Below are 106449 nucleotides of genomic sequence, written 5' to 3' on the forward strand. Positions count from 1 at the left end.
TTTAAACAAGTGTTTAGCGTTTGCTTTATGAAATCAGGAGATACAGAGCCACATGACCTCTGAGCATCAGTGCCTTGCCACTGGGTGCAAAAGTAGAATTTACCTTGGGAACGTGCTGGTACAGTCAGTGCAAGACCTGGATCTTCTTCTGGGGGGATGTGACTCTGGACAAAATCTGCTAATGGAATGAGGTTTGAATGATGCTTTATTGTCGATTTTCAAATATAAACCACAATAACTGGCATTAGGGACATGATTCTTTCTCCTAACTAGTATGGGGGTTTCTTCCCCACAGTGCAAAAATACAGCTACAAACTCTCAATTAAAAATTAACGCAGATTTTGTCAGTTGCCAGTTCTGTGAGATTGATAGGAATGTGAATGGATGGCGGGGGGAGGAATTGAACTCTGAGCAATTGTTAATTTTAGTGAAATGTAATAACAGCAAAGTCAGCTGGGTTGAAATCTCTCTAGATAAATATTTCACATACTCTCCCTATCTACCAGGGGGAGAAGAGCTGCTCTGGAAGCGTTTTTTAGAAAACACCAAGTTAGTTCCTTGCTGCTGTAGGAAAAAGCACTTGGTGACATTTAGCCGGGGCCTGCCATGGCCACATTTTTGTCTGCATTTTTGGTGATGTCATTCGGCACCAATGAGGACGTTTCTGCAAAGAGTCTCCACTGAGGGCTGAGTGACTTTTCTTGTCCATAACTTTTTCGAAAGTAGAGGTGTGTCTTTACTTGTCTTTGATCTGTCATAGTAATACCTGGCAATTGTATTGCCATCTTTCATCTGAAGATTGCACATTGATTTACAAATGCTAATCAAGTAAGCCCCAGATCTGTGGAAAAGGTAAGTATTAGCCCCATTTTATAGAGGAGTAAACTGAGGATCAGAGGCTGAATTCCCAAGGTCATGCAGCCAGGCAGTGGCAGAGGCTGGGCTTGAACCAGGGTGTCCTGAGTTTGACACTTCTGCTTCAGGCACAGCGGGTCAAATTTGCAGATGTTAAGTTATATCAGGATTGAATTTGTCCTAGTGTCTGCTCTGCATCTCTGGCTGAGTCCTAGATAGGTTGTAAAGATCCTGATCAGCTTTGTGTGCTGTGAAAAATCAAAAGCTAAAGTACCTAAAATATTAAATGATGGCAAACAATAATTCTGGATTGCACTGGCTCATAGTGCGTGTCTTCAATATCCCCATGGACTATCATACAGTTACCAAGAATTAAGCGTGGTCTTTTCAAAAATATTAATGTACTGATACATTTGGGTGGTTCCTCCTCAGTGGCACTGCGTGATTCATAGAGAGAAAGTACCATATACTAGTAATCATGTGTGTGACTAACATAAAGGCTGATGGTTTTTAATAGGGGACAGATTATTGTGGGATGCGTGACTTTCCTAGACTGGGCCGGATCCGATGATGCAGAGGTCCAAAGCACGGGCTGCACTGCAGAATCTGTAGGACTAGACCCTGGTTCTGTCATCAGCCACTGCCGTATGAAATAAGATACCTTTATAAAGAGTCACGGAGAAGGGAGGATTCCACCAGGAGGGGGAAAATATGCCCATCTACCCAAAGTATGGGAGATCCAGGGGATACAGAGAGCAGAGCAGCTTCCATGTGCCTAGGAGCTTGGCTTTCTAGAAGAATATACCTGCTGAAAGCTGTTCTTTCCTGCTTCCTAGCAGGGAGGGCAAGATGACTCTGCCTCAGAGAAAAGAGAGGAGGTTTATAGAGGACAAAGTGGGCCAAATTCAGTACTGGTGTAAGCAGGTTCAACTCAAACTGGAGTTTCTGGATCAAATTTGGAGGTGAAGAATCGGATGATGTGAGTTACATGTAACTATTTATGCCTTCTGTCACTATGCAACGTGCACTAGTATGGGAATGTAACAGAGGAGAAGAAGAAATGCAGCAAACAAACTGTTAGGGGAGTGTAAGGTAACTTAGCAGAGGTTGCTTTATCTGACATCCCATTGGTACTTTTTCCCTTTTGGTAGATGTAACGGTTGCTTTGATCACCTACTGGATGCTGTCCTTAGTGCAAGTTAGACTCCTTAACCAAGCGCACCCTTTCAGTCACCTTGGATTTTGGCCCGCTATAGGTATTACACAGAACAATCCACATGCAATTGACATGACTCTAAAGCCAGCCAGGATACGGAATATTCTAAGCACAGGCATAGAGTCTATGCTTCTCTGCACGGAAGCATGACCTAAAAATCTCTACCTGTAGGAGATGGTAGCACCCTGAATCACAATCCTTAAAGCCGACACTCGTGGTGTAATGAGTGACACTTTTGTGAGCTGTTATTTTTGGACTATTATGGCATTTCATTTACCCATGCACTAGTCTCTGTCTCTTAGATATGAATAATTGTTTCTTCTCTATAAGTCCTAGCATGAAGTGCTAACCAAAATTAAGTGCACACAATGCACAGTCCTTGCCCCCTCTTGGGGCTGATGAGGTTGGGCAAGGAGAGATCGGAGTCAGGTCTGCATGGTCATAATTGACCTGGCTGCTGGCATAGCCCAGGGTGTTTTGGTTTGCATGTTTTAAGGAGTGGAATTTGCAGCAGATCACTCCTGTCTACTGGTTTGCAATTCTCTCCACCTCTAGTGGGAGCAGGGTTTGGAAATGGTTGAGGGAGATTTGTTTAAGTGGCAGCCGCCTGTGTTGTTTTTGCAGTTGAAGGTCATGGATGCTGTTCCTGGTGCCCCACTCGCAGAAGTGCACCCCTTAAATATTCTGGTACATCGGCAGTTTATAAATGGTCACCCTCACTGCTGCTGCTGACACTTGTGTGGTGCGGCATAACCAGAGGCTACATGCAGGCTTTGGGGATACCTTGGAAATAAAGGAGAGATCGGGTTCCCCTTTACCCTCCCCCCAGCGGCGTGTTCTCCAGGCACTGTCCAGCCCTGCTGCAAATATACATTTCCATAAATCAGTCATTTCCATGAGAGCTGGTTTAAAGAGGTAGGGGGTGAAAGCCGCTGTGGAGAGGAGAGGCTATTTGTCCACTTCAAGAAGGGATTATTAAATTCTCTCCAAAATGAGAGGCCTATTGGCAGTGCTGTTTCCTGTGAAGAATCTAAATGGTGCTTATGCATCCAGTACCAGCCTGTTCTCCCGCAAACCCGAAAGGCTTGGAGAAGGGCCGGGGAGGGTGGGGGTAAGGGAAGTGAGCTTTTAGTGCCACATCTCTCAAAACCTCTGCAGATTCTTCCAGTTGGCTGCTTTGCTGCAGAATCCACAGTGATCACAGATGCAAGGGAGTGGGAGGGAGAAACTGGCTGTCTCAGTTGTGCAGTGTGATGCACCACTGTCTACATTTACAAAAAGTACTTCAGCAGCTACTGTAAATGGCGTTTTGCCCATCCCTGTCTGACGCAGGAACCCTGCAAAAATCTCAATAGTTTTCTTCTTTATTCCCAGGCCTAGGTCTAAATGTCCTTCAGAGGTAACTTTTCCAGCTCAGCCCTTAGAATCTCTGGTTGTGCTGTGAGTGCTAAGCTGTGGCAGGCTTGCCATCCAGTTACTCTTCTCTAGCCTTTCCCCTCATCTCCTGCCAAGAGAGAGGGGCCCAATTTATGGGAGAGAACTACTGAGAGCTAGCAAACGTTATTTCTATCTACCTCAACACTCTGCAACAAATAACAATCATATGTATATGAAACTGGGACAAAGAACTTCTGACTGCAAACTTGCTTTACTGTAGTAAGTGTAAAGTCACCTGCTGTGTTTATATATAGCTAAAGGAAAAAAAAAATGAGTCAAGGGGATATTTCTTGGGTACTCTGCCCAGGACAAACCCTGCCCTTTGTTTAGAACCAGAAAGTGAAAGTCATTAGAAACAGATCAGTCTGTTTTTTGTATTCTGGTAGCACCCAAAGGTCCCAACCAAGGTTGCTGTGGGTCCCTTGGGAACAGGATAGGCAATTGTCCCTGTCCTCAAATTTTACAATCTAAAACACAAGACTGACAAACAGATATAGACAAATTATGTGTTTTGTTGTTAAAACCACAGAACTAACCTATGATCCGGTTTCCATATTTCGCAAATGGAGGTGGAAAGAAATATTTGCTTAAAAACATTCATGGTTTTTAATCTAACACAGATCTTCAATATTTTCCTCTTGACAATCCCTCCCTTTAAAAATCAACCAGTCGGTATGGAGCAGTCCCAGCGCCTAGTGGTAGCATCTGGACCATAGTGTGCATGTGCCGGATATAAAACAAATGTTCACAAATGGACAGTCATCTGTGGCCTTTGGGGAAGCTGCCAGATTTGGGGTGCGCTGAGGGTTGGGGAAGGATCAGGTTTTTTTTAAATGGTGCATGCTGGCGTAACCCTTGAGGGACAGCCACATCCTATTCCTGAGGGCTGAACAAGCATGCACACTGGACATGCTTCAACAGAGTTTGAACCACATATGAGGCGGGAAACTCTCTCTAGATTAACGGATACTGATTAGCCAGTGCAACAGCATTATCAGTGCAACAACGGGGAATGATGCTAATCTTCCAAAAGCTGATAGAGTGCTAGGCTAGAGGACTGCTACGCTCCAAGGAGAGGCACTTGAGGTGCTCCAGGCAAGGAGACCACTGTGAGCAAAACTTGGATCCAAAGGACCTTGAACTTGGGGGGAAAGTTTATATCCAAACTTGGTAGCCGAGGCTCACCTTTAGTTTCTTGGGCTGTTGCAATGGTGCACTATGGGATACAGTCAAGAAAAGGTGACCGTAGGTTGAATAGCAGGGGAAAAAATCTTAATCGTGAGATCTACCTGCCTGTGAAAACCAAGGGAAAAGGTTGAAGCCCCAGTGGAATTGTCCTTTATGCAAAGGTCCCTTTCTGCCACTCTGACAGCGGAGAGGGAAAGTAAAGTGGACATCAAATACTTACGCTCACGTAATGCCTCTTTATACTGCTAGAGTGGTGGAAAGGAGCCTTAGTATAAGACTTGGGCAACTACCAGGTTAGTTATTTCTCTCTCTAATTACTACACATCACCAGCCGCAGAGGAGGGTGGAAGAAGTGATGAATGTAAACACTCTTCCTTTTTGCAGACCCAACTAGCCAGCAAAGCGCGATTTCCCTGCGATGCCCGGCACTGCAGCAGGAGCCCTGTCTGATGCAGGGAGGAGGGCGGAGAGGGAGGTGCTTGCAGCATGAGGAATGATTAAGACTCGGACCGCCTCCTGCCCCATCCTTCTAGAGCAACAGAGTTGGCTAGAGACAGTAGCAGTCCCAGGCCGAGTGTCCTTGGTGTGTCAGGGTGGGTGAGCTGTGTTGTGGAGAAGGTGCCTATAGAAAGGGGGCGTTCTACATTTGGGCCACATGCCCTTGGAGTGCTGTGACTGCAGGATCTATGGGGTCGCTAGGCTATTACTGTAGAACAGGTGTTATTGAGATAAGGGCTGCTGCATTCTACTTGTGCATTAGAGGCTTCCTCTCACCCCCTTTTCTGTCCCTTCTTGTGTCTCCCTTCACCCCTCGGTTTCTGAAGTGTGAGCTCCTCCCTAGCTGGGTATCCACCCCCTTTCAATGAACCGACACCAGCCACATCCGCCCTTGGCTTCCCCCACAATGCAGAGTTGGGCTGCAGAGGGAACTGGCATCTGCAGAGCCTGCGCTCTCGCTCAGCCTTTTGTATTTGCTCTTGTAACTGTCCTCGCTGCACCGGAGGTGGGATGCCGAGAGCTCTGGAAGCAAGAGGCCACCATTGATCCATGGGCCATGTGCTGCAGCGTAGGGCCTGCTAGCTGCATTCTGCAGGGACTTGGGGAGAACGTCCTCGCTAGGGGACGTCCCCCGGTGCTGATTCCAGGCCAGACCTCTTGGCAGCACAGCTTGCTAGCTGAGCAGAATTCTGCCTGTCTGCGGTGTGGGGAGGGAAATGTGCTGAGCCCATTGGGCTCCTTTCACAGGGTAACTGTGTCCCTCCCTCCTTAACAAGGGAGCTAACCCCTTAGCTCAGGCTGATGCAGCGTCCCCGAATAAAGAATAGGTAATGCTGGCTGAGTTTCCCTTGCAGAGATGATGTCAGAGATAGACGCGAAGGGTGGGTGAGGGAAGAATGCTGGAGACCCCCCCTCCTGACTCTCGGTCCCTCTTTGTGTCTAAATCAGCCTGCCTCTCTTCATAAGTGCCCAGGGGCTGTAGACATATGCATGTCTGCCTGGATAACCATGTGCGCACCCAGGTAAACTTAATCTTCACCCCGGCTTCCTTGCAAACTCCTCTGCTTCTGCCCACACTGAGCAGAAATGCTTGCAGCCCCTGGGGCAAATGGGCCCAGAAGCACTCAGACCAAATTCATCTGTAACCGGGTGAGCCATAAAGTGAGACGCGCATGAAGGTGTCCCTTTGTCAGAGTCCCAGCCGGGGAAATGCTGTGACAGCTGCCAGCAGCAGAAAGAAAGGGGATATGACCCCTTCATTTCCTTTTCTGGTTCCAAAGGAGATCAGTGTAGCTGCATTAACCCATCTTTCCTGCTGCACCCCAGTGACTGTAAGCACATACTGGGGCAAGGACACTCCGACATTTCTTTGGCTAATAACTTAGGCTGAAGAGAGGGAAAACTAGGTTTCTTGCTCATTGTCCCTTCTTTTGATATGGTGCAATTTGGGCATGTCCCAGCAGAGGGCGCCAGCAACATGTAGGACTATAAATGTTGCCCTGGCTTCTGGCACGGTGCTAGTGGTGGGAAGAGTAGCAGATGCTTTTCAGTCTATCTAGAAAAAAGAAAAGGAGTACTTGTGGCACCTTAGAGACTAACAAATTTTCCGTGAAGTTGACAGATTTCCACTCTATATGGCTAAATTCAGTGCCTTGCATAATGACAGGTTTCAGAGTAGCAGCCGTGTTAATCTGTATTCGCAAAAAGAAAAGGAGTACTCGCACAGATACAGACAGACCAAATTTGTTAGTCTCTAAGGTGCCACAAGTACTCCTTTTCTTTTTGCGAATACAGACTAACACAGCTGCTACTCTGAAACCAGTCTATCTAGAGAAAACCTCAGACATTGCTGGGTGCTTTAAGGGATAAAGAAAGTACAGTCAAATACATGGGAAAAGAAAGTGTCTCTTTCGGGTAGGAAGAAAACCAGTGTCTCCATTGATCTCACCGGAGGGGTAAAAATATGCGAGATCTATTAAATGGGGGTGGAATCCATTCCCTAGGGAAGTGGTAGACATGGCATCTCTTGGGCCACTTTAAAACTGGGCTGGTGGTTAAATGAGATTGGGAACAATCCTGAACTGACCAAGGAACAGGCTACGTGACCCCTGAGTTTTCTGCTGTCTCTTAATTTCCGTGGTCGTGATACCTAGTGCAAAAACCTCATGTCCACTCACCTGTCTAAAGTGTCTGACGCCGGGTCTCCAGTCTGCTCTTCTCAATATATTCCATCTGCAACTAGCCAACGGCCCTGTGTGTGTGAGCCTTGTGCTTCTGAGTGACTGACAGGCGAGAGGATCAATGTCTCCATATTGTCCTGGAGGCTCGCTCCTCAGATAGAAAGCACAGGATTGCTGTGTCCTACGTAGAACAGGATTGCTGTGTCCTTCCTTCCCTGGGGCTGCAAGGGCAGGCTCCTGTACTGCAGACAGCGGATGGAGACGCAGCCACAGTGCTACCTCTATTCTCCTTTGTCTGCATGTCACCAGGTTATTGCCTGTTGGACCAGAATGACTTGACCATCATAGAAATGCGGGGGGAGGGAAGGAAGCCAGAGAATGTGACAATCCTTAAAAAGGGATGAGACATCACCTTCCCGCCCCCCCCCATGTAACCGTTCACTGTCGCCGTGGATGATGTCTGGCCCTGCAGTTATTTATTTTCTGTCTAGAATGGCTCACCAGGGCTGCTCCCCAATGCACAACACTGTTGCAAGAAGTCTGTCAGCAGAGCACTGAGCTCTGGCAGTTCCACGCCAGCATCGGTCTACGTACTTACATGTCCCTCAATGCCCTGAGGTATATAAGTGCCTGGCAGTTGTGAATGGCTTTTACCCTCCCTTTGAGGTAAGAAAGTATTATCCCCATTTCACAGCTGGGGAACTGAGCCACATGGGAGACTAAGTGACTTGCCCAAGGTCACACAGGGAATATGTGGCAGAGCCTGGAACTGACATCCCGAATCTCCTGACTCCCATGGCCCCCATCCAGTAGACCACGCTGCCAATGGGTGCCCTTAGGAAGTGAAGGTCTCTATGGCCCATCTTTATGCTAAACTCTGAACATCTCTCCCTGCCCCCCGTTCTAATCAATAGGCATTGGGGTGGTCAGTGCCTCGAAGAATTTGACCCCATTTTAGGGAACCCTTCACTACCTAGTGTCTATAGCAGCCTTGCTAGCAGTTTCCTCCTCATCTCTTTGCTGCTGGCTTTCTCCTGTATGCTGTCCCTTCTGGCTGGCCTGTCCAGACAGCCAGTGAGGATGGTGGTCCTTGGATTGAGCAGTTTTGGATGTCCCCTCTATGGCAATTGATAGAAAAGAGATTTGTTGCATGCAGGACAATGGCTGAGATGTGGTGAGATTCCCCATTTGTCTGCTGGGTGGTAACCAAGGGGATCCCTGCACTGTTCAGACCTGTAGCTTTCAAGGTACTGGATTAGGACAGTGTCTTTGTTCTATATTTGTACAGCACCTAGCATAGTGGGGTCCTGGTCCTTGACTAGGACTCCTAGGTAGTACTGCTAATAAAGCTGCTTACATTGTGTGAAGAAAGTGCTTTATTGGGATTTTCTCTGCTTTTTTCCACATTGGCTTGGAAGGGAAGAAAACTACCCCAGGCAGGAGTGCAAAGTCTAGCTCCTTCAGCCTTATACTCAAGGAAGTCACCCTACTGTTAGCAAGGCCAAGAGGGCTGCTCACCTGAATAAGGCCTGTAGGATGGACCATCTGTTGTTCTTTTGCAGCCATTGGAAGCATGACCTGGTGGCTAGAGCAGGGGTCTATCTGCTAGGGGATCTGAATTCTATCTCTGGCTCCATCACTGACTCACTCCTTTTCCTTGGGAAAGTCACTTCAGATTACCCATCTGTAAAATGGGGATAATACCCACTGGATGCTGTGTTAGCTAACTAGCTACGTAGCCATTTTGGAAGGGAGGCACTATAGATCAGCAGGGCCATAGCGGAGACCCAAGAGCTCATGGGAGACCATTTTTCTATGCTAATATTAAACAGGTTCTTTGGAGATGGAATTGTGGAGTGATGGGATTGGAAACTGAATGTGAGTTGCCGCATATTGGCGGGGGTTGAATACAGCAAGATGAATAGAAATGAGGGCTAGCAATGATCTGGGAGATGCTCCATTTCCCCGTACTGGAAGATTTTTTTTTTATTTCCTCTGTTCTCCTTGTTTAAAATATGGTTTAAAAATCACAAAGGACAATGTAACTCTTTTCCACCGGCATCAACCTTGATTTTATTTATTTATTTTTAATCCTTTGTGTTTAGCTAGATGGCCCTTAGGGAGAACAAAGCATGTCTTTGGCAATTGTAGCATGGTGAGACTGGCCAAGCATCTGTATACAGCACTCTGACAAATGTGGCTGCCAGGCAGATTCTGTCTCATCTCAGACTGGGGGCAGGAATATGGACTATTTTTAAAAAATTTTATTAAAGCTAATGTTAAAATTATATAATACACATGTTGTAAAAAGTATCTATACATCTGGGTATAGTGCTTAGATTATTCACAAAAACAAAGTTTGTTTTTAAAATCATAAGATACATATAGTGCATAATCAGCAGTAACCCAAATTTAGGTGAATACATTTAAGAATACAGTTTAGATATTTGCATCCAAGTATTCAGGTATATCACTCCTGAAAAGTTATACAGAGAGTTGGCTGTGGAAAGCACATACTGTATATCAATGAGTGAAGATTGTCCCTCAGTAATTGAGAATTTAGGTTGGTTGTTCATCTAGAAAATACAATCCATGAGGAAATATTTCAGTTACTTTCCCCACTGTGCTTCAGCTCATCCCTCCTGGTATTGCTGATGTCTGGTGATGTGTTCTATATAGATGTCCCTGGACCATATGGTGGCGTCCAACACTATGAGTTGCCGCATCAGCTGAGCGTAGTGTTGACCGATTCAGCGTTCTCTCAACACTCGCTCATCTACACTGCTCCCAAAACCAGCCTCTTGGTCTCCTTTCCCAGTGCTGGCCTAGCCTGCCCCTGCTTAGCGTGGAGGAGGACAGCTTGAAGCACTGTGGCTGCACCGTGTAATTCAGCACCCTTGTTCTGAGAAGCTTGTCTGTTTCACACCATCTTTGGGCTGGTGTATTTAATAAGAGGTCAAGTTCATCCTTGATGTAACAACTTCTGTTGTCAAATGCCATTACAGCAGGGCTAATTTTGGCCTAGGAAATTCCTGGCACTTTGTTTTGCTGATTTGTACCTGATGGTTTGAATCTCACAGCAGAGACCTGTCTAGAGCTTGCAAAAGCAACTCCTCCACCCTGAGTTCCAAGGGGCTGCAGCTGTAAGAAGGAGAAGGGCAGTGGCCTGATTTACCATAATGAATGCAATGGACCAAAGTCATCCCAGGTGTAAGCCCATTGGATTCCGTGCATATGTGGAGAAGATGGAAGAGAAATCTCGAGCATCTCCCTTGTTTGTCCGGCGTTCGAGATTGGAACATGAGGCTCAATACCAAAGTCGGCCTCTCCCCCAAAGCATGTAGCCTCCCATCACAAGCTGCAGCTGTTTGTTATACACTGAAGACACTGTGGCTGATTCCCTGACCTGCGCAGTTACCCTGGGTGCTTGCGCACTTCAGAGGCCTCGGATTCCACCCCTGCTCTCTGTTCCCTTTCGTGGTGCTGGACACACAGCAACACAGTGCATTACATGTGCCCAGTACGTAGGAACGTATCCAGGCTCCAGGGGCGGATCAGCTCCCCTGGGGGGACCTATCAGACATATAGCAGAAGGAAGTGCTCCTTAGGCTGGGACAGCTTCATGCAGGGCTTAGCTCAGTTCCCCAGGCCATCTCAGGAATGCCACGCCCTGAAGCCACATCTCTGCACCCAGTACCCTGGATTGTCGAGCACAACCATAGCAATGCCTAGATTCCCAGAAAGAAACATTCACCCAGCAAGACAGTGGTTAGTGACTTTGCTGCCAAGTATATGCTCCAGCCCCTGCTAACCCTGAGTGCTGCAGATATCATGCCCTTGCCCGCCCCTTAAGGGAATGGATTACTCTGTAACCACTCTACTCTCTGGCCAGTGTGACTTTGGAGTGCTCCAGGGCTCTCTGGTTGGAGGAAAGATTGCTGTAAGTGGATGAAGTGAAGCTGTAGCTCACGAAAGCTTATGCTCAAATAAATTTGTTAGTCTCTAAGGTGCCACAAGTCTTCCTTTTCTTTTTGTAAGTGGATTGTGTTCTTTACCACGTCACTTGTCCAGTTTCTAAGGCCCCAAAGGATGGGGCTTCCACCCATTAGCTCCCTGGGGGATGCTCTCTTTTGGCCCCATCACTGATGCAATGGGGGCTACACCTCAGCCCTCTAATCCAAAGCGGAGCTCTGCTCCCTGAGGGGAGTCTCTTCCCACAAACTACCAAGGAGGTCTTCTCTAAGTGCCAAGTGGTCGACGGGGCTTACAGTCCCCACCTCTGGTTCGTCTTGCACCTACAGGAGTTCCAAGAAGGAGGTTGGTTGTGAGACAGATGGAGAGACCCTAAGACGATTTCTGACTTCTGCATTCACCAGCTGGTTGAATGTCCTGTGTTATGCCCTAACAGAGGGGGCATTGCTGCAATGGAAAAGGTAAAACAACGTATTGAAGTCTGTCTCATTTGCGCTAAGGATTTGACAGCCCTGTTGGTTTCCCAGAGGCGAAAGTAGCTTGACCGTTACCGTGACTCACTGATGAAAGATTCCATTGAGCCTGCCTAATTGCAGGCAGGATGTCATGAAAAGGCTGTTTCGCCACCGTTCGGGTGGCTACTTGTGCTGTGGCAGCAGATGCTCTAAGATCTGCAACGCCAATATGTGCTTCTGCCCTTCTATCTTCATCCAGTGCTGCAGACCCACCTCTATTAGCTGGTGCAATTTCAGTTTGGGCGATTCCCACAAGCTGCATTATCATGGAAGTCCACTGCAGTTCAAGACTCTCCTTTGCACAAGGCAGTTAAACTTGGCTTTACCATAGACCTGTCTGTTTATTGAACAAGGTTTGAGATAAAGATTGAAGTGATAAGGATAAGGATTTGGAAATACAAGGTTACCGGTAAAATAAAAACATAAGACCCCAATTATAGCCTTGTCTCTTACCCGAGGAGGTCCCCCATCTCAGACTCTTCTTGGGGTTCTTTGTCTTTGGAAATCCTCCAGCCTGCCCTGGGCCAGCCTGTAAAGACAGGCTGGGTCCATAGACGTGTGTTGTTCTCCTCCTCAATTGAGACTCTCTCAGGCCATTCTGGAATACAATACCCTACATGTTAAATAACACTCAAATTGCTTCCCCATAAACACTTTGCAGTAACCACAGCAATCAACTCGTTCTTAGCTTTCAACAGAGACCACCCATGACCCCCCCCCCTTGGTGAAATATACCCCAGGGGTAAAATACCTGTCTGAGCATGTCTGTCACACTTGCTAGCCGGTGTGGGGGGAATACCCTGTTGGCAGCTGAATGCTGAACTCCCATCCCCTGACTACATGGGGTTGAACCTGCCGCTAGAACGGAATTGCTGCCTATTCTTGCTGCTGCTCTTCTTTCAGCCAAACGCATCTGGACTGAGCTCTGGATTGTCAGTGAGAGCCCGACTCTGACACTGATGCTACCCAAAAGGGGTTAAAGGAATCTGTTGCCCATAGCATGGCAGGGGGCCAATTTTCCTGCAGGGAATTGTGCCTGTATTGTGGCAGGGGGCCAGGATGCCTATGGGGAAACTGGATTTGCTTGTGTTTAAAATGTGTGCAGTTTAAAGAGATCATGCCGCTTAATCTCCCTCAGCTGTGAAATAAATCAAGTGGTGCCGTGCTAACAAGCTTCTGGGCAGTGACCAGAGTTCTCTCATCCCTGCCTCAATACAGCAGAGTTCGCTGCTCAGGGGCGAAGACGAGTGGCATCCCCTGCTGTTGAAAATGGTTTGAGGATGTCTTAGTCTGAGCCCCACTTATACCTGCTCAATCTCAAGCATTTGGCCTCAAACTCAAGATTTTGGGGGAGCTTTTGGGCCCTTCCTTGAGTTCTCCTGACTTCTGGTGATGTCACAAATCCATGTGCAGAATAGCTGGGGACCATGAAGGCTAGATTGGCCTCAGGTTCGTCATGTGGGGATGCCCATTCTAAGCTGCCGGAATAGACTTTCAGCTGTACTGTGGAATGTTGCTGCTTGTCTAGGAATCTGCATCTGGGCTGGGATAAAGAGGGGCATGGGATCTCCAAGCATGGAGGGAAGGAAAGGACCAGGAGATCCACTACCTAATGATACCTGAGTACCAAAGCAGGGATACAGGGATTCATACATCCCATCTCCTTGTAATGTGCTTCCTGACAGGCCGTTCTTAATCCCTTTGCTTCCTGACAGGACACATTTTAATTTTCTGTCTTGCATTGTTTAGTTCGTCAGAGCAGGATCAAAGAGGAGTCCACCCACCTCCAGGGCAGAAACTGGCTCTTACGAGAGGTATGGTGGAGGGCACATATGGGAGGAAACAGAATTTATTCCTAGCCCCATCTCAAAGGGAAGGAATGCTTCAGTGCAGAAAACTGATGCCTGAAATCTGGTGAGGGGCTCTCTGTGGGTGCCAGGATCAGTGAGTCACCCTCTCTCCTACTGTGCTCTCTCTCCTCTAAAAGTGGTCCTAGCTAGGGCAGGGTCCAGGCTGTTGATCCTCAGACAGGAAGGATGAATCAGACCTGCCTGTGATTGTGGTATGAAGAGCTGAGCAAACATCCATCCCCTTCCAAGTCTCTGCATTTCACGCAAGTTTCATGCCTAAAAAAATGTCGGAATCATTTCTGACTGTCTTGAGATAAGTTCATTTGTGTGTCATGTCTCTGCTGAAGTCAGTGGGGTTTCACGGGGCGGGGGTAGGGGGAGGCGGGAACTTGACCCAGTATTTAGTATGTCCCATGTCCTAGAATTTTTAAAGGTGACTAGTCACTTTTGCATGCTTCTTCTTTCTTAGCCCAAATGTTTTTTTTTAAGGGGGTTGATTTTCAGAGGGTGGGTGCTCAGCACTCTCTCAATACCTGCTCCTTTTTAAGGTGTCTCAAGATGGGCACTCAAAATCAGTAGCTGCTTTGGCAAATCTAAGCACAATCCCCCTCTGTGAGCTTTGAGTCCAGGTCACTAGACTGCATGTCTCATCCCCACAAACCATTGAAACAAGGAAGAAGTAATTAAGTAATGCACTACTCATCTCCTCGTCAGTTCCCCTTCTCAACCTCAGTTACTTTCCTTCCGCTGCCCCCCAGAACCACATCTCCGCTCTCCTCCTGAGAGCCCAAACAAGCCCACTTGAACGCTGACCATGTTTGTTGATGACCTGTTCCTTGACTAGGTGACTAATACAGGGATGGCATGGCTTCCGCAGATGACAATGCGTGTAACCTGTGGGTGACTCTTGCATTGGTTTGTCTAGGCGAGGCGTAGTGCAGATGGTGACTGCAGCATGCTTCTTAGATTTTTTTTTTTCCTGTAGTGCCGGCAAGGAAAAGGGTGCAAATGGTGATCAAAATTAGCAAGTGTTCAAAGTCTGCGATGACATTTTTCTAAATGTTGCAATTAGAGGCAAAATCCACATTTGTGGCTGCACTGGTGTATTTATATTTATGAGCAGAGTTAAGGCTGCACACTTGGGTGGGAAAGAGGTGGGCTGTGGGAAGGAAGTTTTTGGGGAGCTAACGTAAGAATTCTATCAGTGCTTTGACACAGAAGCACTGGTCTTCCTAAGCCACCTGCACATAAGCATCTCCTCCCTTCTAAGCCATCCCTGTTAAGCCCCTTCTGCTTCTATCTCCTCCCAAACCAGAGGTCATCCACTCGTTCCCAGCTGGCTAGCCTCCCTCCCTGTCTTGCTAGAGGTATTCACGGGGCACTCCAGTGAGTCAAAGAGCAGATCAGGGAAAAGAAAAATACCAAACTTTGACAAAAAAGGAGAACTTCTCTGAATTCCCCACCACCACCACCACCACCACGGCCCCCATTCCTCCACTGTCCAGCTGTAGTCAAGGACACCAAATGGTAGCACTGGGGAAACGGGAGAAGCTGATGGATCTTGGCAAAACTCAGTTAGTTGCCCTGAATAAGAGGAGCGACTCTTTGTAACAAGTTTTTAATAGTGGACTGAGTGGAGTTTACAGAGAGGGGAGTTTTTCAGCTGGAGGACTCCCAGACATGGGGATTGGGAGAGGAGGCAAAAAGATTTTTTTAAAAAAAGTAAATTTTATGTTTTCTGAAAATAACTTCAATAGAAAACTCAGCTGCCTTCTGAATTCAATCCCCAGGTGTGGCACGCACACTCACTCTCTTCATTAATATGTAACGTGGGGAGGGCTTTTAGCTTTGCTGGAAGTAGAAATTGCACTGAAGCCTTATCTGTGGAATGACAGGTTTCAGAGTAGCAGCCGTGTTAGTCTGTATCTGCAAAAAGAACAGGAGTACTTGTGGCACCTTAGCGACTAACAAATAAATTTGTTAGTCTCTAAGGTGGCACAAGTACTCCTGTTCTTATCTGGGAGTCACTATCAATTGTGTGTGTGTGTGTGTGTGCCCTCTTCATTAACACACTAGAGCTGATTGGGCAAAGGTGGGGTGTTTGGTTTGTTGGATTTTCCCTTCTGAAGAATTTTGACTCTGTCCAAAAAAAAAAAAAAAAGTGAAAACTGACCGTTTTCCAGTTTTCAGCAATCAAAAATCAAAATATTTTCAGCAACTGAAAAACTACCTCCCACAAAATTATCTTCTGATGAAGAATCCAAACATTTTGAGGACAATGGACACGTTGCCTGAAAATTTTTAATTTGTCAAAAACCCAATTTTTGCATCTTAAAAAAAAAAAAACACAAACGTTTTCACGGAAAATTATCAACCAGGCCTAATCAGTCCCTAACTCCCCTAACTGTACATAAAAGAAGCTGAGTGTGTGTGATGCTAACTCCTAGCAGCCAAGACTTGGGCTAGTCGAGTCAGGCAAGATCAGTGCTCTTGGTCCACTTGCCCCGAATCACCCGAATTTTGTACATCTGTACTAGTTACATTGTGCCCCCTTGTAGCCAAATTCTGCCGCTGGCTGTACCCCTGGTATCTCTCAAATCAGTGGGGGCTTGCCAGGTGTAACAGAGGGTAGAATTATTTCATATGGTTATTTCTATTCTGTACTTCGCTGGCTGCTGTCATGGTACCTCCATCTCCTTGAAGAGTCTGTCATGCCGCCCAATTGCGCTGACTCTTAATTTTTTCCTAATGTCAAGGCTAAAGTTCTCCATCCTTAGCATCATCCATTACTGCTTGTTTTGCCCTCTTTGGAGACTGAATAATTTCCTTCTTTCCTTTAGGCTGTTACCTTGATGGTACTTAGTCAGTCTGTCTGTCTGTCTGTCTCTCTGTTCTGCATTCTTCTCTTCTCTTTACTGGAGCGTATGTCACTGTACCTAACTGGATAAATATCCTAGATCCTGTGATTGCAGACTGCTCCCTTTTCATATGCACTTCTTGATGGCTTGTTCCATGTTTATAATGAATATGGGACTTCCCGCTGGTGGATTTTTGTTTGTTCTGATTTTTTTTATTTATTTTTTTGATAGCTTAGTCTTTAGCAAATTATGGCTCTGTTTTAGTGGAAGTTGAACTAATTTTGTAGGATTTGTTTTTAAATTGGGGATTTTAAAATATTTCCCCTCCAATTGTATCAAATTCCTTCCCCCCCTCGCCTTTCGGATCAACTCTCAGCAATTTGCAGTGATCCCTCTGTGGCCAACTTTGAATGCTGGGAAAACTGCAAACCTTGGGTCATTTTTGGTGTGTGAGATCTTCAATATAAGCTGCTTCTATGAAACTTGCAGTAGAACAGCTGCAGTTCTGAGAGTGAGGCATGTTGAGGTGGAAAACAATGGGATCAGCCCCCCCCAACTGCAAAGATTCTCCACTATTCCAGGGTCTGCAATGGGAAGGGGCACTATGTTGAAGGAGGTTTCATTTTTATTTAGTCCATTGAATCCTACCTGTCTGCACTGGGGGAAGGAAGGGAAATGCTAGTTCAGTAAGATGAACTATTTTCCTGGAAGGGCTTCTCATAGCTTAATGGATTTCTTATAAAAACCATTCCTGGAAGGGGGAATCGTAGACCTTAAAGGTGGAAGAGCCCTAATAGGTGACATAGGCCAGTGCTGGACTGCCCTATTGTGTAGCTGCTGCTATGTCCTATCTAGTACCTACAATGCCTCTTCAATGAGACTCTCTGTGCTCTAAAACTATCTATATACGCACCTAGTAACTGGAAAGAGCAGGGTGGGTTCAAGCCCTTGCATTGGAAACCCAGAGAGGAATCTTTTGGTCTCAATGTTTATGGACATTCTAAAAGTGAAACAAGCCTGAAATTCACACTCCTGGAAACTGCACTTGGTTCCCCCTCTTTCAGATCCCCAACTCTCTTTCCTTCTCTCTGGACTGGAGAAGCAGCGGGGGGGGGGGTGTCCCACAACCTTGGCAATCCCTCCCTTTTGCCCTTGAAGTTCTGAGCACCAGTAGTTCTCAAGCTCCCTTTCCCCTGCGCTCACACAGGCTTACACTCCCCACGAGGTTGCATTCCTCTTTAAAAGTCCCAGCGCATGCTGATCTGCGGAGCTCCTGCAGGCTGTGTTGCGCACTGGGGAACTCTGCTGAGCTGTGCAGTTAGAGCTGCCAGAGATCCCGAACAATGTCATTGTGATCCGAAGGCACTGCAGCACGCAACTTTCCCTGGTGCTCTCCTCTTCGCTCTCCTCCACCGCCAGTGTTCCCAGGGCACAAGGCAGGCAGAGCAAAGCAAGTAAGTGCTACAGCCCCTTGATAAACTCCTGCTTCCCTTGAATCCTGGCATTAGGTCTAGACATTCCAGGGTTTTGCTCTCTCATTCCTATGGAGCCTGGTGCCTGTGCTTTAATCTCTCCGTGGTCACTGAGAATGAATGTCAGGCATCAGCTTCACCAGCAAACTATTCTAGTGAACTTCAGTGCAGTCTAGGCAGTTGACAGCAAAGGCTTCCAAAGTCTCTCCATTTTGGAGAATAAGATGATTTATTCACTGGTGATGCATTGGAAGGTACTGTACCTTTCTCACGCTAGGCGCACACAGCTCTGTATATGTCACCTCTATGAAGTTTAAATACTGCTTTTTTTTTTTATTTAAATGATCAGTGTCTTAATGTCATTACAACCTAGGTACTTATAGCTGGAACTGCTTCTGAACAAGCCTCTTTCTCTTTGCAACTCATAGTCTGAGGGAAAGGGCAGAGAGAGCAGCTACAGAGAGGGTTAGTGTTCAAATAAGTTTGGCTGTGATCTTGGTGGCCCCTGACCGCTTCAGTGGGATTTTTATTTATTGCTGCTTAAAATCTCATTGTTGAGTGTTTTTTACATAGGTGTAATTTAATATATATGGATGGATTTGACGGGCCTGTGCTCCGTTACACAGCTGTGCAAAAGCCGAGTAACTCAGTTGAAGTCACTGGAGTTATTTCGGAGTTACACCGCTCTGAGAGCAGAATCCAGCCTAGCGGCCTTGTTCATAAAGAAAAGTAAATGTGAACATCACCTGATATGGAGGAGGGGGAATATCAGCCTTCTGAGAAAGCAGAGGGGAAGGCTACTGCAGCTGTGTGTCTGAAGGGCTCTTTATTAATTAGTTGTGTGTGCTGCAATTGCTTTCTGTGACAATGAATGAGGGGTAGGGTGCTCAGTGCCAAAGTGTCTTCCCTCTACCTCTTCACTATGGGAACAAAATGAGTGGGAGAAGAAAAGAGTGGTGTTGGCTGAGTGGGCAAGAACCGGAGAGTGTGGGAGGAGGGAATCCTGTGGAACCTGATGGATCAATTGCTCACGTGCAGGTTTGAAACTCGGGTTCCCTGCACTGTTGGTTTGGTGATGTCATCGCTGCAGTATGTCTTGGCAGTTTGCTTTTTCCAGTTACTAAAGCCTCCAGTGTGAGTGCACAGTTTGTGGGTTTACGCTCCTTTTCCTGGAGAAATCCCTGCATTCTCCCTGTTCCGGGTGTCTTTAAACAAAATGGATCAAATTCAATCCTGGTGCTACTCATCTGAAGTCAATACGTTCCCATGCAATACATTTCAGTGCCATTGAAGTCAATGATGTTACACCAAGGAGGAATTTGTCACTCCTTTTAATGCAGAATGATATATACCTATCTCTGTCTGCAAGCTGTGTTCTCCTTGTAGCTGTGGGAGGCTGTTTGTGGTACCTAGCTTTAGTACATTGAAGACTGATCGGTCTCTCTCTCTCCTGTAACCGGGCAGGATTAGGAAGTGGCTTCACTTGGGCTTGTCTGGGCTTGTTCAGGCCTCAGCCTGCCTCTGTCGGTGATCAGAAGGATCAGGGTGGCTCGAAAGGAAATTTGCCTTATATAGTTTTGCAGCCACTGTGCTGGCCTGAGAGCTTTGGAAAAGCCAGCCACAGAAATCTACTGCCTTTCTGCTTGATTCTCTGTCCAGGTAAAGAAAGTAAGTGTGTGTGTGTGTGTGTGTGTGTGTGTGTGTGTGTGTTGTTTGTTTTGGGGGGGAAAGGAGGGTTTACGTGGTTGCCAGTGTAACACATGCATGTCTGCACATATAACGTTCTCTGTGCACATGCCTGCTTTATACATACTGTCTGTGGCTCTGTGTACATGTGTGCATACAGTATGTACTGCATGCAGTGGGGACTGCATGAAGTCTCCTTTGAAATGGACTGACAGAAACAGTCTAGGGTATCTAAGCCACCTGGCAAGAATTTATACAGAAACGCTCTTCAGCTCGTCCCTACTACAGGGAACCCCTTCTGGGATCCTACCCTCCTTCCTGCCCTTTCACCTTCCCCAGATCCCCTGCTTCCAGTCTCAAAGGGCAGGATGATGGGGAGTCCCTGAGGAAAGGCTCTCGGGGGTGAGCCGAGGGACAGCCCCACAAGCTCCAATGGCAGGAGGGAAGCTGCTGTGCATCTTTTTAAAAAAAAAAAAAAAAAAAGGGGGGGGGGGTTGAAGCAGTTGTGTCTGCAGGGAGGAGACTCTGAACATTCCTTGGGGCTGCCTGAGTTTGGCAGGAGAGAGGGGACTCGTGTGGCATTGGGTGATCTTGCCCTCTGCTTCTGGGATCTCAGGGCATTGTGATTTTTTTTTTATGGAGGATTTGCTCCTTGTGTCACTGGCCCCATGACTGCTTTTATGAACTGTCTATCTGGGGATGTGTCATGTCCAGAACTGATTCTGTTCAGCCTCCTGCTCCTTGCAAGGAGCTGCATTCTACCCCGCAGACCTTGCAGCTGCTCTCTCTCACTCCCTGCTTTGCTTTTCCTAGCAGCGGTACCTGCTCCATCAGCATGCCCCGATATTTGTTTGGAAGCTGAATCTCTGAAAATAATCGTGTCCCTGCCCTGTGATCAGATGCCACTTGTGACTAAATGCTGATGTCCCTGTGATTCTGGCTAGGTGAAACCTTCCCATATCAGGTACTCCCTGTATTGCCTACCTGTTTATCCCAAGGTTTCAGGTGTCTATGCAAACTTCCAGTGGGATTCTGTGGTATCTAGGTAGCTATTAGATTACATAGGAGATGAGTGCGCATAGGAAAGGCTTAGGTGAGACAAGAATTCAAAAGATAGCAGGAGCCATTTCAGACCAGATACAAGAGAGCATCACTCCATTGAAGCCAACTGGAGTTACCCCTGCTTACCTCAGTGCTGCACGGGCTCTGAATGCTCATTAGATGCTAATTGAGACTCTTTGCTGCCTCTCTCTGAGTTGTTCACTTGGACCCAAAACCAATTGGAGCTGATTGTGCAGATATTTATGCAGAGGGTCCTTCCGCTGGGATCTGGGGGGCATCCCCAGTACCACCGTCTGTCTCAGTTCTTACAATGCCTGATCTTGGCACTGCCCAAAAAACGTGCTTTATTCATCTTATTAAAGATCTCTCAGGATCCTTTTGCTATATCTCCCCCTCCCGCACATGCTGTTATTTCTAATATTGGATCTAAAATCTGTTTCTCCTTAAGTAAACTGTTTCACCCCTGCACTCCTCCATTTCACTTGTACCTGAACAAACTGGTTTGTTATTGTAGGGTTTCTCTGCAGTGTTGTGCTATACACATGGGTGTGTTTGTGAGGTTTCTCCCAGAGACTGGCCAATCTGCACGTAGGTTTATTGTGGAGCTGATCCCTGTTTGTAGGGGGAGGAGTGAGGTACGTTGGGATTTGTATTTTTTTGTTGGTGGTTTGGTTTGGTTTGGTTTGGGTAAATAAAAGGAGAAAAAAAATCACTGAAATACTTATTTCCTGCCTTTGCAAAACATGCTTCACACTCAGCATATGTAGTTTTCCCTCTTAGTGGATGGTCTACTAGAGGATAATGACCTACTACTGTTGTTGGTAGCACTAGAGTAGAGGTCAGTGCTATGCTGAAGATCCCAGATTCAAGCCCTGTTGATGCCCATGTGAGCCAAGGATTGTTCCACTTGCACAAATTGACACCTTTGTAGACAGGCAAAAGGAGTTTAATTTGGGGCCTAGCAGCCTTTTCATTACTACTGATGGTGCTAGGCAGGGTAGTTATAGCCGCGTTGGTCCCAGGATATTAGAAAGATAAGACAGGTGAGGTACTATATTTTACCGGACCAACTTCTGGCGACAACTGCCCTGCATACAACCATGGAAGATATCGCCTGTAGCCATGCCACACAGCCCTCCCCCCCAGCACCTCCCACCTCCCTATGCCCAGCATCCCCCGGACCCACTATGTCGAGCGCCCCACAGCCCTACCACAACTGCCCAGAGCCCTGCACATCACCGTCCCTGCCCACCACTCCATCTGCCTACAGCCCCACCACAACTGCCCAGCACCCCAACACACACACAGGCCGCCCTCACTGCCCAGCACCCCCTGCCCCCCCACTGCCCAGCACCCCAACACACACAAATCTCCCCCATCCTGCACTACCCAATGCCCTTCCCCACAGCCCCACCACTACGACTACACAGTACTCCACACAGACTCCCCAACTGCCTAGCACCCCAACACACACAGGCTGCCCCCACTTCCCAGGACCCACCACCCCCTCACAGCCCAGCACCCCCTCACAGACCCCCCCAGAGTCCCACTCCCCCATGCTCTGCCCCCCAGCCGCACTCACCAGCCCTGCTGAGCCAACTCCAAGCAGGGATTTCCCATCCCAGCACAGTCCTAGGGGACAGAACAGCTGAAGCTTGGGAGCACAGAGTGGTCCCATCCCCTGGTACCTTACCCAGCCCTACCTGCCTGGTGCTGGTGCCCGCAGTGGAGATGAGGTGTTGCCTTGCAGGTGCGGGGCAGCCACTGACTTCCTCCACCCACCACTTCTGCAGAGCGGGTCCTGTGGCCCGCCTGGGCGATTTAAAAGAGCCTGGGGCTCCCAGCCACTGCTACCATGGTGGCGGCCGGGGGCCCCAAGACTCTTTTAAATCACCCAGGCCCCTGGGCAATTGCCCCCTTTGCCCTCCCCCCCCTCGTCAGTGGGCCTGGATACTCACCCACCTTGTCTCTCTACGTGTAGTGCTGTCAGTGAGCGTGCTGTTGGGGAAATATAGCACAGCTCTTTTCCCCAAGGAGTTGATGATGATAAGGTATTTGCAATGCAGCCCATCGCTGAGTGGTGAGAAGGCATTAATAACACTACTGTGTAGGCTCCCAGAGCATCCTTGAACCTGTAGAACTCCAAGTGCTTTTTGAAGTTGGGGATGGGCTGGTCTAGGCATCTGGGACAGTCTGAAAGGCTGCCTGCAGCAAGCTACCGCAAGAATAGGGAGCAGTTAGATGGCAGATGGAGCCACTGGGGTGGGACTAAGAGGAGATGTGGGGAGAGAGAGGGAGGCCAGAATGGAGTTCTGCAAGTGGGGAGTAGAACCTGGGACCTGCTACAGAAGAAGTGTGTGAGTGATAGATAGATACCCTGGATCAGAAGTTCCCCATAGTTCGTGGGGATGGGGTCAGGGTTGTGGTTCAGGCCTGTCTCTACCCAAATTCCATCACAAAACATATTCTTTGTAAAGAGGCTTCTGACTCCACGTATGTGCAGGGACCTAGAGGCAAAAGACTCTGGTTTTGGTAACATGAGGCCTGATTAATATTATTTCCCCCACGCATCCAGAAGGGCTGAGTACCTGCAGCTCCCACTGACTTCAGTGCTCAGCGCCTCGGGAAAGTGAGGCTTCTGATCTATTTCTTAATGCAGGTAAAAAGTTATTAGGCTATTACATGACTATGGAATGCCTAGGCACAGAGAATAGAAGGGGAGGGGTGAACGTTGAGAGTCACTGCAGCAATAATTTACAGAGCCAAATTCAACAGTGATTTCAGTGAAGTTACACGAGGGATACTTGGGTCTGTCCTGACTCCAGATTAAAATTCCCTTAAACTAGTTTGATGTTTGTGGGTTTTGCTTGTTTTTAAATATTCCTCTGAGCCCACAAAAAAAAACAACCACCTTTGTGACAATAACCTCCATCTCGGGAGAGTTTCAAATATAGGGTCAGCTCTTAGGACCATCACTAACTGGGGAAATAGCACAGGCAGACAAGTTAATACCTGATGCAATGCTTTATGAATAAGCCATTGCTGTTGTGAATAAACTATTGTATCAGGTGTTACCTTGCTCTCTGTTGTCAGGCACTGTGTATTACCTGAGTGTGGCCAAGCTGATAACACAGGTGAGATAATTTGTGGCTTTAAGGGCATTAATGAGAAAGGGAAATAATGAAACTGCTCCCTCTACTTCTTTAAAAGTAGGGCAAAAAAAAAAGAAATTTCAACCTCTTATGAAAGTTACCTGTAGACCCCTCTGAACCAGAATCATCCTTCCCTTCACTCTTGAAGTGTGGGAGATGGCAGAATTGCCACATCCTTGAACAAAGTGCAGAAAGGACCTTAGTTTTAACATTTGTTCAAAAGACCCTGACCCCAGAACCCATAAGGGACTTGGTTTTATCTTCTGACAAAGCTGATGGGCTGAGTTGCACCTGCTGGGATTTGAACCTGTGTTTATGGGAAGTCCAGATCTTGCAAGTTGAGGGTAAAATTTTCAAGGGTTCCTAAGTGACTTAGGAGACAAAGTCTCATTTTCAAAGTGATTTAGACATTTTGGGAGCCAGTGTCTTAGTGAAAGGCAATGGGATTCCATCTCCTAAATCCTTTTGGTGCTCTTGCAAATGTTACCCTGACCACTTAGAGTGGGATTTTTCAAAGCATCTATTCTGTAGGTTCTTATATTGCTGTCGTCGCCATGGTATCTGAGTGCCTTGTGGTCCTTAAGGGCTTTTGAAAAATCTCCCCGGTATCCTCCCCCTGGAGGCAATGCTGTCATCCCAAGAAGTGCAGCTGGAATGTTCTGCACACAGAACGATTTTCAACTCTTTAAACAAAGATGAGATGCTACAACATTCCTCACCACGTGCATAACTCCTTGAAGGGCTGTTGGCTCTTTGGCCGGTATGTCCCTTATGGGGAGGACTTAGTTACACCTCTGAGTCCATTTTGCAGGAAAGTTAGTGTGAAGTACCAGTGTTTTGGAGGCAGAATAACAGTGCCCTACCTGTGACTAGTACAGCCTGTCTCCGAGAGGGAAAGGCAGGAGAATTAAAAACACATGAACCATTGTCTTGTTTTCTAGGAGGGAGCCTTAGCTGAAGGAGCTTATGGAACTGGGTGGCTTTAAGCTGCGACATTTACTTTGCACCTGAACATACTGTAGCAGCAGAGGTCAGCTGTCAAGACGATGACCCAGCTTATCTAAAGCAGCCTTGTCCCTGAAACAAGGATCCCTTACACTGATGAGAACAGGAGATGGTGGTAAGAGGAAACTGGTGAAGTCCAGTTATGAGAGAGACACTGGCTAAGTTCTGCTGAATGGTATCCTGCCACATATGTTGTTTAGGGTTGCTCTCTGCTCTGTGATCCTCTCTTTACGGACATTCTTCCCTAGTGGGGGGGTCAGAATTAACCCCGTATTTTAGAGATAAGGACACTGAGATACAAAGGGCTTATGCCTTGCCTAAGATCATAGGGCAAACTAGTGGCATAGCTGCAAATAGAACCCAGGAGTCCTGACTCTTTAGTTCCTTGCTCTGAACATTAGATAACGCTAAGGGGGGCAATAAAGTCGTCAGGGCCCAGGATGAGGAGAGAGCTCTTGTTTTGGTGCTCTGCAATTCTGGTGGCACCCAGTCATGTCCCAATCCCCTTACAAATGCAATTAGTTTATTCCCTCTCCTCCCTGGATGCTGCCTGACCATTCTTCTCCTGTAACTGTGCCTGTGATGATTCATTCAGCCAGTTCTCCTCTTCCCTGCGGCTGCACACACACATAGCCATCTTCGTGTGGCGAGTGTTGGTAAGTAAAGGGGGGAAAGTCAATAGTCGTCCCGTCCCCCCCCGCTTGCGGCACCCCCAACATAACCCCCGTGATTTTATCATTCTAAAGGATAATGCTGCTGAGGTTTCTCCCTCTTCCCACCCCAGGGCCAGCAGGGTCGCTTTTATTTTGTTAGACCTTGATATTCACCTTGCAGTACCTGCAGTGACACTAATACGCCTTTAGGGTGAGCCCCTTTTCTCTCCACTCCTGCAGCCATCTGTGTCCCAGATAATCCCTACCTGATGCTTGTAGTGCTGCAAAATCCAGGCAGTATCGATCCAAGCATCCATCCAAGAGGGCTGTTGGCTGCAGGAGGGCAGTGTCTGTTCAGCAGAGGGAAGGGCACGGATAGGGACATGAGCAAGAGGAGAGTACTGTTCAGGAGCATTCACAGGGCAACCTCTCCAGCTAGTCCTGAGACAGCACCCCAACCTCTTCACAAGGCTGGCTCCCCACAGGGTGTATCCGCCGCCACCCTGCACAGGCACAAGGGCCAACAAAGTGCTGCTGGAAACCCTGCTCCTCATAACTGCATATGTGCTTCTCGCCACAGTGCATGACAGGCAGCTGCCAGCAGCGAGAGCGTGACTTCCCCATTCCAGAGCAGGGCCCTGTGTTGGATGAGTACCGTCCACTGGGAGCTTCTGAAGGTCGGTGTGTGATGGCGAGTGGCTGGCCACGTAGGCTTGTGTGCAGCAGGCCAGGTGGCTTTGAATACAATCCCTCCCAAAGACAAGGTGGGGAAGTAAAGCAGGTGATAGGCCCCTATTTGGCCACATCTGCCTCTAGGCTGCTTCTCGATGATGGATGGAGGAGTCAGGACTCCAGTTAGCCAGGAACGTGCTGTTCTGAGTCTTGGTGGAAGAGGAAGGTAGAGCCTTCACGGGCCCCTGGAGGTGTAGCTATATCCTGAGCTGAAGCAATGGCCATGTACAGAGCTGCTCTGACCAATGGAGTGTTTGCTGTGGGTCAGCCTGGTGGCCCTCCGGCTCAGCCCCAGCAGCATGGGTCAGCAAGAGCTGTGGTTGGCCAGTCTATTGACTCAAACCCTAGACTGGGCAACTTTATCAGTGTTGCACAGCCAAAGTGGGGGGCTGCTGTAGCCAAGGCTGACCACTGTTGACTCTGGGTTCTTGCCTGATGCTATCTCCAGCAGACTGCTGGGTTAATAAGTCACGGGTGCTTTAGGTGGGGCTTAAAGTCCTCTGGAAAATGTGCATGGGCCCTGGACTCTTCCCAAGCCTTTCCTGGGATTCTGAGTCACAGCAGGACCGCCAAGTGGACGGGAGTCCAGCTACACACTTGGCAGTCAGCAAGAGACCTAGAGCCGAGCCAGCTAGGAAAAGGCATGACCCTGCTTCCAGGAGAGAGGGCAGTGTTACACTGGCTGGGGGGCTATTTGCTTTGCAGCTTTACTTTGCATGGGCATCACCAACAAGCCCCCGCCCCGCTGGCACTGGGTCTCTTAGTGCCCTAGAGCAAAAGAGTTTCTGTGCCCGGGGTCAGTGGGCATTGTATACACAGACACCAGAGTAAAAGTGTGTGCAAGCTCTCTGCTTACGGGCCTCCTGGATTTCGGTCCTGTCCACCCTCTCAGGACTTCATTGCTTTCCGTGGCAGTTCTCATGAAATAGCTTCATTGCCCTGCGCAACCCCCATTCTCCCCTAAAGTCAGGTTCCGGCCATTACAAATAGGGCCATTTGGAGTGGTGAACCTAGAACTGAAAAGCTCTATATCCCTCTGCCAGCTGCCTGCGCCGTCCAATCCTCCTCAGACTTCAGGAATTTCAGATTGCTGGGGCCCTCGGACAAGGCCTGCAGCGAAGGCACAAAGGGAAGGGATCTGGCTGGCCCAGATGTGTGCTAGGTCACCCCGTTCCATTGTAAGGGTGCTCCAGTGGTGGTCCCTACCTCCCTGCATAAGGGAAATGGGGAGTAGCAGATGTGGTGCCACGAGCGTCATCTTGAGTCGTGAGTTTGGTCCCCTTGTTCGTGGTGATGTTGGGACTGGGATTAAGTGCAGATCCATGGCGCTCCTGGGGTGGGAGCGGAAAGAGAGACTGGTTGCCTTGGCCCCTCCGCGCCCGACAAAGCAGGGGAAGGATACTTGTGAAGGAATCTCATTCCTGTGGGTGGGGCAGAAGTTCTCTCCGCCAGAGACTCCGGTGCTGGGGTTGTGGCTTGTCAAACCAGGGGAACGATCCTCAGCAGGCTGGGGATGGAAGCGGGGAATGCAGATGTTATGCAAGCAAGAGGGGGAAACCTCCCAGCCTCACCCTGTGTGCTCTGTGCTGTAACTAGGGCAGTCCCTCCTCTTCCACCCCATGAACTTGAGACTGGTTCTTATCTTCTGCCTGCACATTAGCTTCCTTGTCTGCCTGCCCATGTGCCCGTGCCCACAGTGCAGGTCGAGCCAGGCCCAAGAACACCAAAGGGCGAGGTTCCGTTTACTCTCTGATTCAGTGAAGGGGCTGGAGCAGCAGGGGAAGTGAAGTTTTGTGTAGCTGGGGAATGTGTGTGCGCAGCCGGCTCCATAGACACTCTGCCTTGCTGCCTGCAAGCTGGCACTAACTCTGCTGCACTCCCATAGGCTGCTGGCCCAAGCTCTGTCTCTTCGCCTCAGCAACACAGATACTTGCTGACCTGCTGGGACTGACAGTCCCTGGAGTAAGCTGGGGTGTTGGGTCACTAGGACTCTTGCTCTGTGGACTTAAGGTGGCGACTGGGGGATTCCAAATGCCGGAGGGTCTCGGCTTTCTCAGGATAATGCAACTCACAGAGATTATTTATTTTTTAGTCTGTTTTATCAGGTTTTCTGTGGCCAAAACGATTTGCTTTGGACTGACTTTAAATCTTGGATCCCCCCCCCCACTCTCCTAGATAATACCGGGCACGTCTGTGGTGCTTTCACTTTCTAAGCATTTTACAAAGGTTCATTATTTAACCAAGCCTCCTTTCCCCATGTGGTGTAGGCGGCGATCGTTGTTCTCATTTAGACAGGTGGGGAAACCGAGGCAGAGACCGGTGAAGCAACTTGCCCAAGGTCTCAGGGAATGAGCGAAGGAGCTGGGAGTTCCTATGCTTGGTACATTAGACCCCTCTTCTCTGTTCCCTCAGAGTGAAGCACAGTCGATGGTGCTTTCATGAAAGTGTGTAGAGAGACATCTGATGTGGGTTGGAGACCAGTGTCTTTTTAGCAGAGTTTGGGAGTTGATTGGGGAGGTGGAAATATCATATCATGGCAGTTCTCTTAGTTACGTCACACAAGTGAAGGACAAACAGTCCCAAAAATGATAGATCAGTAGTTTGTCTGAACACCATGGGATTGTGTGAGTTCTGGGCCTGATCCAAAGCCTGTTGAGGTCAATGGGAGTCTTTCCCCATTGACTTCTGTGGGGTTTGAATCAGGGTCTTAGTGCCAACCTTGGCAAACGAAGGCCCAATCTTATCCACAGAACAGATGCGGCAGTGCAAGCTTCCTCCCCTCCATCCCCCGCCCCACTTCACACCTGTCTTATGTTTCCTCAGCCCTGACCTAGAGGGACCCCATTTCTGGGGTGGATGGGTAGCTCATTATCCATGGCCCATTCAGGCCATGTCACCTCTGCCAATCAGTTCCAGTTGTGTTGGCAGAGATGTGGCATCTGGGAAATGGGTTGAGATGACACTACATTTCTGTTGTCTCAGTGCTTGTATAAACTCCAACATTTTGACTTTTCTTTTAAAAACAAACAAACAAACGTTTTGCTGTAACATGTGGCTATGTTGCAGATAACTGTGGCTCCAATTCTGCAAAATACTTAAGCATATGCTAAAGTGCTTCCTTGAATAAGGCTGGACTTAAGCATGTGCTTGGCTAAAGCCAGGCCTGAAAGCTGATGTACGTTGTCAGGAATCCTTGTGTGTGGGTGGCATCACATGCCAACTTTGGGGTGGGATGATGTGTGGTAGCTTTGAGCTGTCTTGAAAGGTGGCAGCTCTGTAATAATAATAATAATAGTAATAATGCAATACCACAAATGTGCTAGGCACTCCTTGGGCAAATAAGCTCATACAACCACCCTGAAGAGCTTGCAATCTAAGTTAAGACCTGACAAGATGAGAGATTCCAAACAGTAGAGGTGAGATGGGAGAAAGGTGAGAGGGGGATGGAGGGTCTGTGCTACACTATGGCAACAAGCTCCCACAGCTGCGTAATCATGTGTCTTGAGGGATTTTGTTAAAGGTAAGATTGTTACCAAGTATGGAAGATCAGGGTTTTTAGGCCTCCTGAAAGAAATGGAATGAGTTGGTTTGTTTTTTAAGGAGATGCTTGGAAGAAAGGGTGGAAACATGTTTGGATTTGGTATCTCCTATAGAATGAGATTCCAGGCACAGGGTCTACCTCATGGAAGAAGGCACAAATTTGAAAGTAGAAGCAGGGGGTTGTACACAGCTCACTAGCTCAGCTTGTGGAGGAAGCAGTCATGGAAAATAGATTTCTCTCCTAGACCTGCTGATATGCCTGTAAAATCCGTGGCCTTCTCTTGGTCTGATACAGGAATGTTAAATTGTCTAGACCAGTAATCACAGAGGTACTGGTGGGAATTGGTGGCACTTTACAGAGGATGCTTTCAGGGCTATGTATGCAGTGCATTCTAAGTGTGCAGCTCCTCCTAATAAGGGAAGGAGGCATCTAATATAGCTAGTCTGGTTTAACACCTGCTAATGATACCCTTTTTTATGTACCCTGGGGTGGATGGCAATCATGGGAAAGACAAATCCATGCAGCTAATTGAGCAGTCCTGTTGACAAGTCTTCACTGCTGAGTTAACATGGGTGATAGGCACTTGGGTCTGAGCCCAGGTTGGCCTAGCTTTGGGTGTGAGCAGCCACACTGCAAAACCATACTCGAGTTACTGGGTCCTGCTGCTGCACCCACCTGTGTTAGGAGCTAAGACTTTTCTGGGGCATATTACGTGGTTCTTAGCACTGCAGTAAGCTGAGCCACTCTAGGACTCTCTCCCAGTAAATTGTGGGAAAACTTGTCTGTCCTTCTGGGTACATGGGGGGAATAGTGGGAAGGCACTGGAGGACTGTCAGCACTTGAGAGGTTTAGCCTGTGTCCTCTCTGCGAAGCACTTGGGCTTTAGTCTGTAGACCCAGATGGTTCAGCTAGCCCGGCTACAAAGCCCCAGCCCACCTACCCAGGTAAGAGCCTGGGTTAACTGCAACGAAGACTAGCCTGGCCAGCAGCAAAGCAGCTCTGTCCTCTACTGAATCTCCGGCTGCTGCATGTAATGCCACCTCGCACCAGGATTTGGCCTGTTGCCTCCCGTCCACGGTGGATTCAGCCTGGACTGGGTGCCTAGGCCTGGCAGCTGTGGTGTGGGGCTAACAACGGCCCAAGAGCATGTCGGGGACGGGGGGAGGAACCAATGCTCTCTCTGTGCCTTTGTGAGAGAGGGAGATCAAGGTGCTCCTGGGGGTTGCCGGAAGAGTTAGTGTAGGGGCCTAAATGGGGGCACTGACTCCGGCTGCCAGGAGGACAGCGGTGCTCTTCAGACGCTGCCTTGCTTTTCCCAGGGGTAACGCTCCGCTGCCCTGTAACAGTGACCCCTGTGCAGAGAGAGCCAGCGCCGTCTGTGCACCTCTCCAGCCCCTCTCTCCGGGCTTCAGCCGGTTTGAAGTAGCGCCCTGGTGCTGGCACTGCGCTCAGGGCTGAACTTCACCTGACGCGCTCGGACTGCAGGGTGGGGATTGGAGGCAGGCCGCGAGAGAGGAACTCAAGTCCTTCCTGGTCTTCAACCTGCCGCTGGGGGTATGATCAGCACGTGAGAGCGGGCAAGCCTGGGGCTGCCCTTTGCTCAGATCTCTCTCTCTGTTCCTCCTTCACCTCTCCCACCAGCAGCACGGGCAGGGGCAGCCCTCACTCCCGCTCAGTGGCAGTGTCTGTGTGAGCTGCCCAGCTGAAGTGCTGGGATGAAGCTGCCTTCCTGAAATAGCCACGTGTGGGGAGAAATGCCCGTGGGGATTGGACCCTGCTTTTATCGCTCTTCTGTAATCTCTCCTCCACCCTGTCCTTCCCCATCACGCTCCCTTTTTCCAAGTCCCTGTGTCTCACCCATCTCCTACACCTGCTGTCTCTGCCCATCGCATTCTCCCCTTTGCGGGAGTCGTTGTCGCTGTCTCTCCTCTTTCCCTTTGGTTCTGATTTCATTTTAGAAGGAAAATGACTCACTGCAAAGATATCTTCCCTGTTTCCTCATTTGCTCTGAGGCTCCCTCAACAGGAGGGTGACTCAGGACAGGGCAGGGCCACCGCTGCACAAAGAATGCTGAAACCCCAGCTCTAGGAGTGTGACGGCACTGTGCAGCAGGTGTACGCACGCCTCAGGAGCCAGCGCGGGGCTAAGGTGCTGCAGTGCCAATCCCAGAGGCAGGAGAATGAAGGTTAGAGGGGGAGCTAGGATAGACTCCCTGTGCTAGGTCCTGGCAAGAGGGGAACCGACTTGGGAGGGCCTTATAAAACTAGTAAGTATCTCTTCTAGGCAGCCTCATAACAACTCCTGTGTCTGGGAAGGGAAGTGTGTGCTGCGGCTTAAACAAAACATCTGTGCAGGCAGGATATGTTAAATAGTTTTCGCTTATTTGTGGGGAATTTGGATGCTGCGGGAAACTGGGGGAGAGAGATTGAGATGTGATGGTAATAAGCGCTTGCAACAGTACCAGGATAATGCCAGCCCATGGTGGCAATTCAAGCTGTAGTGTCAGTTTTCTAAACCTCCAGCCGTCGCACAATGCAGCACTGAAGTGAAAGCTCTGTGGAGAAGCTGAACCACAATCCTGGATCCAAATGTCCCACAGCTTTGAGGAAATACAGATTGGGATCGGGGGGCAAACTTTTGTGGCTCAAACTTGTCAAGTTTTTGTTTGTTTTTTTTAATCGACATCGTGTTTGAGCTTGCAGGTGGCAATAATCCAAGAGGTCATCTTTCTAACTCATTCCCGTTGAAAAGGAAGATTGACTCTATGGATGGGACTTGTCTGGAGGTCAGAGAATTTTCTCTATCTGCTAACTCAGGGGGGGAAGACCAAACTGCAGCCTCTTGTGGAGTTGGTTGGTTGGTTTGTTTTTGAGGGGATTGATGTGGCTGTCTTCCTTATCCTGAACCCTTCTTCGAGTTGTGATGCCTTTTTCTGATGACCCTCTATGCAGAGTCTGTTGTTACATGGTTTGTATGGGGTGAGAATAGGTCAGGATGGCTAAACTAGCCTCTGTAGAATAGGAATTGTTTAAAATGGTCAACTTACTGCCTTGGGGTGAGTGTTCTCCTCTGGTAATCCTGTGTTCCACCCACAAACGGATAGGTTGACGTTAGCCTCACCGGAGTTCTGGCCTGACTAGAAACAGGACATACTGGGAACCTCCATGAGGGAAGATCTCTCCTCATGAAACTCCTCTGAAGAGTTAAGCAACTCTTGCTGGAAGCATCTAAACTTATGAGGGCCCTTCTGAAACTATGCAACGGGGCCTGTCACTGCAAGAGGCTGGCAGCAGGTCCCTAATTTCTCCATTCCATAAATTAGGAGTCTCTGGCCAGTTCTTTCAGCTGGATCCAAAGTCATCCCTGGTGTAATTCTGCTGACTTTGGTTGAATGGCATGATGCTGGAAATGAACTTGGCCCTTTCTTTGTTTATTTTGTTAAATGGAGGCTTTCAGCAGCAGAGAGATGTATCCTCCTCCTTCACTTCCTTCATGTAGCTTTTAAAATATCCATTGCAAAGTTTAAAGGATCATTGACTGTTAGGCCCCAACTTTTGGTGGTAAATCCCATCCAGCATCCTTGGAGGAGGCATGTGTGTTTCCTGCTTGTGAGAAATCCAGACACCCCAGACTCAGGGTGTGGCATAAAGGTTTTAATGGCACGCCATCAAATATTCCTCTGTGTGTGTGTGTGTGTGTGTGTGTGTGTGTGTACACTCCATTGCCTGTGGTGGGGATTTCATTAACACTTCATGGCACTCGGATCTTCGGTCCAACCTGAGAAAAAAAATTACCTTTTTAGAATAACTCCTAATGGACTGGGAGGAGAAGCTAACATCCCATTGTTTGGGATGTCCTAATGACTTCTAGATATTCAGAGATTTAAATTGTAAGCTCTTTTGGGCAAGGATATTCTTTCCTGTTATGTCTTTGCACAGCGCATACATAGCACAGCGGGGTCCAAGCTTGGTTGATGCCTCTAGGCACTACTGCAAAGCAACTTAATTAACAATAATATGTGACCACGTGTCTCCATTGGTTCAAGTCAGTATTTATTTCTGGATGTATAAAATAGCCCCATCTAACAGGATATTTTAAAGTTCTTCCTGTTTTTGTAGGGATTCTCATCCACGCAAACAAGCTGCTTCTTCCCGTCCCAACTGCAGCCTCCCCACCATGATCCTCACATGCACACCATTAAAGAAACCCCAAACCCTCAAGATGCAGCTGATTTCACTTTCAGAAACCCATGGGATTTGGGAGATCATCTGCTGCTCTCTTGCATTAGGTGCTGCATTATCTAAAATGTATCTGCTTCTAGTGCTCTCAGCAGTGATGAAACAAAACCCCAAGCAGAGATTCCCTGCACATCTGCCTGGAGCTTCCAACTAGTTAGACCTGATGGAGAGATTAAATCGCATGTAAGGTTCCAGCAACTTGCAGTTGAATGCTTGAGTAGATTAGCACTAAATAACTGAGAGACACAGAGGTAACGTTCTCCACCTCCTCTTCCCCACTTTGGGGTGCTGCCTGTGCATTTGATTGTGCTGCTCTTCCAGGGAGGTTTGAGTCCAAGGCTATAGGTTATTATCATGTTGGCTAATACTCCCCTACAACAATAGCAGGGCTGACTCCGTCGGATTATGGGTACCCTCCTTTGGCAAAGCACTTTGAGCTCTTCAGATGAAAAGCACCATAGAAGAGCTAGATATTAGCTGGCTTTAACCTGTCCAAATCTATGGACTAGGTAGCAGGGAGATATGAAAGTCAGCTAGCCTGCCTCTGTTGCCCCATGCGTACAAGATTGTTCCCTACAGTATCTTCTCCAGGGCTTTGTCCTGTCCAGTTTACAATGGTCCAAGTGATGAGGATTCTACTATTTCCCCAGAGAAGCTATTCCAGTCTCATAGCTCTCATAGCAGTTAGGCATAAAAGCAGAGTGGGTGACTTGAAATACCAGTGGCCCCTCCTCCCTCTTCTGCATTTGACTGCTTTGTGCCCCTGTAGGGCCTGTCCCTGAACTGTTTGCTTTTGAGATAAAGTATGACTTGTTTTGATACTGATGGGGAATATTGGAGTGCTGGTTAGGTTATTGTTCAAACAAGGCAAGTAGTTCCAGATTTTGGCCCATCTCAGTGTTAGGGAAGGGGCAGATTACTGACCACCTGAGGAGGCGATTGCTGTAAAGAAGGCTTGACCCTGTGACTTTCTTGCTAGGGTGAGACGGCTGCATAAACAAAGGATTTGTTAGTTAACAGTTGCCTCCTCTGGGGTGGACTGATGGCACTGCAAGTCACCTCTGCCCCTTTGCTGCACGGGCTTTATTGGAGTGCAGGTACTACTGCTCACTCGGTCAGTCGGCCTCCTCAGACAGACAGTTCATAGGGTCTGATTTACACCTTCCATGCCCTAGGCACAGCATCCTCAGTGCCCCTCCTGCCTACAGCTCACCTTCATGTTTTCTGTAAAAAATGAAACTTTTAACCCACTTTTAACTTCTAGGCTTTTAACCCCAAGAATGCCAGCACCCCTAGGCACGTGCCGACCGTGCCCAATTGGAAAACCGTTCATAGAGTTTAAGGACAGACGGGACCATTTAAGATCATCTGCTTTGACCTCCTGCTTAACACAGGCCACAGAACTTCATCCAGTGATTCCATCGTCAAGCCCAATAATGCCTTTTAGGACTCCAAGTGCCAAGAAACTGCCATGTTCCTTTGTAATAATAGAGTTGCCAGCTGACCACCCAATGAAAAATAAAGAGTTAGGAAAATCTGTAAAGAAGTGAGGATGGGCCTCCATATAGTTCAGTGTGTTGTTGCTTTGGGATGTTAGCCCTAGTACCAGTGGCCCTAGGGGAAGGCTCCCGGCGTTTGGGATTAGACCCATGAGGGGTAACTTTTTCTTAAATAATGAAAGTCGACATTTTCATGTATTCACATGACTGCAGGTGCTAGGGCTTTTTGAACACCAGATATCACAACAGTTAGCAGTGCTGTTCCGCTCCCTGATGCCACTGTACACCGCTCTGGCTGGGAAAAGGGAAGTGAAAGTGGCCTTAGTATAAATGAGAATTGGGCCCTTTTTCTGTTTCATTTGCAGATGGATCTGCTCTGAGTGAGTTCTCCTTCTCTAATCCTGAGCATGACTCAGGGGTGGCAGTGCGCAGCCAAGGGAAACCACTAAGAGTTTAAACGGACTTGTGTCTCAGAAACTGTGTATTAGGCATTTGGGCATAGGTTATTTTTCCATTATCTCTGCTGAATGAGGCTCTCTGGAACTAGGGGACTAATTCAGGTAAATATGGAATCCAGACAGGTGCTGGCTTTCTTTATTATTTTAATATCTGTATCATTTAGAGGCTGTATCTGAAATTGTGTGTGTGTCTATCAAAGTATATTTTGAATCTCCGTCTGGAGAGCCATTTTTTTTTCTCCCCCTCACTATTATGGCTGTTTATTGACTGTTTCTTTGTCCCCCAGACTCTCCTGCCATTTTTAGGTCAGAGAAAGAAAGAGGGAGACAGAACCACCCACCGCAGCTCACATCCCGTCAGTTGATGCCAGCTGTGAGTGTTTCTTTGGCAGTGTCTTAGCTGGTTGTTGTGAGCAATAATCAAGGAAGCAATCAGCAAGTATACTGCCCTAGAAGTGCTGCACATTGTTGGGCCCGCAACACATCTCGCTGACACAAGAGGAGGTTGCTGATCCTGAGTGGAATGCTGCCCAGCTGGTCCCCTGTGCTTCATGCTGGGTTGGAGAATGGCATGGCAGGTGCTGTCGGTGAAGCAGAAGACTGAGGTGAGAGATGCTGAGGGAGGCCTAGATAAGATGGTGATTGTATCAGAGGTGCCAGAGGCAGCTGAATTGAGCATTGCAAGGTGCTGTTCACTCATTCCCCGTCCCACCCCACCAAGCCCCTACCACTGCGTGTATGACAGCTGTTAGTAACACTGCAAACATCTCTGGCTCTTGGGAGAAGTGTCCCTGTTGGGAAGAGTCTCTCTCGGGTCAGGGCTTGAGCTAATAAGGAGAAGTTGATATTGATTTTTGGCCCCAGTGTGGGGTCAGCATGGATCTCGTTCCTGTGGTCACTGCTCCTCCAGGGCCCTATTCAGCAGGAAAGACAAGCAGCTGAACATGCCAAGCAAGGTGCTACCCAAAGTCCCCAGGCCTGGCTATGCTGCCACGCCTTACCAATCTGTTTCACTGCAAGGTCACTCAGGTCACAGCCATAAGAATCACATGATAAGTAAGTGCAAGCCAAGCAGAGACATGAGGAAGTGGAGGGATTGTCATACTGAGATTGCCCTATGCCCTGCTCGAGCTTTCTTTGTGCTGAATCCCATGCATGAAAGATCCTATGCGTGAGAGCACTTTTGAGCTGCTCCATGTTTTGGTCTGTATAGGATACTTTTCCGGGCTCTGGCAGCTGGCATTAGAACTCCCCTACCTGGTGTCTTTAGGGTGTAAGTAGGTGTCTGCCTGAAATATGCCACTCTTTTATGTGTAGATCCTGCCAGGACAGAGTTAGGTGGGTTAAACTTATGGCTTGTTAATCCATGTGGATATAAGGGACACGGAGGGTGGCTTTACTGAGATGAGGGATCTAGGGTGTGGGCTGAACAGTCCTGAGGGAGGAACCCTAAGAGCAGCCAAGCTCAGGGAGGGGATTTGAGCTGAACTTTATCTGTGTCTGGTGGTAAAACAAACTCCAGGAAGGGGATGAGAGTGCAGGTTGTGAAAGGCCCATGCTCACACTGACCTGCTGTCTTGTGCAGAAACAGCCCCCAAGGAGCTGGAACCCAAGCTCTAAATGGACTCTCACTATGACCTGGGGTGTGTCTCAACTTTTGTGCCTCAGTTTCCTCTATCTGACATAGGGGGTTGTGCAGCTTTAATGCATGAATGTTTGTAAAGCACTTTTTATCAGAGGGTGTTGGGCGCTAGAGAAATGCACAGTATTGTTTTGTTGCAGCTGTTCTGAATCTGGACTATGCCTTGTTAGAGACCATAAAAGAGCTGGTGAGTGAGATTTTGGGCTGGTAAATCACCTCTCTAATGGCAAGCACTGCCCAGAAATCTTCTCTGTATAAGGTTTTTCCTGTTTGCAAAGGAAGAGCTGCAGTCAGTCCACATTTTTTTTTTTTTAACCCAAGCAACAGTATTCTGAGCATTGTTTTATGTAAATCCCTAAAGGGAACAAGCGTTCTGTCTTCCGCCATTCATGAAACACCATTTCTGCAGTGCTCCCCTTCTCTTTACCCCACCCCATCCTCCAACCCTCCTCCCAAAAACTCCACTGCTTTGCATGCTTGAGTCCCACCAAGCAGGGTGTAGGCCGAATGGAACTGATAAAATGTCTGGAATGTGGGTTGGGATGACTGTCGGACACTTAAGGCCTGGATCTACTCTCACTTATGCGGGTGTAAATCCATAGTAACTCCACTGATGTATAAAACCAGTGCGACTCCATTTACGCCAGTCAGTAAGATTCTGGTCCTTTTATGATTTTCCTGTAAATATCTTCTGTCGCTGACTTGTGTTTAATGGTGTGGACTGTACTCGGCTGAGGATATGTGGTAGGAATGACACTGCAGAAATAAACTGTATTGTAACCGGGTTCCTTCTTCTGTGCTCTGTACTACCTCAGAAACTCTCTGGAAATATAGAGCACGCTCCCACTTCCAGGTGAAATGATCCTGGACGCAGAGCTGAGCTGGAGCTCTACGTTTGTGAGGAGGGTTATTTACGTCCATGCCTATAGAAGGGTGGGTTAGGGCTGTTGAGGGTCACACCTACTTGTTGGCAAATTGGACTGTTCAAAACCATCCTGGGGCAGACAGATGGAGGAGGAGGAGAATCAGCTCATTTATAATTAATCGGACACTTACGGTAGCTTTTCATTAAGAGGTAAATGAAGGGAGCAACAGGCCCTTTGTTGCTGTTTAACGCCCACAGAGTCAGCTCGAACACAGAATGTGGATGGTGGCCCTGCACTAAAAGCCACTGGATGTTGATCTGAGCTAAGATCCGGACATCTTTAAACAGATAGTATAGTTCTGCTGCACCCCTGTTCAGGTCGAAAGCAACTGGGTCTCTGCCACTGAGCACTTCATCATCCAGGTGAAATAACTGTTGGTTAGGGAGTTAGTAGTCACTGACGAGGACCAAAAAAAGATCATCCTCATCAACATCACGGTCTCCTTCGAGAACAGGACCCCGGCCTTCCGCGAATCCCGAGCTCGTAAATTGGAAAAATACGCCCCCCTGGCCGACATCCTGAGAGCGAAGGGCTACGAGGTGCAGATGGATGCCCTGATTGTCGGAGCCCTCGGCGCTTGGGACCCTTGCAACGAGCGTGCTGCGGACCTGCAGGATCGGTCGACGGTACACATGGCTCATGCGGCTCCTCATGGTCTCGGACACAATCCGATGGTCCAGGGACATCTACATCGAACACATCACTGGCCACCGACAATACCAGGAGGTGTGAGCTGGTACAACATCGTGCATCGTCTGTGGGAAAGGGACTGAGAGACTTTTTCCATTGGACCATATGAACTGGAACCATAAACTCACTGAAAATTAAATCCCACCAAATGAGGGTAGATCCATCCTCATAATCCGTATCCACTCATTATAATCCACAATGAACATAGCCACTATGTGGACAACATACCCCCATATCTCAATGTTTGAACTTTGGCCCGTTAAACTTTTACCCCCAATCGGAGAGATTGCAGATTATGTATTCCTTACGCCACTCGCTCCTAAACTGAATTTCGCACCCCTTGATAATCTGTACCTTATTCCCAGATAACCAGAAACTTCTATGCCTAAACTCTGTACCATTTTCTTTTTACTTCAATATTATCTTAATAAAATTATTAAAAGTTGACATCTCTTCACAGCACTTCTTCCTGGTCTCACCATTGAACTTTACACTCTTCTCCCTTCTCTATGCTGCTGTCTCATCTGTGTTAAAGGGTAAGCTCTGTAGGCAGGAACATATATTGTAACTGTACATATTACTTTACAATGCCATATAGTGTAAAAGCTGCACAAGAAATCACCAAACACCACAATAAAGAGGGGTTGATGTCTTTCCTCAAATGGAGCACAATTTCAATCAATAGGATTTTATTAGAAGACCAGATGTGTTAAATTATCGATTGCTAATGCTAAGTGTCATTGTAAGTGTACCATCCATTCAATAACAGTAGCAGGAAGGAGTATCCTTGTAGCATTCTTGAAATTAAAATTTAAAAAGGAAACTATTATAACACTGGAAATGTAGCTTAATTCAATGATTGTACTGGTCTAATTCCAAGTGGGTAACTAATTACATTCTGCCTATAAAATTCCCTGTGTAGCTGGTGGGGGTTTTGGTCAATTGCTGTCCTGTGCTGGTGTGTAGCCTTGCTGCAGCCCTATTACAGATTTGTAATGTTAATGGAAAACTTTTTAAAGTGACTCAGGATTCGGACATCTCTGTTGGATTGGAAGAAAGCAATTGTACACACTGGTCAGATCTAATGCAGCACTGTGCATAGTATTCAGTCTACATCCTGTCATTCAACATTCAAAGGTACTGTTCTCCATCCATAACTTACTAGAGACCAAAACGTGCAAAACTGCATGCTGCCAGGATTCCTGTGGTATACACAAGCTGTTAGCCTAATGCGAATGCACGTAAGTATATTTGCATTGAGTCACTCACCTGCACCGATGCTAAGGTTTGCAAACAAAGGATTCAGTCTGGACCCTGAAAACTTTGCTATGGAGCAACTGAGTTTTCAAGGCCAATGTTGGTTTGTTGGCCTAGTACCCTGAAGCACACCCATAAAGTGACGTCTCACAATAGGTGGATTAAAAGGCATCCATCAGAGCAGTAAAATGGAAGGAACTACCTGGGTGGGTGGAGGGGGGAGAAATCAACTAGACTGTAACAGCAGCATAGGTACACAATTTTTTGATTTTTATGATGAAAAGCCATAGAAGAAATTCAGAAAAGTCTGTTAATGATGCAGGCTGCTGGAATAACTTAGAAGTAATAGTTGATTAAAATGCTTAATTCTCAGGCTGTTACTATTATATTAATGAGCACTTCTGTAGTGCATCACGGGTGTGGACTTTAGTACTCAACCCATCCCTCCTCTGCTGTAGGGGAGGGATGTTGGCATGATCCTCACTTAATAGATGGGTTAAACTAAGGCAGAGCAAGGTTAAATGCCTTGCCCAAGGTCCCAGACAATGTCAGGAAATTGCATGGATGCAAGCAGCCCTTGTAGGTCTGTAACTTTAGCCTCTAGTAGAGGAGAAGCAGCTGCGGCAGTTACTAGTCACCGTGGTGATAGCCTTTGTCTTGCGCACAAGAATCTGGCCTAATAGGCATGCCCTGGACTCATCCGATGTCAAGCAGTGACAGCTAGAAGTGAGATTGTCATAGTCTATGACACAACTAGGTTTCTATCCAATGAGGGCTGTGATCTCAGGGACGGGAATGGCAATACTTTTCAGTGGAGATGGGTGCTAAGCTACTGTTGTTCTCTCTTGTATGCAAGCACTTGAGGAAAAGGAGAAGTGTGTGTTTTAGTCAATTGTCGCTTTGGCTATTTGCAGAGTTGAACAATGCCACGTGCAGTACAGCCCCGCACCTGTCCTCAACAGCCTAAACCCCGAAGTTCCTTTTCCAGGTGCCCGAATCCATCATGGGGAATGAAAGCTCTTCATCTTCTATAGTAGCCTTGTTCCCTCCAACACACTAGCACTGCTGATACTCTTGTGCTATGCCTTTTTTTTTTTGTTTTTTTTTTAAACAGCCATCCAAACTCTGGGGACCTCTAGTTTTGCAGGTCATACGAAAAATGGCACTTTGAGCAGCATGGTGCACTGGCATCTCCTTACTCAGTTTTTCAGCACTGGATGCTTATACATTGGCTCTGTGTGGGCTCAGCAGGAAGCATTCCACCTGGCCGACCACAAATGCCACTCACTGCAATAAGGGGTTTCTCATCCAAGTACAGGCTGAGCCTGTTTTTTCAGATCACACAAGTTTATCACAACCCCAAGTGCTATGCCTGAAAGCATATACCCCCCGCCCGCACACAAACACTCTCTTGATTGCTGTAGTCTGATGTCTCCACATGAATTTGGAAGCATAAATACAAATATATATATATAACTTGACTCTCTGTATGTAACAAAAAGCAGTATATTCTTGACCTAAAGAGCTTCCAGGGTGATTTCCCCCCCCCTTGCATCAAAAGAGTCCAGTACATGCTGAGGACTCAACCAACATCTCAGTCCTTTAGACTACGCAACTTCAGACTCCAGACTCTACTGTGGCTAACACACTGCTGTGTGTAAGAGCAGTTACAGTTGGGGACATGCAACTAGTTTTTCCAGAAATATTACAGGGTCTCTTCCTGATTATTCTTCTTTCAGAACCAACTTACTGCAAAGGGCAGTATCAGAAGAGGAGCTTACTTGTAGAACAGGCCTGAAGGCTTTAAAGGGCTTTGCAGAGCTTTGCTATATAGCCTCAGGGTCGTCCCCCGTCCCCCCCCCCCCCCCCCGACAGCCCTATTCACAGAGCTATGTTGTATTAGTCTGGGCTCCAGAAAGGGCTGTACCAAGGAAACAAAAGTCACTGTTTATATAATTAATCTGCAGTAGGACTGTTGGCTATGTAGATGCTAATTCACATATCACAATAAATAAGAGAGAACAAATACTGGAATTATCATGTCATGGGGTGGCTGGTCTTTAATAGGAGTTGGGCCCCTACTCCACCTGTGACTAGTCAGCTGCCTCCCAGCTGATGTTCCACAGCCAGGGAGCAGGTGATAGCTTGATGATCACTTGTCCTCATAAAAAGCAGCAAGAGTGCAGTCGCTAGGGAGGGGTGGGTTAGTTTCTGCCCTCCTGCAGCAGTCACTGGCTGTGGGGAAGAGAATTGCAGCGTGCAATCACACAGGGAGGGAGCAGGTTGCAAAGGGAAAGGGAACAGAGTGACATGTCTTGTCTCCCATGTGGATAGCTTGTGGAGTGTCATCCTGTCAGGGGTAGGTAGGGCCTTTGTAGAAGACCTTGGGTCAGGGCAAAGGGTACAAATGTGATGCTGAACCTGTGTTATTTTGAAGAAATAAAACTAAAACTAAGGAGACTGAAATCTTGTTGCTGGAGGGTGTTGTCTGGGGTACCGGTCTGTGAGTTAGTCCGCTGGTTTATACCACACCAGTGTCCATCAAGAGTCCATCTTGTCTATCATTCTTTCTCCACCTAGCCCTAGGGATGTCAGCAGAAAGGGTGAAATATCCCTAAAGGACAGTTTTGTAATAAGAGGCACGTGGAGGAACTGCCTTCCTAACCACCTGTGACTGACCTTTGCCTTTAGGTACCTAGCAATGGGCTGGGAAGTTACAACTGAAGTGGAGTTTGACCCAAGCTTTCAACTGTGGGCATTTTAATAGAACATCTAGGTGCTTTGCATTTAGTAGCTCAAAGTGCCACTTTGACACGCAAATGTCAATTTAATACACATAGGTCAAGCCCTAATGCAGAAAAGCACTTAAACACATGCATAACTCCAGCCTTATTCTTCAGGACAGCAATTAAACATATGCTTAGCTGCTGCTTTGAAAAGGAAAGCTTTGCCTGAATTGAGGCCAGGGATTTCAATGTCCTTTGGTAGTCTCCCTGGTTGTAGACTGGGCTCTGCAGGGCTAGGAGTAAAATATAGAAAACTAGTACAATGATGTGCCTGAGAGTCATTGCACAATGGTTACAAGGCCCAACTACAGTGGAATTCAAATAAAAAACAAGCTTCTAATTCTGTGTGTGGGATTTTGTTTTGTGCTAAGATTTATATTTGTGTCCATTTCTTTGCCCACCTGTATTGTACTCTGCTTTCCCACGCCTGATTCTCCATCATTAGGCCAGGACCTTGCCAACCCCCAAAATTCTGTACATATTTTGTTAGTTAATCTGCAATATCAGGTGAGGGTGATTTGGGTCAGAATATTGGCATCAAAACACTTTGCCTTATTTATGACCATGTTAACACAGTGAGGGCTTTGTCCAGTGAAGCTATTTGTGAACATCTGCTTCTTGGAGATCTTAACTCCGCTGGCAGCTGGAACAATAGTGACATCTTGAGGCTAATGAGAAGAATCATTGATCCGAGTTCTAAATAGGCATGGGCGGGCAGGGAGAGGGGAGTTTTTAAATTATAATTGCAACAAGACTAGAGGTGCCACCTGTCCATGTTTTCCCAGAATCGTCAATTATTTTTTGTAGATCGCTGTGCTGGGAAATTGAGAAGAGTGCTCAGTACACACTACCAGCTGTACAGTTTAATGGGCTCAGAATCGTCCCAGAGACCCCGAGGAGAAATGAGTGTGTTGTTCCAAGTTCATCTCCTGTTGGCCAGGTAGTTGTATTATAGAAATGCACCATTTTTTTTCTGCTAAGAGGCCTCCTGTTTCAATCTGGCAAATTTCATGAATGTAACAAAGCTGGTTGACTCCCAGATAGCCCCATCCTCTCACAAAATGAGCAAGCAGACTTTAAGGCTGCAATTTTCAAAAAACCTAAGGGTGCCTTTGAAAATCACAGCATAAAAACTCTTTTACTGTGAAGTTAACTATCATTGAAATAAACAGAAAATCAGGGGAAATAACACTGACATACCTTTCCCACCATTTACCATTTTGGTTACTTCATTGTGCATATAAATACACTTGATGGAACTTTCAAGGGGAAATTTAGCTTAGTCAGTTGCTTTTAAAGCAAATGATTCCCATAGATATATTTTTTTTTTTTTTGGTCTGCACACAGTTAAATTAGAATGCGGCCTTTGGTTTTATCATTTATTTTTAGTCAGTTTCCCAACATTTCTATTACTTTGACAACTGCAGCATTCCATGTGTTTGAGGGTAGGAATGTGTAGCTGGGGAGAAACAGAAACAGCTGCACATCCACCCTGGGATAGGAGGCAGTAATGTCAAGGTTGTGGTGGTGGACATCTTACATGTGCAAAAATCAGGAAAATGGGGAAAAAACAACCCCGGTGTGGTTCTCACAATAAATCTATCCAAGGTAGAAGCCTAAATACTTTGAGGATCTGTGCCATGGATCTCTGGCCCTCACCCTACAATCTGATCCATCGGAGCAGGATCTTAAGTTCATCTCAAGTCCCACTGAAGTCAACGGGGCTCCCTAGAGACATGTTGGAGTCTGCCCACATGGTTCAGATTGCAGGATCAGGGCCCATGGCTGAATTTGAGATCACACAATCATACTGTTGCTCGTTATAACTAGGCTTGGTCGAATTTGATTTTTTTATATATATATAATTTTGACATTTAATTTTTTAGCATTTTTAATATTTTTTATCAATTTACATTTTCATAGTTGGGAGAAATTGGGGAGGGGGGAAGGGAGACAATAATTATTAAATGACAGTAGACATTGAAATTCAAAACCCTAAAGCTCTTTAACCCTTAAAGCACAAGTTGACAACATCACGTCAAAATATCCTTTAATCAAACTCTAAGAAGTGCTCACCCAGCATTTTTCTTACTTTGCCTATCTGTAAATGTTGATTATTATTGATGGAAATATTTGTCATGGGTTTGTGAGTATATGGGGAAATTGACATTTACTGACAAAAATCGAATCCTCCAAGACTACTCATAAAGCACATGCAGTTTGAAACTGGCAACAGAGCAGTGGAGAAGGGGGGTTCACTAGCTTTTTCCTACCTTTTAAGGTAGAATTGGAAGGGCAGTGTACAGCTCGCCGTCCTATTGAGCTAGGCTGCCAGTTTCAGAATGCTGGTGCCCCATGGCACATAATGTACGGTCAAGTCTGTCTCAGTATCAAATCAACATGGTAAGTCATAGGGCTGGGGAGGAATTATTGGCCAAAGAGCTTGTGGTTAGGATGTATTTGAATGCACAATGCTAAAGCTGTACCCTTGTCCAAACATTGTAAAATACAGGGGGGTTGGGGGGGGGAATCAAGTCTGACCCACCACACTATTCTGAACACTTTATATGTAAATCAGATTTCTTCACTCATGTCAAAGGTGATGCCCTCAGGAAGGTCTGAGTTGACAGCAACTGGGAAGTTTTCAAAAGAACCTGTTCTGAACTCCAAACAAAATAAAAATAAATATAAAAAAAATCTGAACATTTCTTTAAGTGGCTTAAACAGTTGCCACTTGCCATCCAAACTAAGCCAGCGGGAGGGATTTTTGTGGAAACCCTCCACACATAAAAATTAACTTTCAGGCTAGGAACAAGGTACTTCTTGGAAACCGCTAAGCGATCCACACAAGAATGGAAGGTCCCTCTTTTGGGTGAGACATAAAACCAAGGTCCAGACCACTGTTGGCCATTGATTCAAGATCTCATAGCACTTTTTGCAGCACTATCCTCCGCATGGTGGCTAAATTCCAACTTGAGCAAGTCCCTGATTCTGTCTAGTTAGCCTTTCCCTTGCCATTTCAATGTAGACGGTGTAACTCTTTTCACTTGCCATCCCATACGGTTATAGCTGATGCCTGTGCACTTAGGCCATGTCTATGGCAGGAGACTGTGGCATTGGTTCTGTAGGGCCATAGTGTAGGTGCTGCCTACATCCAGGGAAGGATTTTCCCATTGATGTGGGCAATTCACCTCCCTAGGTGTGGCAGTAACTATGGACCAACTCTTCTGTTGACCCAGCCACGTCTACACGGGGGGCTAGGTCGGCTTACTTACAGCCCGCAGAGGGGGGAGAGTTGTTCACACCCGCAGCTCGGTGCAGGCCTTAGGGAGCGGTGGGGCTCCACCCCAGGGGTGGCTGCACGCCAGCAAAGGAGCCCGGGGCGGAGCCCGGGGCGGGCGGGAGAAGGAAGGAGCCCGGGGCTGGAGGAGAGCGGGGAAGGGACCCAGCGAGCGGCAGGGGCGCGGGTTCCGTGGCCGGCGCAGACACGCGTGGCCCGGGCAGGGCTGAGACACGCACCGGCCCCGGGTAGCCGGAGCCCGGCGCTCACAGGAGCGGCGCGGGCTCGGGCTGAGTCTCGGCGCTGGGAGCCCGGCAGAACTTTCCTCCCGCAGCCGCCGCGTCCCGGCTGGCCGGGCCCTGGGAGCCGCTTCGCTCCGCCGCCCCCTGCTCCCCTCCCTCCGCTCGCTCCTCTCCTCTCCTTTCTTCCTCAGCTGCCTCTGGGCCGGGCCCCCTTCCCCTGGGCTCTCCCTCCTCTCCTCTCCTGCCCTCTAGCCTTTCCTTCCCCTTCTGCTGACCTCTCCTACTTTCCTTCCCCCCACACCCACATTCCCTTCCCTTCTCCCCCACCCAGCCACCCCTATGCCCCACTCCACCATGCTGATGGGGACCATGCCCCCAACGGAGGTGTACCCCTCTGAGCGGGTCATCGTGCTGGTCTCCTGTGTCCTCTCCTTCCTGGGCTCCAGCCTCCTGGTCTTCACCCATGCCCTTTGGCCCGAGCTGCGGACCCGTCCCCGGCAGCTCCTGCTCTACCTGTCCCTGGCCGACCTCCTTTCGGCTGCATCCTACTTCTACGGGGTGCTGCAGGACTTCGACGCGACCTCATGGGACTGCGTGCTGCAGGGCGCCCTGTCCACCTTCTCCAACACCAGCTCTTTCTTCTGGACCATGGCCATTGCCTTCTACCTGTACATCACCATTGTGAGGGGTGCGCCAACGGGCACTGGCCTGCTCTGCTTCTTCCACATCATGAGGTGGGTGAGTTCTGCTGTTACCCTCATCCAAGGCACCCACTTCAGCCAAGAAGTGCCGCTGAGAGCCATTAGACAGGAGTCCCCCTGGTGTCCATCAGTGCCATGGTCTTGCTTGGTTGGTAGGGATGGCTGTTGTGTGTTCCCCACTGCTGCCAGGATTGGTGGTGGTGAGCTGCTGGGGATTCAGCCTGGTCTCTCCTGAGGCTATTTTGCCCTTCTTTAGCCCCTTTCAAGCCAGGGCTTTGTGGTAATTAACAAATTAAGTGTCTCAACGCCCTGGGGAGGTAGTTGTCATTAAACCCAGATGTGGAAACTGAGGCATGGAGGGATGAAATGACTTGCTTATGGTCACGCAGTGGATCTCTGGCAGAGACAAGGAAAGAACCCAGGAATCCTGGCTCATAGTTCTCACTTTCTCTCCTAGAGTGTCCCATTAGAATACCACATGTACCCAAAGCATGGAGGCGGTATTTAGTGCCTCTGCTCCAGTGACAAAGTCCCTCATTTAGAGAGTGTTTACCTAGATCCTTGGCCACCCCACCTCTCTATACTCCCCCTGCACCAGTAATTCAGTAACTGTAGGCATCCGATGAAGTGAGCTGTAGCTCACAAAAGCTTATGCTCAAATAAATTTGTTAGTCTCTAAGGTGCCACAAGTACTCCTTTTCTTTTTGTGAATACAGACTAACACGGCTGCTACTCTGAAACTTGTAGGAGAATGGCAGTTTGAAAGTGAGGAGGCTGCTAGAAAAGAAGTCTGAAGGCTGTTTGGTATATCTGAAGGAAAGCAAGACAAAATAGCTCACGGTTTAACTTGTGCCTGAGTGTTTACTATTTAGCTAGCTGATTTTCCACATCATGTTTAATAAAAGCCTTCATTATGCAATCCGAGCTTGTGTAATCATGTGCCACCTCCAAGCTCAGCCTGACAGTGATCCTTTGGTGCTCTGGGCTGCCAGGTTTTTATAATAAATTACATGGAAAAGGATATAGTTTTAAAAAAACCCTCCAGGGCAAGCCAAATAGTGGATTTGGGGGTCTTTTTCTTTGTCAAATGCTTCCGTCATCTCGTACTTACAAACAGCATTATTTTGGAGATGATTGAATGACTTTGTTGTGCCAATCTAAAAGATAGGCCAGAGAAAACATCAAGCAAGTCTAAGTGTTAAGTAGAGAAGAAAATTGGATTCTTACACTCAGATGATAATTAAGAGCTAGGGCAACATCTGCTTGAGTGGAAGTCAGAGAGCTTGCAAAAGCAGCTTGATAGCTCAGCGAGTATAGAGTGTGACTTACAATAGCAAAGATCATGTATGTTACAGGGTGGTGGGGTGCTTTCATTTTGTCTTCAAATAAAAAGAAGATGGTGGGGTAGGGGCATGGTAATTATGGAGAGAGGGACTGCTAGTGAGAAGGGCAGATCTAGTGGTTAGGGAACAGGAATAGGAGCCAAGATCCGTGGGGCCAAATTCTGCACCGACTTGCATCCCATCAAACTTGATAAGAATGAATGAGTATCTGTGGAATCTGGTCAATTTGTTCTTTTCCTGTCTCTATCAGTGATAAATGGGACCATGGTCTGTGCCTCAGTTTCTCCATCAGTTTAATACTTCCCAACCTAGCAAGGGTGCAGGGGAGGGGAATTGCAAGGATGGATTGATTGTTTGTGCAGCCTGCTAAGAATTCAAGACGTCCCTTGCCATCACTAGGTACTGGGAGGGAGGATTCAGAAGCTGAACTTCCCCTCTTTGTGAACCTTGTTGGGTTTTATTTTCACACTCCATATAGTCAAAATCAATCACCATGTTCTCTCTGTCCTAATAAGCGTCAGCAAGATGTCTGGGTATCATTCAGCTAAAACTTTGCTGTGTTCAAAGGACAAGGCAGGTAATTGACATCAAAGTCCTATTATTGGATTCTGCTTCATAATCAATTGCACACATACAAAATGGGAAATGACGGCCTAGGAAGGAGTACTGCGGAAAGGGATCTGGGGTTCATAATGGATCACAAGTGAAATATGAGTCAAAAGTATAACACCATTGCAAAAAAAGGCAACATTATTCTGAGATTTATTAGCAGGAGTATTGTAAGCAAGACACGATAAGTAATTCTTCTGCTGTACTCCACACTCATTAGGCCTCGACTGAAATACTGTGTCCAGATCTGGGCACTACATTTCAGGAAAGAGGTGGACAAATTGGAGAAAGTCCAGAGAAGAGCAACAAAAATAATTAAGGTCTAGAAAACATGACCGATGAGGGAAGATTGAAAAAATTGGGTTTGTTTAGTCTGGAGAAGAGAAGACTGAGAGGGGACATAACAGTTTTCAAGTACATAAAAAGTTGTTACAAGGAGGAGGGAGAAAAATTGTTCTTAACCTCTGAGGATAGGACAAGAAGCAATGGGCTTAAATTGCAGCAAGGGTGGTTTAGGTTGGACGTTAGGAAAAAATTCCTAACTGTCAGAGTGGTTAAGCACTGGAATAAATTGCCTAGGGAGGTTGTAGAATCTCCATCACTGGGGATTTTAAGAGCAGGTTGGACAAACACCTGTCAGGGATGGTCTAGATAATACTTAGTTCGGCCTTGCGTGCAGGAGACTGGACTAGATGACTTTTCGAGGTCCCTTCCAGTTCTGTGATTCTATGATTCATAGATGACTCTGCCGACCCACTGCTGTGCAGAGCCTGTGAAATATTTTTACAAGCCTTAAAAATCTGTAAGAAGTTAGAGAGAAAACCAGTGCAGCAGCTGCACCAGTGGGGACTTGTTCCCTGCCCTACCTATCATCATCATAATATCTTGTTCTCCTCCCTCCTTTGTTTTCTTTATTGTGGCTTGAGAACTTGGCCATAAAAGTGCAACTTGGGAAGGATGTTGTCTGATTGGTTATTTTTCAAGGCTCCAAAGTCCTATTGCCCAGACTGAATTGTCTTTTGTATACTGTCCAAAATCCCTTATCCAACAGGACAGGTCAAATCTGGAATAGCCCAAATGTCATGAACAGATACTGGGGCATGTGATGAAAAGTAAATTGAATGGAGAGACAGAGGGGGCTGTATAAAGAGAAGATGTTGTGGTTAGGAGTTAAAGATAAGATAAAATCATTAGGATCCTTGAAGCATGAAAGGGGGTTAATGGTAGATAGCTCACCAAGGCCCTGATCTTGCAGTGAGCCACACTTGTGCATATTCCCATTAATTTCAGAGAGACTCCATATCTGTCTGTAAGAGTGCATGGCAGGAGTGGGGTTGATGATAGTTAAATTACCCGTCAAAGGGTTGACATTTTTAAAAAGACAAATTCTATCCTGTGGTTGCCTGTGTCTTGTGGTGGAAAAAAAGAGTTGGAATTCTCTTTTTGACATTCAATTTAATTAAACCGAGACTTTTTTTTTTAATTGACGTGCCCCTGTGATGGCTGAATGTGTGCTGGACGGTTTACCCTAGATTTTTCCTCTTAAAGAAGTAGGATTGTTGCTTAGATGAAACCTGCCAGACTGGTTTCTTGGTTGTTGACTGAGTAGTAACACATGCTCCATTTTAACAGCCAATCTGGGGGGCTCCATCATACGCATTCAGTTTTGTTGTGCTGGACCTCAAGATGATGGAGTTAATTTTGAGTCTGCTTAAATATTTGGAATGTGTGTTAGTCCCAGTATCCTGGCCACAAAATTCCAAGTTAGTTAATTATGTTCTGGTTCTCTGAATAGCCCAAAGAATCTCAACTGGACACAATTTTCTTCGCTTCCTATCCTAAATTGTGTAGTATGGTTGTGTGCTATTAAACAGCTTCAGCTGTCCACCCAGAAGCGGCTGCATTCCATTGTGGAGCTAAGCAAATTAGAGAGAGAGCATGTGTGTATGACTATGTATCCATACATGTCTGCAGCACACTTTGGGATCCTTTCAAATACAGGGCTGTATAAATGTAAAATACTGTTGTATTACCCATCTGAGATTTCAGTGAAATGGCTCTTAAACTTATTACGAAAGTACTGATGACAAAATGTTTTCATGAAGGTGAGATTGTCCATAAACTCTTAAGTGCTTCTGATAACAGGTAAGAAGCTGTTGCACTTTGCTGTGGTTTTATAGGGTAGCTCACCAAAGGCTTTACAGGTCAGGTCAAGTTCAGTGGAAACACATGAACAGTATTGCTGTAGCGTGTAAGTCCTTAGTCACATATCCGTGAAGGGTGCTCTTCCTGGTGACAGAAGGTGATGATGCTCTGATGACACTCAAACCAGATCCACTCCTAAATCTAGAGTAACTAGACTAGGAGACCTCATAGTTGTCCCCAGCTATTGCTAGCTAGCAAGGCTTGTGGGAATAGAAAGTGTATCGAGTAGCCCGTGAAGATAGAGGACTAGAATATAAATATTTTTTTTTCTTCCCAAAGGATCCCAAAGCATTTTACCAATGACATACAGGCAGTACAACTGAAATGCAACCACCTCTGAGGTGGGGGGGAGCAGCTTGCCAGCCACTGCACACAGCATGTTGTATAGGTAGAGGTGAGGGCCAAAGATACCAGGGCAAATGACTGATTTTATTAAAAAGTGCTGCATAATCTTCAGTGTCTAGAGATCAAGAGAGAACCTTGACTTTTAAGGTCTCCTGAAGAGACCCATGCACCAAACTCCAAGTATTGGCCTCCCCCACTTGCATAACCTAAAACTGTGTAGGTTTATACAAGCACTCAGGAACTTCAACAGCCTATGGACCTACCACCAGGTCTGGCAGCCCTATTGGGTGATTGTCTGGGATGCTGTGAAACGAAAGCAGGCCATGAGCTTCAAGATTTGGGTGCAGATCCTGCCAGTCCCAAAGTTCAAGGCTGTGAGGACCCAAACCCTAAGTTTAGGGGAAAGGTTTGGCTCTGGGTTCTGGTTAAGGGGCATCTCTAGATAAAACCCTCTGCAGCTCGTGGCTCGTATTTCCAGAAGTTCAGCCCCCTTTTTTGAGGATGCAAATTCCTGCTCACAAAGAAAAAAAGAAAAAATGCACTTGCGGTTTTGTGGCAGCACAAATCCTACCCCTTGAATGGATTGCTGCTGGACTTGCACAGACAGCATACTGCAAATCCTCCCAGGGCTTGTAGCAATATAAACTGCTGCATGAAATATGTCAAAAGGTGAACAATTAAACAGCTTGACCCCAGACACTTTTTGGGGGTGGGGGTGGGGAGAAGGAGAGTGTGAGGAAACTAAAATGGAAAGCTGAGACGGGAGCTTCTTGTACCCCAAACTCCTCATCCAGTAGGTGTGGCAGGAGCCCTGCAGCAATAATAAGTACCCTAGTGTGTATTAATATTAGCAGTTATCTAATAATAACAGTACTTAGTTAATTGCCTTGATAGCTAGTAATAGCTGGGGACAGTTCTCCTGGGCTAATTACTCTGAGTGTATCTGCTTTGTGTGTCATCAGAGCATCTCCTTCTGTTACCAGGTTGAGTACCATTCGTGGCTGCATACATGTCCGCGTATTTACACGCTAAGGCAATACTAATCAGGTGTTTGCACTTCACTGATCAGATGTGTAACAGCCTTTTGTGAGTCCCAATAAAACAACCCAACTTGCAACAATGCTTTACGTCAGTACCTCTCAAAGCACTTTACTGAGGAGGTCAGTATTGTTGTCTCCGTTTTACAGATGGGGACACTGAGGCACAGAGGGGAAGTGACCTGCACAGAGTCTCTCAGCAGGCCAGTGGAAGAGCTGAGAATAGAACCAAGTTGCCCCGGGTTCTAGTCTATTGATCTAATCACTAGCCACCACTGCCAAGTGCTTTACAAATATAAATGAATCCTCTCAGCCCCTGTGAGGTAGGGGAGTGCAGCTATCCCCATTTTACGGATGTGGGAAACTGAGGAATATAGAAATTAAATACCTTATTTTCAGAAGTGCCGGGCATCCCGTCTTTGAGTGGTCAGCCCTTCTGAAGACTGGGGCCTAAGAGACTGTTTCCCCAAGAGGGGGAGGAGAGAGGGAATAACCCAAGCCAGGAATAAAATTCAGTTCTGCTCCCTTTGTTACTGTGCTGTTGGTATGCATCTTGGGTGTGTCCTGTGGCCAACAGCAAAATATCTTCAAATGTACGTGCTAAGGAGTGCCCTTGTAGTTTAGGAATAAACCGTTCCAGAATGCGTGCCTCTGTGATCTTCCTGGCTAAGCAGGGGTTGGGAGCTAATCCTGGCATGGATGTGCATGGCTGTAGCAGCACTAAAAGCAGGGGAGCTGAAACAATTTTTATACTGGGGTGGCTGAGAGCCACTAATGTGTAAACCCTGTATATGATGGAAACCACTTCAAGGCCGAGGGTGCCGCTGCACCTCCAGCACCTATGACTAAAAGGCGCAATTCAGAACATCGCTTAGTGTCCCAAACCCTAATTTTCCATGCTTAGAAACTGCCAGTGCTTCCCAGTTTTCTGATTTCACACCAGTAGGCACCTATCTTGCTCTGACCTCCATTGTTCATTTACTGTTGAATAGCTGGGAAGCTGAATAGCATGGAAAAATATCAAACCCCATTTGCAGTCAGAGCTGGGGTAGTTATTAGTTGTGAATAACAATCAGGAATTTTATTTTTATTATTTTTCCTGTTCAAAAATCAATCCTATATCTGTAGAAATATTTGCTGACTGCTTTGAATAAACAACTCTTCAGCCTACGGGTGATTTGTGAACCATTCTCTCACCATATTCATGGAGTATGATTGGCTATCTCCATCACATGGACATGGTATGAATTTTTTGCCTCCTGACTGGATGAGTAAATGTTATAAAATTGGAGAATGATAAAATCGCAAACAACACAAGCTCTGGCAATAATTTTCAGGCAAATGATCATTCATGCCAAGATGTATGAAACTTCCGGGATTCAACAGACATTTTCACAAACACTCAGCGGTTGTCTGAATACTTCTGAAAAGCCAATGCACTGGGGGACTCCTCCATGTGGAACATCTTTCTGCAGAAGTATTTTCAAAGGGCAGCATTGGACCAGCTCTATTAGTGCTTACAGCTGCCTGAATCTCTTTCTGGAACATCTGAAGTCTAGTTATTTGCTTTTGCTGTTTGCATTGTACTGCCCCAGTGGATGGCGACCTTGGTGTGGTGGAGTGGCTTGAATGTTCCCATGATGCTAAGAGCAGTTCCCTCAGGAGTCTCGCACTCCTGGCAGGGTCACCCAAGGTGGCAAAGTCGAAGGTGAGGTTCCAGATGAACAACGATCTCCCCTCCTCTCACTACTGCCCCCCGCAAGTCCTCAACATCGGAGCAGGAGGATGAAGAGACCATTTCTCTCAACGGCTGTGAAGGCGGATGAAGGTTGCAGTAGAATGAAGGTCTCCAATCATGTTGGTTTCCTTGCCATTGGATTATGATCCTCCTCCTGCCAAGCACCATGTGGACACTGGTGTGCAACAGTGTCTCCATGTTTAAAGAAATCACGCACCGGAACCTTCCGTCCAGATCGGCCCCTTCCCTTGGGAAATGTCTGCCCCAACTGTGACAAGATCTGCGGATCCACCAGCAATAAAGGGTTGTCATTTTATAGAAGACCATCAGCCTTGAACTCTGAGGGATCGCCAACTGTGGCAAATTCTCATTTTGATGTTTACGGGAGATAATGAGCTGAGCCCAAACCCCAGCTCCAAGCACACCATACATACCATGATTGATTGATATTAAATGTGGAGAGAGAAAGTGTGGATGGTTTTGTGTTTAAGGTCCTGGGCTTGAGACTGAGGAGATCTGGATTCAGTTTTCAGCTCTGTCACAGACCCCCTGTGACCTTGGACAAATGACTTAATCTCTCTGTGCTTCAGTTTTCCATCTGTAAAGTGGGCATAGCAACACATGGGGGTAGTGAAGATAAATTCATTAATATTTGTCAAGCACTTGGCTACTACTGTGATAAGCACCATAGAAAACTCTATACGTTGCGGGCACTACTTGCTTTCTGTGTATTAATTATGTGTGGTAATTATTCCCCACCCACCCACCTACAGCTGTATACTAGACTTGGAAAAAACGTAGACTGGCTGGTTAGAAAGGACAAGGGATCTGGAATTGATTTTAAGAGCACTGTCCTCCCATGGATCTTTTACTGAGCGTAGCTGCTCAGGATCAGCTGCAAGTAGGATTAAGAACCTAGAAAGATGAATAAGGAAATAGGACATTTGCCTTGTTTTCTTGACATCTGGAGGGGTGTTTAGTCTGGGCTTTTGTCGCTGTCAGGCTACTTTTTTCACCTCTTGAGGATCATGTCTACTGCCAACTCCGCAGGCCTTGCAGGGTAGAATAATATGGAAGGGGCAGATTTGTTTCCAAGTAAATGTGGGCTGGCATTGTAGCAATGGAGAGATTCACAGCTAGTTGGATCAGGGGCTAGGCTTGTCCTCTGCACTTTAAGATACTGGGTGGGAGTTGGGGTCGGGGGGAACATTTTTTGCTTGTGTCTGTGAATTCCTGTGGTTCTCATTTATGGATTTTTGTGGGCTTCCCAAGCTGTCTCATGACTTCATTTCCCTTCTGTTTTTGGCTGCGGTTATCTACTAGAGATGGTCCTGAAACAATACACTGGCTCTGAACATCCTGACACTTCGGGAATTTCCTCTCTGGGTCTGAACTGTGTACATCAGGCTTATATCTGCTCTCTCATAAATTCTTGTATTTGCCACCAATGCTTGTATTTGCCACCTAAAAAGACACTTATACATTCTGCCCACTCCAAAACCAACCCCTTCTTCCCAAAGTAGCTACCCTGTGTCCAATTTTCCAAAGTAGTTGCCCAAAGAAGAAGTAGGATATTGATGCCTTTACTTGACCAATTGGCACTTACGTTTAAGTGCCAATTAGATGTCTACATTCAAGATTTACAGGTTTCAGAGTAGCAGCCGTGTTAGTCTGTATTCGCAAAAAGAAAAGGAGTACTTGTGGCACCTTAGAGACTAACAAATTTATTAGAGCATAAGCTTTCGTGAGCTACAGCTCACTTCATCGGATGCATTTGGTGGAAAAAACAATGTTGTTTCATGTTCTCTGTGTGTGTGTATATAAATCTCTCCTCTGTTTTTTCCACCAAATGCATCCGATGAAGTGAGCTGTAGCTCACGAAAGCTTATGCTCTAATAAATTTGTTAGTCTCTAAGGTGCCACAAGTACTCCTTTTCTTTATTCAAGATTTAGGTGCCCAATGTCATTGTCCATGTTTGAAAACTGGGCTCCAGCTGATTTGCTCTTGAATCAGCTGACTCTGTAGAGTGTTCCAATTGTAATAGATTTTCGTACACACAAGTCCAAGTGCTTGCATGTTTCAGGGAGAAGAATGGAGAGTATGGAGAGGATTACTACAGATGACTGCAGTTTGGCAGTGAAGAGCCAAGAAAAAAGTTTGGGCTGGCAGAGAGAAAAAGGATGAAAGATTATATTGCTGGTAACCTGCAGTGGTGTAGGAAATGATAGGTCTCTCTGTATGACCTGTCTGAGTGTTTATACGCTTCTGTCAGAGTAGGATGGGGAATTGGTGCTGCAAACTAATGTCATGTGGCCAATGCTACAAATTCAGAGCAATAGAAAAATGAAGACTTTTCTTGTCCAAGCCCCCGTTGTTCTTTGGTTGCATGGCAGCTGCAGCTTTGGCTGCTTGGTGATCTTACCTTGCACTGACAAAATAGATTTAAAATACTGCCATTCTGTTTTGGTAGCATCTTGTATTGGTGGAAATGATTGCACAGGATTCAAGGCAACATGATTAGACCTACTGTTTGCTTAAATTCTTGAAACTGTGGAGAGAATTCTTATGCCATGTGTATCTCAATGGTACCTTCCTATAGGTCAATAAGCAACATGTCTAGAATCTATCACCCGTGGCTTTTTTTTCCTATCATCCTCTCCCCAGCGTGGAAGTTGTGTGTATCCTGCCTGCTGAGAGAACCTGGGAGAAAGAAGTATCTGTCCAAGTCACTTAGCTGGAGCCTGATCCTGTATTTGTCATGTAGGCAAAACTCCTGTTTTCACTGTGCGTACGGAACTTGAGATCAGGGCCCCTGAAAGATGGCTTCACTGCATGGTCTGTCAGGCACAGGTGAATCTATATTCTGATGGCATTGATAGTGGCAGAGCCTGCCTTCAAACAGGACTATATTCTGTTCACATACAAACTAGTTCACAGTAGGGCTTTTGTGATGCCTGGACTTCTTGCTGGATCACGTATTCCTGCAGAGCTTAGCTCCTCTCCAGTCAAGCAAATCCCGCTACAAGAATGGTTGATGAGAAATCTCAATGGTTGGCTAAATTTTATGAGAAGAGAAGGGTGAACCTAACTGGTCGGCTGTAGGAAGGAGTGCACCCCTCCCCTGTTGTGTCAAAATACTGTGTTCTCTTAAAGTTGCATGAAAGTTTCCTAAATGGGCCTAATAAATGCAGGAGAGAAATCAGTAGAACTGATCCACCATCCCATGGAATCCCGTTTGGAAGATTTAGTTGTCTCTCTCTTTTCCTGCTCTTATTTTTTTCCCAGTGTTTGGATTTTCCTTCCTTCAGATCAAGGATCTGCTGCGCTTTAGACTGAGTGAACTGGAGGAATTGTAGGTCACCTCAGTGATTGTCTTTAATGACAAGAGGAAATGCCAGGATGTTGTAATTGCTGCAGCCGTACTCTCTGGAACTGAGCAAGCCATGTTATCCTGTTTTTTAAAAAAAAAAACAACCAACAGACCCAAAACCTCTGCTTCAGTCTGACCTGGGGGAAATAAGGCAGTGGAAGAGGAAGCAGGGATGAAATGTCATCATGTCTCTTTCACACAACTTCCAGGGTAAAAAGAGCCCAGCTCCGAGAATAGATTAATTGGGACATTTCCAGCTGTTGTGCAGGGTCCTGAGGTGGAATTAAACTGGGAAGGGTGTTGGCGTGTGTTGTGCCTTGCTGCGCCGTGGGGTTCCCATGCATGCTGACTGGATTTCCCAGCTGTCTGGGTGCTGGAGTCACCAGCTGATTATCCAAGGAGATTTCAGTGTCCTCAGCGCTGAGGGGTTTTGCTTACTGTCTGTGACCTCTTCCCCTGTTCTTCACTGCGTGGTGATGGTGAACTGAACTGTGTCCTCTTCCCCCTCTCATTCTCTCTTCTCAGCTGGGGAATCCCGCTTGCCATCACCGTGGCTGCTGTTGCTCTGAAGAAGATTGGCTATGATGCATCAAACATCTCTGTGGGCTGGTGCTGGGTCAACCTGGAAGCAGCGGATCAGGTCCTGTGGATGTTGTTGACAGGGAAATTGTGGGAGCTGCTGGCGTATGTGATCCTACCAGTCCTTTACATCCTCATCAAGAAGCACATCAATAGAGCGGTTGGTACCCTGGCTGCTTTTGCTTTATATAAGGATGACTTATGATATCACTAAGGCTCTCAAGGCTTGCTTTCCATTCCATAGATTGGAACCGCTTCACCCATCCCTGAAATGCAGCCACCTCTGGGGAGCAACAGTGCACAGCACCACTACCCAGTGACTTAGCATGAGATGAACCTGGCACCTATTTAAAAACTGTAAAGGGTAGGAGATGTGGAAAGGTAGAATATAAATATTGGAGTAGGACATTGGGGGCAAAATCCAGATCTAGTGTAATTGAAGGCCACTTTAGTGGAGTTGATCCACCTACACTAAGCCTGAATTTGCCCCCTGGAGAGCGGTGTCAAACATCCTTAGCCTGGCAAAAAGTGCTGTAGGATCTTGAGAGGCTGCTCTGTGCTAGGCACTGGATACACACACCTAATAAAAAATTTAGCTCCTGCCCCAAAGATCTTTCTATCTATACAGAAAATAAAAATGAAATCTGTGGTGAGCATAAGAATTCAGAGGGCCAGGTTAGCACTTGAACAATGTGGAAATATAAACCTAAACTACACCACAGTGGCAGGACACAGGGACCTCCAGAGGACAAATTCCTATTTTTTCCCCCTAAACTATGGATTTTAAAAAAGCCAACCCTAAAAATGTCATCTTCTTCTGGCCACCAGCGCAGTCACATGTGCTTGTCAGGGTGATAATTAGAGAGAGCAGACAGCTAAGGGATTGGTTAGGCTAGACATTCAGAAGGTGGGATGTTTCTCCCGCCCGGCTCTAGTCAGGAAACCTGGCTTGCCATCTCCCAAAGAATGGCCGGTTTTCCTGCCATGAGACCAGGCATCACCTGGTCATGTCTGTATTGGAAACACTGGGGAATATCCTCAGTGCCTGGAGATCTAGGAAGAGGAGTCCGAGAAGGTTCATGGCTGTTTATCACCTGTTGCCCATCTCTGAACTAGACGGGACTCTGTGTTCTATCAAAGATGCCAGCATGACTGTCTGGAAATCCAATCTGCCCCTTTCCCCACCCGTCTGTTCCGTGCCAGAGACTTTCAGGCACTGTCCTCTCCCTCACGTGCCCCGGGCTCTGATTGCTCTGCAGGAAGGGAGCTGAACACAAGCGGTTGTCAAAGCCGATTCTTGTAACTGGTTTCCGAGGGCTGGAGGCAGCAGCACGCTGGGCCATCTGGACTGCAGCTTTTCTTCCTTCTCCTGAGCTTTCCCCTGTAGCTTGGAACTGTGCTGAGCCTGGTAGCCCTAGGACTGCGGCTCTCAGCTCTCCTCCAGCCCCCGGGAGGTCTGCCACTTCCAAGGAACAGCAATAAATAACCTTCCCTCCCTCCTGCGGCAGCTTGTTTAACCAGTGCTGGCTTTGGAGTGCCTTATAAGCCAGCGTGGGTTTGCGACTCTCTCGTGATTGTGAGAGCAGCTGTGTTAGGACAGGAATGCAGAATGCTGGGAGGTTGTAGTCTTTCCTAAGAGAGTCTTGTACCCCTATAGAAATGGCTAGGGCTTTACTTATGGCCCTTGGAGGGGGTCTAACTCCCAGCTTCCCTGTGAGGTCCGTCTGTGTGTAATTGCACCAAGCTCTTCTGGGGCAATGGCCTTTTGCTGGCAGGGCTGCTAGCGTTGGGAGGAGCAGGAGGAATGGGGGTTGGGGGAAGGGAAGGGTATAAGATTTTATATGCTATGCAACACATGTGAGAGGGAGGAGTTTTCAGCGGGACACCTGTGCTGGGTTTTGAGAGGTATCAGTTCAGTGGCTCTCTGCTCATTTCACCAGCTGAGAATCTAGCCCTTAATCTCTTGATTTCCCCCTCTGTAAAATGGGAATAATCCTTCCCTGCTTCACACATGTAAGCGCATGGATACTACAGTGGTGTGGTTATACAAGTACCTGAATAGATGGTTAGTCCTCTGGAGACCATAGAAGCAATAATAATTAATACTTTGCTCTTTATAGTTGTTTTTTATATGTGGATCTTGGTTTTATAAAAGCAGGTACCGCTATTTCTATTACCGCTATTATTCTATTACCGCTATTACTGAGATTACCGCTATTTCACAGGCACGTACAGATTAAGTGACTTGTCAAAGGCTATGCAGCAACTCGATGGCAGAGCCAGGAATGGAACCCAGGTTTCTCAACAATCAGTGAACCTATTTTGTAAAGCATTACTGATGTTTACATTGCTATAGCTGTGATTGTTCTTAATTATTTAGCAACCTAGGTGTACATGGTGCTCACATAGAATACTGAAAAAATTGAGGTGTCCCATTCTGCCCTCCTTTACATCTGGGTGGCCCTCTTGGAATTTGGCCCAAAATCTGTGTTCCAAAGAACAGAGAAAACAGCTGGGCTGGAGTCCAACCTGGGCAGTCTCTGACCAGCCTGGGCATTCCTTTGGATGAGGGTGTAGCAGTGGGCAGGTTTAATTGTCTTTGGCAAGAAGCCACCAGCATGAGCATTTGCAATAACCTAGTATTGGAACTTTAGAGTCTTTCATTTTTTCTTTCCTTTGAAGCATGAGGCACTCTCCGAATATCGCCCCATACTAGCCAGGGCTCCTGCCTTTCAGCCCAGGACTTCCATAGCAGATAAGAAATTGATCCTCATCCCTCTCATTTTCATCTTCCTCCGCATCTGGAGCACTATCCGATTCATCCTGACCCTTTGCAGCTCTCCTGCCGTGCAAAATCCAGTCCTGGTGGTCTTGCACGTAAGTACCTGCTGGTCACTGCACTCACCTGACAGGTCCATATGGGAGATGGGGTGGGGTGGGGGGGTGAGAAGTGATGGGCTTGCCCATGTCTGAGACATACAGTTCTTGGTCCCTGCCATTTTCGGGGCTAGATGTAACAGTGCAGGGACTCAGAGAACGGCCTGCATGATTTGTGTGTGCCACCAGCAAAGACTTCATGCTAGCCCAAGATCATAGAATCATAGAAATGTAGGGCTGGGATGGGACCTTGAGAAGTCATCAAATTCAACCCCCTGCTCTCTGGCAGGACCAAACAAACCTAGACCATCCTTGGCAGGTTTGTGTCCAACCTATCTTTAAAAACCCCCAACAATGGGGATTCCACAAGCTCCCTTGTTAAGCTCTGGAATAAGCTTCCTACTCTTATAGTTTAGAAACTTTTTTCCAATATCTAACCTAAATCTCCCTGGCTACTGATTAAGTTTATTACTACTTGTCCTATCTTCAGTGGGCACTGAGAACAATTGATCACAGTCTTCTTTATAAAAAGAAAAGGAGTACTTGTGGCACCTTAGAGACTAACAAATTTATTAGAACATAAGCTTTTGTGAGCTACAGCTCACTTCATCCGATGCATTTGGTGGAAAAAACAGAGGGGAGATTGATATACACACACAGAGAACATGAAACAATGGGTTTATCATACACACTGTAAGGAGCTGTAGCTCACAAAAGCTTATGCTCTAATAAATTTGTTAGTCTCTAAGGTGCCACAAGTCCTCCTTTTCTTTTTGCGAATACAGACTAACACAGCTGCTACTCTGAAAACTGTAAGGAGAGTGATCATTTAAGATAAGCTATCACCAGCAGCAGGGGGGGGGGGAAGGAGGAAAACCTTTCAGGGTGACAAGCAAGGTAGGCTATTTCCAGCAGTTAACAAGAATATCTGAGGAACAGTGGGGGGTGAGGTGGGGGGAGAAATAACATGGGGAAATAGTTTTACTTTGTGTAATGACTCATCCATTCCCAGTCTCTATTCAAGCCTAAATTAATTGTACCCAGTTTGCAAATTAATTCCAATTCAGCAGTCTCTCGTTGGAGTCTGTTTTTGAAGCTTTTTTGTTGAAGGATAGCCACTCTTAGGTCTGTAATTGAGTGACCAGAGAGATTAAAGTGTTCTCCAACTGGTTTTTGAATGTTATAATTCTTGACATCTGATTTGTGTCCATTCATTCTTTTACATAGACACTGTCCAGTTTGACCAATGTACATGGCAGAGGGGCATTGCTGGCACATGATGGCATATATCACATTGGTAGATGCGCAGGTGAACGAGCCTCTGATAGTGTGGCTGATGTGATTAGGCCCTATGATGGTATCCCCTGAATAGATATGTGGACAGAGTTGGCAACGGGCTTTGTTGCAAGGATAGGTTCCTGGGTTAGTGGTTCTGTTGTGTGATGTGTGGTTGCTGGTGAGTATTTGCTTCAGATTGGGGGGCTGTCTGTAAGCAAGGACTGGCCTGTCTCCCAAGATCTGTGAGAGTGATGGGTCGTCCTTCAGGATAGGTTGTAGATCCTTGATGATGCGTTGGAGAGGTTTTAGTTGGGGGCTGAAGGTGATGGCTAGTGGCGTTCTGTTATTTTCTTTGTTGGGCCTGTCCTGTAGTAGGTGACTTCTGGGTACTCTTCTGGCTCTGTCAATCTGTTTCTTCACTTCAGCAGGTGGGTATTGTAGTTGTAGGAATGCATGATAGAGATCTTGTAGGTGTTTGTCTCTGTCTGAGGGGTTGGAGCAAATGCGGTTATCTGGTAGAGCTTGGCTGTAGACAATGGATCGTGTGGTATGATCTGGATGAAAGCTAGAGGCATGTAGGTAGGAATAGCGGTCAGTAGGTTTCCGATATAGGGTGGTGTTTCTGTGACCATCGCTTATTAGTGTCCAGGAAGTGGATCTCTTGTGTGGACTGGTCCAGGCTGAGGTTGATGGTGGGATGGAAATTGTTGAAATCCTGGTGGAATTCCTTAAGGGCTTCTTTTCCATGGGTCCAGATGATGAAGATGTCATCAATGTAGCGCAAGCAGAGTAGGGGCATTAGGAGACGAGAGCTGAGGAAGCGTTGTTCTTAGTCAGCCATAAAAATGTTGGCATACTGTGGGACCATGCGGGTACCCATCACAGTTGCCGCTGACTTGAAGGTATACATTGTCCCCAAATGTGAAATAGTTATGGGTGAGGACAAAGTCACAAAGTTCAGCCACCAGGTTAGCCGTGACATTATCGGGGATACTGTTCCTGACGGCTTGTAGCCCATCTTTGTGTGGAATGTTGGTGTAGAGGGCTTCTACATCCATAGTGGCTAGGATGGTATTTTTAGGAAGATCACCAATGGACTGTAGTTTCCTCAGGAAGTCAGTGGTGTCTCGAAGATAGCTGGGAGTGCTGGTAACGTAGGGCCTGAGGAGGGAGTCTACATAGCCAGACAATCCTGCTGTCAGGGTGCCAATGCCTGAGACGATGGGGCGTCCAGGATTTCCAGGTTTATGGATCTTGGGTAGCAGATAGAATACCCCAGGTGGGGGTTATAGGGGTGTGTCTATGTGGATTTGTTCTTGTGCTTTTTCAGGGAGTTTCTTGAGCAAATGCTGTAGTTTCTTTTGGTAACTCTCAGTGGGATCAGAGGGTAATGGCTTATAGAAAGTGGTGTTGGAGAGCTGCCTAGTAGCCTCTTGTTCATAGTCCGACCTATTCATGATGACGACAGCACCTTCTTTGTCAGCCTTTTTGATTATGATGTCAGAGTTGTTTCTGAGGCTGTGGATGGCACTGTGTTCTGCATGGCTGAGGTTATGGGGCAAGCGATGCTGCTTTTCCACAGTTTCAGCTCGTGCACGTCGGCGGAAGCGCTCTATGTAGAAGTCCAGGCTGCTGTTTCGACCTTCAGGAGGAGTCCACCCAGAATCCTTCTTTTTGTAGTTTTCAGACTGCTGAATTAGAATTAATTTGCAAATTGGATACAATTAACTTAGGCTTGAATAGAGACTGGGAATGGATGAGTCATTACACAAAGTAAAACTATTTCCCCATGTTATTTCTCCCCCCCACCTCACCCCACCCCCCACTGTTCCTCAGATGTTCTTGTTAACTGCTGGAAATAGCCTACCTTGCTTGTCACCATGAAAGGTTTTCCTCCTTTCCCCCCCTGCTGCTGGTGATGGCTTATCTTAAGTGATCACTCTCCTCTAAGGTGCCACAAGTACTCCTTTTCTTTTTGCGAATACAGACTAACACGGCTGCTACTCTGAAACTCTCCTTACAGTGTGTATGATAAACCCATTGTTTCATGTTCTCTGTGTGTGTATATCAATCTCCCCTCTGTTTTTTCCACCAAATGCATCCGATGAAGTGAGCTGTAGCTCACGAAAGCTTATGCTCTAATAAATTTGTTAGTCTCTAAGGTGCCACAAGTACTCCTTTTCTTTTTGCGAATACAGACTAACACGGCTGCTACTCTGAAACCAGTCTTCTTTATAGCAGCCTTTAACATATTCAAAGACTGTCATCATATCCCTCCTCTGTCTCCTTTTCTCAACACTAACCCTGCCCAGTTTTTGTAACCTTTCCTAATAGATCAGATTTTCTAAATCTTTTATCATTTTGTTGTTGTTGTTGCTCTCCTCTGGATGCTCTCCAATTTGTACAGATCTTTCCCAAAGTGTGGGGCCCAGAATTGGACACACTACTCCAATTGAGGCTTTTCTCCTGTTCTCACTGAATGCTGTGCACAAGCTATATAATTTTCTATAAGCACGAGAGTGTACAAAGAAAGGGTTATTGTGTGATTCTCCCAGTTCTTTTTACAAAGGCACCGGGGTGTGGGGCAGATGTCCATTTCTTTTTCTGAAATAGAACACGCTGTGACTCATTATCCTATACCAGCATTTCCTAAAGCGGGGGGAGGGGTGATCCTTCTGGGAGAGCTAGTCAGGGGGCACAGATGCACCTCTGCTTTCCTTTTTAAAAAAACTTCCTTCAAAATGTGACCCAGTATAACAAATGCAGCAGATGTCCACCTGTGTTTGCAGAGAGCCTGAAACAATAGCTCAGCGATGTGGGCTGCTCATTCTGTTCAGATGGCCAGGATGATATACTTTAAATCTCAAAATGGTTAACTATTCCACTGCTTGTCAAAGCAGGGAAGAAAGGAGAGGAAGGGTCATATTCTGAAGATCTACACAGGATATTCCAGTGTTTCTCAAAGTGAGGGCAATGTCCCCATGGATGGGCAGGGCTTGGAAAATGAATTCATTAAGACGGGTAGCTTTCGAGCAACATAGCAGAGTTGCAGGGGATGGGCATGATTGATTTTCCTGAAAGGTGGGGAGTTCAGCTCCCACAATTTTGGGCAGTGCTGCCCTGAACAATATTTTCCTCCTCTAATGTAACATTCCAGACTTGCGTGGTTCTGGGGAACGTATCTCGACATAGCTATGGATCAGCAAAGCCTTTTTTTATCCCTGTGATGGAGCAGCTTCATGGCGGATATTTTTGCTAATCCCTTTATAAGTCACATAGACCCCACTCCTGATCGGCGCTAATGCCTGGGGAGACCTGTTGCCAATGAACGGAGGGAGGAAAACCAACAAACGTGATTAAAAATTGAATGGTTCCGCATCAAAAAATGCCCTGCCCTGGAGCAACAGTTTCAGCAGCATCTATTGGCCAGAGGGGCAAACTGCAGCCAAAAAGTGTTTTTCCCCCTGTCCCAGCTGCTAAGGATGCAGAGCGAGATCCATGTTGTAGGCTAGAAACTTGGTGACCGTCTCTCCTGGAATGGGACTGTTGGTTCTAACGGAATAGAGCTGAACTTCTCCTGGGTGCTGGTGTCTCGCATTGAAGGAGCTGGATGGAGGTGCTCACATTTCAAACAGAAAGAGGATCTGAGATATTGCCTGCAGAGGCTGCTACTCGGCATTAGGGAGTTCCAAAGCCAGGCTATTTTTGGCTTGGTTTATGGCTTTGTTGTTGTTCGAGCTGACCCTCCGTTAATACACAGATATTACATGTTCTGTAAAGCAAGGATCTTGTGAAATGGAACGGTCTTAGTTTTCCTATCCCTGGTCTCTTTCTATCCCTCCTCTTTTTTTTTTTTTCCTCTCCATCTCTTGACTCATCTTTCATGTCTGGGAGTCAGTCCAGCTCTCACTCTTTTATTAAACGTTCCTGTTTACTTTACTGTCTCAACTTTTTTTCTCTTTTTCTCTCCCTGCCTCCGCTCTTTCCTGGTCTCTCCTCCCCAATGTCTTTTTCTCTCCCTCTGTTTTCTGACTCTTCCCCACCATTTTTCCATACCCCTATGCCCTGGCCTCTCTTAGGGTGGGCCCAGAGCACAGGTTGTCTTTGCCCTCCAAAAGCGGGTGATGGCTTTGGAGGGACAGTGACTGTGGGGATATTCCCTTCCAAATGCAGGTGAGTTGTCTGCCTTCCCTGACTGCTTAGGGGTTTGATTTTCTTTCTGGTGCAGGGATGATGTCCCAGACCCTCATCCTCTCAAGGCTGAAACCCTCTGCTCTGCCAGTTCAATGACTGTCTTGGCCTACTTTAGCATCTGATTGCTTCTGGGATGGGGGAGAGACATCTCCTGCAACTGTTTGGGCTAATTTTCTCTTTCTGCCCTTGCAGGGAATTGGGAACACGTTCCAGGGAGGTGCCAACTGCATTATGTTTGTCCTCTGCACCCGTGTGATCCGGACCCGGCTGCTCTCTTCCCTTTGCTGTGGTCGCTACGGAGGCTCGCGTCAGTCTTCGCAGAGGCTAGAGCAGGGTTACCAGCATGCCAAACCCCCCAAGAACACACAGGCTGAACAGACGAAGGCTGAATTTGCAAGCACCTGAGCCTTGAATCTCCGCGTCTGAGTGTGAGATTCCGTCATTCTTGGTAAAGGTTTAACTGTGAGTCTTGCCTGTACGCAGCCGAGTTCCTGTAGTCGGGGTAATTGCCATGGGCAGCCTGGAGGCAGAGGAAGAAAACAACAGCGAGCTTTATTAAGAGAGACAAATTCAGCTGCTAGAGTGAGAGAAGAGAATTCCACTGCGGCTGGTCCTGCAGCACTCCTGCAGGATAACTGTCCATCTCTGGGTGTTTTACAAGCATCAGTGAATTGATTCACACATGGCCTCTGTCAGATAGGGAAGTATGGAAAAAGGGGAAACAAGGCACAGAGGCAGTTGGTGGTGCAGAGGGAATAGAAGCTGTATCTCTTGACCCTTCAGCTGCCAATCACGTCTCCTGGTATATCAATTGACAACTCATGCAGCTGAGTATAGATAGGGATCTGTGGTTACTGCCACTGCCTGCCTATCTGTGGTACATATATGGCCCCCGTTTCCTTAGTAACTGAGTACTGTGCACTCTTTATTGTATTTATCCGCACAATATCCTTGGGAAGTAGGGCAGTGCTATTAGTCCCACTTCCCAGAGAGGGAGCTTAGGCACAGAGAGGCTAATTGACTTGCTCAAGGTCACTCAAGACTCTGTAGCAGAGTAGGGACTTGAGCCCTGGTCTCCCAGGTCATAAATTAGTGTCGTAATCCTTGGACCATCCTTTCTCAAACTGCCTGGCTATGTTAAGAGTCCTGTTTCCATTTTGAGGTGTAGCTCGGCAGGAACATAATGCAGAACTGGGAGTGTGCTGAGACTTTGCCCATATGAAAGCTGTGTGGGTAGGAGTCTGAATATCACAGTGTTGGATGGAATAGATTCTGGCAAACCCTCCGACTTCAATATGGAGCAGCAGCCCATGGAGACAACAGGTCCCATGGTGCCATGTTTAATCTGCTCAGATCCAGGTGGCTCCCTGCGCATGGTAGTTTCTGCAAAAGCAGCTGCAAGCCTTGCAGCATTCCCTGACCTGTATTGGCCCTTCAGGGTACACTCCTACCACCATTAGTGCAGAGGGGTGAACCTGAAAAAGGCAGCAGTCTTTCTAGAGTCACTGAGAGCAGCTGGAGGTGCATGGCAGTTGGAGAACACTGGGTATTACGCACGAGGGAGGGACACAACATATCTTTGGGTGAGCTCCTGCCACCTGTTTTTCCTCCTTGTTCTCTCCTGATACAAATGCAAGGCTTGGAAAAGCAGAGCAGGATTTTGCTTCCTAGCCACATTTGTTTAAAAAAAAACTATTTGTAAGCAGCTTTTGCAGAAAATTAGCAACACATGAGTTGTCGGGGGGTGGGGAGGGGGCAGAGGGCAGCAGCCCAAATCCCATTGCTCCATGCACACAGCTGTTCAAGGACAGCTCTCATTAGTGTAACTAATATTAGACCTGAGCACATGGCGGTCAAATGATCTAGTGAACACCCAAGGTTTAATCCTGGCTGGGAGGATGAATTAGGGTGTGGCTTGGCATAAAGTCTTTAAACGAAGTGCATGTGGGAGATTGGCGATGGTATTATTTTGTATCCCAATAATGCCTCAACTTCCTGCTTGCGGGGGAGATGCTGTTGGCCAGCATGCTACATAGACATATAGGAAGGCAAAGGCCGTGCTCCAATGAGCTTACAGTCATTCTTGCTACATCACGAGGGTGTTGAGAGGCTGACTCGGTTAATATTAGTAAAGCATGGGGAAGGTGCGTTCACATAAGTATAATGGGCAGAACATTTTTAGATAGGGTTCCCACCTTTGAAATGCAAAAAAAACAGCACCCCTCCCACCCAAGACAAGCCTACTGCAACCCCAACCTCAACCACAAGGCAACTTCGCAACCTCTGCCCTTTCAACAGCTACTTATAGTATCTAGAGCAGTTGTCTCCAAAGTGGGGAGCGCGCACCCCAGGGGGTGTGCAAGACCATCCCTGGGGGTGCATGGCAGGAGGAGCGCCACGGAAGGAGCACCGCCAGCACGGCGGCAGCAGTGCTCCTGGATCTTTGATTCTTCAGTGGCCCACCAGCGGCCGCTCGGCTCTCCCCACTCCGTCTTCGGCGGCCGCTCGGCTCTCCCCGCTCCGTCTTCAGCACCCCTTTTTTTTTTTTTGCTTCCCTAGGGCTGGCCCTGGGGGTGCGCAATCCAAAAAGTTTGGAGACCACTGATCTAGAGAGAGAATACATATAGATAACATCACCGGTGTTCTCTCGTGACTCAAACCTTCTCACACACCCTCGCAGTGCGCTTGCATGTTGGTGGGCAGACAGCTGCTGTATTTTCAACGGTTTTCATCTGTTATTTCTAAACTGCAGAAGTGGGAACGCTGCAGCATCTTCAGCTGGGCACAGGGTAGTGGGATGATGAGGCAAATGTTTAGACCTATGTAAAAAAAACCAAAACCCAGCAGATTAAATTATTTTTCTGGCAACAGGCAAATCCATAAAAAAAAAACCGGCCCGGCCAGTCAAATACGAGCCAGGTGGTAACCCTACTCATAGTGTATGTATGCACAGCAGCTGGGAGGTGTGACTGCAGCATGTACAGACTTACCTGCAATAGCTTTGATCTAGCTAGCTGGAATAACAAGAGTGGCATGGGCTAGGTGCCAGAGTACATACCCATGGTCCCGGGCAGGGTTATGCTCAAGCAGCTAGCTCTGGGTGCCATGACTTCACTACTAGTGTTAGTTGAGCTGACTAGATCAAAGCTAGCTCAGGTAAGTCTGTACCTGCTGCAGTCACACCCCTGATTGCAGCGTAGACAGATCCTTAGAGCTCTGTCCTGCAAACAGAAGTGTCTATTACCTTGATAATGAGCAAGTAACCAGCCCAGTACCTAAACCTCATGTTGCCAACAGTGAGCATTGCTCGTGACTTGGTTAATGGCAGCTACAGTTTCCTTTCTTATAGAGGGGGAGAGACTAGGCATTAAAACTGAAATTAAAACCTTGCTTCATTTGAATCTTTTGAAGCTGTTCCCAGAAGAGGAAATAAGAATACTGATAGTCACCAAGATATTTTTTTTTAAATGCAGCAAAACCACCTTCTCTCTCAATTCCTCTTTCCATATAACTCCAAAGGAAGATTGAAAAAAAAGCCGGGTTTGGTTAGTCTGGAGAAGAGAAGGCGGCTGGGGAGAGGCGGGGGGAGGGGCGGGGGGGGGAGAGAGATAAGTCTTCAAGTACATAAAAGGTTGTTATAAGAGGAGGGTGATAAATTGTTCTCCTTATCCAGTGAGGACAGAACAGGAAGCAATGGGCTTAAGTTGCAGTGAGGGAAATTTAGTTTAGACACTAGGAGAAACTTAACTGTCAGGTTAGTTAAGCACTGGAACAAATTACTTAGGGAGCTTGTGGGCCAGGCTGTTTGCGGAGACACAGCCTTCCCTACCCGGCCCTGCATACAGTTTTGCAATCCCGATGTGGGCCTCGGGCCAAAAAGTTTGCCCACCCTGTCCTAGATCTTAACCTGTTTGCTTTTGTTTTGAACAGGTAACTGAATTACCACCAAGTGCCTATAGAGGGAGCTAGAGGCCTAAGGAAAAGGAACTCCCACTTGAACCATTAACATGCAGGCACCGACTGAGAGCGTCTTTATGGACATCTCTCTCCATGGAATTCAGATGCCAGCTGCCTTAGCTCTTCTCTCAAGATTTCCGGGAATGTGCTGCCGGGTCACACTCCAACTTCCAGTCTCATCCCCGTGCCCCTTCTGCAGAAGTTTACAAATGGTTCCTGGGTTCTGATTTTCTATTTTACTAAGACGATTTCTCACCGTGCGGCTGGAGTGGGGGAAAATCCACAACATTCTGAAAACTCCAGCAGTTTCTGAGGAGAAGCACCATGGATGTGTGATCAATTAATCGCCTGTGTCTTGAGGCCTTCAAGGGGGCTCCTGCTCTTCTACGCTTCAGATGGTGGATGGGGGACAATAACTTGGCAAAGTCTTTCTTGGTTCTCCTTGGGGTGGGGATGTGTCTTGGCTGTTTTGCTCCTTTTCCAGGGTCACAGCAGCTTGTCTCCCTTCTGGATTTGGGATGTGAATGAGCTTGGGTGGCCGCTTGACTAAATTATGGCTCTATGGACAATTTGGTACTGAGGGTAGGTAAGTGGGCGAGCGTATCAACCCGGCCATCCAGCAAGAACAGCCCCTGAAGGAGACAGCTTGGACATATGGACACATTTTGCTGCACAAATCCTAAATCCAGGTTTTCCTTCTTCCAAGGCACTGTCTGTTTTTATTAATGCTCCCCTTCTCCCACCGTGGTTTTTAAAATCACAGCTTGGGCTTTAGGAGATGCCATCCCTTTTAGAACACATCCTGTTTACAGCTCCTCAACTTTCCTTTCCTGGTGCACTTCCGAAACCTTTGTCTTTCTAACAAAATCCTCACCGGATTCCTGTCTCTGTATGGACAGTGGTCTCCTTCCGGTGCATTTTTTTTTATGGAGATGTTATTATTCAGTGTGATAACGGCACAGATTGGTCTGCAACACCTCTCCAGCCTGGGTTGGGGGAGGAGAGAGATTGTGTGACAGTGTTTGTACAAGTTCGCAGTGTGTCTGTAATTTAACAAATGATTGTCTAAGGCATGCGCAGGGTGACTAAGCACAAGTCTTCCATGCCAATTGTAGATGTTGCTCTTCCCGATTGTTTTTACTCAGATATCAAGCTCTGACCATCATGGGGAGCAACCTGCTGAGCTGTGTGTGTGTGGGTTGGTTGATGTCATTTGGAATGTCCACCGCTCTCTTGGTATAAAATTAAAGGCAGCATCACCTGTTATCAAGGGTGCTCAGCACTTCCCTTTGTAAGTGTCTGGTTTTGGTTGTTTTATAACTTTGCCACGCTTTAACCATGGGGGCTGAAATTTTCCATGCCGTGTGTCTGCCTCAGATTGGTTTGGGTGTTTCAGTCAACATGATTTAGCCATTGCCAAGAATGAGGTTGGGGCTGGGGGGAAGGCGTTGCTCAACGTTTAAAAAAATAAAAATTCTGCTGCCCTTTCTCCTGAAAAGTTCCTGTGCCCCCATGTTTTGCAGAAGAGACTTGAAAGGCAGTGAAGGGGTGGCCATGGGGCCAGCAACGTGCTTTTCGGCTAAGTTCTGAGCCTTTGAAAATCTCAGCTCTCGCATGGGGAGACTTCTTACAAACTAACCAGCAAAATTGCTGCAGATTTCACCCTCACTGAGCCTCACAGCCCCTTGTGCTGACCAGACTGGGTGGGCTCCAGCCCTGCCTACAGGAGCCATCCTGAACTTCCTCTGTTTACACTGCCTAGCCAAGGTGAGACAAGAGCTGGATGGGGAGGAGGGGAGAGGAAGGAGTAGAAGAAGACAAGAAACTGGGTGGGAAAGGGAGATGGGAAGCTGGGGAGAGGGAAGGGAAGAAGGACACTGGGGTGTGGGAAGACTGGGAATTGTTGAGTAATAAGACTGGGTCTGGCATCCAGGAGGGGATGAGAGTCGGGGAACAGGGAAATGAGATCGTACAAGGAGCCGGGGACTGATCAAGCAAGGAGACTAGGACTGGGAACCAGAAGGGGGGGATTGGTCTGACGAGGAGGTGGGGGAAGCAGGGGTGGAACTTGGACAAGGAGCCAGGGAGGGGTTGGGGTGAGCCAACTGGGATTGGATGAGGAGCACAGAGCCAGGTGCAATGGGGGCAGGGCAGGGATGATTGGAGGCCCGGGGGGCGGGGATCAGGGCTGTGTTGTCTGTAAAACCCCACCTCGTTTGTCGCAGACGTTGAAAGCTGTGTATGGGGCATTTACTTGAGTGGCCAAGTCTCAAGGGTGCAAAGCACTAGCTTTTGCTTGAAAGAAGTCAAAGGGGAGCTCAAAAGACAGGGTGCCCAGGTGGTGCCTTGGCAGCTGGGCAGGGCATGGGGCCAGGGGACTGCAGGAAGAGAAAGGAGGATCTCATGGTAAAGGCTGCTGGATGCTGCACTGAAGAGCTGGAATTTTTCTCTGCCCCAGAATTGCTGTGTGATGCTGGGCAAGATGCTTAAACTGAACTTCTCTCAGGTGGTCGCTGGTGGCGTGTTCCTCATTTTCTGGTGCCCAACTGGAGACCCTGAGCTCTCCTTTGCAGCAGGGCTGTTGGCACTCACAGCCTCAACTGAACTCACTGGGAGCTGTGCTTTGAATATAGGAAGGGTTAGATAACAGTAAATACTCTGAAAAATCCGGTCCTTGGTGCCTCAAATTGGGCACCCAAAACCAGTGGATGATTTTGACCTTAATCTGCGCCCCTGCCCCCCATCTGTAAAATGGGGATCCTACCACCCCTCCCCTGAAGGGGTGTCGTGAAAGTAATTTGGTTTTGTGCCACACTCGGGTACCACATCAATGAGCACCATAGAGAGGTCCCTGGGGGAATTAATAAATCGTTTGAATCATGTGCAGTAAATAAAGCCTGGAGTCACGCACTCAACGATGAGGCTAAAACAAAAGATCAAATAGCTGCTTATTACATGAGCACCATCCATGCTCCTGCCCCTTTAAAATGCCTGGAGGACCAAACTCCATGGAATAGCCCTGTGTCCACTTAAAGCAAAGGCAGAATGGTGGTGTGGCAGGTTTAAAGTGTCAGGAGAGCTGAAAGTTTATATAAGGCTCTGTAAACGTTTCATATACTCCTCCTCCTGCCTCAGAGATTTTACATCTGCTGGATGAATCAAGGAAACTCCTGGTGAAAAAAGTGATAGGATTTCAAATATATTCCACCCCCACCTGCTGGGATCATCCTTCCAGCTAAGGAGACCTGGCTGGGTAGCATCTCTCTCAACCAATGCCATTTTTAATTGCCTGTAGCAGTCACTCTTGAGAGATACAGAGCTCTCCTTTCTTGGAGGGAGCAGGAGCTCTTGGCATCTAACCTGCTGTATTGAATTCCATGTGACATCTACTCCTACATAACCACAGCGTAAACCCTCACTGTCTTCTGAGCACCTGAGATGCGGAAAAGGAACGCCAGGCTTGGCAAAATCAGCATTTGTCTCTAGGAGCAGGAAAATGAACCCACCCACTCACCGGGGTCCAAGAGGTCAGATAACGCACCTTCAGCAAAATGGGGCTTGTGCAGAACCCAGGGCAGAAGGAGCTTTTAATTTCCATTCCTTTTCTGTGGTGTTTTGCATTTTGTAGCCTCCTCATTTTGCTGGATCATGCAGGCATGCTGGCTGAGAAGGGACCGGAGCATTCGCAGCCCTGCACACCCAGGACCGGGGTCAGTTTGCAGGGCTCAGGAGCTGGGTTTGGAAGCTGCTGTGTTGGATTGAGTCTCATGCAAGCACAGAGTTTCTGCCAGGTAACAAAGGCTGATGGTGTCTGGAAGGAAGGTTGGTCAAGGAGGGAAGGGTTGCTCTGAGGTGGGCAGTGGGACACCACCCAGCCCTGTGGTTTCTGCTGGGCACAAGACATATGAAATACACTGAGAAACTTCTGTATATTTTTTTTGCTCTCTCTTAGAATGCAGCTTAGCAATAAGTAGCTCTGCTCTTGTGGCTGCCTCGGATTCCACATCCAACCCACCCTTCCCACAGCTGCTGAGTTACCTCCAAAGTAAACGGGCCTTCGCAGATGGTCCCATCCGTGCCATTAGCGATCAGTAACATGCCATGTGTCCTGTTGGCGAGTGTAATGAAGGAAAATCCCATGCACAGCCAAAGCAGGATGATATACAGCAGAATCTGTACACATTTTGGTTGTGGGCAGATCTTTGGTTATTTGTACTGCAGTCCTGGCACAATAGGGTCCTGGCCCATGTGTACAAATACAGAACAAAAAGACAGTCGCTACACTAAATATGCAGTGTAGTTGCAGCTGTGTCAGTCCCAGGATATTAGAGACAAGGTGGGTTGTTGTGACCAACTTCTGTTGGTGAGAGAGACAAGCTTTTGAGCCACACAGGGCTCTTCTTCAGGGATACGAAAGGTACTCCTAGCATCCTGGCAAAATGCAAGCGGGAACAGATTGTTTAGCATGAGTAGTTAGCGCATACTGTAAGGGACCTTCAAGGTAGAGTGGCCCGTTAGTCATATGGGGAAGAGGAAACAGGCTGTAATATCTATTGTTAAAAGGGAGAAACACCTGAATTTTAGATTTCAGAGTAGCAGCCGTGTTAGTCTGTATTCGCAAAAAGGAGTACTTGTGGCACCTTAGAGATGCACCTAGATGCATCCAATGAAGTGAGCTGTAGCTCACGAAACTTTATGCTCTAATAAATTTGTTAGTCTCTAAGGTGCCACAAGTACTCCTTTTCTGAATTTTAGAGTGTGTGTCTCTGTGTTGTTCTTTACCGATCAATCCAGGATTTTATAACCGCTTCATCATTGCGTAATCTGAGCACTCCAACTGCCCGGGTTTCAGAATCCAGTTTTCAAGCACAGCTGCATTGCATGGTCAGTCTCTCTCTCTCTCTCTCCAATAATTTCTTCATTAGTCACTAACAGTGATTTATGGTTCAGTGCTAGCTCCCGCTCTCTCCTCCCCTTTTTCTGTTGCTCACACACTGATTTTCTCCAGCCAAGTCCTTTGGGGCTGAAACTTCAAACTTGGGAGCTTTAAATATTTTGCCCCTTTCACTACAAAATTCAACTTCTCTTTAGCTCCTAGTTTTGTGAACCCGGACAACAGGAATAAATGCAGATAGTTCCCAAACACACACACACACAAGAACTTCTCCCCATCACAGGTGAAGGAACGTTGTGGGCAGCCAAACTAGCGAGTGTCTCCAAACAAGTTCTCCTCTTTGGATTTGGGTGCCGGGGTGAAGCACAGACCTAGTGAGCTGGAAAATTCTTTGATGTGTGTTGGCCGAAATGAAACCATGACTGTGAAATAACAAGTCTTCTGCCAAGCTGGTGCTATAAGCAACATGTAAAAGAAATGAAACACCAAGGAAATCTTTAAGGTACAAATACAGTGTTGGGTTATTTTTGTTTTATTATTTGCATTCTGGTGGCACCTCGCAGCGCCTGGCAAAGTTACCCCGTTGTGCAAGGTGCTGCACTGAGGAAGAGAAGTGACTAGCTCAAGGTCACCTCTAGGTCAGTGCCTGAGCCAGGAACGGAATCTGGGTGTCCTGGGTTGCCGTCCGGTGTCCTGTCCACTGATGCTGTATGTCTGCACCCGTCCTGGAGCAAACTGTATGTGTACATGTTTGGGTGGGTGCCCTGTAACACACTGGCTTCCTGGAGAATTATTAGCTACACCAGATTAGACTTTAGCCCTTGGTTCTGGGCTCCATTTATTGTCCAAATGACCACGAACTTACAAAAGAAAAACAAAACTTCAAGCTGGGGCTTTCTACCCAGTCATGACTCCTGGGGCTTTCCACCTGGAATCTGCCTTCCTCGGGGACTTATTGCAGGAGTCTTTCCTTTCCTGCAGCTTCTCCCTGCAGTCCCCCCTCAAATGAGTCACTTGCTGGTTGTTATAATCACTTCCTCCCTTTTCTGCTGGGCCTGATAATCGACCATAGCTGGTTGACCCCAGGCCACTGGCCCTTAAAGACTCAATCCCGCCTGTTATATGCCCCCACTCACTGCTCAAGTGTGTGTCATAAAATCTGTACTGCTATGAGTTAAAGGAGATTCTCCAAGTGGGCAGGGGCCTGCTTTAGAAGCAGGATGCTGCGGTTTCTATCCTGTGAAGTTCTGAATGATGTGACATGCAGCAGATTGATTCCTGTGAAGTCCTAGGTCATCACATATTTGTTGCAGTCTGATAGGGCACCCGGCTGCTATAACAAAAGGCCCAGAATACTGAGACTAAAACATGTGTTTATCTTGGGAGAATGGGGATGTTCTAAAACAAAATGAAATAGGGGAAAACAGCTTAACTTGTTTTAGGATAGAGCTTGATAAACTTATGAGTGAGTTGCCTGTGGTGGTGGGGAACTATGCTTGGTAGCCCTGGAGGGTCCCTTCTGTCTTATGTTCCTAAGATCTCATGCTTCAGGGCTTCAGACAGTCACATGTAGGGGTCTGGAAGGTATTTTTTCCCCTCCAATGTGTACTGGGTTTTTTGTTTGTCTCCTTCCCCTGCAGCCTGGGGCATGGGCTACTTGCTGGGATCATCTGGGCATATATCCCTTAATCAATACCCTGGCATGACGGGGCCTCAGACATGGGTCCACCTTGCTCCCTCCTATTTCATGCCTGTGGTACACATAGTATAGCCTCCCGAGGGCGGTAATAGTTCGGTTTCATTCCGGTTGTTGGGCCTGGTGTGGAGGTGGCCGGGTGCTGGTTGATGGTCTGTGATCTGGTGGTCCCCTCTGGTCTTGATTCTGACTAGAAGGCTGGGTGGCTGGCTGGACAAGCAACAGCTGCTTGTTTGGGCTGCAGTGTAAAGCAGCCCTCCCCATATCGATCTGTTTACAGTTCCTCTACTGCTGCCAACTGCGTGTTGCTAACTGACCTTGATCAGATAGCCAGATCTACAAAGAACTAGTCTTCTGCCTCCCCCCGGGCATTTATTGCACCCTCTTATCTCAGGGTTTGGTTATGGGGTAGGGCAGTATTTTTCTCGTGTGAAAGATCTCTCCCTTCCCTGTCTCATCCTGTTCCCCATCGACTGTCTGGTTGTGGTTGCTTGGCCAGAGCTCACTTCAGAACTGTGGCCCTCCTCTGTAATGGGAAGAGAAATCATCTTAGGGGCACATGGGACTAAGAATCCAATTTAGGACTACCGCTGGGCAAGCCAGTGCATGTCCCATTGGTCGTGGGCAGTGTTCATGTGCTCTGCACATTTTAATCCAGCAACCAAAGGAGGTAATTAACTGAAAGTTCTATTGCAGATGGGTTAACTCGAACTCCTAACTGCCCTTGCTGTGTTCTGATTGGTTAGAAGAGCCATTAAATGTTAAGATTATTGTTGCAATTAATGTTCTATCTTGCACCTGTGTTCAGTTAAGACTGGTGATGATAGATCTGCAGAAGAGCCGGGAACTGCTAGAAAGAAGCAGTTTCTGCAAGGTGAGGAAGCTGCTGTTCAAGCTCTAAGCTATTTGTTAGCTTCTTCCTTCAAGGAGCTAAGCATTTTGTTAAGAAATTCATATTGGTGTTGTGTTTTTTCATTACTAAACAAGCAACATTTTAAGCCATTGGGGGACAGTTAGCTGTGGGTTGTGTGTGTTTGTTTTTACCAGCACTGGAGACCTATTTTTGTTTACATTTTGAAATCCTAAGAATGTTTCTGAGATGAGTTAACATTTTTGGCTTTTGCCAAAGGAAATTACTTTCTGCTTTAACTGTGTGCCATAGGCTCTGTACTGCTAAGGAGATTCTCCTTTAGCTCAAATGGTATGGTCCTATGTTTTTTGGAGTAGGAGAATTTTAGATCCATCACGACTGCTGATGTGAAATTCTGCCAGTATAAATGATGCCTCTAAAGTGCTTTCTTGGCAATGAATTTGTTACAGCTTGGCTTTTTTTAACAGCAAAATTCTACTAAACTTAAATCCATGGAACTGCACAGATATAACAAGATAAAATCTGAGCTTGTAATGTTCCTTTGTCTGTCCATAGACAAGGATCTGTTACTGAATTATTCCTCCACAGTAGGATTTGCCTATCTTTTTTCACAGAATGGACCACATCTTAATAGAAGTTATCTCATGAACCCTTCTCATCCCCCTCAAATTACATAGGAGACTTCCCCCTCCCACTGGCAATCCTAGAACAAGAGCCCGGCAAATCTGTGGATATCCACTATACGCCACGGACCATGTTTGTGGATTGCAGATTGGATACGGATACATGTTTTGTATCCACGCAAGGCTCTATTTATAACATCGCTGTGGCAACTACAGCAGCCCTTTCTGTGGGGAAAGTGACAACAGGAAAGCTGGAAACAGGTGAGATAAGATCGTGGGATCAGCTGGTTCTCTGTGGGCCCACAGCAATTCACAAACTTCTGCTCTCAGATTAATTCTCCTTCTCTGTGGGATTCTTCTCAGGCAATAAAAACGTGAGGTTAGGCCTCTTTAATTTCTCTCCTTCTGGCAAGAATGGCAAACTGGCCACTTAAATAGCTGCTCTCTCTAGTTCTTTGCATCTTTGGCTCGATGTGTAGTTCGATGGGTTCTCCTTTTGTTTCCCAACACTTGCTTGTGTTTTCGACGGATGTCAGTAAAGAATTGTGCAGTGCTGAATTTTTCTCGATGCCAGAGTGTGGGTGCAGGGATTTCATTCCTGCATTGAGAGGCGATGCTGCCTTGCATACATTCTTGCTTGCTTTTAAGTCCTAAAGGAAAGGGGTTTGTGCCCATACGGAAGAGGTGTGGCTCTTGGGGGCTGCCTGCATAGTTAAGCTTAATGAGAGACATCAGACCTGGGGGCATCCATGCATAACCAACCCCCTTCCACACTGGGTCATCAGCAGGATTTTTAAATCCAGGATTGTTCAGCACCACAGCACTGTCCTCCACTATGTGTGCTAAAGCAGCAATTTAGCTCCCTCATTCTATTAGTTGCTAGCAGTAGTAGGCAGTTATCCTCCAGTGGATCAGCTGCTTTCATGGCACACTACACATTCTTTGCCAATGTGTTTGCATATGCAATTTAATTTTGGGCTCTTATCCCTTTTTTGCTCTTGGAAGGAATCCTTCTGGGAAAGGCAGCTGTGTGCAGTAAGTTTTAGCATGCACAGAATGAAGCTGTTTAGGAATGAGTATCTTTATGATCACTAATGCCCTTCCCCAAGATTTTTGGACTTACCTGTTTCCCTGAATAGCTTTTGCTTTAAGGTTTTTTGCTTTCCTCCTTATCCCTCCATCGGTCTTGTTTCTGCATAGGCTTTGCCCTAATTACAGCCAGAAGCCGGTATTATCTGTTGATCACCTTTTACGTTGTTGCACAGCATTGTTTGTGCATTTTTAGTGCAGTCTTTTTTCACACCTCCTCACACTTGAGCTTTACTTGTGTTCCTGATTTGGATTAGCTTGAAAGGGACTTGGAATAAACATAACTACTAGGTGTTGAAAAGAAACAAACAACCCCCAAAACAAATCCTGAAGAAGGAAGAGAAAAATTATGGGAGCTGCTGTTGATAGGTTGTTACTTTGGTTTGAATGGCCAACCTGTTCCTTTTATGACCTGCAGAACAGTGCTGGGGAGGAACCATCAACGGATGCCAAAAATATAAATGAGGGTGGAAAATGCTGAGTCTAGATCCTGTGCCCGGTCTTGTGTTAAGCCCCTTAAATGAGGGAAGGAAAAGCAGGCACACAATGGACCCATGTGGGACCCACATGCAACTCACGAGGGTCCTAGAGGACGAGAAAAGGAGTACTTGTGGCACCTTAGAGACTAACAAATTTATTTGAGCATAAGCTTTCGTGAGCTACAGCTCACGAAAGCTTATGCTCAAATAAATTTGTTAGTCTCTAAGGTGCCACAAGTACTCCTTTTCTTCTTGCGAATACAGACTAACATGGCTGCTACTCTGAAACCTAGAGGACAAGGTATTTTACTGAGCAATAAAAACAAGTGTGGCCTTTAAGAGTAGCAAGTTGGTTGTTTCATCTAGCCTGGTGATTGGGACTATCTGTGAACTTCTCTTCCTATTTAATCAGGGCCATCCAACCTTGGCTAATTAATAACAAGGCGCTGTGCAAAATAAGCTCTCGGAGTTGGACTGGAGAAAAGAGTTGTACCCTCTGCCAGTCATTCACCCCACCCCCACCCCAGCCCCGCGCATGCACCTTGCATGTGGTGGTAAAAGATTTAGGGACCGAAGGGGTTAATATGCTTGGGGGCAAAAGCAGCAGATCAAACAGCTGAGCAAAAATGTAAGAGACAGGTGAAATGTGCTGCTCTGAATATGCCATGACCTGCAGCAATGCCCCTAGCAGCCAGCTGCAGATGGCTCCTTCATGCTGTGCACTGGGCTGTATTCCGGTGTAAAGAACAGGGAGGCAATCTGCTGCCATGAGACGGTTCTAACCCGGTTTTGTCCCATGCCCACAGGCAGGACTAAAACTAGGCTGTCACATAGTTAGGGTTTGAGCCTGTCCCCACTGAAGCCAATGGCAAGGCTCCCGCTGGCCACAGGATCAGACCCTTCGAGCGCAGTGCTCGGACAGGGTACATTTTGTAGTTTAAATGGGCCCGGAGCGAGACAGAGGCTACATGAGAACAGACAAATGCTCTTTAGGCCCTATGCCAATCTTTGTCGGCTGAATCTCTGTAACCCTTGTTCATGCTAGTCTCAGAGCCCTGCCAACAACTGCGTTAATACACAGTGGTGTCTGTCGTCATTTCCCTGTGCAGCACGGACGAGGGTTTTCTCTTGTCTGGGATGGAAGATGGACCAGGCTGTAACTAATGAGCAATACTCAGGACTTGCAGTGTGCACGACCAGCAATTCAGAGGTGCTGAGCACCCTCATCATCCAGTGTTGTTAGTGGGTGCTCAGAGCGCTCTGCTCCTCTAACTCCCTCGCTAGGTACCGCCTGATGTTTTCCCGAATACTACAAAAGCGTCATTCAAACAAATGCCTATCCCCACCTCCGGCCCCCCAAGCCCTCCAGCAGCAGCCCCAGACACTGCAGTAGCACCATTGCATGCTGCAGTGGCTGGATCATTGGCAGATAATACAGGTTCAATAGGGGCTGTTGAGTGTGGGATAGTACCCGGATTTTACACATGGAGAAAATGAGGCCCAGTGAGGTGAAATGAACTTGTCCCATGCTGCCACAGAGGCTTTGAACTCCAGGAGTTCCTGGCTCCCAGTTCTGTGCTCAGGCTCCTCGACTGTGCTGCCTCTAACTAAAGCACAACCTATAGCACTTGAGAAAATGGCTCTGTCCACGCAGGCTAAGACGGATCCTACTGCTACATCTGCAGAAGTGAAGCTGCTCTCCCCGGGGAAGAGCCAGCATGCTGCAGTTGAGTTTCCGACTGCTTTCCCCACAGCTATTGCATCAAGGAGCTGTTTGAAACATCCAGTGTGGCAGCAATCCAGTTTGAACATGGGCTTGGCACAAGGGATTCTGACCTTTGTGGGGATGGGGCCTTGAACAGAGGAAGGGAATGCGGAGCCATACGAGAGGTATGCGAGAGCCATGCAGCCCCCAGGAAGGTCCAGAGTACAGACTGATTGTACTGGGCAATAAATCGTATTATTGGGTGTTCCCTGTCACACCCACAGAGCAGCCAGCATGCATTATCTTTCCTCTTGGGGCATCCCCTGCCCCACTTTGCCTATAAAAGCCTGAAATCAATGTTTTTTGCCTCATCCACCAAAATGAAGCTGACAAAGGAAAAGCAGGAGAGCTCTGACACCTGCAGGGGCAGGAAGGGGGTGAGTTTACCTGGCTCTTTCTGGATGATATGGTGAAGGCTGCAGAAAAGTTTCACTGGGGAAAATGGGGGTGGGTAGAGAGAAAAGGGAAGCTGGTTAGCAGTGCCAAAACTGATGGTCATGGGCTATTATGGTTACAGATCTATTTGTATCTGAGGCTGTGTTGTCTGGTGGTTAGGATGCCGGAATTGGGAGACCTCGGATCTATTCCAGGTTTTGCAACTGACCTGCTGTGAGAGCCCTGGGCAAGTCATTTTTGTCTCTCTGTGTCTCCCCTGCTTTGTCTGTCTTGTCTGTTTAGACGGTAAACATTTAGGGGCAGGGACTGTCTCTCACTGTGCATTTGTACAACACCAAGCACAGTGGAGCCCTGATCTCATTTGGAGCCTCTAGACACTGCTATAATACTGGAGATGGGGTGGGATGGGGCTGGCTCTTCCGAGCGTAGTAGAGAAGATGGAGAATGGAACTGGGAGCCAGGAACTCCTAATCCCACCTCTGAAACTGACTCACTGCGTAACCTGGGGCAGTCACACACCTCTCGGCATCTCCGTTTTGCATGGACGTGCCTGGGACATCTGAAGAAGCTGAGTGTGAACAGTAGGGAAACTACTGGCTACTCCGGAGAAATCCTCCAGTTAAAGAGGCTGAACAACTTCTCTGCGCTAGAATAGATGGGCTGAGGCTCTGAGCCATTAAGGCTAATGGTGGCTGGAGAAAACAACCTATGGCTGAATGGAAATATCATTTGATTGCCCACAGGAAACAAAAGAGTGATTTAGAGAGCTCTAAAAGGCATCTCTGTTTGCAGCACAGCTGGCTCCAGCTTGAGAAGTCAGGAGCAACAAGAAATACTATGGACTGTTGTTAGTGGCTGGTGATCCAAGGGCTCTGTGCCCATGAACAACGTTCATGTTCGGGCCCTGCACAAGACAGTTATTTCTCCCCTCTGTGCAACTGCAAAACCCGGCTTCTACAGGGCGCAATCTGACGTCAATGGAAAGGTTCCAAATGAGTTTAATAGCTGCTGGAATGGGGCCCATAAGCAGCTTGATTCGGGAATGCTGGTGGCAGAACCACCATGAGAAAGAAAATAGAGCAACTGTGAGGGGAAGAGATTTTTATTCATTCTGCAAAATTTTATGATCTTTATTTTGGCTATTGGCATCTATTTGACTTCAACGACCAATTGATACACTAGAGAAAGAGTGTTTGTATTGAAGCCTCAAATAAGGGAAAACTCAAGCAGAATAAAGTGAGTTGTAGTGTAAACCATCTATCAGACATTCCTTTTACATGAAAAAGAAACATAAGGGCAGGAGCCCAATTTTGTTAGTGTCTTTTGCTTTAACGAATGTCCTGGGCTTTATATATATAGATATATATATGCGCACACAGAGAGAAACACCCCAATGTTATTTCCACCCATATAACTGCTGTTCTTTCCTGCAGAAAATGACACTTCTGCTCGCAGGTGTAACGTTGGTGTCCGCCTTTGGATCGTCTTTCCAGTATGGTTACAATGTCTCCGTGATCAACGCTCCAGCTGTGGTAGGTTGAGTTGGGGTGCAGGAAACGGCCTAGAAAGTGCAGGGGGTGGGGGCCACAAACAAGTGGCAGACTAGTAACAGTGGAGTGTGCACACATACACATTTATACGCAGAGTCTAGGCTCTCTGAACTCCCTCTGCCTTGGGATTACCATGGTGCCAAGAAAAAAGAACAGGAGTACTTGTGGCACCTTGTAGACTAACAAATTTATTTGAGCATAAGCTTTCGTGGGCTACAGCCCACTTTATCGGACGCATGCAGTGGAAAATACAGCAGGACAATTTTATATACACAGAGAACATGAAACAATGGATGTTACCATATACACTATAACGAGAGTGATCAGTTAAGATGAGCTATTACCAGCAGGAGAGAAAAAAAACCTTTTGTAGTGATAATCAAGGTGGGCCATTTCCAGCAGTTGAGAAGAACATGTGAGGAACAGTAGGGGGAAAAATAAACCTGGGGAAATAGTTTTACTTTGTGTAATGACACATCCACTCCCAGTCTTTATTCAAGCCTAATTTAATGGTGTCCAGTTTGCAAATTAATTCCAATTCAGCAGTCTCTCATTGGAGTCTGTTTTTGAAGTTTTTTTGTTGTAATATTGCGACTTGTAGGTCTGTAATCGAGTGACCAGAGAGATGGAAGTGTTCTCCGACTGGTTTTTGAATGTTATAATTCTTGACATGTGATTTGTGTCCATTTATTCTTTTATGTAGAGACTGTCCGGTTTGACCAATGTACATGGCAGAGGGGCATTGCTGGCACATGATGGCATATATCACATTGGTGCCAAGGAATCCCCCAAGGGAGAAGAAGTGCCCTAACTGTTTCCTCTCTCTGTCTTGTATGTTCTTAGCATTCAGCGATCGCGGTGTGTAGGCATGAAATATAACTTCGGGATACCACTGAATTTGGCTCTGTTCTTTCCGTCCTGGGCTTTGCTTGCTAACCCTTGATTCCTGCCCCTCATCATTTCTGAATGTATTTTTTTTTATGCCTTTTCCTTTCCAAACCTCATAACCCACTATATGAATTCTAACCCCACTAGCCATCTGGCTAGTGTGTAATTCTCCCTGTGCACATACACTGGACAGCTGTGGTGTTGGAAATAACGTAATGAAGCACAGTCCTGAAATCCTTAATCAGGGAAAACTGAGAGGGCTGGACCACTGGTAAGATCCCATCCTGGGCTTCTGGCAGCCATCTTTTGGTATTTCTCTATAAAACTAATTGTCCCCTAACACTGTATTATGGCTATCCTTTTCTTCATGAACAAGTAGACTTTGTTCCCAAGGACTGAAATTTTGGATCCATCTGTGACCCCAACTTCCTTTTTCCTCCAAATCTACCAGTCACCATCCTCCAGTGTACTGTCAAAATTCATCTTCAGGTGAAGATGAACATACCCACTTCCTGGTTTGACTATTGCACTTCCTCCTTTTATGATCTTCCTAAAATCCTGCATTCTAAAGCCAAGTTCAGCCTCACTGAAGAATGGGACCTTTATCTCCCCCGGATCGTTTGCTGGTCTCCTATTTATCTATGCATGTCTTCCCTGTGATCCTGCCCGGGTAGCACTTATCATGGGGTGCCAGGGTTACATTTCCCTGTGCCCTGTCTCTTTAAGGCTGTGCCCTTTCTCCTTAGAAGTGTGTCTACACTGCAATTGGGAGGTGTAATTTCCAGCTCCCGCAGGCATATCCACACTCGCTCTGACTGAGGTAGCACACTAAAAACAACTGCCCTAACCACAGCAGCACAAACAGTGGGAGGGGCTAGCCACGCAGGTACAATCCCATCTGAGACCCTAGGTACATACTTGGCCTGGTAGCCCCTCCCACCACTCTACTGTAGGTTTTTTTAACCTTCTGTTGTATTTTTCTTAAAACAAATCTTCCTCTTGCACCAAGAAATTGTTCAATGGAGCTTTACCCTGTTTGGTCCCCTGCTTCTTTTATAACCTGAATAACCGTGTTTCAGTCATTTTCCCCCCTGCCAAGTCTATTAAGTCTGGTTTTGTATCTTTTCTAGTTCATGCAAGAGTTTTACAATCAAACCTACTTTGATAGGAAGGGCGTCCCGATGGAGAATAGCTTCCAAACGCTGCTCTGGTCTCTCACGGTGTCTATGTTCCCACTCGGAGGCTTCTTTGGGTCCCTTATGGTCGGCCCTCTGGTGAACCAATGTGGCAGGTGAGTGACAGAGGCACCATAAGATGGACGGTCTGTAGTCCATTCAGAAGCCATTTGCTGTGGTTTGAATAAAGGTCTTCTCATGAGTCCATTTGATTCAGTATCCTACCATAGCCACCCTCCATATTATGCAGCTGGACCAATGGTTGCCACTTGGATCAGGGATGAATCCACCCTCCCACGTCTGCAGAACAGCCCATCTGGCTGCACTGTGGACGGAGTGGACATGACCATACTGCAGGCATGATACTGAGCCAGATGTATCATTTGCTATGCCAAGGCCTATAGTCTTTACACTCTTAGCCCCTATCTTATTATTAATTTTTAAGCAGTTTAGTTTATCTAAGGCACTTTTGGTTAGATCCCACCATAGCTTTTTATGTCTCTGCTGAGCCCTTTCCCACATTTCTCTTCTCAGCTACCTGCTTTCCTGTGTTAAATGCAGGAAAAATCCTCCAGAGGAGAGCGAGGATAGTTGAGAGGGAGGACAGGCTTGTGGTTGAAGAACTGGACTGGGTTCAGTTCCCAGTTCTGCCACAGGCATCCTGAGCGACCTTGGATAAGACACTTAACCTCTTTGTGCAAAGTGGGATAATATTTCCTTTGTCTGTCATGCCTATTTAAATTCTAAACTCTTTGGAGCTGCAGTTGTGTCTGGCTATGTGTTTGTACAGTACCTAGTGCACCTGAGCCCCATCTCAGTTGGGGCCTTTAGGCAATACGACAGTACAAGTAATGATGATAATAAGCCAGAACTGTCACCCTCTCGAACTCTCCGCAGAAAGGGCACTTTGCTGATAAATAACATCTTCTCCATTGTCCCCGCCATCCTCATGGGAACCTCCAAGGTGGCAAAGACCTTTGAAGTGATCGTCCTCTCACGAATCATTGTGGGAATATGTGCAGGTGAGTGAAAGGCGATACGCAGGGGTAGGACAAAGGGGTAGGATTTTCTGGGCCAGATTGGAGCGTGTGTCATAGGGGGTTGGTTTGCGAGGAGTATACTGTAGGCACAGTACCTGCTGCAGTGCAATGCAGCGTCTCCATGTCTGTCTGACTCTGTATGCTGTGCGCAGAGTGGGTGTGGTTCCTAGTAAACGAAGGAGACCAGGCTGGAACTTGAACTCCATGGAAGTCTGTAAATATAGTTGTTTTCTTTAATAAATGTATACTGTTTAAGATAGACTGTGGTTCCATATGTCATGACAGCCGCAGCCTTGCTGGCGATGACTCACTTCTCAGATATTTTGGGCAAAGTTTATATTACCTGGTTCTTAAAACTCTAACCCCAAGCAGAACTCTTCCAAACTAAGTCAGTAGAGGTGTGGCCAGCTCCATAAATCCATTCCAGGAATTAGCTGTATCTACCACAGGTAGAAAATTGGCACTGCTGTCTGATAGGTTCAGGGTCCTTGGAATCTATTATACCTACATGGACTACAGAAGAACGGAGTGGTTCAAGCTGTGTGGGTGGGGGATTCTGTTTGACCTGGTCTACCTATTGTACAGCACCTCATGTGCTGGCAGCATTATGTAAGTAATGATCCTCCAGATCTGATTAGGGTCAATTCACTGACTCTAATCCAATGACACCTAAACTCTACTCTGAAGTTTACTAGGGGATCTGCATGTCCCATAAAGATGTAACAGGTAAACAGGAGGGTCTGGGTATAAGGCCAGATTTATCCCCAGTGTAAACCTATTGAAGATGGTGAGTTTACAGTAAAAATGATTCTAACCCCAGTGACTCATGTAACCCTGGCTGCAGTTATTAGCACTGGCTCTCAACAGCCGTCAAACTGTACCCTCTACAAGCTTCCTGTTATTTATAACTCAGGGACATAAGAGGAGAATCTGGACTTGTCTTGGCATGAACTTACCGGTACTGCCCTTGGGAAGGAAAGGTCCTGCACCAAACTCAGGGCCCTGCCTGCGCTGGGCTCTGTTATAACATTTCCAATCTTTGGTGTTAGTGGAGATAAAAGCCCTTTTGTAGGCAGGGCTCCAGGCTGCTGCTGGTGTCTTAGGCACTCTGATTAGCGCAGGTCTAGATGATAAGGCAGCTGTCATCACCCAGCCCTTGCTAGCTCTGCTACCATTGCTGCCACAAGTGGAGCTGCAGCTTAGCAATGGTGGGAAAGTCTCATGTACTCACCCAACTCCAGAAGCAGGGGATTTCATCACAAGAGGCATCATAAAATGGTGACAATTGGCAACGCTGATAGGTCTTAGAGTGCTACATTCCCAAGTAACCGTGTGCTCTCTGTGTAACAATATCTGCTCCAGTCAGCCTCTGACAAAATACATCCCAAGCCACGTGGGCTCACTCCAAAACTTTTCAGGGCAATTAGTTGATCAGGGGGTTTATAAAGGAGGGAAAGGGTCTCTCTCCCTCACAGATCATACGAACAGCCTCATTTGGGTGCTTAGTACTTGTGACAGCTTGCTCCTTTGGAAGTGGAAGAGGAAATTGCTCTGTTTCCACTAGGCTTTGTTTTGAAAGCCCAAAGCAGAAGCTGGGTTTGTTCAGAGCATGGGCAGCAGGCTGAATGGCTCAGATCATATTGAAAAGGAGTACTTGTGGCACCTTAGAGACTAACACATTTATTTGAGCATAAGCTTTCGATGAAGTGAGCTGTAGCTCACGAAAGCTCATGCTTAAATAAATGTGTTAGTCTCTGAGGTGCCACAAGTCCTCCTTTTCTTTTTGCCAATACAGACTAACACGGCTGCTACTCTGAAACAGGTCATATTGAGAATCACTTGGCTGCCCCCTGCTGGCGGTTTTTGCCCTGCTGCGGGAAAGATGCTTCCTTCGAGAAATCGGCTGCATCAGATCCCTGAGCCTTTTGTCGCCAGTGGTTGGGGGACTTTGGTTGGTTTAGGCAGTGCTGTGCTATTGAGTTGCTGAGGGGGCCCAAACCAAAACTGTCACCCCAAAACTTGGGACCCAAATTTTTTAGCTTGAGCCCATGTTGTTGTTTTGTTTTAAATGCTCCAAACTCCTCAGCTTAATTAAAACCTTCATTTTTAGCTGGATCTCTTCTAGCTATAACCCCATCAGGAGAGACCTGGTTACAATCGGGCTAAAAGCTGTGGTGTAGACAAGACCTAACTGTGTCCCTGTAATGGGGTTGAAACCTTGGGCAGTTCAGAATCCTAACCCCATTATGGGCATGTGATTAGTCCTATGGTGCTAACCCATGCTGTAACCAGGTCCCCTGACCTGGCCCGAAACCCTAGTATAGATGGGGCCCCAGGGCTTACACAAACAGCCCATTTCTGTGTCCGTGAATTGGGTGCCATGGGCAGGGGTTGGCCCTGGAGAGCGACCGCCTTGTCTATCCACAGAATGGATACAGTGTGGGAAGCAACAGCGCCAGTGTCCCTGCCTTGGAACACCAGCTGCCAGGGCAAGAGGGAAATTCCAGCTCATTGCTAGAATGGTCCCATTCGACCTTTGGCCTTTCTACTGGAGGCTGACCAATAAAGATGCCAGCTGAGGTGATGGACTTTGTACCATGGACACCTTTAGACTAGGAACAGAGGTGATGCCACCTACTCTTTTATTCTAAGCTCAGATGGAGTGAGAAAAACGCCTTTGGCTCCCTTCACACAGGCCAGAGTGGTCTTCCAGTGGCAATAAGCTTTCAGCCACTGCCAGCCTCGGCTAGCTGTGAACCTGGGATGTAGCAGCGGAAAGAAAGCTCCAGGCTCCAGTGCCATCCAGCCCCTTGTCACAAGGAGGTCAGCTGTCATCATCAGGAAAAATACCTTGGTCAAGCCCCTGAACGTCTAGGTGTTACAGCGATCGCTCACATCCAGAGCTGGACTAATCTCTCTCTCTCTCTTCACCTAGGCCTGTCCTCCAATTGTCGTTCCCATGTACCTGGGAGAGATGTCCCCCAAAACCTGAGAGGTGCGGTCGGGGTGATGCCCCAGCTCTTCATCACCATTGGCATCCTTGTAGCTCAGATCCTGGGTCTAACTAACATCCTTGGAAACCTTGAAGGTAAAGCCCCAGTCTGAGGAGGAGGGTCTCTGACTGCTCCTGAGTGGATGAGCTTTCTCACTGGGCACCTTGTTATCTGTTTGTCTGTTGCAGGCTGGCCAGTATTATTAGGGCTAACTTGGGATCACCTGCAGTGGTGGAACTCCTCCTGTTGCCCTTCTTTCCTGAGAGTCCCAGGTACCTACTGATACAGAAGGGCAATGAAGGACAGCCAGGCAAGGGTACAGCCATGGCTGCTTAGCACTGCTAGCAAGAGAAGTAGGAGAAGGGCCAGGGGCATAGATTTGAAACTAGGTTCGATTCATAAACAAACTAGGGAAATGCAGCTTAGGTGGAGCCACTATAAGGTGGGTGCAGAACTGGTTGGGAAAACCGTTTCCAGAGAGTAGTTCTTAGTGGTTTTCAGTCAAACTGGAAGGGCATAACAAGTAGGTCCCACAGCATGGTCAGGTGGTTCTGTTCCATATCTTCATCAATGATTTAGCTAATGACAGAGAGAGGACGCTTTTATAGTGTTTTGTGGATGATACCAAGCTGGGAGGGTTGCAAGAGTTTTGGATTAAAATTCACAATGATCTGGACAAACTGGAGAAAATGCTCTGAAGTAAAAAGGATGAAATTCAATAAGGACAATACAAAATACTCCACTTAGGAAGGAACAGTCAATTGCAACATACAAAATGGGAAATGACTGCCTGGGAAGGAGTATGGGGGAAAGGGATCTGGGTTTCATAGTGGATCACAAGCTAAATATGAGTCAATAGGTAACATTGTTACAAAAAAAAAAACATCATTCTGGAATGTATTAGCAGGAGCATTATAAGCAAGACACGAGAAGCAATTCTTCCGCTTACTCCACACTGATAAGGATCTTTTTTCCTCAGCTGGAAAATTGCATCCAGTTCTGGGTGCCACATTTCAGGAAAGAGGTAGATAATTGGAAAAAAGTCCAGAGAAGAAAAACAAAAATGATTAAAGAAAGGAGTACTTGTGGCACCTTAGAAACTAACAAATTTACTTGAGCATAAGCTTTTGAGGAGCTGTAGCTCACGAAAGCTTATGCTCAAATAAATTTGTTAGTCTCTAAGGTGCCACAAGTACTCCTTTTTTTTTGCGAATACAGACTAACACGGCTGCTACTCTGAACCTGTCAAAATGATTAAGGTCTAGAAACATGACCTATGATGAGAGAAGATTGAAAAATTTTGGTTTATTTAGTCTGGGAAGAGAAGACTGTGGGGAGACATGATACCAGTTGACAAGTACATGAAGGGTTGTTACAAGGAGGAAGGAGAAAAATTGTTCTCGTTTAACCTCTGAGGATAGGATAAGAAGTAATGGGCTTAAATTGCAGCAATGGAGGTTTAGGTTGGACGTTAGGAAAAACTTCCTAACTGTCATGGTAGTTAAGCACTGGAATAAATTGCCCAGGGAGGTTGTGGAATCACCGTCATAGGGGATTTTTAAAAGCAGGTTAGACAAACACCTGTCAGGGATGGTCTAGATAATACTTAGTCCTGCCCTGAGTGCAGGGAACTGGACTAGAAGATCTCTCGAGGTCCCTGCCAGTCCTTCACTTCTATGATTCCCTGATTTATGGGAATATGCTGTGGGGAAACATCCTGAACCAAAAGTCAGGTTAGGCTGAATTAAGCTCCTGGTGCTACCCTTTTATACCTGGCAAACAGTAGGTCATTTATGCTTCCCTGTATAGCAAGTACATATAACCCCCGTTTTACGCGATAGGGCTGAAAAGGGAACAGAAAGAGGATAACTGATTTGCCGAGAGTAAGAAAAAAGGTCAGAGGCAGAGTCAGGAGTCCTGGCTCCCCCAGTTTCCTTGCTCTCACCACTAGAACACAAACTACTTAAACTCTGATGGCAAGAAGATGGGTTGGAGCTCTCAGAACTCTCGTAAGAAACCCGAGCCTCATAATCAAGTGCAGGATAGAAGTGCTTTTTCATGAGGGGAACTTTGGTCCCCTTCTCATTGTTCCTTTGTTGGCTCATATGGACGAAGGACCTGTGGCCCTGTGGCCCTGTGGCCCTCCCTCCAATGCTATGACTGTTGCTGGTTGCTTTATATTTCCCACAGTGCAGAAGTGGCCAAGACTGCCCTGCTGCTCCTGGGGTATCTCAGTTCCCCCTCTAGTTTCTCAAAAAGAAAAGGAGTACTTGTGGCACCTTAGAGACTAACAAATTTATTAGAGCATAAGCTTTCGTGAGCTACAGCTCACTTCATCGGATGCATTTGGTGGAAAAAACAGAGGAGAGATTTATATACACACACACAGAGAACATGAAACAATGGGTTTATCATACACACTGTAAGGAGAGTGATCACTTAAGATAAGCCATCACCAGCAGCAGGGGGGGGAAAGGAGGAAAACCTTTCATGGTGACAAGCAGGTAGGCTAATTCCAGCAGTTAACAAGAATATCAGAGGAACAGTGGGGGGTGGGGTGGGAGGGAGAAATACCATGGGGAAATAGTTTTACTTTGTGTAATGACTCATCCATTCCCAGTCTCTATTCAAGCCTAAATTAATTGTATCCAGTTTGCAAATTAATTCCAATTCAGCAGTCTCTCCTTGGAGTCTGTTTTTGAAGCTTTTTTGTTGAAGTATAGCCACTCTTAGGTCTGTGATCGAGTGACCAGAGAGATTGAAGTGTTCTCCAACTGGTTTTTGAATGTTATAATTCTTGACGTCTGATTTGTGTCCATTCATTCTTTTACGTAGAGACTGTCCAGTTTGGCCAATGTACATGGCAGAGGGGCATTGCTGGCACATGATGGCATATATCACATTGGTAGATGCGCAGAGTGAACGAGCCTCTGATAGTGTGGCTGATGTGATTAGGCCCTATGATGGTATCCCCTGAATAGATATGTGGACAGAGTTGGCAACGGGCTTTGTTGCAAGGATAGGTTCCTGGGTTAGTGGTTCTGTTGTGTGGTATGTGGTTGCTGGTGAGTATTTGCTTCAGATTGGGGGGCTGTCTGTAAGCAAGGACTGGTCTGTCTCCCAAGATCTGAGAGAGCGATGGCTCGTCCTTCAGGATAGGTTGTAGATCCTTGATGATGCGTCGGAGAGGTTTTAGTTGGGGGCTGAAGGTGATGGCTAGTGGCGTTCTGTTGTTTTCTTTGTTGGGCCTGTCCTGTAGTAGGTGACTTCTGGGTACTCTTCTGGCTAGTTTCTGTAACTCCAGCCTTCTCCCCGTAGCTGAGATTACTTGGAAACCCAACTTCCCCTTCCCTCCTCCCATCCAGCTCTGAAGAGGCTGAGAGGCTGGGATGACGTGGATGATGAGATCGAAGAGATGCGTCAGGAAGACCAGTCAGACAAGTTGGAAGGTCGTCTGTCCGTGTTCAACCTCTGCACCTTCCAGGCCCTGCGGTGGCAGCTCATCTCCATCATTGTCATGATGATGGGCCAGCAACTTTCTGGAGTTAATGCGGTAGGTGAGATAACACCCAGGAAGATCGTCAGGTGGACTAGGAGAGGACCTGAGTTCTTAGGCAAGAGTGGCACGGCAGTGCTGGCACAGGCGCTAGAACCCATTCCAGATGGGCACAAAACCCCAGTCCAGACCTTGGGAAATGAGATTGGTCTCATGCCACGAAGTCTGGATCAGCATCTGACTGTTTAGGAGGGTTCTGCCCAGGGGTCTCAGGTTTGGAGGTTTATGGAGAAAGAAACCAGCCACAACAGCTGGATCCAGATGTGGCTGTCTCCAAAGTTTGGGAGAGTTCAGATCTTGGATTTGTGTTTGGCTGCTTTTACAGCCTGGAGCTGCCCAACTCAGAGCCTCCCCTTCCCCACATCTATGAATGGCTAAGTATAACCACAGGTATGGTTTGATTGCAGATCTTCTACTATACAGACAAAATCTTCAAGTCTGCGGATGTGAATGAAAATGACGTGCAGTATGTCACCGTGGGGATAGGTGCAGTCAATGTGTTCATGACATGTGTAGCGGTAAGTTTCTCCCACTGCCCTACAGGTTCTAATTCCCCCACTGCCCACTTTTAATTCCCCCACAGCCCACCTCTCTGGCCCCTTTATACCATTACCATTAACACAACTGCCCCTTCCCACATTTAGAGGAAAAGTCCCCTGGTGCTCAAGTCATACTAAACAGAGAGGCAAATTTTTCCTTAAACTCATGCCATGTAATAGTGGGCATATGCTGGGATACACCAATGCATGCAATTTCAACTTTCTTTGGGGAAATAGCAGGATCTACTTAGCTTCCTCACCAGGTCTTTTCTAGCTACTCATGCTAGTGCACTCTCTGTCCTTGCAGCTGCTGTGTTACTGTAATGGATGGGTATAATGGCATCTCTGCGCTGGGAGATTGTGGATATGGTCCCATGGGCTTGGAGGCAACAGGCCTGCCCAAGTGTCTATGAATCACTGATTGCTAGTGACACCCTGATTGCTAGGGTGGAGAAAAAATTCTTCAACTCAGATAGGTGATTGGGTCTGAGAATGGACAGGCAGCCATGAGAAAAGAAAGGTGTCTTTTTTAACTGATGCAACGAATAGGGCCTTGTACCAGGAGACCTGTGGTTCTATTCCCAGGTCTGCAAGAGGCTCACTGTGCGACTTTGAGCAAATCACTTGACTACTCTGTGCCTCAGTTTCCCTATCTGTGAAACACTGGTAATGATGCTTATCCATCCTTGTGAAGTGCTTTGACATCTGTGGATGAAGAGCACAGTATAAATGCTGCAGTGCCCCTCATGGGAGAGAAGAGACAGGACTTGGCTGGAATCCTTCTTGAGGCTGCTGGACCCAGGTGCATCTTGTGGTTCTGTCTGCCTTGGACTGACTAGCACAGCTTGGCCTGTGCAGTGTCAGTGCACAGGGTCTCCCTAAATCCTGGCCTGGATTAGGCAGTCATGGTAAGGACTGCTGACTGCCCTACAAGTGTGCTAAACATCTGCAGTGGGGGTTCCCCCAACTTTCACTGTTTCTATTTTATTTCCAGTCCACACTTGACTGGTGATACTGGAATTTCCCTAATGGAACAGCCCCATGGAATGTACAAAATATAAACTTCTCTATATGTTTGTTTTGTATTGGTGTTTTGTTTTGTTTTTGTTGTGATTCTTTTTTTGGACCCATCCTCTAGAATTTGCTGAACAATTATCCCCCTACAGTTGACTTCCCACAGGCTTTTATAAAAAACCCTATAGCAAGGGGATCTTGTTCTCTATTAAATTCTACAGGCTTTTAGAGTAATTCCTGGAGAATCCTAGGACACTTGTATAGAACCCTGTTGGCTTCCTTGTCCTTCTTTTCTAGTGGACTCTTCTCTGCAGAACTGCAAAGCGCTAGGTTCCTCAGAACACCCTACCCCTAACAGCTGACAGCCCCCTGCCCACTTTCTCCTCTCAGGACAAAGTATGCTGGGTTCCCTTGGTGCCCCCTTTCTCACCCTCTTATGCTGTGTCCCTCAGGTTTTCATCATTGAGTCCCTGGGGAGGAGACTTCTGCTTCTCACTGGCTTTGGGATCTGCTGTATATCCTGTGCTGTGTTAACGATGGCCCTCAACCTCCAGGTATGTACCCGGATGGCTTAGGTGATAGTGTCTGTCTGTCTGTGGACCCTCTAGGGGATGTGGACAGGGTCACTCTTTCCAGAGCTGCCAGGAGAATACGCAAGGCCGCCCAGCACAAACCCCAGTGGGAAGCAACGACCCTGCTGGGAAAGAGCAGGACTTCCATTAATTACATGGTTGGGTTAGCAGTGAGTACACTCAGAGCTGAATTTGGTTGCTTCTCCTTCCCTCCCTCTAAGTTCTTCTGACCCTCACCCATGGTGTGCATCTCTGGTAGTGCCCCTTGGGTCTGCTCATAGGAAGTGAGGTTCCAGCTGAGGCTGTAAACTTAGGCCAGTTAGTGACGCTGTCTGACCCATCCCCTTCACGATCTCAGCCAGACACCCTGGGGTATACAGCGTCCCACAGTCTGCTTGCAAATGGCGCCTTTTCTTTGCTGGTCTCTTAATCTGAAGCAAATACTCTCCAGCAACCACACACCACACAACAGAACCACTAACCCAGGAACCTATCCTTGCAACAAAGCCCGTTGCCAACTCTGTCCACATATCTATTCAGGGGATACCATCATAGGGCCTAATCACATCAGCCACACTATCAGAGGCTCATTCACCTGCGCATCTACCAATGTGATATATGCCATCATGTGCCAGCAATGCCCCTCTGCCATGTACATTGGCCAAACTGGACAGTCTCTACGTAAAAGAATGAATGGACACAAATCAGACGTCAAGAATTATAACATTCAAAAACCAGTTGGAGAACACTTCAATCTCTCTGGTCACTCGATCACAGACCTAAGAGTGGCTATACTTCAATAAAAAAGCTTCAAAAACAGACTCCAACGAGAGACTGCTGAATTGGAATTAATTTGCAAACTGGATACAATTAACTTAGGCTTGAATAGAGACTGGGAATGGATGAGTCATTACACAAAGTAAAACTATTTCCCCATGGTATTTCTCCCCCCCCCACCCTACCCCCCACTGTTCCTCTGATATTCTTATTAACTGCTGGAATTAGCCTACCTTGCTTGTCACCATGAAAGGTTTTCCTCCTTTCCCCCCCCTGCTGCTGGTGATGGCTTATCTTAAGTGATCACTCTCCTTACAGTGTGTATGATAAAACCCATTGTTTCATGTTCTCTGTGTGTGTGTATATAAATCTCTCCTCTGTTTTTTCCACCAAATGCATCCGATGAAGTGAGCTGTAGCTCACGAAAGCTTATGCTCTAATAAATTTGTTAGTCTCTAAGGTGCCACAAGTACTCCTTTTCTTTTCGCGAATACAGACTAAAACGGCTGCTACTCTGAAAGACTGTAATTCAGTGACTGAATTCCCCACAGGCCACTGTCTCCTGGATGCAGTACCTCAGCATAGCCTGCGTCATCGTCTATATCATTGGACATGCTATCGGAGCTAGTAAGTGTGCACAGGATGGTAAAACAAAGACATAAACTTTAAACAGCAACTTGGGCTGATGCAGAGATGAGCTGGTGTGTTTCTGCTTGGCCGTGTGACTTCGCAGTAACGATACAGACATGATAGTTACCAGCTAGGCTGCGTGCATGGTCCAGGGACCAGGGCTTTCTGCCACAGACATGCAGGCCCCTTCTCATGCCAGCTAAAGGAGGATCTGTGGGGGGGTGTCTGAGTGTATTGGTAAGAGTAGGACGTGATCTTTTATTTTCAAGAGGCTCTATAAAGACACAGTCTTGCTGGTGTCTGAGACATGCCCAATAAATTTTAGAGCAAAACTCTCCTTGGAGGGTGAGTCACACCAGTTTAATCTGAATGGTGCTTTCTTGCATTTATATGCTCCATGTGGAGCAAAAGGCAGCTGTCCCCAAGAGCCAAATTCTGCCCTGGCTATGCCATGAAGTGGGTGGGAGCAGCATGTGCATGGTCGTGGAGGCTTTGTCCTGGATCTGCACCTCCTTACAAATGCGCTGCCCTACTGCAGCAGAGGTGCTCTGCATTGGTTCGCTGGAGGAGCCCTGCGGAGCGATTCCCAACACTGCAGTGTACTGTCTTTTAAGCTCCTGCAAGGGTTTTGCCGGCTAGTGGAAACTGCCATCCCCCCGACTCTTTCCTCATCTATGTGCATGGTGGGACTGGCTCAGGAATGCCAGCTGCAGACAGGAGACTCTCAGTGCAGAGTGACCGAGTTTCTGTAGTGGTGTGTTTGTGAGTGAGCTGTGAGATCTTTTCTTCCCTCTGTCTAACTTATCTCTGCCTTGACTGTAAACACTTACTAGCTTCTCAGCCAGGGAATGATCGCCCAGCCCTTTCCCCGTTTTCTTTTGATCCGGATGTAATTTGATAAATCAATGGGTTATTCAGGGCTGCACAGGGGGAGGAGGGGGAGCAAAATCTGAAACTGAGGCCACTCCTCCTCCCCTGAAATTTAGGCTACAGGTAGGTCAGGAGTTGGAGAATGAGCCTGGCCCACACTCACCTTGCAGCAGCGGCTCCTGGGCCCAGCTCCCCGCTCCAGGCATTCCGGCCTAGCACGCAAAGTTGCAGGGCCACTCCGGTTTGTCCCAGCTGCCCCTCTGATGGGACAGGAAGATGGCCAGGCCAAGTCTGAGTGAGTGGGGTTGTGACCCGGTGGATTGGCTCAGCACCCTCAGCATCTGGGCCAAACCTGATTGGAGCTGCCACCCCATGTGCCACATCACAAACACCTTCAAATTCCACAGGTTTGGGGGTCCTCTCAAACAGGAGGCTGGGGGAAAACTGCCCCTTTTGCTCCCCTCTGCCAATTTATGGGTGGCAGTGGGGTTCTTATCTTAGATTGCCATTCAGGGAGCTTTGTCCCCCCTGCCCCCACCAGGAATTTCCCCAATGGTCAGTTTCTTTAGCAGAGACAGCAGCAACTGTTCTGATAGCCAGCTGTCCTCAAGGAAGCCAATTTGCCCCATCAGAGATCTCCGGTGTGAGGGTGTGCCCACCCTGCAGTCCAAAGCGCGATTGCTGCTTGTGTTGACATACATGAGCACTGCTAAAAACAGCAGTGTCGATGTGGCAGCCCGGCTGTGCATACAGGAACTTTCTCAAGGGAGAGGCAGGTTGTGCTGGATACCAGTTTGAGAAACTAGATTGACACAGACACATGGTGACGTGTTGGAAGAAGTCAAGCCTTCAGGGGAAAGGGGGGTCCTTAGGTAAGATAGATGCGAGAGCAGGCTCTTTCTTGTTTTAAAATCCTTTTCATCTTCCTCGTTGTACCCACTGTGAGGACAAACAGTTTGGTTTAAGAAGGCTGTTGGATAACTGGATAACACGGGTTACAGGCTCCCAGAGCCCTGTCACACCTGCTGGGTAGGCTCTGTGGATACGCAGGGGGCTGTAATCCAGGGCCCAGTCTAGCAGTGGGAGAATTGCGGAATTCTGCCCTAGGAAAGCTAAAGGCAGGAGGCCTGACAGCTGAGGGGTGTGCTCAGAGACGAGCGGGGGACAGAGGTGCAGCTAGCCTCGGGACCGTGACAATGGCTAGTTACAGTCATTCCATTCTGCTTTTTCCATCTCTTCCTGTAGTTAGTTTATCCAGGGACGTGTAACCACAAGTGCCTTAGAAACCATCGCCTTCTATTGTACGTTGAGTCCTGCACCTTCTAAGGATTTGGGCGAGGGAAATGCCTCTTAAAATGTTCAGACTCTTCTTTCTCTTCAAGGTCCAATCCCCTCTGTGATGATAACTGAAATGTTCCTGCAGTCGTCTCGGCCTGCGGCCTTCATGGTGGGTGGATCTGTGCATTGGCTCTGCAACTTCACGGTGGGGCTCGTCTTCCTTTACATGGTGGTGAGTGCGGAGCGATCTCCAGAGTCTCATGGTGGTTTGTCACTTGAGATTAGAAGCACCCTCCTGCTCGGGGGGGGGGGGGGGGATGGTCTTAAAGGGGAACACTAGCCCTTTTTTACTCTTAACATTTCAAAGTCCCCAGTTAGTCCCAGAATCCATGTGTGGAGGATTAACTCTAAAGGGACAGAACCTCATCTGGTGTAAATCAGCATTGCTTTATTGACTTCAATGTCTGCTGAGGATCTGGCCTCCCAGTATATCTTCGTTCCTCTTTCGGGCCCTTGCCTAGTGCTGAATTCAGAGATGTTGAAAGTTTACAAATATCTTTCAGAGGATTCCGTGGTGGGGAGTAGGTGTTTCAAGGGGAATTAAAGATATTTATAGTCTTTCACCTCTAGGTCACTGGTTCAAAGCCAGCCCAGGTCAGCAGTGACCCAAGCTATTGATATCTGACAACCGCTACCACCTCAGAACTGGAAGTATTTTCCACTTGCTTTGTATGGATGTGAAATGTGGATAGATAAAACTCTCAGCCCCACTTCTTCCCCCCTACTTGCTGGCAGTCTCAGGAGAAACAGGGGAGAGATTTCTTGAGCATTTTAAGGTGTTCAGGTACCAAAGTGGCAAATACGATGTAAATGCTTAGCCAGACAGGATTAACCTCCTATTCTGATAAAAGAAAAGGAGTACTTGTGGCACCTTAGAGACTAACAAATTTATTTGAGCATAAGTTTTCATGAGCTACAGCTCACTTCTACTGAATGCATTCGATGAAGTGAGCTGTAGCTCACGAAAGCTTATGATCAAATAAATTTGTTAGTCTCTAAGGTGCCACAAGTACTCCTTTTCTTTTTGCGGATACAGACTAACACAGCTGCTACTCTGAAGCCTATTCTGATGCTTACTGAAGCCAACAGACTCCCACTGAGCATTGGATTGGGCCCAGAATGGGCCATGGAGATGAAACTTCTCCCCGTGAAAAATGATCCCTCTAGCTCAGTATGGACATGCATTGGCATGACTGTGTGGGCAGATTGTACTGCAATGGTGCCCGACCTGCCCTGCCTTGTGTCTTCTTTCACATCTGTGCAAAGTGGGTGTAAAACCACTACCACCTTAGAACTGGGGGTGTTTGCCACTCGCCTTGCACAGGTCTGAATGAACAACCCAACGTGCAAGACACAAGGATCAGGTCCACAGCCCAGGCTGTGCCGGTTCTGTGACAAAACAGAGGCCTTTAATCCCTAGGGCTGCGAATCCAGCACCTCGGCTATCTTCACATGGTTACAATTAAATAAGGGTCTATGCTGCTTCCTTTTTTTACAGCTGCTGCAGAGTTTTGCATTCCCAAACTATGTGACACAGGCCCTGTAGAGCCTCCATCTTATCATAACCTGCATCCTCTACATGTTCCCTGACTCCTTCCCCTCTGGTTTTCATTCCTCCAGGAAGGGCTTGGAGCCTATTGCTTCCTTGTCTTCTGCGCCATCTGCCTGGTCACTGTCATTTACATCTTCATCATTGTCCCCGAAACCAAGGGCAAAACCTTCATGGAGATCAATCAGAGCATGGCCAAGAGGAACAAGGTAGAAATCCAGATTGACAAACAAAAGCTGAATGATTTCCAGCCTGCCTCAGAGACACCGAAGAAGAAGGAAGAAGCACACTCAGTCAGTGTGCTCTGATCTGGTCCAACATCCCGATTGACACAGTGATGACCAGGGTTTCTCTTCAGTGGGGTAGCAGCTTCCTGACTGGACCTTTGCTTTTTCATTCAAAACTTTGTCTGCATGTCTCCCACAGTGGGAGAGCATCCAAAGAAGCCAGAGAGCAGAGTCCGCATTAGCTGCTCCCTGCCAGCACTAGCGTGAATGTTGGTGGTAATGTTTGGGTTTAGAAAATTAATCTCCTTTCTCTGCATTCACAGGTTGAGCTAACTGTGGGCCGTAACTCTCAGCCAGCAAAAAATTGTCACTTAATTCTTAAGTAGCACGTCCAAAGTGCTGTGCAAACTCATCCAAATTCTGGAGAGGTGTGTATCGCTGTCCCTGTCTTACAGATAGGGAAACTGAGGCAGTGAAATTTGCAGAGCCAGGATTAGATCCCACAAGGGCCTACCTTCCAGCCCTGCTCTGGCCAGTAGACTGTGCTGTCCCCTAGTGGATGTAGGCTGCCAATTCAATGGGAGCAGCATAACTCTGGTGTAATTCCGGTACAAAACAAAACAAAACAAAAAAATACCAAGAGCATGGTACAATGAATGCTCTGGGGCTGGGTAGGGAGTGGATCAGTGAGGGGCCCTGGTTCACCCTCAGGACCTGCTCCGTGCGGCTGACTTAGGGCCCGTCCAGCTGCAAGAGAGACCCCGCTCGGGATGCAGTGTGGGAGATGACTCCATTCAGCATCCAGACCTGGCTGTGCGGAGGGGAGAGAACTCTCGCCGTAAGTGTAACACCCCGCCCCTGCGTTCCTGCTGCCTGGAGACCGGGACACGTGGGGGTATCACCCCGGTGCTCCATCTGGCAGATTTGACTCTTCGGGCCTCTGTAGCATAACACAACATCATGTAGCAATGTGGCCGGGAGCGTTGCCACCGTGACACAGGGTCCAAGCTATGGTGCCATGCCTGACTTCCCAGCAACGGAGCAAACGCAGGTCCTCCCCCTCCCTCCCCCTGCTACTCTGGGTGTTTTTGCACCCCTGGGTTCTTGATCTCAGTGGGTGCCATTGAACCCATGAACCCCCACTAAAGTTGCCCCTGGTGCTGCCTGTCCAGTTAACTATCCTTAATGCAGTTTCTGTCACACATAGCAGGGCTGGGACAAACCATCTTGAAGCTAACTAGACCTCTCCCAGGTCACTGCCAAGCAAGCAGGTTCACAACACTCTCTGGCTTTTGTCATCACTGGAAGTATTGTCCCATTCCACCATTCAAGTCAATGTTGCCTAAAGAGCCACCCAAGGAAAACTGAGTGGTTGGCCCTTTGCTGTAATCCTCCTAACCAGACAGAGGAAGCTGGTGCCTTTGAGAGCCAGTGGGCAGAAGTGTGACGATCCTTGATGTGGCAATGGCTAGCGAAAGGGGGTGGTCCCAGGAAAGAATTGGTGAGGAAGAGGTTAACATTAGCCCTTAATGCAGAAAGGGCTCTTGATAGGTTGTGTTGGAATGATTGGTTTGTAGCTGTAAATAAATCTGATTTGATGAAAACTTCTGCACGTGGCTGTTATGGTACAGGCTGAAAGAGGTTTCTGCATCGCAAACGGTTGCTCATTGCAAACGTTCTCAGTACATTGAGGGCCTTGTCAGGATGGCCGGCTCGCTCTTGTTGTGTAACCCTTCTAGGTGGCCTGTAGTAGAGATGCCACGGGTTGGCTGTCCTTAAGAATGAGTTTGACAGCCCCAAAGAATGACACTTTCCAGGTGGTGTGGTAGGTCATTGCTTAAGACAGGGACTCTCATCTTTTGGTCCTTAGCGACATCCAATAGTCCAGGTTTTTAATCCAACCAGCACTTACTAGTTTGTTTTTAAAATGTACATTGCTTAATATTGCATATGAAATGCTTAGAGGTCCTAATTCATACTAAAGTCTAGGGCACATGGGAATTCTATATGCAACGCAAACCAGTGGATTTTAATAAACACAACTATTTGCTAGTTGGAACCAAGACCTGGATGAGAGACTGCTGAATTTGAATTAATTTGCAAACTGGATACAATTAACTTAGGCTTGAATAGAGACTGGGAATGGATGAGTCATTACACAAAGTAAAACTATTTCCCCATGGTATTTCTCCCTCCCACCCCACCCCCCACTGTTCCTCTGATATTCTTGTTAACTGCTGGAATTAGCCTACCTTGCTTGTCACCATGAAAGGTTTTCCTCCTTTCCCCCCCCTGCTGTTGGTGATGGCTTATCTTAAGTGATCACTCTCCTTACAGTGTGTATGATAAACCCATTGTTTCATGTTCTCTGTGTGTGTATATCCATCTCCCCTCTGTATTTTCCACCAAATGTATCCGATGAAGTGAGCTGTAGCTCACGAAAGCTTATGCTCTAATAAATTTGTTAGTCTCTAAGGTGCCACAAGTACTCCTTTTCTTTTTGCGAATAGAGACTAACACGGCTGCTACTCTAAGACCTGGATGGTTGGAGATCTCTGAGGACATGAATTTGTCCAGTGGGGTGTACATTTTTTGAACTGTATTTGGCAGAACCTGCAAGCTTTTGATCAAGTCCTGCTCATTTTTTGGGCAAACTCGTATTTTTTTGACCATCAAGTAGTCACACGCACACAAAAAAACCCATGTAGCCTCCTCTCTTCTCATGAGCCTGTTGTCTCCATGGCTACCACAGAACACAAGCTTGGAAAACGGTTTTCCAATCTCCAAGGAGGTCCCGGCTGTATTATTGTGTCTTGCAGAGCCTGAGTAAAAATGTTTTAAACCTTTATATATTTACTCAAAATGAGTAAGATAAGCTTAGGAATGCGTGTGAGAGTGAGAAAGCATGGTAATGAGCAAGTTTCAGGCCCAATGAGTGAGACTTGACGTGTCTGCTGCTATTTGACATGGAGCCTAATGATAAGTATTAAATCTGATAGGAAAACAAATTACAAATGGAGAAGGGCTAAGTCTGCAGGCCCAGTCTGTTTGTTCCAGTGGGGCATTTCAACACGCACAGGGCTGTGCTGCCTGGCTGTTCAAAGGGGAAGCAGGCCTGATTTTCAGCTAGGCCTTAAGCTTTTAGCACCAACACCTATTTCCAGGTGCAGTTCAGATAATTTGGATATGTAAGTAAATGATTGTGGCTGGAGTTCTAAGTACCATCTTGTCAGGTGCAGTCAGGTACCTCTAGGTGACCTTATTTGTACCCACAATTTGCTGACACAAAAATGGAAGCCTGAAAACCTGTCCTTAAGTGTCAGCCAAAGGGCTGCCTGAAAATTAACCTGAATCCGTCTGTGTGATGCAGACAGTCAGAACTGACTCAACGCTTCTTGGGGAAAGGGAAGAAATGACTGTACAGATTTCCTCCCCACCTCCCCAAAATGCCACTGTCTGACTTTGATTCTCTGACTGTCAATTCTGATCCCATACCCGTTTCACAGCTTGATTTCATAGGAGTTATGCCTGATTTATGCTGTCGTGAGAGCAGAATCAGGCTCATAAAATGTAAGTTGCCAGAATCAACTGTTCCTGCAAAGCATTTCTAAGATCAAAACCCCCTAAAGCCCTGAGAATTTCTATAGAAGTAAGGATTTCTTCCAACAGAGATTGGAGTGATCCTGGCATTAATCTTTCTATTGGCATTGGACCAAATCAGTGAGGTACAAACACAGCTGCAGACAGAAGTGTTTGAAATCTGGTCCCCTCTTGGTGGCACTGTGCTGTCACTTTTACAAGGGGGAGAAATAACCTTTGCTTCTAACAAAATATACCAGAAGCATAAGTGGGAATTGCACAAGTGGTAAATGATCCTCTAGTAACATCAAAGTGTTCTGAAGGAATCAGAGGAAAATTATTCACTGTCACTTATTTAGCACATAGTGGCAGCAAAAGAATACATGAAATGCATGTAAATTTTCTTGTGACATGAAAACAAACTCTGTCCAACATGTGCCCCCCCAATGTGTGTTGATCGCATCATGTGTTTTCCTTTCTTTTACTGCTGTCAGAATGTTATGCTTCCACTTGGAAGAGAGGAGGAAAAATGTTCTTGTGATACGTGGGGCCAGATTCTGCGCATGCACAAATACAGAGTAATGCCATTGGGGCCATTAAGGTGAGAGGAGAATCAAGCCCTGCAATATACCGGGTTTTTGTGTGAACTGTTCTCTCTGTGGTGGAGGAAAGAGTGCAGGTGGGAATGCAGCAGTAGAATTTGTTTTCTTTAATCTTGAACATTTTTCAAGTGTCCACTAAATGCTGGTACTGCAATTTTTGGGTGCCCAACTTGAGATAGTTGGGGCCAGATTTTTGAAAGAGCTCTTCTCCTATTATGGCACCTAAATAAGGGTCTGATTTTCAAAAGTCCCCAGTAGCTGCCATTTATAACACTTATGGACATATTTGCCAAAGGGCACAGCTGCACCCAACCTGCGGAGCACACTTTGAAAAGCTGGCCACTAGGGCCCTGATTTTCAGAAGAGCAGATCATGTTCTTTGAGTTGGGCTCCTCCTCTGATGGGTGCTCCACACCATTCCAAACCAGGCCCAAGTTGTTGAGCTGAGCACCCAGATTTACTGGCACTGATGAAACTCTAGGCATCAGCTTCTTTATTATTTATAAGCCTAATTTGGTTTTAAGGAGCTTTCCAGAGCTGGTTCTTAACTAATTATACTCCTGAGCATTCTATTCGTTCTGAAAACTAATGTGTTGGCGGCCCTTGCAGGAAA

At 47.1% G+C, this 106449-nt stretch overlaps 2 protein-coding genes across 6 annotated transcripts; both read left to right on the plus strand.

Annotated features, from left to right (window-relative positions):
- Positions 1-46574: 46574 nt before the first annotated feature.
- Positions 46575-72415, plus strand: GPR157 (G protein-coupled receptor 157). 5 transcript variants are annotated; one of them, XM_043500005.1, is made up of 5 exons: positions 46593-47624; positions 58765-58978; positions 61501-61695; positions 67360-67595; positions 71098-72415. In XM_043500005.1, exons 1-4 carry the CDS (start codon positions 47230-47232, stop codon positions 67570-67572), a joined length of 1017 nt encoding a protein of 338 aa, XP_043355940.1. In that variant the 5' UTR covers positions 46593-47229; the 3' UTR covers positions 67573-67595; positions 71098-72415. The 5 variants fall into 5 exon arrangements, 3 of the variants coding, with proteins under 3 accessions (XP_038232775.1, XP_043355940.1, XP_038232774.1); XR_006276356.1 differs by having other exon boundaries at positions 46594-47624; positions 67360-67629; XM_038376846.2 differs by having other exon boundaries at positions 46595-47624; positions 67360-67615.
- An 8885-nt stretch (positions 72416-81300) lies between these two features.
- On the plus strand, positions 81301-103522 carry LOC119845095 (solute carrier family 2, facilitated glucose transporter member 5-like). Its single transcript, XM_038376891.2, is given in 13 exon segments — positions 81301-82918; positions 84371-84469; positions 86506-86666; positions 87448-87572; positions 90526-90678; positions 90772-90797; positions 90800-90899; positions 93949-94136; positions 94547-94657; positions 96145-96246; positions 97593-97668; positions 99924-100051; positions 101500-103522. Coding segments are annotated over 13 exon segments (1587 nt in total). The 5' UTR covers positions 81301-82837; the 3' UTR covers positions 101737-103522.
- The last annotated feature ends 2927 nt before the right edge of the window (positions 103523-106449 follow it).

The sequence above is a fragment of the Dermochelys coriacea genome, chromosome 18, assembly GCF_009764565.3.
Source record: "Dermochelys coriacea isolate rDerCor1 chromosome 18, rDerCor1.pri.v4, whole genome shotgun sequence".
In the NCBI taxonomy this organism is placed as follows: Eukaryota; Metazoa; Chordata; order Testudines; family Dermochelyidae; genus Dermochelys; species Dermochelys coriacea.

Coding starts and splice junctions, on each gene's coding strand:
- GPR157 (XM_043500005.1), top strand. CDS start 47,230: ATGCCCCACTCCACCATGCTGATGGGGACCATGCCCCCAACGGAGGTG. Junction 47,625..58,764: donor TGCTTCTTCCACATCATGAG/GTGGGTGAGTTC, acceptor CTCTCTTCTCAG/CTGGGGAATCCCGCTTGCCA. Junction 61,696..67,359: donor CAGTCCTGGTGGTCTTGCAC/GTAAGTACCTGC, acceptor CTGCCCTTGCAG/GGAATTGGGAACACGTTCCA.